General features: G+C 42.2%; 3 protein-coding genes and 1 long non-coding RNA gene across 15 annotated transcripts; 2 read left to right on the forward strand and 2 right to left on the reverse strand.

The window, feature by feature from the left end:
* Nucleotides 1-1,360: 1,360 nt before the first annotated feature.
* SLC31A1 (solute carrier family 31 member 1) lies at nucleotides 1,361-41,359 on the reverse strand. The gene is made up of 5 exons (XM_520197.8): nucleotides 41,222-41,359; nucleotides 6,630-6,793; nucleotides 5,725-5,797; nucleotides 4,038-4,206; nucleotides 1,361-2,630 (listed from the first exon to the last, which is right to left on the reverse strand). The coding sequence occupies exons 2-5, from the start codon at nucleotides 6,756-6,758 to the stop codon at nucleotides 2,429-2,431; spliced, it is 573 nt and encodes a 190-aa protein (XP_520197.2). The 5' UTR covers nucleotides 6,759-6,793; nucleotides 41,222-41,359; the 3' UTR covers nucleotides 1,361-2,428.
* LOC134807723 (uncharacterized) lies at nucleotides 6,357-7,075 on the forward strand. The gene is made up of 2 exons (XR_010148878.1): nucleotides 6,357-6,452; nucleotides 6,864-7,075. It is a non-coding gene; the product is annotated as an uncharacterized LOC134807723 (long non-coding RNA).
* A 50-nt stretch (nucleotides 41,360-41,409) lies between the features above and the next one.
* On the forward strand, nucleotides 41,410-96,820 carry FKBP15 (FKBP prolyl isomerase family member 15). Of its 7 annotated transcripts, XM_016961453.4 has the most exons (28): nucleotides 41,410-41,709; nucleotides 51,322-51,437; nucleotides 55,604-55,688; nucleotides 56,321-56,390; nucleotides 59,868-59,942; nucleotides 60,278-60,376; nucleotides 62,939-63,088; nucleotides 63,979-64,047; nucleotides 65,824-65,970; nucleotides 68,452-68,594; nucleotides 69,072-69,129; nucleotides 72,044-72,151; nucleotides 74,135-74,237; nucleotides 74,727-74,833; nucleotides 76,268-76,382; nucleotides 77,827-77,936; nucleotides 78,232-78,339; nucleotides 78,786-78,880; nucleotides 79,764-79,866; nucleotides 83,838-84,009; nucleotides 85,962-86,098; nucleotides 87,746-87,901; nucleotides 88,725-88,877; nucleotides 90,631-90,756; nucleotides 91,708-91,815; nucleotides 92,396-93,114; nucleotides 93,782-93,878; nucleotides 96,184-96,820. In XM_016961453.4, exons 1-28 carry the CDS (start codon nucleotides 41,657-41,659, stop codon nucleotides 96,259-96,261), a joined length of 3,660 nt encoding a protein of 1,219 aa, XP_016816942.2. In that variant the 5' UTR covers nucleotides 41,410-41,656; the 3' UTR covers nucleotides 96,262-96,820. The 7 variants fall into 7 exon arrangements, with proteins under 7 accessions (XP_016816942.2, XP_063644471.1, XP_063644472.1 ...); XM_063788401.1 differs by lacking the exon at nucleotides 65,824-65,970; XM_063788402.1 differs by lacking the exon at nucleotides 51,322-51,437.
* SLC31A2 (solute carrier family 31 member 2) lies at nucleotides 89,093-111,546 on the reverse strand. Of its 6 annotated transcripts, XM_063787307.1 has the most exons (5): nucleotides 111,227-111,546; nucleotides 104,536-104,602; nucleotides 100,635-100,824; nucleotides 99,409-99,580; nucleotides 98,193-98,994 (listed from the first exon to the last, which is right to left on the reverse strand). In XM_063787307.1, exons 1-4 carry the CDS (start codon nucleotides 111,230-111,232, stop codon nucleotides 99,412-99,414), a joined length of 432 nt encoding a protein of 143 aa, XP_063643377.1. In that variant the 5' UTR covers nucleotides 111,233-111,546; the 3' UTR covers nucleotides 98,193-98,994; nucleotides 99,409-99,411.
* Between the last annotated feature and the right edge of the window lie 26,124 nt (nucleotides 111,547-137,670).

Here is a 137,670-nt window from a genome sequence, read left to right on the forward strand (position 1 = left end):
GTTGGGATTACAGGCATGAGCCATTGGGTCTAGCTGGCCTTACTGATTAGGTTTTGTTGCTGGGAGGGTATTCTATAGCAGCTCATGCTGAGATTTCTAGAGAGCACCAATGTCACTACTAACTATTGATTCCTGTTTATTTCTCATGGTTTTATGATTCCTTGGCTTGAGACAACAGGCTGTATTATACCTTTGTGTTGGACTTCGTCAGTACCTGTCATTCACCCTGCTCATGTTAAGTATCATCATTACAAAGTGATGGAATGAGAGAAAAGCACAAAGCTCTAAATGTTGGTTCTTGGATTTTAACCTCAATCCAGTAGGCTCATAACCCTCTCTTGGTTCAAAGCCATACAAGTCCACATTCCTTGCTCTCCAATATTTAACTGGCACCCACGGAGAAAGTACAAACTTCAAAACCACAACACAGGCCAACAGGATAGCTGTGTTTTGTTTCCTCTGCCCTGAGGCACAACTGGATCTAGCACCAAGGAGGGCAGGATTTAACAGACCAGCACAAGACAAATCAATTTAAAGAGGTAGTTTGAACCAGGAATAAGACTGCAGTGTAGACTACAACTGAACAGAATACAAATCCAATGTGGTTCTTCACTGAGAACAGGGGTTTTGGCCACTTGTAATGTAATTAAACCCCCACGAATAACAAAGATTATATGGAGGATGAGGATCTGCTTGGTATAAGCACAGTTGTTGGAGCCTGAGGAAAACCTGGCCATCAACAAACCACAGCCTGAGTCTTTCCAAAGAGAAAGCTGGGCTTTTGCCCTTCTGGCCCATGCCTGGTAGATTTACACTGCAGATCAAAGGTCTCTCTCAACAATCAAACTACTTCCAAGAAACCATAGACCTTTAAAAATAAGGACTAGTGATTTCATACAGGCTAGTAAAAATACTTTGGCTATAGCCCTTCACACATGTGTGCTTGGGTACACATACACACAGGTGGAGCTCAATAAATGTGGAATGATTAGGTATTGATCAGCAGTATTTACTATGTGAGTTAAGTCCAGACACATCATCTACCAATCAGCAATTCAAATTTCCATGCCCAATACCAGGCAGCCAACCCACCAGGCAATATTTCCTTAGCTTAAAGCACAGATTCTCAAAGTGTGGTCCCTTGTAACATCAGCAGGAACTCAGAAGTGCCACTTTGGGGGCTTTTGGGTTGAGGCCCAGCAATTAGTGTTTTAACAAGCCCTACAGGTGATTCTGATGCACGCTAAAGCTTGAAAATCACAGTTTTAGAGGCAGACATGCGAAAACATTATAATGGAAAAATTAATTCAAACGCTCTCGCTTCACTTCAGCTGGGACAAACCAAGGTATCAAGACAAAGTAAACTGTGAATGGTTTTATTTTAAAATATCTATTTCTATTTTCTCAAATTGATTGTCATTTTTTGATTGGCAAGTTCATGCTAATCAAAGTGTTAAGTGGGAATGCAAGTCGATGCGTCAGCCATCCAAGAATACACACTCTGCAAGCTCTAAGCCTGTATTTAGTCTCAAACCACCGCTCTGCACACTACAAAGATTTTGGTATAACGTATCACATCTAGAGAAAGGCACAATGTATTTCCCACTCATTGAATCCAAAAGCTGGACCTTCTTTTCTTTTTTTTTGAGATGGAGTTTCACTCTTGTCACCCAGGCTGGAGTGCAATGGCGCCATCTTGGCTCACTGCAACCTCTGCCTCCTAGGTTCAAGTGATTCTCCTGCCTCAACCTTCTGAGTAGCTGGGATTACAGGCGCCCACCACCATGCCCGGCTAATTTTTGTATTTTTAGTAGAGACGGGGTTTCACCATGTTGACCAGACTGGTCTCGAACTCCTGTCCTCAGGTGATCCAGCCTGCCTTGGCCCCGCAAAGTGCTGGGATTACAGGCATGGGCCACTGTGTCCGGCCCTGGACCTTATTTTCTAATGTTAAGTTTGAGTTCTGGGTTTAGTTGGGCAAGAATTTCCCTCAGCTGCCATCAGTCCTGGCTGAAGTTAACCCCTTTCCATCACTGACCCAGGGGAAAAAACCACCAAATTTACTTACTATCTGTTAAAAATTCAAAAAGGAAGCAGATGATCAAGTCATTGAACAAAAAGCTACATGGATTAGACAAGAACATATAACTTGGCTCTAAGATGATGGAGAAGGAAAAGACATCTCATGGGTGGCTTCTCCTTAAGAGAAATGGGAATCTCAGCTTATTAGAAAAAACAATTTGGGAGGTTACTACTTTAGTTCAGAGACTGTAAACTAAACCTCTGTTGAGCAGGTGTGTGTGTGTGTGTGTGTGTGTGTGTGTACGTGCACAAAGAGGAGCAAGAAGGGACGATTGGAGCAGGAATCACGTCTTCAAGTCTTCAACTTCCCACTGCAATCGATAAGGCCACGCCATAGAGTTTGATGTCAATGGCAATGCTCTGTGATATCCACTACCACTGCCTTCTTCCAGCTGAAGAGGAAGTATCCTGTACCGGCCCCTGCTGCTACTGCAATGCAGAGATACCCGTTGTAGGTCATGAAGATGAGCATGAGGAAGTAGCTTATGACCACCTGGATGATGTGCAGCACTGTTTGCAGGAGGTGAGGAAAGCTCAGCATCTGTTGCCTGGAGAGTAAACAGGGACACAACAATCAGGGACTCCTAGGAGTTCTGTAGATCAGGAGAAAGAGGGAAGAGTTCTTGCCATGAGCTCAGCTGGAACTGGACAGCCACTCTGGCAACTCATGGGTACTTGAATGTTCTTTGATTGGTCCGTGGAAATGAAACAGCACAGGGCTGTCAGGCTTATAAACATTGGCGAGATATGGCTGTGGTTCCTCCAGTAGAAGGAACCCTTTTCCGGAGGAGGAGAAAAGGACGAGGAGTAATCCCGACTTACCTCCACCTTAGATCCTGAAAGGGAAGCCGTAAACCCTCTCACGCTCATCTGCCCGAATATTTTTAGGCTTCCCACCTTTGCAAAGTTTACATTCTACAAAAATGGAAACAGAGGCTGGGGGTGGTGGCTAATGCCTTTAATCCCAGCACTTTGGGAGGCCGAGGTGGGCTGATTGCTTGAGCTCAGGAGTTTCAGACCAGCCTGGGCAACATGGCGAAACCTCGTCTCCACAAAAAATAAAAAAAATTAGCTGGGTGTGGTGGCTCATGCCTGTAGTTCCAGCTACTTAGGAGGCTGAGGTGGGAGGATCACTTGAGTCTGGAAGGCAGAGATTGCAGTGAGCCAAGATAGTGCCACTGCACTTCAGCCTGGGCAATAGAGGGAGACCCTGTCTCCAGAAAAAAAAAGAAAAGAAAGAAAAAAAGAAAAAAAAATAGAATTGAGGGTTGGGTAGTATAGAAGAAATTACTTAATTAGGGATAAGGAGACCTGGCTACTCATCCCCTGTGCCACCTTAGGTAGGTCACAATCCTTCTGGGCCCCAGTAAGCTCATCAGTACAATAAATAACACTGCTTGTTTGAAAGCAGGATATCAGTCTATAGGATTTCTTAAGGTCCAATTTGGTTTTAAGACTTACATTTTTATTAAAACAATCTCAAAAAACATTTGCCAATCTATGGGAAAAACCAATAATCATCCAAATACTTTCTTAGACAGAACACAGAAATCAATACAGTCTTATATTGTAAACAAAAAGAGGACAGGGCTGACTAGGTGTAACTTTATAGAATCAACTGCAATCTGCCATTCTTTTATATCTTGATCTGAATTTCTTAACTTGTTCATTATTATTTTGGTAAATATTTTAAAATATGGATTCCTCACTTCCCTTCTTCCAAAGTGGCCAATCCGTACAACTCAGAACAAACATTCATATTTGCAGAAGACTCCCTCTCATTCCTCCTTTGGCCTGCTCATGACCTACAAACCCAAACCTCCAAGGACAGTTTTGATCAAGGTCATACAGAACTCCTAACTCAAGAAGAGGGCTGCTGCTGATCACATAGCTGCGCTTTGCTGCTTAACTGATCGAGCTCTTTAGGACTTCATCTGGATCTGTTCAGTTCTTACCCAACAGTTTTGTGTGTCTCCATAAGGATGGTTCCATTTGGTCCTGGGACAGGCATGGAATTGTAGCGAATGCTGACTTGTGACTTACGCAGCAGGCTCTCTCGGGCTATCTTGAGTCCTTCATAGAACATTGCTAGTAAAAACACTGCCACAAAAGCTCCAGCCATTTCTAAGTATGGAAGGAAAATATGGAGGTACTGTCAAACATGTGCAAAATCATTAGCCAATGTGCTGTCCAGCTAGAAATACACATAGAAAAAATGCTACTCTCAGTTTTTGAAGACATTATATTTTTACCTCTTCTCTTGCTCAGATAGGAGAACCGCTAAGATGGTGTAACTGAAAACTATTGCCTCTGCCAAGAACATATTTACTTTCTGATTAAGATAAGAAAAATAATCAGAACAACAATAACCTTTTGGTCAGACTGCTTGATGTCATTAAATTAGGTTTGTTACACTGAAACACACAATGTAGAATATGGAACAGGGAATAAAACAATTTAGTTTCATCAGTGGCTGACTACATTTCCTGAATAGGCATTTCAATTCTAAGTCTTTCACACTGTGAAGTGTTGGTAATGATATAAATGTATTCAAACTGCTAATTTAACACACTACCTGAACTAAATGCTCTCCTTCTTCCCAAAACAAATTGATTTTATGGCTCCAAACAGACATCTGGTACCTAAGGCAGTCCAACTGACTATTGAGTTTGTGCAAGTTAAATTTAAAGTATACCATACAACATAATAGACAACAAACAGATGGGTAATCATCTACCTCAAAACTAGGAGTGTCTAAGATGGGCCATGCCAAGAATCAGGAAGGATGTGGGCCATAGTTTGGTAGACTAAAAGAACACTGGTCTAGGTAGCTCTAGAAGGTCTGGGTCCTTGTCCTAGCTCTGACATATTAACTCTATGATTGATGGCTAGTCATTTCACAATTTGTGGCACTTAATTTATCGTAAAATTGAAGTATTAGAACAATAGTTTTAAACTTAGAGTTATTTTGTGGTATTTAATTTGAGTTAGTCTTATGTCCAGGACTAATAACTTATCAAATAAGTAAACACTCTGAGGCTGGGCATGGTGGCTCATGCCTGTAATCCCAGCACTTTGGGAGGCTGAGGTGGGTGGATCACTAGAGGTGAGGAGTTCGAGACCAGCCTGGCAAACACGGCGAAACCCCGTCTCTATTAAAAATACAAAAATTAGCCAGGCATGGTGGTAGGTGCCTGTTTAACTCCAGCTACTCAGGAGGCTGAGGCAGAGAATTGCTTGAACCTGGGAGGCAGAGATTGCAGTGAGCCAAGATAGCTGCCATTGCACTCCAGCCTGGGTGACAAGAGTGAAACTCCGTCTCAAAAAAATAAAAAAAATAAAAAAAAAATAAACACTCTGGAAAAGAATGAAAGAAAATGGATTGCAAAAGACTTCTATCTGGTATCTAAATTATTTTTTAGAGCTCCAAAACATACATGTTAGTTAACAGAGGTTTACCAGAGGACCAAAAAAGTACTGTGTTTCCTACCTTCTAGGTAGGAAATAGGAACCAAGATGGTTATGCATCATTACCATGTTGACTTAGTAATTAGGACAGAAAGAGGTGCTGGACTTCCAAATTATTTGTCACTGTCTCTCATGTGACTATCACCTTCCAACACCACCTAATGGCTTACTCACCTCCAGCTGTATTGATCACCAAACCGGAAAACAGTAGTTCCACATTCTTAAAGCCAAAGTAGAAGGTCATAGGCTGCCAGAAAACCAGAACAAGTCAGTTAGAGATGAATGAAAATTCTAAATGAGAATTTGGGGCAAAGAAGCTTAGAACATTTAAAAGTAGAAGATCTGGATAATAAGAGACATTCACGTGAGTGGGAAGCTTTTGCCCTCATGTTAGCGTTACCACCACAGGCACCGAGCATAAGTATTCTACTAGGCCCCTACCATCAACTTTTCTCCTGGGCCCCCACCATCAACTTTTATCTTTTTTTTTTTTTTTGATATGGATTCTCGCTCTGTAGCCCAGGCTGGAATGCAGTGGCGAGATCTCAGCTCACTACAACCTCCACCTCCTGGGTTCAAGCGATTCTCCTGCCTCAGCCTCCCAAGTAGCTGGGACTACAGGGGAATGCCGTCATGCCCAGCTAATTTTTTGTATTTTTAGTAGAGATGGGGTTTCACCGTGTTAGCTAGGATGGTCTCGATCTCCTGACCTTGTGATCCACCTGCCTTGGCCTCCCAAAGTGTTGGGATTACAGGCATGAGCCACTGTGCCCGGCCAACTTTTGTCTTTTTCTCTTTTCCACCCAAGGCATAAAGACCAGAACCCCTAATTCAGAAAAGAGTCAATTTCAGAAGGGACTACCAAAGAAAGAAGCCTAAAATCTTGGTTCTGGTGTGACTCTGTAAGTAGCTTGCCACATAATCTGGAGCAAATGACTTGACTTGCTTGGGTCTGCTTTAGTTATCCTCACTGGTAAACTGACCTTTAAAGATAATAAGCTTCCAGTACTAAAATTCCATTATTTCTATTACCCAAGTGGGTGGGAAAGGGCCTGCATTGCCCCTCCTATGGCACTCACCATCATCATCATGCTGCTGTCTCCTCCACCATGGGAGTGTGAGGCTGAAGTGGTTGGGTGATGGTGAGAAGGTTGCATGGTACTGTTGGAGTCCATATAGCTCATCCCCATATGGTGGGAATGATCCATTTTTTCCAGGAAAAGTTGAGAGTCAGCAGAAGATTCTTTTAAGAGAAAGAATTATATATAATAATTTAAGGATATAAAAATCTTGTCTCTTTTTTTTATTTTTAGAGATGGAATCTTGCTATGTTGCCCAGGCTGGAATGCAATGGCTATTCACAGGCATGATCCCACTACTGATCAATACAGGAGTTTTGACCTGCTCCATTTCTGATCTAGGCTGGTTCACCAGGCAACCTGGTGGTTCCCTGCTCCTGGGCTTGTTTCTTGGTAAATACTTTGTCTATATGGAATGCATCTAATAAATGAATGCTCTCCTAGCATCTTTACTCAGAATTATTTTTCATAATCTACAGATGGAGAGAGAAGGAACTCGTGCTAATAGGGATCACTTTTGGAGACTGTAGCAGAAAGGGTTTACACGTAGGGCTACAGATGCCTAACCCTTCCTTATTCTGCAGAATTGTTCCTTTTTTTTTGAGACAGGGTCTTGCTCCATCACCCAGGCCGGAGTGCAACTCACTGCAGCCTCAACCTCAGCCTCCTGAGTAGGTGGAATCACAGGCCTGCACCACTACCACGCTCAGCTAATTTTTTGTTTTATCGTACAGATGAGGTCTCGTGTTGCCCAGGCAGGTCTCGAACTCCTGAGCTCAAGCAATCCTCTTGCCTTGGCCTCCCAAAGTGTTGGGATTACAGGTGTAAGCCACTGTGCCCCACCAGTATAGTTCCTTTAATAGGTATGCTTAATATATGTTCAAACTTAAATATTAGATAAGGAGAAGAAAAGCAGCTTCTTTGGGTTGCAGGAAACAGGCAATCTGTAATAAGATACAAATGAATGCCATTAATGAAATTTAACTGCTTTAAGGCTTTCTAATCATAAATGTCAGCAGATAAAAAGCAAGGACTTCAGATAATTCACCTAATTGGGATGGCCTGTGCCTAATCAGGATATTTGGATTACATTTTCACATACAGGACAACCAGCCTTCAGCTAATTTAAATTTGAAGAAAGGTCTACTATGGCCCTAGGCACGCAGTGTGCTCAGACTTCAGATACAATTTCAATCCTACCAGGACATTAGAGTGAAGAACATGAAAAACAAGGTATAAATTGGATACTCTATATTAAATTAAGTCTAGACAACTGCAAATTCAGCCTTGTATCTTTACTACCACATCACTGTATTGCTGCAAAAGTCCATCTGGGACATAAACCAAGGAGCAATAATTCCTTTTATTTATTTATTTTTGAGACAGAGTTTTGCATGGTTGCCCAGGCTGGAGTGCAGTGGCGTGATCTCCTGGATTCAAGCGACTCTCATGCCTCAGCTTACCGAGTAGCTGGGATTACAGGTGCATGCTACCGCACCTGGCTAATTTTTAAATTTTTAGTAGAGATGGGGTTTCACCATGTTGGCCACGCTGGTCTCAAACTCCTAAGCTCAAGTGATCTGCCCAACTCGGCCTCCCAAAGTGCTGGGATTATAGGCTTGAGCTACCGTGCCCGGCCCAGGAACAATAACTCCTATAGCTAGAGTTGGAGTGGGAGAATGGGAAGCTGGTGTGTGTGGAGGGGGAGGTGTTGGTGGATTCTCTTTATGTGTCCCTCAAGTCCAGTCTGTGGAAGAAAAAGTGGTTTTAAAAATTCCAAGTAGGTATTCATGTTCATGAAACCAAGTATGCTTTTCATTATTCATTCACTCAATAAATATTTATCAAGCTCCTATTACATACCAAACTCTGAGCTAGGTGCTAATAATTCAACAATGAATAAGACAAACAAGGTTCCCGATAGGGAGAGAAACAATAAACATAATTTCATGCTGTGAAGGAAATAAGCTGAGAAATAAGACACAATTACTAAGAGGTAAAGAATAAATTGGCCAGGCGCGGTGGCTCATGCCTGTTATCCCAGCACTTTGGGAGGCTGAGGCAGGCAGATCACTTGAGGCCAGGAGTTTGAGACCAGCCTGGCCAACATGATGAAACCCCATCTCTACTAAAACAAAAAAATTAGCCAGGTGTGGTGGCATGCACCTGTAATCCCAGTTACTCGGGTGGCTGAGGCATGAGAATCACTTGAACCTGGGAGGTGGAGGTTTCAGTGAGTCAAGGTTGGACTACCGCACTCCAGCCTAGGTGACAGGAGACTATCTCAAAAAAAAAAAAAAAGACTGTGGGTAGGAAATTTATATAGATTCAGGGAGCCATCTATTTATTTTCTCCTTGTTAACTCCTACCCCATAGTTCTATGACAGCTGGCTTAAGAAATAGGTTCTTATTTCTAGTGAAGGATAAGGCAAAGCATCAGGTAGGCGTAATCGAAGATCCACTTTCATGCCAGACACTACATTATTTTATAATTACAGAGCTCAACAGTGAAACCCCGTCTTTACTAAAAATACAAAAATTAGCTGGGCTTGGTGGCACGCGCCTGTAATCCCAGCTACTCGGGAGGCTGAGGCAGAGAATTGCTTAAACCTGGGAGGCGGAGGTTGTGGTGAGCAGAGATCATGCCACTGCACTCCAGCCTGGGCAGCAGAGCAAGACTCCATTTCAAAAAAAAAAAAAAATTACAGAGCTCGACAATCTGGTATTATTGATACCATTACCATAAAGAGATTACATCAGAGGTATAAAAAGATATAAAACAGAGTCTTTGTCTACAATATTTTTAGAGTAAACACTAAAAAATACAATACACAATAAAATAAAGACCATGCTCAAAGTGTCAGTGATGGGGCAAATGGCAGGTGGGCAGCTGTTTTCAGATAAAGAGGTAATTATGGTAGGATGGAGAGATCACTGGCATCTGAGTGATCATAAATTATGATATTGAACCAAACAAATGCAGTAAGAATGAAAAGACTTGGCCAGGCGCGGTGGCTTACGCTTGTAATCCGAGCACTTTGGGAGGCCGAGGCAGGCGGATCACGAGGTTAGGAGATCGAGACCATCCTGGCTAACATGGGTGAAACCCCGTCTCTACTAAAAACACAAAAAAATTAGCCGGGCATGGTGGCGGGTGCCTGTAGTCCCAGCTACTCTGGAGGCTGAGGTAGGAGAATGGCGTGAACCCGGGAGGCCGAGCTTGCAGTAAAGCGAGACCACGCCACTGCACTCCAGCTTGGGCTACAAAGCAAGACTCCGTCTCAAAAAAAAAAAAAAAAAAAAAAGGAAAAGAAAAGACTTTCGCTAGCCAGGAAGACTACTGACACATCCTCATAAAGAGCTAGAGGCAGAAGACACAAATACTGTTCTCTTCCAATGAGAGTCTGAAAAATGATTATAGCATAAGAAAACCACAAAGGATTTACTTAATTCCATATTATCAATATGAATCCTGGTCAGGAGAAGGGAATGAATATTTGCAAGAGTGCCTTCTTAAGACCAAAGGAAATAAAGAAATGAACATCACATGGAGTCTTTCCTCAAGGAGCTTTAAGGCTAAAAGCTAGAAAGGGAAACTGAACAGTCATAATTTTCATTTTGAGATATAAGATAACATGTAGAGGACTGTTAAAAAAGCAAGACTAGGCTGGATGCGGTGGCTCACCCTGTAATCCCAGCACTTTGGGAGGCCAAGGCGGGCAGATCACCTGAGGTCAGGAGTTCAAGACCAGCCTGACTAAAAACCCCGTCTCTACTAAAAATACAAAAAGTACCCGGACCTAGTGGCAGGCACCTGTAGTCCCAGCTACTTGGGAGGCTGAGGCAGGAGAATCGCTTGAACCCGGGAGGCGGAGGTTGCAGTGAGCCGAGATTGTGCCATTGCACTCCAGCCTGCGTGACAGACCGAGACTCCATCTCAAAAAAAAGCAGGACTATAGTACCACAAACTATCTAAAAGTTGTAACCTTGATGATTTCCTTGATGAACCTTTATAACATTAATTATTACCATGAACTAATTTTGAAGACCCACAGGTTCTTAATTATTCAGGTCCCTCATTATCAGTTAGAGAAATCTACTCAATGATGCCACATTATCAAATCTCTTCAGACATATCAGTGACCCAGGGCAAGGTATATACAAATCCCAAGAAAACCTTTCAAAGTATGCACCTGTTTTGAAGTGTCATTTGTGCAGGATATATTTCACATCCAAATATACTAGGAGATAGAACAAGAGCAGAATCTACTTGCTCTCATTGTCAGTAGACAATGGATATACTGTAATGGAATCCTATGCAAGGCTTACCGAATGGTGTACGAATAGGAAGATACAAAGCCGGTGGAGATTAATATATAAACATACACTGTAGGCTCAAACACAAACCAATCCTGATAAGTCCTTATGCTCACTAAAAGCTTTATTTTAGGAAAAGATCCCACGGGAATATGCCAAAGCTAAATGACATCAAAAAAGTTAAAACTTACAAATTAATTATTAAAGCATAATAAATAAAAGTGATTATATTTTTTTCTCTTCCCACTTAAATTTTCAGTGATGTACTGTATGTATTTGGATAAGTTATCTTCTAAAGCAATCGAACACACCTAACCCATTCTCTCTAGAATAGAAATTCAACTTACAGGAGGTAAACTAGCATTGGTTCTTTTTAGCCTGTTTCCTTTGGTAGCTTTAATCTGACTCAAGCTCAGCTTCTTCCAAAATAAAAATGGGTACTGATGTAACAATAAGTTAAAATCCAGGGTCACACAATCTTTGCTCTATTTTTTTTTTTTTTTTGATAGAGTCTCACTCTGTCACCCAGGCTAGAGTGCAGTGGTGCCATCTTGGCTCACTGCAACCTCCACCTCTCAGGTTCAAGTGATTCTCCAGCCTCAGCCTCCCTAGTAGCTGGGATTACAGGCATGTGCCACCATGCCCAGCTAATTTTTTATTTTTAGTGGAGATGGGGTTTCACCATGTTGGCAAGGCTGGTGTTGAACTCCTGACCTCAAATGATCTGCCCACCTTGGCCTCCCAAAGTGCTGGCATAACAGGCATGAACCACCATGCCAGGCCAAATTTACAAATTATTTGTAAAGAAGAATACTGTCTAAATCTGTTTTGTGTGGCTATAACAGAATACCTCAGGCTGGGTAATTTATAAAGAAAAGAGGTTTATTTGCCTCATGATTCTGGTGACTGGACAGTCCAAGAGCATGGTGCCAGCATCTGTGGGGCTTCTGGCAGAGAAGCAGAAAGGCAAGTGGGCATGTGCAAAGAGACACGGGCTCACTTTATAGCAACCCAATCTTGCAGGAACGAATCCATTCCTATGAGAGCAATAACTCACTCACTCCTGAGAGTGGACATTAATTTACTCATGAGGGTGGATCCCTAATGACCCAAATGCCTACCAGTTCTCACCACCATTACAAATACTAACCAAAAAAATCTGAATATATAACTCAGGGACAGAACTGAAATACAAACAATAAAAAAACCCTTAGGATTCCTTTTTTTTTTTGAAGTTTTTTTTTTTTTTTTTTATACTTTAAGTTTTAGGGTACATGTGCACAATGTGCAGGTTAGTTACATATGTATACATGTGCCATGCTGGTGCACTGCACCCACTAACTTGTCATCTAGCATTAGGTATATCTCCCAATGCTATCCCTCCCCCCTCCCCCGACCCCACAACAGTCCCCAGAGTGTGATGTTCCCCTTCCTGTGTCCATGTGTTCTCATTGTTCAATTCCTACCTATAAGTGAGAATATGCGGTGTTTGGTTTTTTGTTCTTGCGATAGTTTACTGAGAATGATGATTTCCAATTCCATCCATGTCCCTACAAAGGACATGAACTCATCATTTTTTATGGCTGCATAGTATTCCATGGTGTATATGTGCCACATTTTCTTAATCCAGTCTATCATTGTTGGACATTTGAGTTGGTTCCAAGTCTTTGCTATTGTGAATAATGCCGCAATAAACATATGTGTGCATGTGTCTTTATAGCAGCATGATTTATAGTCCTTTGGGTATATACCCAGTAATAGGATGGCTGGGTCAAATGGTATTTCTAGTTCTAGATCCCTGAGGAATCACCACACTGACTTCCACAATGGTTGAACTAGTTTACAGTCCCACCAACAGTGTAAAAGTGTTCTTATTTCTCCACATCCTCTCCAGCACCTGTTATTTCCTGACTTTTTAATGATTGCCATTCTAACTGGTGTGAAATGGTATCTCATTGTGGTTTTGATTTGCATTTCTCTGATGGCCAGTGATGGTGAGCATTTTTTCATGTGTTTTTTGGCTGCATAAATGTCTTCTTTTGAGAAGTGTCTGTTCATGTCCTTTGCCCACTTTTTGATGGGGTTGTCTGTTTTTTTCTTGTAAATTTGTTTGAGTTCATTGTAGATTCTGGATATTAGCCCTCTGTCAGATGAGTAGGTTGTGAAAATTTTCCTAACCTTTAATCTATGATAAAATCTACCTAAAATATTTTATTTACCAAGTTGAGCTTATAACTAGGGTAGAAAGATTAGAATTACTGTGGCCGGGTGTGGTGGCTCACGCCTGTAATCTCAGCACTTTGGGAGGCCAAGGTGGGTGGATCACCTGAGGTCAAGAGTTCGAGACCAGCCTAACCAACATAGTGAAACCTCATCTCTACTAAAAATATAAAATTAGCTGGGCATGGTGGTGCATGCCTGTAATCCCAGCTACCTGGGAGGCTGAGGCAGGATAATTGCTTGAACCCGGGAGGTGGGGGTTGCAGTGAGGGAAGGTCCTGCCATTGCACTCCAGCCTGGGCAATGAGAGCAAAACTCCATCTCAAAAAAAATAAAAAAATAAAAAAAAAAACAAAGAAAGATTAGAATTACTGTACTGCCCTTTCATTTACTTTTTTTTTTTTTTTTTTTGCCAATTGAGGTATACTAGTTTTCTTTAACAGAATTCAAAATAGTTCAATACTGGAGAATCATCTTTGCAATACTGGAGAATCACCTTTGCATTAGAATAACGGAGTGACAGGACTTAACTACCTAACTGGAACACATCTGTAAAAAGAATTTGGAAGGTGAAGGTGAATTTTAAAAGAAAAAGAAGGTGATCTGATTGTATGTCCTGGGAAAGTTACTTAGCCTTTCTGGAGCTGGTTTCCAGCCTGTACAACTTGGAGGATTCTTGGGAGGATTATATGAGATAACATACATAAAGCATTTACCAAAGTACCTGATAAATGGCAGCTATTATCATTATGTGGAATATTAGGGGATAAAAGAACTTGAGTAGGGAAAATCCAATGAGTGAACTTTGTGGGAGAAGGCATTAATCAAAATATTAGCTGGGTTTCTCTCCTCACTTGACTTTATTAAGACAACCCTTGACTTGTCTATTAGCTTCTCTCCTACAAAGTATTTGCGTCAAGACTACTTTCAAGGCTGCGCACAGTGGCTCATGCCTATAATCCCAGCACTTTGGGAGGCCAAGGTGGGAGGATCACTTGAGGTCAGGAGTTTGAGACCAGCCTGGCCAACATGGTGAAACCCCATCTCTACTAAAAAATTACAAAATTACAAAAATTAGCCGGGTGTGGTGGCGGGCACCTGTAATCCTAGCTACTTGGGAGGCTGAGGCAAGAGAATCACTTGAACCTGGGAGGCCGTGTTGCAGTGAGCTGAGACTGCACCATTGCACTCCAGCCTGGGCAACAAGAGCAAAACTCTGTTTCAAAAAAAAAACACAAAAAAAAAGGACTGCTTTCAAGTATCTTTCTGCCTGTCCTGATTTCCTGAGACCATGAAGTGGCTATGAACACTCATGTGAATAGTTCATAAGAGCTCTTCCTTCTAGCACAGAAATCTTGGATTTTTGTTTGTTTGTTTGTTTGTTTGTTTTTTGAGACAGAGTCTCTGTCACCCAGGCTGGAGTGCAGTGGCATAATCTCAGCTCATTGCAACCTCCGCCTCCTGAGTTCAAGTGATTCTCCTGCCTAAGCCTCCTAAGCCTCCCAAGTAGCCAGGACTACAGGTGCACGCCACCACACCTGGCTAATTTTTTTGTATTTTTAGCAGAAACGGGGTTTCGCCATGTTGGCCAGGCTGCTCTCGAACTCCTGACCTCAGGTGATCTGCCTGCCTCAGCCTCCCAAAATGCTGGGATTACAGGCGTGAGCCACCATGCCTGGCCATCTTCTTGGATCATTAAGGAAGATGAGAAATGGTCTAGGAATTGACTATTTTAAAAAATTAAGCAGGAGTTTATGTGGAATTTAGTTCACATAAAATAGTTAATAAAAGGAGTTTCTTTCTCAGGAAGGCTTTAAACTATTCAGTTTCTAGGGAACATTTATCTTCAGTTAGGTACCTGAAGTTGGCTACGTGCCAACTTGTTTCTATTGTTCTGAATGCTATTAAATATAGGAAACAGTAAATGCTATATTGACTGTTGAAGAGCTCAGCACTTCTGTTGCTTTCCCCTCTCCCCCATTTAATAAGTATGGTATGATATTTTTCCAAACAGCTTTCAAAACCTCCTTATAGTCAAGGGTGTTTCACAGTCAACCTCTGAAGATTATCAAAAAAGTTTTCCCTATACCTGCCCCATCACCTGCAAGACAGACACAGTCTGTGAAATCTAGTATGTTTAACAAAAATACATATGAATTTATGGTCAGAAGTTAGGGAATTAGCAAGATGGCTAAATTCTGATGCCTATTCTGAGTCTTAGCATTGAGTATTGGCCTTATTTGTATGGTGCAATAAGAATAAGATATAATAATCCATAGGGACTATGGAGATTAGATTGCACAAAAAGACTACACAGAAGTAGTCATACATCTGCACATGGGCTCTTTTCTCTAGCTCAGACAGATATAATCTGGAGCCCCGGACAATTCTTTTGGAGCCTGCCTGTCTTTCCTGGCTTCCATGATAAGGAAGAAAGTCTTTTTTCTTAAAACGATTAGGGTCATATTCCTTTTTAGATTTGTGAAAACATTAAACAAAGAGAAATCTATCTAGTTTCTCTTCTGCTTTCTGTAGTCATTACTTATAATTGGTAACAGTAAGTTTCTGGCAAGCACTTATACAGAAAATTCAAGGTCAAAGACAGTACACTACCATAAACAGGGATGCATGCTTATGGACTATGTCCACATGATCAAGCAACCAGTTTAACTGGGCGAATCTTGCCTTTTGACGACCTGTATGGGGTTAGTAGATACTCTCAGAAATGGCTCTGGCTTTGTTTTGATTGCCCCTATAGGTGAATTTTAAAATTATCTTGGTCGGGTGTGGTGGCTCACGCCTGTAATCTCAGCACTTAGGGAGGCCGAGGCAGGTGAATCACTTGAGGCTAGGAGTTTGAGACCAGCCTGGCCAACACGGCAAAACCCCATCTCTACTAAAAATTAGCTGGATGTGGTGGTGTGTCTGTAGTTCCAGCTACTTGGGAGGCTGAGGCACGATAATGTGGAGGTTGCAGTGAGCTGAGATAGTGCCACTGCACTCCAGCCGGGGATACAGAGCAAGATTCTTTCTCAATAAATAAAATAAAATAAAAATAAAAATTATCGGCCGCGTGCAGTGGCTCACGCCTATAATCCCAGCACTTTGGGAGGCCAAGGCAGGCAGATCACGAGGTCAGAAGATCAAGACCACCCTGGCTAGCATGGTGAAACCTTGTCTCTACTAAAAATACAAAAAATTAGCCGGGCGTGGTGGCACGCGCCTATAGTCCCAGCTACTCAGGAGGCTGAGGCAGGAAAATCGCTTGAACCCGGGAGGCAGAGGTTGCAGTGAGCTGAGATTGTGCCACTGCACTCCAGCCTGGGTGACAGAGCGAGACTCCATCTCAAAAAAAGAAAAAAAAAAATCTTAATGGCCGGGCATGGTGGCTCACACATGTAATCCCAGCACTTTGGGAAGCTGAGGCAGGCAGATCACTTGAACCCAGGAGTTTGATACCAGGCTGGGCAACACGGTGAAACCTCGTCTGTACTAAAAATATAAAAATTTGCTGGGCATGCTGGTGTGCACCTGTGGTCCCAGCTTGAGAGGTTGTGGGAGGATCGCTTGTGTCTGGGAAGTCATGGCTGCAGTGAGTGGTGATTGCACCACTGCACTCCAGCGTGGGTGACAGGGTGAGGCCCTGTCTCAAAAAATAAAAACAACAATTATCTTGATGATAGCTCAATAAATCCCACACACCTTTTGGGGAGGAGTGGTGGCAAAGGAGATGTAGGAAAACAAAGGGGAGACCTTGATATAATACAGCAATAAACAGAACTTAGAGCTGGGTACAGGGGCTCACACCTGTAATCCTAACCCTTTGGGAGGCCGAGGCAGGCAGATCGCTTAAGCCCAGGAGTTTCAGACCCGCCTGGGCAACATGAGGAAACCCCATCTCTACTAAAAATACAAAAAAGTTAGCCAGGTGTGGTGATGTGTGCCTGTAGTCTCAACTACTTGAGAGGCTCAGGTGGGAGAATCGACCTGATCCTAGGAGGTCATGGCTGCAGTGAGCCATGATCGTGCCATGCACTCCAGCCTGGGCAACAGGAATGATACCTTGTCTTAAAAAAAAAAAAAACTTAGTGGCATTCTAGGCCAAAATAGTGCAGTTGCTTGGAAAAAACGTAGTAGCTCCCAGTAAGTGGGAGGGGAAATACAATTTGATAAATATTTAGGGAGAAGACTTCCCTTTGAAGGCTGTAATGTTTCCTACTCATTCCCCGGGTGCTGGCTTCATATTCCTATTCCAAATTAACTGACAGAGGCCGGGTGCGATGGCTCACAAAGTGAGCTGTAATCCCATTACATTATAAAGTGTACAAAATGCAATCCCATTTTACATTACAAAGTGCTGTAATCCCAGCACTTTGGGAGGCTGAGGTGGGTAGATCACTTGAGGTCAGGAGTTTGAGACCTGCCTGGCCAACATGGTGAAACCTTGTCTCTACTAAGAAAAACAAAAAACAAAACAACAACAACAAACAAAACAAAACCCAAATTAACCAACAGAAATGTGACCATAATTGGATGAATATAACCATATAATCCTTTTGATATTCTAGCTGCCTTTCCCTTGCCTATGTCTTTCTTGAGGTACAGTGATCGTAGGTATACTTAATTTGATCAATTCCTCTTATAAAGGGTAGCCTTGATTAAACTATGGGTCTCAGCCAGAACTGGCAAAAACTTAAAGACTCCTAAAGTTGTGCCATACCAATGTATTAAAAATGGTAAGTAAAACGATGAGTGGAGGTACTAAGAAAATACGTCAGGTCAACAAGAAAAAAAAGAAATGTAAAATACCTTACAATTATATACATTCAAACACATATTGTTCTCCCCAGATTAAGTCTGTCAAGTGACAGCAGTCCACACGGCACTTGCTACAACTGTAGTCTTACAAGGATAGTCTGCACTCAGGAAAGTAGTTATCCCAAACCCACCATTATAATTACCTCACACGCCCACACACAAATCTTAGATTTTATCTTTTTAAAACTTCTCCAATAAAACCTGGCTACTGTTTTGCCTTTTGCCTTTGTTGATAATAACTCCAAGGGATCATCTATAATAAATTCTTACTTGCTTTTCTTCATAGCAATGTTGGGGCTGAGAAGGATATTAATAGAATTGGCCAAGAATTAATTTAGTGATTATCTGCAGATTTCAATAATCCTTATATTATTCTCTCTCTCACTCTTGTTTTTTTCTGACCCTGACAGATGGAGATATTTTCTCTTTCTTCACCATATACCTTCCCTGAAGCACTTTTCATGTAAAAAAGCCAAACTATGCCATACTCAAGTAATAGCAGAATTTATGTGGATGAATTACTCATACATCAGACTAATAAGCTGCATAAAAAGTAACCAACTGTCAGAGACATAAAGGAGAAAACTACTTCAAATAATTACACTTAAAACTTTTAAGTGCCTTCATTTATGAGTGGCCAATGATCTAGGCAAACAAGAAATGCTGCATGGATTGACAAGTTTTTAAAAGAATAAAACAGAAGCTATGAAGTAGTAGGAATAGCCTTTTTTTTTTTTTTTTTTTTTTTTTTGAGATGGAGTTTTGCTCTTGTCACCCAGGCTGGAGTACAGTGGTATGATCTCGGCTCACTGCAAGCTCCGCCTCCTGGGTTCAAGCGATTCTCCTGCCTCAGCCTCCCGAGTAGCTGAGATTACAGGTGCCCACCACCACGCCTGGCTAATTTTTTGTATTTTTAGTAGAGACGAGGTTTCACCATGTTGGCCAGGCTGGTCTCAAACTCCTGACCTCAGGTGATCTGCCTGCCTTGGCCTCCCAAAGTGCTGGGATTACAGGCGTGAGCCACTGCGCTTGGCCAGTAGGAATAGCTTCTTTACTCATAAACTCTTGGCTAAAAATATCTATTTTAGCAAAAAGGGACGATAACTCAGGAGCTGCCCTGAGAATCTTACTTTAACTGTACTTATGGAAAGATAAAAAACAAAAACAAAAAACCTGTGATTTAATTCTAATCAGAACAAGACAGGAAAAAGCTGGGGGCAGTGGTGCATGCCTGCAGTCCCAACTACTCAGAGGATCACTGGAGCCTGGGAGTTTGAATCTAGCCTGGGCAACATAGTGAGACCCACACCCACCCCCGCCCCACATCTCTTAAAAGAAGGAATAAGACAAAGAAACACTTTATCTCCAGATATCGGTTGAAGGTCATCCCCTTCTATCATAAATTTCATCTTTCTACATCACTCCAGCTTATCAAGCTGTTCAAACTCAGCAAAGGAGATGAGAAACCTGTTGAGGCAAGACAAATCCTGGAAAAAGTGATAACGTGATGAATTATACAGCCATTGAAGGCTATTATTTGCAAGAGAAAACATGCTAAAGTCAAACTCAATTTTTAAAATGCCCATTGTCCAATCCCTAGGTCACCTATGTCTTCTGAGTAAACATGAATGGACCATGTAATTACTATATAAACAACAAAATATAAAGGCAAAGAATTAGTTTAAATGTGAGAGAGGACACAGGTGACATATACTACATTGGGTAAGTTATTTTATATTTTAGAGCTTCATTTTCCTTAACTGTAAGAATACTGAATTACATAATCCATAAAGTTCCACCTAGAGCTAAAACTTAAAAAAAAAAAAAAAAAGCCTAGAGTATAAGAACACAAAGCCCTTGGGAGGCTTAGAAGCCTAGCGTATAAAACACAAAGCTCTTGGGAGATCTGAACATTTACATTTTCTCGCCAAATTTACTTTCATATACTTTTGGAAAATATGTGTTTTGTGACAAATATGAGAGAGACTGTAAACAAAACTCATACCTGTTTCTAAGAGTAGAAGAAGGGAAGAGATTATACTGGCTGCTATTGACCTTTAAGTGGTCTGAAATGCTAAACCAAAACTTTTTATGTGAATTAAGTCTCTAAGGCATGAAGCCTTGACAAGTGTCATATAAAATGACATCGGGGAAATGGAACAAACTATAAGATAAGATCAACTTAAAAATGATTTTAGGCTGGGCATGGTGGCTCATGCCTGTAATCCCAGTGCTTTGGGAGGCTGAGGTGGGAGGATTACATGAGCCCAGGAGTTTGAGACCAGCCTGGGAAATACAGTGAGACCCATCTCTACAAAAAAGCAAAAATTAGCTGGGTGTGGTGTCATGTACTTGTAGTGTCAGCTACTGAGGGAGGCCCTGAAGTGGGAGGATTGCTTTAAGCCTGGAAGTCAAAGCTGCAGTGTGCCATGATCATACCACTGTACTCCAGCCTGGGCAAGAGTAAGACTCTGTCTCAAAACAAAACAAAACAAAACAAAAAGAACCCAACCTACCTTTTCTGCCTATATGTACTTTGTATTCCAGCCAAACAAGTCCAATGGCCAAAAGTTTCTAGCACTCCTAGGAAACACATCCCCCACTTTTCTGTCTGGTATCTTTGCCTACATTGTTTCTTAAGTCTGAAATGCCCATCCTTACAATCTCTAGTGCAACAAATCCATGCCATACTCCAACGTCTAGTTTTTTTTTTTTGAGACGGAGTCTCGCTGTGTCACCCAGACTGGAGTGCGGTGGCGCGATCTCCGCTCACCGCAAGCTCCGCCTCCCGGGTTCACACCATTCTCCTGCCTCAGCCTCCCAAGTAGCTGGGACTACAGGCGCCCGCCACCATGCCCAGCTAATCGTTTGTATTTTTAGTAGAGATGGGGTTTCACCATGTTAGCCAGGATGGTCTCGATCTCCTGACCTCGTGATCCTCTAGTTTTAAGAGCTCTGAAGAGCCATAGTATATTGTGCCTTTCCTAATAATTCTAACTGGAACTAGGTCTCACAAAATACTCGAAAATGTTTTTATGATATTTTGAATCAGTGCCCATATATCACACTGATAGAATGGTATTGAGAAATGGTAGGAGAAACAGTTGAATCAAAGTATTCTAAAATTCCTTCTCATCTTTATCAACTGCAGATGCTTAATGAGCCCCTCTTGGATGCTACTCTTTCTTGAGTCAGCCAAGGAGAGAAGTCTGGCTCCAAACAATTCGGTCTGCAAAGAGATGGATGAGCCATTTCTTTAGCTATATGTAGATCACCTGAAATTGAAACCTGAGTGTTCTGTCTCTTAATTTGCGGGTCACAGAATCCCACTAAGAATTGGAAGGACCTTAGCAGTCATTGCATGGTGCTCCTCAGTAATACACAAATTCTATAATAACTGTTCAAATACCTCTGGGGACTTGTCAGGCAAGTGTGTTGCTCCCTTCCAGAAATATAAGGAAGCAAAGTTCTCTTTCTAGTCAAGCCAAATACAGAAGATGCCCCATTGGAATCTGAATCTTGCTATTTGACAGTGATGATGCTGATGAACCGGTACTCCAAGCTAAACCAGTATTTGTACTGCAGATACTACTTGCATGTATTTCTCAAGCTATAATTTGCTTCTTAGGCTGCACTCCGAAAAACTAATTTCTGCCTGCAAAAAGAAACCTAAGTATCTTCACCCCCAACTTCTGATATTGATACACTGATTTTTAAGCTCACTATGTGGCATTTAAGTCTGTTACAGACTTATCTTTCCAGCCTTATCTCAATCTACTCCGCTTCACATTCATATGTTCCACTGAAACTGACCTACTCACTTTTCCTCAATAATTTTTTTTTTTTTTTTTTTTTTTTGAGACAAGAGTCTCGCTCTGTCGCCCTGACTGGAGTACAGTGGCACGATCTCGGCTCACTGCAACTTCCACCTCCTGGGTTCAAGCGATTCTCCTGCCTCAGCCTCCAGAGTAGCTGGGATTACAGCCAAGCGCCACCACGCCCAGCTAATTTTTGTATTTTTAGTAGAGACGGGGTTTCACCATGTTGGCCAGGCTGGTCTCAAACTCCTGACCTCAAGTGATTTGCCCGCCTAGGCCTCCCAAAGTGCTAGGATTACAGGTGTGAGCCACCGTGCCTGGCCCCTCAATAAAATTCAGCATTTTGACATTTGTATGCGTTTTCAGGCTTTTGTAATTCCCTGGAATTCCTTTTATTTTTTCCCCTCATTTTCTATATATGTACAAATCCTGCCATTATTTATTCAACATTTATCATGCACAAAAATGTGCTAGAATTAAGGATAAAGCTAAAACATGGCCCTTGATCTTTTTGATTTATAATCTAACTCATTCCAGGAGGTTTTTCTTGAATTCCTAAGAAATCTCCCTTTTTTGAATTTCCCTAGCAATCTTCTCTTACAGAAATTTTGACTTATAGTTTTTAAAATACAAGATAAAAAATGCCATATATACACAGCAAGCTTCTTGAGCGCAAGAAACTTTCTAATTTTTACTTCCTTACAGCATCTGGAAGAATACTTACCAAATATTCATTCATTCAAAAAGTATTTATTAATTCTTACAAAATCCATGTAGGTTTCAATATCTACCTATAAGGAGTCTGATGCAAAAAGACAAGGTACTTGCCTTTGTGGGGCTACTCAAGAGGACGAAGGCTCTCTCAGTAAAAATGTAAGCAAATAAATATATATAGGTAGGTATAATTACCATTTGTGTAAGTGGTATGAAGGAGGTACAAAAATGAACTGTGGCAGAGAATAACGGTGAAAGAACTAATTTAGATGGAGGACAGGTGGGAAGCGAAAGAGAGGAGCTTTCTTAAAGGAGCTGACTTTAAACAGACTGATAAATTAATTATTGGAGTTTAGTAGAAGGAAAGGTAAGAGCCTTCCTGAGTCGAGAGAAGAAATAAGGGATCAAGGTTAGTATGAACAGAACATACTGAGTGAGCGGAGGAGAGGCTAATGAGGTTGAAGAGGGAAGCATAAAGGATACTCAATTAAGAATGTCTGGGCATGGTGGCTCACGCCTGTAATCCCAACACTTTGGGAGGCCAAGAAGGGTGAATCACTTGAGGTTAGGAGTTCAAGACCAGACTGGCCAACGTGGTGAAACCCCATCTCTACTAAAAATACAAAAGTTAGCTGGGCGTGGTGGCACATGCCTGTACTCCCAGCTACTCGGGAGGCTGAGGCAGAAGAATCACTTGAACCCAGGAGGCAGAGGTTGCAGTGAGGCCAAGATCACGCCACTGCACCGCAGCCTGGGTGACAGAGCAAGACTGTGTCTCAAAAAAAAAAATCGTAAAGGTCATTTTAAGGATTCTAAATTTTATTTCCAGGGCAATTGGAAGCTATTTAAAGGTAATATGCAGGGACTCATGTTTCCTGCTTAAGTTCTTCTTTGAGGCAGATTTACAGAAGGAAAAAAATCTTTATAGATTAAATCCTTATGGCTACAGCTGTTTAATTTTCCAGGATCCAGAATGGCATCTGTTAAAACTTTAGGAAGATGAGAAGAATCATCTAATTTCTGGGCATAAAATGGTTTGAGGGGCACAACTTAAGACTATTCTACAAGAATTAGTAAGAAGAATTTATTCCTGGATTTTAAGAGCTTCTAAAAGTCACATGCCACCCTTTGCAGGTGACATTTGATCTTACAGACTATTGTTAAGAGTCTAGGGGTAGGAGTTAAAAAAAAAAAAGTCTGGAGTCAGAAGGTATTCAAATCCCAGCTCTACTAATTTCTAGCTGAGTCTCCTGGTGACATTTCCTGTAAAAGTCCCATGGGTTTTTAGTTTGGCAACAGGTCCTACGCATAGAGATTGCTATAGGGATCGTGTCCAGATTTCAACAGCATTTTGGTAAAATGATTCAAATTTGGTACTTGCTCAATAAAAAATCAATAAATACGATGAAGGTGAACTAGCCTCTGGGAGGGACATGGGCAGCAGACTGTGAGACACACAGCAAGTGTTTAATATACTACATAATCTATACTATACACCTTCAACAGTGATCTAAACAAACTCGACTTGTCACTCATACCTCATCAAAACATTAGTGATTAATCTAAGACTTGTGAACTCCAGATTTTATTTACTTATTTTTTAATTTAAAAAGGATTCTGAGACAGAGTCACAGTCTGTCGCCCAGGCTTGAGTGCAGTGTCACGATCTCTGCAACCTCTGCCTCCCAGGTTCAAGCAATTCCTGTGCCTCAGCCTTCCAAGTAGGCGGGATTACAGGCGTGTGCCACCATACCCGGCTACTTTTTGTATTTTTAGTGGAAACAGGGTTTCATCATGTTGGCCAGGCTGGTCTTGAGCTCCTGACCTCAGGTGATCCACCTGCCTCGGCCCCTCAAAGTGCTGGGATTTAAGGTGTGAACCACCGCACCCAGCCTTAAAATCCAGATTTTAATGCCCTGCTTTAGACATAGTGAAAACACACTAGAGTGAGTCAAAGATGTGGATTCTGGTTCCGACTCTATCACTTTGAGTTCTTTTGGGGAAACACCTATCTCAGGGTTTCAACCTCAGCATTAACAACATTTTGGACTGGATAATTCTTTGTTGTCTGAGCTGTCTTGTGTATCACTGGATGTTTAACAGTATCCCTGACCTCTACCGACTCAATGCCAGTAGCATTGCCCCAGTTGTGACAACCAAAAATGTCTCCAGACATTTCTCAATTTGTCCTACCCCCTTGAGAAGCATTTTCATACTCTGAATTTCAATGTCTCATCTGAAACTCATGGAAACATGGAGATAACATCTATTTTGTCCTCCTTCAGGGTTACTATATGATTCAAATAAGATAATGAATGGGGAAAAAGAGGGGAGAAAAGACCATATATGTAAAAGCCTTATTATTACTCTGTGGTGATATTATCATTATGCTCTGTGAGAGCTCAGCAATGAGGTTAATGCATTCATATCTTGTTTACAGAATTCACTATAAGGCTTAGGTAAAGGCTATATGCAGTCTAATATACCCTTTAGGTGGCTATTCAATAAATACTTGTTGGTTGATTGATTCTAAGTCTGGGTCCAACAGTAAGTTCATTTACTTTTGCTTTCATGCACGCTTTTTCTGAGAATTGCTGAGCCACAACATTGTAGTATGTTTCCAAACTTAACTCCACTTAAAAGAATAGGCCTAGATTAAACAAGAATAGTTATTCATTTTTCAGATGGAAAACTGAGGTATAAAGGTTAAAAGACTAGCCAAGGTCACAGGGCAGTTAGTCTAGTGGTCATCATTAGAAGCCTGATTCTGACCTCAAGCCCAGTGTTCTTTTCATTATTTGTAGCATGGTCCTTCTATCCAACTATCTCCTGTCTTTATGTTCCTAGTCTCTCAACATCAAGTAAGCTTTTTTTGCGTTCTAAGGGCAACTCAGAAAAACGGAGGCAAGGAAACAGCTATAGTTTTGAGAGAGGCTTGGAAAAAAAAAATGTAGACCTATTCCTGTTGAGGCACAATTGGATATTCTCTACATTCCGGGTAAACCAATGTCAAGCTATCCTAGTGCTCTGACAAGTCTATGAAATCCTTGCCCATTAAGTTGTCCAGGAGGAGCTAAATCTAATCGTTACCCCCCTCCAGAGCAGTTGTGTCCTGCAATGCTTTATGCCATGCTTCTGGCATACAGTATGCGCTACAACTGTCATCTGCAGTACTCTTGGCTGCTCTACCTCTAAGTGGCTCTAAGTGGGGTGAAAATGGACTTCCATACAGCCCAAAGCTCTAGGCTACATTTTGGCATTCTGTGAATAATGCATAAAAGCCCCAAATGCCTTTCTACTATTTGTATTTTCAGGGTCAGAAACAGAAATTTTGAGAATAATTCATAAAAATGTCACCATTTATTCTACTCCTTTAAAATATCAGATCATCTCTGATTATCATGGCTTTGTGTGAACTTTCATATGCTGAATGTTGTCACAGTGCTGTCACTCTCAAACACTGACTCAACAGTGTTCTGGATAATTCCCAGGCAAGGGGAATTGGTGGGCTGGAGCCCACCTTAATCTTTATAATGATTACAATTTGAAAAATATAAGACTAGAAATTTTTGTTCTAACCCTGGTTTTCCATTACATTAGGTAATTTAGCCTTTCTGGTCATAGCTTCCTGAGTCAAGGAACAGACTAATTCATCTTTAGAGCCTATTTCGGTCTGAAAAGTTTAGGTACATATAAGAATAGTTTCAGTGAGGGCTGGGTGTGGTGGCTCATGCCTGTAATTCCAGCACTTTGGGAGGCCAAGGTGGGCGGATCACGAGGTCAGGAGATTGAAACCATCCTGGCTAACACGGTGAAGCCCTGTCTCTACTAAAAATACAAAAATTAGCTGGGCGTGGTGGTGGGCACCTGTAGTCCCAGCTACTCGGGAGGTTGAGGCAGGAGAATGGCGTGAACCCGGGAGGTGGAGCTTGCAGTGAGCCGAGATCGCACCACTGCACTCCAACCTGGGCGACAGAGTGAGACTCCATCTCAAAAAAACAAACAAACAAAAAACAACAAAAAAAGAATAGTTTCAGTGAGAAACAAATGCACACTTGACTTGTCGAAATGCACTCTGAATAATAGGGCTGGGCGCAGTGGCTCACACCTGTAATCCCAGCACTTTGGGAGGCCAAGACGGGCAGATCACTTGAGGCCAGGAGTCTGAGACCAGCCTGGCCAACATGGCAAAACGCTGTCTCTACTAAAAATACAAAAACTAGCCAGGTTTGGTGGCGTGCACCTGTAATTCCAGCGACTCAGGAAGCTGAGGCACGAGAATCGCTTGAACTTGGGAGGCAGAGGTTGCAGTGAGCCGAGATTGCGCCACTGCACGCTAGCCTGGGCGACACAGCAAGACTGTCTCAAAACAAAACAAAACAAAAAAATGAAACGCATTCTGAATAATGATTGATATACTTTAGCCATTCTAACATTTCAGTGGCTTTAACACTGATTAAACACATTCCAGAACATACTGTTCATATTACTTTCCAGAACCAATCTTAAACAATCATCTCCTCTGAGAGGCACCTTGCCAAAGCAGAAACAGCAAGGGCAAGAGCCCACTCTGTTCTCAGAGTCAGGCTGCTCACTGTTGCAGGGCATTGCCGTCTTTTTTCCCCCATAAAGTAAGTATATTTTATTTAATTGTTACCCAGAACAGTAACTATTGCCAGTACTCCAGGAGCTCCCCTCCTGCCTCTCCCAGTCATGCTTCCTCCTCCTCTCCGGGGGGAACTTCTCTCCTGACTTCTAAAATCATACACAGTCTTCTGTGATTTTGAAATTTATATAAATGGAAGCAGAAAGAATGTACTATTGTGTCTGGGTCCTTTGCTCAACATAATTTTTGGGAGGTTCATCCATATTGTGTGTAGCAGCAGTTTGTTATTTTTCATTGCTCTATAGTTTCCTTTGAATGAATATGCAACTTAACTTTTCATTTCTGCTCTTGGCATCTAAACTGTTTTCAGGGTTTTTAATAACACTGCTGTGAACATTTGCAAATACTTCCCCTCCCCAAGATTGGTCACATTCTTCTCAGCACTCATTAGAGTCAGTCTACTTAATTTTAGCCATTCTGGTGGGTATAAATTGAACTTTAATTTGCATCTTCCTAATGACTATTGAAGTGGAAACTTTTTCATACATGTATTGGCTTTTGGATATCCTTTCTTTTGTTAACTATGTGTTCAAGTTTGTGGCTTATTTTTCTGTGAGGTCTTTTTCTTACTGATTTGCAAAGGTTCTTTACATATTCTGGATGAGTCTTCTATCACCACACACATTGCAAATATCTTCTCCCAGTCTGTGGCTTCCCTTTTCATTTCTTTTATTGTGTCTTTAGATGAACGAACAGAAGTTTTTACTGTTAATGTAGTCTATTTATCATGCTTTATTTTTTATCCTAAGGGGCACTGCCATCCTTAAAACTCGTAACAAGTTACAAAAACTTTGTGAGGATAATAAGTACACGTAAAACTGGGATAAAAATCTCACAACAGTATGAATATCAAATGTAAAAATACATATTGAAGAGACTGCCATGTTAATAACATATATAGTAAATAATAAATGTTAATTACTTTCCTAACTCAAGTGCTTCTCAAAGTGTGGTCCAAGGACCACCTGGATCAGAATCATCAGGGAAGTTTGGGTAAAAATAAAAATTATGGACCCTATGCCACACCACTGAATCATCTCTTAGGGAGTAGGGCCTCAAAATTTAGGTGCTTATCAAGTTCCATGGACAATTCTTATGCATGCTAAAGCTTGAGAACCACAGTTCTGAATTACAGAGATGTACAACATAGATACTTAGTACACAGAATCTAAGAACTGGATGTTCAACAAGTGAGAGCTAAAAAAAAAAAAAAAAAAAAAAAAAATGATGGCCAGGAGCGGTGGTTCATGCCTGTAATCCCAGCATTTTGGGAGGCTGAGGTGGGTGGATCATTTGAGGTCAGGAGTTTGAGACCAGCCTGGCCAACATGGTGAAACCCCATCTCTACTAAAAATACAAAAATTAGCTGGACGTAGCGGTAGGTGCCTATAATCCCAGCTACTCAGGAACCCGGGAGGCAGAGGTTGCAGTGAGCCGAGATCACGCCACTGTACTCCAGCCTGGGTGACAGAGCAAGACTCAGTCTCAAAAAATAAAAAAAAAAGGTCAAACAAAAAGACAAATATTGCATGTTCTCAGTCATAAGTGGGAGCCAAAAAAGTTGATCCTATGGAGGTAGAGAGTAGAACAGTCACCAGAGGCTGGGAAGGGTGTATATGTGTGTACTCAAGGTGGGGTGAGGGTGGGATTGAAGACAGATGGGTTAACAGAACAAATAGATGCTCAGATAGAAGGAGTAAGTTCTAGTGTTTGACAGCACAGAAGGGTGACTATAGTCAACAACAATACACTGTATATTTCAAAATAATTAGAAGATTTAAAATGTTCCCAATACAAAGAAATGATAAATGCTGAAGGTGATGGATATCCTAAATACCCTGATTTGATCATTATACATTGTGCAATTATTAATTATTGTGCCCATAAATATGTGCAATTATTATGTATCAGTAATAAAGAAAAGAAAGCCAAGATTCAACCAGGAACTAAAATAATGCATTTGTTTATTTTGAAATTCCAAAAAGGTCACAGAGTTAGCCCAGTCTCACATAAAATTTGCACAGACCACCACCTAATAATCAAAGAACTTGGGGGCTAACACTGAATTTAATACCAAATCACTCGTCTTTGGGATTTGAGAGAGGTTTTCTAACGCACTGTGTAAGTAAAATCTCTAAATCCCAGAGGGAGGGGAAATTAAATATTTTTGTAGTTTTATTTTTGTAGACTAGTTGTGAAATACAGGGATTGAACTACCAGAAAGACAGACCTCAAACAGGAAGTACACCGTTTTGCTGAGACTTTTACATTTGTTCCCAGCTGACCTCTCCAGGGTTTGTCAACTGTCTTTCTGAGATTGGGATTCGATCTGAGATCCTGAATAGCCCACCAAAAACAAAAAAACACAAGGAGGAAGCTGTGGGTAGAAAAGATATTTCCCCTTTCTTTATTATGGCAGCTATTCAAATACACAAGGAGATCTACTCATTCTCTAACCGGTAAAACTGTACCTACTGGTTGTGGGCCCTTTGGCAAATTACTTAATATCTTCTTGCCTCAGCTCTAAAATTGGGAAAATAAAACTAACCTATTTCATAGGATTGTTTTAAAGAATTATTAGCAGGAGTTCACTGAGGCCACAGCACAGTGGTTAAGAGGGTAAGTTAGTTTCCTCTAAACTAAGGATGTTTATAGCAACTACCTCTTGACAGTATACACTTAAACACTTACTTAAGCACAGTGTCTAAACACAGGAAGTTCTTGATAAATACTCATTTTTACTTCTCAATCTACTATTCTCTCTATATATGGTATAAGTGCAATTCCTCAAATCCTTGATTTGTCCACCAACTACCCCATAGCTAACACTTCTTCCTTATGTCTGCTGTTCTTTTTTTTTTGTTTTTTTTTGAGACAGAGTTTCACTCTCGTCACCCAGGCTGGAGTGCAGTGGTGCGATCTCGGCTCACTGCAACCTCCATCTCCTGGGTTCAAGTGATTGTCCTGCCTCAGCCTACCAAGTAGCTGGGATTATGGGTGCCCGCCACCACACCTGACTAGTTTTTTTTTTTTTTTTAATTTTTAGTAGAGATGGGGTTTCACCATGTTGGCCAGGCTGGTCTCAAACTCCTGACCTCAGGTGATCCACACGCCTTAGCCTCCCAAAGTGCTGAGATTACCAGTGTAAGCCACCACGCCTGGCCATCTCTGCTGTTCTTGATTTGGGAGCTTGCAGGGGTGTGCAAATGAATCCTACCCATTTAAATTTACCGACAGAGATGGCCTTTATCTATGTTGAATCAGATGGTCAGTCATTTTTTTCAATTTGATTCCCATCTGTATCACATTTTCTTTGAAATGTTTTAAAGTTTCTGGCTTCTCTCTCCCTGTTTTCTGACTATAAATAATGCTTCTTCATATTCCTATGATAATTTCACTAGGATTTTGGGAAGGAAAAGAGATGAGTTCAAAACGCCATCTTGAAATGGAAATAATGATACATTATACTAGGTTTTTGTCCATCTTTTCTATGTTCCAATTTTGTAAGAGTAGTAGCAATTCTAAGCTATAACATAGAACCATGTATTCTGTGGTATTGCTAAAAACATAACGAAGGAACTGTTTTCAGGGCTACTTTCTAGAAAGTTTGTAAGCTTTTACAAGTTGCCCAAATAATAGGAAGAAGTCCAGTGAGGCACCTAGTTTCAACTACCCAGCAGCAATTTTCCCTGGGAATATGGCATTGAAGAAAACATTTGGAAAGGTAGGACTGCCTAAGTGAGCTGCATGTTAGACCATATAATTCTGTTATCTGTAACTTTACAGGAGTTATAGTCCACATGTGGGCCTGGCTATCGCCTATCCCAGAGTTTATCAGAACGCTTCCACAGAGATACTATGAGTACTTAACGTATGGCCCATAGACAAGTTTTTAAAATCTAAAATAAAAAAAAATCAACACTAATCAAACTCTATCTTCTAAATGTCCAATAAGCTAGAGTTCATATTCATCTAATATTCACTTTGATCTTGATGATTTCATACACATAAAATGGAATTCATGTGAATAAAAAGATACATGTGTATTTTGAATTATACATTCCAATGCTGTTCCTACCAGGTGTGCCTAACTCCACAGCTACCACTAATGCATAACTAAATAAATAATTTCCCCATTTGTTTTTTTTTTTTTTTTGAGACAAGGTCATATTCTGTTGTCCCGGCTGGAGTGCAGTAGCATGATTACAGCTCACTGCGGCCTACACCTCCTGGGCTCAAGTGATCCTCCCACCTCAGCCTCCAGAGTAGCTGGGAACATAGGTACATACCATTATGCCCAGCTAATTTTAAAACTTTTTGTAGAGAGGGGGTCTCCCTATGTTGCCCAGGCTGGTCTTGAACTCCAGCCCTCAAGTGATTCTTCTGCCTCAGTCTCCCAAAATGCTCGGATTACAGGTGTAAGCCACCGTACCCGGCCCCCAATTTTTAAGCGCAACACAAAGAATGGCAGCAGGAGCCAGAAAGATAGGTGTGTGTGCGCATTTACTTAAACATAGGCAGACACAGACTCCCCTTCAAGATAATTTACTTGGTCTCTTGTCCTTTCCTGAACCAAATTAAGCATGCAAAGGGATGGCTTGATAGGTGTGTCAAGGCTGAGCAGGGAAAAGGAAGGATATGGCACTTGAGAGGGGAGCAGAGTGAGGTCAGATCACTTTGACATCTACCTCAATTCAACTCAACAAGTATTATGAAGTACCCTCTGCCCCAGAGGCTATAGGGAATTCAGAGATGGAAAGGATGGAGGCTCTGGCTTAAACTTGCTATTGAACAGGGAAAATTTCATAAATGGCTTATTGTACCTAGAAAGAGAATGAGGGAGGTGAGATGGGGAGAAAAGAAAAGTTAGTAGGTTATAGTCAAGAAAGCATGAGGGGCTGATACAATTCTGATCTGCTTTATGGTCCCTAGCTTCCCCAAAAGACTAGTGACTATAGTAAACAATGTTATTGTGGCTATTTCAAAATATCTAGAAGACAGAATTCTGAATGTTCTTACCATAAAGAAATGATAAATGTTTGAGGTGATGTATATGCTAAACACCATCGTTTGATCATTATGCAATTTATATACGTATTAAAATATCACACTGTACCCCATAAATATGTACAATTATTATGTATTAATTAAAAACAAAACAGGCAGGGTATAGTGGCTCATGCCTATAATCCCAGAACTTTGGGAGGCTGAGGTGGAAGGATCTCTTGAGTCCAGGAGTTCAAGACCAGCCCGGGCAACATAGTGAGGCCTTGTCTCCTCAAAAAATCAAGAAAAGGAGCCAGGCGTGGAGATGCATGCCTGTAGTCTCAGCTATAGGCTGAGGCCATAGGATCTACTTTTGTACTACTTTGGTAGGCTGAGGCAGGAGGATAGCCTGAGCCTGGGAGGTTGAGGCTGCAGTGAGCTGAGATCGCGCCACCGCACTCCAGCCTGGGCGACAGACCAAGACTCTGTCTCTCAAACAAACGAACAAACAAATCCCCAAAAGATTAGTAATTGTTACGGTATCATACACTTTGTAAAGTTATCACACACGTCATAACCATCCAAAAATTTGGGAAGACAGTAAAACACAGACAGAGGCAGATATTTGTTAGGCTCTCTTTGTTTTATCTTTCCATCTTCACCCCCTACATAAATTGTAATAAAGAGCAAATCTTCTGAATCCTTTACTTGGTAAATACTAGTAAACATAGTTGGGAGATAGTCTCCTTTTGTTCTGAGTTTATAATATTCACCTTGCAAATTAGCTTGAATAGTATTATACTGAAAAGCACTAGAAAAATCTACAAGACCATGATGCAGGTGACTTTAGTGAAGTCTGCAATTCAACATAATTTTGGTGAGATTACCTATTCTTGGCTCTTACTTAAGACTTAGTTCTGAATAGTAAGAGATAAAAATCAAGATATTACCAAGAAAATGATACTTTTTCTTTTCCACTAATCATTTTCAGTTAAAGTCTCATAGAAGATCAAAACCAGAACAGTCATCAGTCTGCCCACATTCTTTAACACAGTAATCCCACTTCTAAATATTCATTCTACAGATAAACTGGCACATATGTGAAATGTGTATGTACAAAGTTACTTATAACAGGATTGTTTGTAATAGCAAAATATTAAAAATACAACCTAAATGTTCATTGATAGGGCACTGATTAAATGATTTATCATATTTTCATACAATGGAATACTTAGCAGAATAAGAATGAGAACGATCTTATATATTGATATAGAATGATCTGTAAGACGTATTATGAAATGAAATAAAAGCAGAATATAATGTATGCTATAATTTGTAAAAAACTTAAAAAGGAAACAGAGTATGTACATGTTATTTTTATATACCTATACTATCTTCAGGGGAGTTGGGGGGAAACAACAAAGTTGTTGGTTGAGCCTGGGAGGCAAAATAGGACCGTGGTCCCTAAGGAGAACTGGTCAGAAGTGGGTAGGAGTAAATGAAATACTTTTCACTGAATATCCTTGTGTACTTTTTGAATTACAAACCATGTGAATATATTTCCTATATAAAAAATTAAATTATCAGTCAGGCGCAGCGGATCACGCCTATAATCCCAGCACTTTGGGAGGCCATGGCAGGCGGATCACCTGAGGTCAGGAGTTCAAGACCAGCCTGACCAACATGGAGAAACCCCATCTCTACTAAAAATATAAAATTAGCCAGTCGTGGTGGCACATGCCTGTAATCCCAGCTACTAGGGAGGCTAAGGCAGGAGAATCACTTGAACCCAGGAGGCGGAGGTTGCAATGAGCCGAGATCACACTATTGCACTTCAGCCTGGGCAACAAGAGCGAAACTCCAACTCAAAAGAAAAAAAAAGTATCATCAAATCCAACTCCTTTATTTTACAGATGTGGAAACTGAGGCTCATGTTATTAAATGATGACACTAACATTCTTTAGTTAGGTGAATCCATAACATCTGCTTCTGATAGAAGGCTCCATAACACTAGACTAACCGCTTTCTCCAGCCCCATTTCTCCGGATGGCTTGCTGGGAAGCAGCTAAGCAGGATGGGTTTCTGAGCTTTACATATCCTGTTCTGGTGGCAAATAACATAGAAGCTCCCATTTCTCTTGCCCACTCCCACCCTTCTGTACAAAGAAGATCAAGTGTACAACTACATTCTTCCAAAGGCCTTTACAAAAGCTTTTATTTGCCTGGTTCTAATAGGACAACTCAAATTTGATATGTCAAACAAACAAACTGAAAAGGTCTTTTAGTTATGTAATGATAACAAGGCCTAAGTCCAATGGGGAGTGGATCTCCCAGCTACTTTACTCCATTTCTGTGATACCTTTTGTTGTTGGGTAAGCCACATCCTGGAATAATGTAATCACATGATGCACCCTTTCATGCTCCTCTTACAGGATCCTTTTGTAGCCTTGACACACTTCCAGTCCGCTAACTGTGCTTTAGTATGATTTATGTGACAATTTCAGTGTTTTCTAGATAGTATCTTAGAGTGGAGAAAGCATGCAGCACTAGGCATCAAAGGCTCTGAGCTCTGGACCCACATTTGCCATATACTAGCCATGTGACATTAGGCAAATCACCAAAATTTGCAAAATTTGCAAAACAGATATTAAAATACCTATGCTGCCAATCTCATAGTATTGTAAGGGTCAAATAAAATATGTTAAATACTTTCCAATTTTAAGGTACAGTAAATATGAAATATAATAGCTTTCTTGCTCATTAGATGACAAAATTAATCTCTGAAAGGAGCTAAGTCACACATAAGGCTCACTTTCATGTCTCTTGAAGTATACAGCCTTTCACAGTTTGATTTAAACAAAACTAGCTAGTCAGACAAATATACATTGGCAAAGCATTGCTTTAACTGCTTTATTGTTATAATCAAAGGTAGACAATGGTCCTCCTTGTCTAAACTTTGCTTTAGTTATATTACATAGCATTTAAACTGTTTGGATAATAATGTTGTTGGTTTGCCTATGAGTAATATTGGAAATTAATACGGCATAAGACAGAAACTAGAAAACATTTGAACTGTTCCCTTTTTTTTATTCAGTAGGAAAATTCAATTAAATATGTTACACAAGATAAAAGGAACTTGAATGATTTAGTGAAAATGCAGTACAAGAATGAAAATGAGGCTGGACATGGTGGCTCATGCCTGTAATCCCAGCACTCTAAGAGGCCAAGGTGGGCAGACTGCTTAAGCTCAGGAGTTTGAGACCAGCCTGGGCAACAATGGCAAAGCCCCGACTCTTATCAAAAATACAAAAAATTAGCTGGGCGTGGTGGTGCATGCCTGTAGTCCCAGCTACTCGAAAGGCTAAGATGGGAAGATTGCTTGAGCCTGGGCGACAGAGGTTGCAGTGAGCTGAGATCGTGCTACTGCACTCCAGCCTGGGCAACAGAGCAAGACCCTGTTTCAAGAAAAAATAAAAGAAAAAAGAAAAAAATTGTTCAATATCTCAGATAGAGGCTGTATGGTGTGCCAGTAAAAGTACTGGGCTAGGAATTGAAAGAGGTTCTAGATCTGCATTCTAGATCTGGCTCTTAGGTCTCATTTGCTATGCAATTTCAAGGAACTCAGACTATTCTTTCACTATTTATTGCATACCTATCGAATGAAGGTACCATGATGAAATTCTAACCTTAAGAAACCCATTCTGGTGAAAGAGGGACACATGTAAATAATTTAAAAATAATGTAAAATGTACTAAGGTATAGATTATGCATAGGGGTTGTGTGAGAACTCATAAAAAGCCATCAGAAAAGGTAGGAGAGAGGATGCGGGTGTATGAGTTACAGCATTTCCCTTTCATTTCATAAATTAAATGATTACATTCTAGATGCTCTAAACTGCTTCAAAATTATATAAACACTCATCATAGTTCTACAGTAACTCTTCTATCTAGGGAAATATGTCACCTGTTGCTAGAATTTTGCTCTCTTTATATGTTCCCTCCGAATCATTTCTCATATTTACTTTTGAGATTCAGGCTTCCATCTTACCATGCTGTATTTCATAATGTCCTAAGCCTACAAAAGCAGGTTGTATACAAAAGCCTAGGGCCATTGTGTAAAGGAAAAGAGGTAGGGTGGACCCTTCTCAACCCTTTCCTTCTCTGCAGGGCTTTGCATTCCTAAGGATGGGCCCCTCCTCTGCTTGGGGATGTAACCTAAATCATAAAATGATATTACTCAAAGCAATGGAACTTCAAAAGAATTTCCTTCCCAGGCCCTACTATAAGATTTCTTTTGGCATAAACTGTTCATTGTAATGTATTAAGTATCAGACTTTTGATGACTTGTTATACTTAAGTCACAAAACTACAGAAAACTTTTAAGTTTTTAAAATAGCTTTAAGAGCTGCATGTGGGAGTATAGGCATCAGGAACCCCCTACCCCTTCCCTCCCTTTTCCCCAGTCAGGCCTGCCCTGTTCACTTTAAAATGCAGTTATTTGGGTGATGGCTTGTTACTAACTTATCTGACAACTGCTAGTTGAAATCAACTTGTCACTGTAAACACTTTGCTTTCTTTCTTTCTTTTTTTTTTTTTTTTGAGATGGAGTCTCACTCTGTCGCCCAGGTTGGCGCACAGTGGCGTGACCTCAGCTCACTACAACCTCCGCCTCTCCGGAGCTCAAGCAATTCTCGTGCCTCAGTCTCCTGAGTAGCTGGGACTACAGGTGCCCGCCACCATGCCTGACTAATTTTTGTATTTTCAGCAGACACGGGGTTTCACCATGTTGGCCAGGCTGGTCTCAAACTCCTGACCTCAGGTGATCTGCCTGAGCTGGGATTACAGGCGGGAGCCACCACACCTGGCCGAACACTTTGCTTTTCTAGTGATTATTGTATCATCTTTCTCTCTTGTAGCACTTCTGGTGGGAAAGGTGCAAAAAGGAATTAACAGTAGAGATGAGTCTCTGATTCCTAAGTCCTTCTCTACCAAGACTTCCAAGTTGGACACAAGAGGTAGAGAAAGACTTAGGAATCAAAGACTCTTATGAGTATGGTATCTACTTTCAAAACAGTCATTTCATTTTATTCACATTCAGTATGGAAACTTTATTTTTCTCAATTCAAAATTGAGATTATAATCCAAAGGAAACCTGAATTGAAAATTTTAACAGATTAATACCAGTGCCCCAAGTGGTGTTTACCATGCCTTCACAACAACCTCATGTTCTAGGGGCCATTAGAAAATGAAGTGGCTACTGACATGGAATGGAGCTAGCGAAATGTAACTTTTTACGTCATACATTCCTAAGCCATTTGAACTTTTTTACATCAATCATGCCATTTAGAATAAAAAATTCCACTTCCTACCAATCTAAGTACAAACTTGTCACCTTGACCTTCAAGGTATTTGACAAATATGGTCCTGGATTCCTTTTCAATTTTAATCCATTACTTTCTTCTGTGAACTGTTGCCTTATACTCTTAGCAAACTATCCCACAGAACTCTCTTATCCAATTTAACTGACATCACACCATTAGGCTATTCTCCAATGTGATGGGAATAACACTTCTGGTTCCCCCTCTGTGAAGTGTGCTTATCAATGGTGACAGTGTGTTTATTCACAAACCTATTTATGCCAGTTGTGCTTATTACTGAAAGTACGTAAATACTATGTAAAGCAATGAAGTATAAATGAGAAGAGAAAAATGACAGCAGCAATTAACACTGAGTACTTACTACCTGCCAGGCACTGTTCTAAATGCTTTACATGAATTAACTCCTATAATATTCACGAGAAACCTAGAAATGGATACTACCATTATGCCTGTTTTACAAAGGCAAAAACTGAGTAACTTGTCTATGGCCTATACAACTAATAAGTGGCAAAGCAATTTGGCTCCAGAGCTCAAGTACTTAACTACTGTACTACATAGCCTCTCTAGTAGTTATTTCTAAAACACCACACTGAATGCTTTGGAAAGACTAGATAAAAGTGAGCATACAAGGCCGGGCGCGTTGGCTCACGCCTCTAATCCTAGCACTTTGGGAGGCCAAGGCGGGTGGATCACCTGAGGTCGGGAGTTCCAGACCAGCCTGACCAACATGGAGAAACCCCATCTCTACTAAAAATACAAAATTAGCCGGGCATGGTGGCACATGCCTGTAATCCCAGCTACTTGGGAGGGTGAGGCAAGAGAATTGCTTGAACCCGCGAGGTGGAGGTTGTGGTGAGCCGAGATTGTGCCATTGCATTCAAGCCTGGGCAACAAGAGCGAAACTCTGTCTCAAAAAAAAAAAAAAAAGTGAGCATACAGATAACACATAAACTTGCTGTTAGGTGTGGGAGACAACAGAAAAGTCTGGAAGGACATTTCATAAACACCCAGAAAGATTCTGCAGTGAGACTGCTTTCCAAGTGACTTTAAGTATTCATTCCATGTTAAAAATACCATAGATAATGTAGGCCAGGGGCTAGCAAGCTCTTTCTATAAAGGGCCAAAAGTAAACATTTTAGATGTTGCAGGCCATGTGGTTTCTGTTGCAACCACAAATATTCAATTCTGCCTTGTAGGGTAAGAGGAGTCATAGACATACATAAACAAATGAGCAAGGCTGTGTTCTAATAAAGCTTTACTTATAAAAACAGGCAACAGGGTCCTACACTCCAAGAAAAGGCTGAGGCCTTATGTTAAAAGAATGGCAAAAGAATGTTTATGTGTTCGTTAAAATGTTATGCATATAACTATTATCTGTATGATTCCCTGCTTTAACTTACTTCTTCAGTTAACCAACTAATGGCCCTAAGTCTGCTTTCAGTGACTGAGTGAATGGAATGTTATAGATCCCCTAGAACCTGCATTTAATTCATATTCCTATCATTATACCTGATATAACTTGGTTATAACTTTAAACTACTAATTTTAAAATGCATGCATCATTACAGATTAGTATGGGTATACTCGTATATAAAGACTGTCATCTCTGTTGCAAAATTGCTGATAATTTGAAAATAATTATTAAAATTGCTGCTTCCCTGAGGGAGTAAGGGGAGTGGAGGGTGGAGAAAAAAAATTGCTGCTTCCTGGCCAATCTTCTGGGGGTTGACAATATATTTTATGAGTATTCTAAAAGTTGTATACTTAAGCAAAACAAATAAACAAAAATGCTTACTTTAAACTTGAGATCAAGGTTGTGCCTTACTTACCTTTGTATCCCCAGCAGTTACTCAGTAGAAGTCCAGGTCTAATCCACTGATTTTACAGTGCTTAGGGAGCCTGGCCCAAACTCAGAGTGAGTTATAAGGGCTGGGACAGGAATTCAGATTTCCTGATTCCTAGTCCAGTATTACCAATCTGAAGATACACGAATTTAGGAAGACAGTGGCTTTCTTTTTTTTTTTTTTTAGGTGCACCCAGTCCTGCAGTTCAAAGCCTGGCAAGACTCACCATCATCTTCCTCCTCCTCATACTGCTAATGAGAATCAGCAGCTGTGTTTCTACAGTGATAATCTGGGTATGCATGTTCGTGATGTTCCAATCACCAAAAAGGCTATTGATTTTAGGATTCCTGAGTACCTACAAAAGCTACTTAAACATCCAGGATAAAATCAGCTCCACCCAAGAATACAAGATAAGAGTTCAAATATTCCCTTGGCCATTTTTTTTTTTTTTTAAAGAAAAGGCTGGAAGGACATGTCATAAACACCTAGAAAGATTCTGCAGTGAGACTGCTTTGCAAGTGACTTCAAGTATTCATTCCATGTTAAAAATACCATAGATAATGTAGGCCAGGGGCTAGCAAGCTCTTTCTGTTAAACATTTAGATGTTTCAGTGCTGCAATCACAGTGACCAGTGTTGGGGAGAGGGATTAGAAAGTGCCATGGTACTTAATCCAGTTACTCCCCCAACACCTCCAAGAGGTAGCCAAGTTCACACACTAAACAGAGCTACTGCAACAGTTCTAGTGCTAGTCCTTAGATTCTAGTTCCAGTTCCGGTTCTAGTGCTTAGATTCCAGTTGCATCATTCCAACTGTGAGCCTTCGCTGCTTTAACATCTTTGCCAGGAGGTGCAAAGTTCTCTGGGAGGGAGCTACCAATCATTTCATTTCAATTTCATACTGACAGATTGAAACATTCACGTAAGGGACACCTGTAGTACCAACCTGACTGTGAGGCGAAGCCCAAGAACTCCAGTGAGTCTGTGGACGCTACGCTGGGACACTATCTCCTTAGCCACACCTTGTCTAAGCCAGGACTACCCCAGGATTGTTACGAGAATGATACCAGGTTAACCAAAGAAATACTTATGTAAGATACAGACAGGGTGGAAACTGGAGGCAGAGGAGTCCGCCACAATTGTTGATTTAGGGCTGTCGCAGGAAGACCCAGGGAAATCCACGCCAAGGTTGGGCTGGGGATATGTCTGCCTCCAAAGTATCCTCCTTTCCATCACCCACCGCCAGAATATCTTAGCTCTTCTGCACCTCATCTGCGTGGAATACAGGTGGACTCTAGAAAGGGGACTTTCCTCGAGGTGTATGCTACAGTCTTTCAATAGTCACTCTGTAAGGGCGCACAGTGCTTAAGGGCTGATAAGGTTCTTGTTCACCCACTAGCTCACTATGTCCTGAATCAAAGGACGAGGAATCCAGTCTCAGTCTGCCCTTTACTCTTTGTGACCTCGGACTAGTCACCCGGGTGCTTAGTTCCTTCGTCTCCCTATCCGTAAATTCTGAGATTACGAGGAGGCCGGGATTGAAATCGATGGCCTCTGAGCTCTAAAAGCTTCTGGACCAGCAGGCACATGGAAGAACTGGACAAATGGCCGGTTGCATACACGGGGAAACTGAGGCACCGAGCACCCCGGCCCAAGGTCACTCTGGCTATGCCACTGCAGGGGCCGGGCCGAAGCCCAAGTCTTTAACCCTCCAGTCCCGGGCTCTTTCTCCTTCCGCGGAGCTGAAGAGAGCGGCGAGGAAGGTCCTTGTCCCGCTGGGGAAAGGACGGTACCCATGCACAGGGGTGCGAAAGAGCGGCCGAGAGAAGCCTTACCTTTCCAGGTCAAGTCCAGCCACTAGCACCTCTCTCTCCGAATCTTAACCCGTCACCCCCTCAGGACTCTTCGAACGGCCCCTCCACTTCCACCCGGCTCGACGTGTCCACCACCGCCACCGAGGCGGAGGATTTCCCGCCCCCTCCCACCCCCTAGCATTACCGACCAATCCCTGCAAGGGGCTGTGAAGCTCCGCCCCGCTGCGGGCCGGAGAGGTCTGACGTCACTCGGCGCGCGTGCCCGCGCGAGCCTCTCATTTGCCTTTGCCCCGCCTTCTCCAGAGCCCAGTCTACTTTCGGTCCAGAGACCGTGCTGGAGTTCGCCCTGCCGGAAAGCAGCACGCCGCCGCGGCATTTTACGACGTCGGCGGTGACAGGCCCTGGGACTCTGGGAATACCCAGCTTCCTCCCCGCAGCCCGGTGAAAGCCAACGCAATGTTCGGTGCGGGGGACGAGGACGACACCGATTTCCTCTCGCCGAGCGGCGGGTGAGTGACTGAGAAGTATGCGCTGGAGGGCGTGGCTGAGAGATACCGGCGGATTGTTGGAGGGGGGTCGATCTCTTCTCAGGCCTTTTCCCAACTTCCGGGGGGAGACCCTTGCCACATTCCGGTGCTCTACACCTCTCAGAATCTGGGCAGAGCTTGCAACTGTGCTGACCCTGCCGATCTGAGGTTCGGGACCCGGCATCTCTCTTGGCGGGAAGATAGCCCTGGGTTTGCCTTTTGCATTCTGGGTCACAATTTCTCCGGTGAAATGGGAATGATTGCTGATGAGACTTCCTGCCTCAGAATTTTTATAGGAGTCAGCTGGGGCTGATGTGAGACTTCTTTTCTCCATGGAGAAGGCGAAGACACTTTAGAACCAGGCCTTGGTGGGTCAGCTCTAGCATTCTTCAAGGCCCAGCTCGGATGTCACGTTTTGGATGCTTTTCCTTCTGCAGCCTCAGGCAGAATGAATTGCTTTCTCTTCCTTATTCCTGCATCTAGGTGTGTTTGCCTCTATTCTTGTACCCCGCACCTATTAGATTATGAGTCCTCACCGGACAGGGACTGCTTATGGTGTTCATTTCTGTCTAGCACCCAGCATGGTACCTAGCACATAGTGAGTGCTCAGGAAGTGGCTGTTGAATGAATAATAGCTGCGAAATTGCACTTTGTAAAGCTTAAAGCTTAAAACCAACGTAACAGACTTCTGTCATTCTCCAGTTTCCCCAAGCATTATATTAATATATACCAGCCTGGAATAGAAATCTTTAAAGAGAGGAAGGGTTTTGTCTCTTTTAGTAGTCAGTTTAGCCTTTTCCATTGTGTTGTGCCAGTGGACAGCTTGACTTCCTCCAAACTTGTGAGCTACCAAGCTCTGATCATTGCAGAGCTTTTCTTTGAACATATGCTTAACAAATTTTGTGCGTGCTGAAGAATGTACTGGAAAAATGACAAATGCACCACATATGCCCCTTATTCTGCTAAATGCTAAGAGGTTACAAAAATGATTAAACTGCTGTGCCTGCCCTTAAGTTGCTTCCAGATCTGTTGGGCCATGTGGTTTCTATTGCAACTACAAATACTCAGTTCTGCCTTGTAGGATGAGAGTAGTCATAGACAATACATAAACAAATGAGTTAATAGATGAATGACCATAAAATGACACTGGCCTTCTTTTGTCCTTAAGTAGGAACTTTTGATTTACACTGACTAGCTCTATATTACCTATCTTTTAGTCTTTTTCACTCTCACCACTCTGTTCCCTTCCTACCCCGTCTTTAGATGGCCTGCATTCACTTAGTTCCACTTTGAGTTCTTTCCGTTTCTCAGTTATTTTACAGTTAAGCTGTGCTTTGGTTCCTTTTTTCCCTATTCCACTTTAAATTCGCATTCTTCACTATGTGAAAGTATTTGGGAGAAGTCTGTAATGTTAGGGCTCCCAATTTTCATGCAACAATCAGTCCAAGCTGACTGAAAATTATGGGATACGTAATGACAGCCATGTGCTCTTTTCCAGATTCCTGGCCAGAGATAAATTCTTGGTGGCTCAACTATTCTTTTTTCCTGAGCAGGCTTCTCAAGGATCTGAGACACTTGAATTCTAGGCATGTGACTGTGCTCCTAGACATAGACAACAGCTAATTTGATGGTAAAAGACATACTGAGGAAAGTTATAGTTTATTTTTGTTCCCCACAGTTATCAGGAAAACCAAATCAAATTTAACACTGAGAATACAGAAAGTTTCACCAAAATTCTCTGATTTAGCTATTCCTTTTTTGGTTTTCTCTAAGGAAGTAGAACATATGACAGTGAATACTGCAGCTATTTTTCACTTCCTCTTTTATAGCCATATATTACTGTAAGTATACTTGCTTAAGTTCCAAGTCTCTTGATTTAAACACATGACTTGCTTGATTTCATTAAGAATATTCAAGCCTAATAGAAGTAGGAGTATCTGATAATCTGCCTTCTGAGTTTCTGGGCCTCTTAGAGTTTACTATTAATCTAGAAGTAGTAATCAGGAGCCTTGCTTTTGTTTGTTAGTTTGTTTTAGCCCATTCCTCACCGTTGTGGGAAGTAATAGTAATGAACTAATAGTACTTGGCTTCAGCTAATCCAGATAGGAATAAGGCACAGTTTCTGCCCCTAAGAAACTTTTATTTTAGTAGTAGAATAAAATCAATCCAGGAATAATAATCACAAAGCATTTTTAAGGGGCCAATTATGTATATATTTGTTTTAGATTATAAAGGTATGTGTAGGCAGATCCGATTAGCATAGTAATGATAAATCACCAGTCTAAAGATGGTAAAAAGATAAATTAACCGATCATCAGAAAGCATTTTGAGTTCTGTAAAAGATAGGAGAAAGCCTAGATTCTAATGTTGATTCTATCCCCAGTTAGGAATGTGACTTTGGACAGATTATCTTCCATCCTTGTCCCTCCATACCCCAACCTATTCAATAATGAGGTTTGACCTAGATAAACTTTGAGACCTTTCCCAGTTCTGTAGTTTTAATGTTAATGCTAATACCAGTTTATGGTTGCAGGTCAACTTCCGTGTCAATCAAGCATGCTTTCACCCTTGCAGGGGTATCTGAGTTGAACCACATTTTGAGATAATAGGATGTGTTCACAAGTATATAAATACATACTCTGTGCTTACTTAATGCCATACACTGTTCTAAGAAATACATAGACATTATTGTATTTATTCCTCCCTTCTACTCTATGAAATAATTTTACCTACTATGCCCATTTTACAAATGAGAAATGTATATATATATATATATATATAAAAAAATTGTATTTACTCCTCTCTGTGAGGTGCTATTAACTATTATATCCGTTTTACAAATGGGAAAGGCTCAGAGAGGTAAATTGCCCAAGATCATGCAGCTAGAAAGTAATAGAGCCTGGATCTGAAATCAGGTAGGCAGATTCTACCAGACCTGCCTATGTGCTATTGTTGTTATTATTGAAATGGATGTTTGATGTCAGTTTGTTTAAAAAAGTATTAATACTTTACCAACAAAAAGAATCTCTGTTTATTAAAATACACTGATACAGTATAAATGCATGTGTTTTTGTTTTTGATGAGAAAGAAAATATAAAACTGAGGTGAGGTGAGGTCCTTGGCGACTAAATGCATTGTCTAACTTTTTTTTTTAATGTAGTTAATTCTGTCATGACTTTTCCTATGAATTATAAATATAGATTCAAGTCCAGAGTTAGCAAGCTCATTCTTGCCAACATAGGGAGATTGTGTACATTTGAGAGTTCCTTAGTAGTGGAAAAATCTAAAAATTTATTTATTTTTGTTTATTTATTTATTTTTTTGAGACAGGGTTTTTCTCTGTTGTCCAGGCTGGAGTGCAGTGGTGCAGTCATGGCTCACTGCAGCTTCGAACTCCTGGGCTCAAGCAATCCACTTGCCTCAGTCTCCCAAGTAGCTGGGACTACAGGCCCATGCCACCATGCCTGGCTAATTTTTAATTTTTTGTAAAGATGGGTTCTTGCTATATTGCTCAGGCTAGTCTTGAACTCCTGGCCTCAAGCAGTCCTCCTGTCTCAGCCTCTGAGAGTGAGCCACCATGCCCTGCTAAAAATTTACAAGTAACTTATCTCCCAAGTTGATGTAGAGTCCATTAAAGATATTAATAGAAAATGGGACTGTGCGTGGTGGTTCACGCTTGCAATCCCAGCACTTTGGGAGGCCAAGGCAGGCGGATCATGAGGTCAGGAGTTCGAGACCAGCCTGGCCAACACAATGAAACCCCGTCTCTACAAAAATACAAAAATTAACTGGGTGTGGTGGCAGGTGCCTATAATCCCAGCTACTCGGGAGGCTGAGGTAGGAGAATCACTTGAATCTGGGAGGCAGAGGTTGCAGTGAGCCAAGGTCGTGCCACTGCACTCCAGCCTGGGTGACAAAGCAAGACTCCGTCTCATTAAAAAGAAAAAAAAAAAAAAGACTGGGCGTGGTGGCTCACACCTGTAATCCCAGCACTTTGGGAGGCTGAGGCAGGTGGATCACCTGAGGTCAGGAGTTCAAGACCAGCCTGGCCAATGTGGTGAAACCCCATCTCTACTAAAAATACAAAAATTAGCCAGGCATGGTGGCGGGCACCTGTAATCTCGGGTGCTCAGGAGGCTGAGGCAGGAGAATCGCTTGAACCCTGGAGGTGGAGGTTGCACAGCCGAGATCCTGCCATTGCACTCCAGCCTGGATGCCAAGAGCAAAATTCCGTCTCAAAAAAAAAAAAAAAGAAAATGAAATTAATCTGAAAACTAATTAGGTTGACCTGGCTTTTGGATCGACTTTGTAGTCTTCAGTTGGCTGGTCTTTAGAACATCTATGGAAACACAGTTCACTTATGACACTCTTGTCTTTCCTTTTAAAAAGGCTATACCTGCAAAATTAAAACAGCAAGCCCAATACTCATGGCCTACTGAAGCTAACAAGGACATTCATTTCTTATCAGTAATCTGTGCATAAGCTATGTTATCTTAACTAGGTGCTAAGCTTTGTACATTTTTCACTGTGTTAAAGACAGTGAAACCCAACTCTTCCAGAATCTTATTCCTTTAGGCAATTTGCCCGAATTTTCCTGCCTGAAAGGACAAATCTTGCTGTCTTCTAAATTCCATAAGCATTTGTTGATGTCTTTTTAGGCCAGCGATGCTCTCACTCAAGCATTGCGTTTACAATCTCATTTAAACCTCTTAGTCCTTTACAGTAGGCATTTCTGGCCTATTTACAGGAAACTTAAACTTACACTAGACTACTTTGAGAAAAGAAGGTAATAGTTTCAAGTCATATAAAATTTATTTTGTAAAATGCTAGTGCATATTTCTCTATACATAAAACTTGTTTTAAAAAACCTGAAAAGCCAAAATAACTTGTTGGGGAGTTTCAATGTTTACTTCACCTAAACTAAAGATGCCTTTGGAGAAGAAGTGCTCAGAGCCAGACTAGACTTTGAATTCATTTATTGAGCCTGTTACATACCAGACACTGGGCATACCTCTTTTTTTTTTTTTTTTTTCGGTTTGCCTTATTGTGCCTTGCAGATTTTTTTTTTTTTTTTTTTTTTTTACAAAATAAAGGTTGTGTCCAACCCCGTGTTGAGTGAGTCTATTGGCATCATTTTGCCAACAGCAAAATTCCTCCCTTCGTGTCTCCGTGTCACATTTTGGTAATTCTCTTAATATTCAAAAATATTCTCTTGGTCAGTTGCAATGGCTCACACCTATAATCCCAGCATTTTGGGAGGCTGAGGCGGGTGGATCACTTGAGTCCAGGAGTTTGCGACCAGCCTGGCCAACATAGCAAAACGCTGTTTCTACTAAAAAATACAGAAATTAGCAGGGCATGGTGATGCACACCTGTAATCCTAGCAATTTGGGAGGCTGAGGCATGAGAATCGCTTGAACCCAGGAGGCGGAGGTTGTAGTGAGCCGAGATTGGGCCACTGCACTCCTGCCTGGGCGACAGAGTGAGACTGCATCTCAAAAAAAAAAAAAAAAAAAAAAAAAATATATATATATATATATATACACACACACATACACACACACACGCACACATATATATTCACACATATGTATATATGTATATATACACACACACATATATCCTCTGAATATTTCAAACTTTTTCAATGGTATTATATCTGTTATGGTGTGATCTTTGGTGTTATTGTAATTGTTGTTGCCACAAACCACGCTCACATAAAACAGTGAACTTAATTGATAAATGTTGTGTATGTTCTGACTGCTCCACTGACTGGCAGTTCTCTATTTTTTTTTTTATCTCTTCTTGAGCCTACCTATACTCCATGACTCAGCAATATTGGCATTAGGCCAATTAATAACCCTACAACGACCTCAAGTGTTTAAGTGAAAAGAAGAGTTGCATATCTCTTGCTTTAAAAAAAGTAGAAATGATTAAGCTTTGTGAGGAAGGCGTGTAAACAAAGATAGGCCAAAAGCTAGGCCTCTTGTGCCAGTTAGCCATATTGTGAATGCAAAGGAAACATTCTTAAAGGAAATTAAAAGTGCTACTCCAGTGAACACACAAATGATGAGAAAGCAAAACAGCCTTATTGCTGACATGGAGAAAGTTTAAGGGAATCTGATAGAACATCAAACCAGTCACAGATTTCCTTAAACCAAAGCCTAATTCAGAGCAAGGCCCTAACTCTTTTCAATTCTGTGAAGGCTGAGCGAGGTGAGGATGCTGCAGAAGAAAAGCTGGAAGTGAGCAGAGGTTGGTTCATGAGGTTGAGGGAAAGAAGCCGTCTTCATAGCATGAAAGTGCTAGATGAAGGAGCAAGTGATTGCAAGCTGCAGCAAGTTACTAGAAGTTCTAGCAAAGAGAACTGGTGATGGTGGGTACACCAAACAACGGATTTTCAATGTAGACAAAACAGCTTTCTATTGGAAGAAGATCTAGGACTTTCATGGCTAGAAAGGAGAAGTCAATGCTTGGCTTCAAAACTTCAAAGGACAGGCTTAACTCTTATTAGGGGATAATGCAGCTGGTGACTTTAAGTTGAAGCCATTGCTCATGTACCATTCCAAAAATCCTAGGGCCCTTAGGCATTATGCTAAATTTACTCTGCCTGTGCTCTGTAAATGGAACAAAGCCTGGATGACAGCACATCTGTTTATAGCATAGTTTACTGAATATTTTAAAGGCACTGTTGAGACCCACTGTTCAGAAAAAAAAAGCCTTCTTTCAAATTATTACTGCCCATTGACAGTATACGTGGTCACTCACAAACTCTGATGGAGATGTATAAGATTAATGTTGTTTTCATGCCTGCTAACACAACATCCATTCTGCACCTCAGATCAGGTCTTACCATTTAAGAAATACGTTTCATGGCTAAGCACAGTGGCTCACACCTGTAATCCCAGAACTTTGGGAGGCCAAGGTGGGTGGATCACTTGAGCCCAGGAGTTCAAGAGCAGCCTGGGCAACATGGCGAAACCCTGTCTCTACAAAAAATACAAAAATTAGCCAGGTTTCTTGGTGCATGCCTGTAGTTCCAGCTACTTGGGAGGCTGAGGTGGGAGAATCCCTAGAGTGTGGTGGTGCATGCCTGTAGTCTCAGCTATTTGGGAGGCTGAGGTGGGAGGATTGGTTGAGCCCTGGAGGCAAAAGCTGCAGTGAGCCATGAACGCCCCACTGCACTCTAGCCTGGTGACAGATTGAGACCCTGTCTCTAAAAAAAAATTGTTTTAAAGAGTTAACACAGCAAGCCTGAGACTATTATTCCTAAAAAGCCCTGCTTACAAGGTTGGCTCTTGGCTGATATCTTAGTCTGTTTTCTGTTGCTTATAACAGAATACCTAAAGTGTGATAAAGAAAAGGAATTTATTTTTTACAGTTATGGAGGCTGAGAAGTTCAAGGTCAGAAGGGCTGTATGTGGTGAAGGTCTTCTTGTTGGTAGGAACTCTCTGCAGGGTCCTGAGATGGCATGGGGCATCACATGGCAAGCATACTAGCTCAGATCTTTCTTCCTCTTCTTATAACGCCACCAGTCTCATTCCCATGACATTTATGATAATCTAGTAATCCTTTTTTTTTTTTGGTTCGGGGGAGACAGGGTCTTGCTGTGTCACCTAGGCTGTAATGCAGTGGCATGATCATAGCTCACTGTAGTCTCAAACTCCTGGGCTCAGTTGAGCCTCCTGCCTCAGCCTCTCAAGCAGCTAGGACTCCAAGCATTTACCACCAAGACTGGATAATTTTTTTTTTTTTTTGGAGACGGAGTTTCGCTCTCGTTGCCTAGGCTGGAGTGCAGTGGCGCGATCTCAGCTGACTGCAACCTCTGCCTCCTGGGTTCAGGCGATTCTCCTGCCTCAGCCTCCCGAGTAGCTGGGATTACAGGTGCGTGCCACCACGCCCGGCTAATTTTTGTACTTTTAGTAGAGATAGGGTTTCACCATGTTGGTCAGGCTGGTCTCGAACGTCTGACCTCAAGTGATCCTCCCGTCTCAGCCTCCTAAAGTGCTGGGATTACGGGTATGAGCCACTGTGCCCAGCCGACCTGTGCACTTTTTACTTTTGCTGATTTTTCTGTATATTTTTTTGTAATAGATCTTAGCCATGAGTACCACTATATGCTGAGACCATTGAGTCCTTCTCTAGAATCCTTGAACCTGGCAATGGTCTTGGAGCACAAAAGGAAGAACAGGTTTTGCTGGGGCAGTGGGCATTGGAGGATAAGAGTTCTGGTTTGGACATGTTACATTTGTATTGCCTGTGGGATATCTATGTTTTCTGGCACTCAAGAGCAAGTTCTGGGCTGGGAATACAGATTTGAGCATCACCAGCATTTGGATAGCATTTGATACCAAGGTAAATAAGTACAGAGAGACAGTATGAAACCCTACCAAGGGAGAGAAAGTATGAAGCCCTGGAGACATGGACATTTAAAGATTGGGCAAATGAAGAAGAAGAGCCCAGGGGGTTAAAAAGAAGCCAGAGAAATAGGGCAAAACAAGCCAGGGATTGCGTTAGTATTTATTGATATCTTATTTGGACCTGTTCCTTCCACAACCCCTGCAGAAGTCAAGAGAAGAATTTGAAGAAGAACAAGTTAATTGACAGTATAAAAAGGTGGTATGAGGTGAAATAAGATAAGGACTGGTAAACTGGGGTTAGTAACAAAGAAGTTGTTGGTGATCGGATGGGCCTGGTGGCTCACACCTGTAATCCCAGCACTTTGGGAGGCCGAGGTGGGTGGATCACTTGAGGTCAGGAGTTCGAGACCAGCCTGGCCAGCATGGTGAAACCCCGTCTCTACTAAAAATACAAAAATTAGCCGGGTGTGGTGACATGCGCCTGTAGTCCCAGCTACTTGGGAGGCTGAGGCAGGAGAATCGCTTGAACCTGGGAAGCGGAGGTTGCAGTGAGCCGGGATCACACCACTGCACTCCAGCCTGGGCAACAGAGTGAAACTCCATCTAAAAAAAAACAAAAACAAAACAAATAAAAAAATTTTTAGTGATTTTAGCAAGATCAGTTTCAGTGGAATGGTGGGGGATAAGATTTCTTGCAAGGGATGATGAAAGAATGGTTCTGTTAGATGAAAGGATGGCAGGGACCATGTTTGATGGGTAAGTTTGTATCATAGCTTCATTTCAATTGAATAAACTAGTAAAAAGCAGGAGGGGGAGTAATCAGTAAGGGTGACTAGAAACTGTGATTTGCTTAAAGCAAGAATTTACAGTTTGAAGATACCATAGAGAGCACCTGAACTAGTCACTTCAATTTATAGGTGGAAAAACTGAGGTCCAGAAAAAAGAAATGCCTTGACCAAGGTCCTGGGGATAAACAGGGTCAACTGATGATGTTCAAATCACATACACAATCTTGATTTCAAAGACACTTTGCTGTGTCCAATATTTTTATTTCTTTTTTTTTTTTTTTTTTTAATTTTTAAATCAGCTTTCCTAGCTTGAAGTGTTTCTAGTACTGAATGGTGGGATGTAGTCAAGGAGGTATTTGTTCAAGGTTGGAGATGAGCAGCTTTTATAATAATTCCAGGTTTGGGATATATCAGTGAAATTTCATTTTTCATTTTCTACTAACAGTGCCAGATTGGCCTCACTTTTTGGACTGGATCAGGCAGCTGCTGGCCATGGAAATGAATTTTTCCAGTACACAGCCCCAAAACAGCCTAAGAAAGGCCAGGGAACGGCAGCAACAGGTAAGTTAAGAGTGTATTAGCCGAGCGAGGTGGCTAATGCCTGTAATCCCAGCACTTTGGGAGGCCGAGGCCGGTGGATCACCTGAGGTCAGGAGTTTGAGACCAGCCTGGCCAACATGGCAAAACCCCATCTCTACAAAAAATACAAAAATTAGCCAGGTGTGGTGGCGTGTGCCTGTAATCCCAGCTACTAGCGGGGCTGAGGCCGGAGGATCTCTTGAACCCAGGAGGCAGAGGTTGCAGTGAGCCACTGTACTCCAGCCTGGGCAACAGAGCGAGACTCTGTCTCAAAAAACAAAACAAAACCGAAACAAAATAAAAACAAGAGTGTATTAGGGTTCTCTAGAGGGACAGAGCTAATAGGTATACGTATGTATGAAAGGGAGTTTATTGAGGAGAATTGACTCACACGATCACAAGGTAAAGCCCCATGATAGGCTGTCTGCAAGTTGAAGAACAAGGAAGCCAGTAGTGGATCAGTCCGAGTCTCAAAACCTCAAAAGTAGGGAAGCCGACAGTGCAGCCTTCAGTCTGTGGCTGCAGGCCTGAGAGCCTCTGGCCAACCGCTAGTGTAAGTCCAAGAGTCCAAAAGCCAAAGAACTTGGAGTCTGATGTTCGACGGCAGAAAGCATCCAGCGCAGGAGAAAGATGAAAGTTGGAAGACTCAGCAAGTCAGCCCCTTCCACCTTCTTCTGCCTGCCTTATACTAGCCACGCTGGCAGTTGATTAGATAGTGCCCAACAAGATTGAGGGTGGGTTTGCCTCTCCCAGTCCACTAACTCAGATGTTAATCTCCTTTGGCAACACCCTCACAGACACACCTAGGAACAATACTTTGTGTACTTCAATCCAATCAAGTTGACACTAAATATTAGCCATCACTTTGGGAGGCCGAGGCGAGCAGATCACGAGGTCAAGAGATCGAGACCATTCTGGCCAACATGGTGAAACCCTGTCTCTACTAAAAGTACAAAAATTAGCTGGGCATGGTGGCGCTTGCCTGTAGTCCCAGCTACTCGGGAGGCTGAGGCAGGAGAATTGCTTGAAGCCGGGAGGCGGAGGTTGCAGTGAGCCAAGATCACGCCACTGCACTCCAGCCTGGCGACAGAGCAAGACTCCGTCTCAAAAAAAAAAAAAAAAAAAAGCCATCACAACTGGCACTAGGATTGTGCCTTAACAGGTTAGATGGAAGGGTTAGCAGCCTTCCAAAAGTGACATGCCAGGTTGTGTATCCTTGACCAGTCTGGCTAAGCTCACCCCCAGTGGTGAGTGCTTCTCTAAGATCTGGGATCCTGATTTCTAACAGCTAGATAGCGTGCGCTTTGTTGGGAACTGATGGAGAGGCCTTCTGCCCCATATGGACACCGCTCTCCCAAACTCTGCCCAAGGCACTCTAAGTAGGCACTGTCCAGTGTTTTGGTGAGAAGGAAGACCTACTTTTCACTTCTTTTATCTGGACAGGTTAGCTGTAGGCTCCATCCTGAGCCTCCACCCCTCTAGGGCCCCACTCTAAGTCACCTCATTAGCATTGTCAAAAGATACAGTTATAACACATGGAGTTTTAAGATCTTAATTGGCTTTTATTTGAGATTCTAGAATTGGGCAACACTTCATTCTATAAAATGGAATGTTGTGATGAGCTGAGCAGAGGAGGTTGGCTTTATAGGCAGAAAAGTGCTGAAGAAAGCAGAAACAGAACAAAAAACAATTGGTCATTTCAAAGTTACTTTTGTTGTGTAGGTTAAAGCAGAGAAGACTTCCTTCCCTATCATGCTGGCTAAAATTGGATTATACAAAAGATGTTCCTACCACTCTTATCACTCAGGAAATTACAAGGGATTTGGGAGCACTGTGTCAGGAACCAAGGACAAAGACCAAACATGTTTCATATTATACCACAGCCTATAGGCCCTTTACAGAAAATGTTTGCCGATCCCTGCTTTAAATATTACCTATTACTTTAGGCAGTTTTGCTGTAGGTGCTTCTCTTATTCTCCAAGTCATAACCTGGCCAGGTTTCTAGTAGGCTATGCTTTTATATTTCCTGTGGCACATCTCTTCATCAGCAGTGTGCATCAGAGTTAAAGTGGTTGAGTTAATGGGAGAAAAAGAAACAACCTTAGTTCCCACCCAATGAAAACACTTGGTTTTTTATTTTTATTTTTTATTGTACTTAATTTTAGAAACAGAGTCTTACTTTGCTGCCCAGGCTGGAATGTAGTGGCTATTCACAGGTGCCATCACAGTGCACTACGGCCTTGAACTCCTGGCCACTGCACCTGGCTAACTTGATTATTTAAATCAGAAGACAGCAACTATGAGTTTGTTACGCTTTTAGCAGGGAGCTATAGAAGCAAGATTGCCTATACAGTTTTCTTTAGGCATTTTCAAATAAATAAAGTAGCAATACAGAAGACCCTCTCTGTTCAAGGGAATTTTTTTTTTTTTTTTTTTTTTTGAGATGGAGTCTCACTCTGTCACCCAGGCTGGAGTGCGGTGGCATGATCTCAGCTCATTGCAATCTCTGCCTCCTGTGTTTCAAGTGATTCTCATGCCTCAGCCTCCCAAGTACCTGGGACTCCAGGTGCACCCACCATACCTGGCTAATTTTTGTATTTTTAGTAGAGATGGGGTTTCACCATGTTGGCCAGACTGGTCTCAAACTCCTGACCACAAGTGATCTGCCCACCTCTGCTTCCCAAAGTGCTGGGATTACTTGTGTGAGCCATCTCGTCCAGCCTGAGGAACAGTTGGACAGGATGTAACCAAACCTTAGATTTTTTATTCTCCTTTACCCCATAATTCCATTTTAAGGAATTTATTATAAGAAGATAACTGGAAGTACACACAAAAATGTTGCATTTTAATTTATGTGTTTCTGTATTTTCTAAGTTTCCTACAATGCACTTGTACTCTATAATCAGAAAAAAAAGTGTTAATACAGAAAAAATCAAACAAGTTCTTTCAAAATATAAGTTCTTGCATGTCATGTCTGCATCAGTATTATCTCACTACTCTTCCATCACATTCATATAGTGAGTATAAATGTGATTTACTCTTAACATGGTATTTGAAAATGTTAGTGTTACTCTGTAGTCCCTTTTTGTTTGTTTGTTTGTTTTTTTTGAGACGGAGTCTCATTCCATCACCCAGGCTGGAGTGCAGTGGTGTGATCTCAGCTCACTGCAACCTCTGCCTCCCAGGCTCAAGCGATTCTTCCTCTTCAGCCTCATGAGTAGCTGGGACTACAGGGGCGCGCCACCACCCCCAGCTAATTTTTGTATTTTTAGTAGAGATAAGGTTTCACCATATTGGCCAAGCTGGTCTCGAAGTCCTCGTGATCCGCCTGCCTCGGCCTGCCAAAGTGCTGGGATTACAGGAACAAGCCACTGCGCCCAGCCTACTCTGTAGTACTTTGTGAAGTTAATTAATGGGTGTGACTTAAATATCTTACTGAATTTCCTACCCTAGAAGACAGGGAAGGGGAAATAACTTTATTTTCATATATTATAGCTGTCAAAATACTGGAAGGAGAAAATAAAATAGATGGACTATCACTTTTTAGACAGTACTCCTTGTCTAGCCAAAGACTTATTTGGGGTGTGTGGTTTGGGAGTTGGAGTCATGGGTTTCAGACCTAGGCACTATCATGGTATAATTGTGTGAGGCACTTGGGTGATTAGAACCTCAGTTTCTTCACCCCCAGACTAGATCATAGGGCTGCTTTGTGGATCAAATAAGGATAATCATAAAAGTATTACAACACTAACTGTAAATTATAAAGATCAATTTTGAAGCTAGTTCAATGGTTAAAAATTAGTTTAAGGCCAGGTACAGTAGCTCACGCCTGTAATTCCAGCACTTTGGGAGGCTGAGGCAGGTGGATCACGAGGTCAGGAGTTCAAGACCAGCCTGTCCAACATGGTGAAACCCCATCTCTACTAAAAATACAAAAATTAGCTGGATGTGGTGGCACGCACCTGGAATCCCAGCTACTCATGAGGCTGAGGCAGGAGAATGGCTTGAACCCGGGAGGTGGAGGTTGCAGTGAACCGAGATCACACCACTGCACTCCAGCCTGGGCGACAGAGTGAAACTCCGTCTTTAAAAAAAATTAGTTTAAAGCAAGAAGTGAATGACAACTTTGTTTTCTTGTTCATCTTCAGGAAATCAGGCAACACCAAAAACAGCACCAGCCACCATGAGCACTCCCACAATACTGGTCGCAACAGCAGTCCATGCATATCGATAGTAAGTCGCTGAGAAGGAACACCCTCTGAAGTTTGGTGGAAGGGCGTGCAGTTAAGCTTCTACTTTTTCTCGAAAAACCTCTGTTTGTTGCAAAACGGTTATTTAGCCCTTCCACGGACAAAATATCAGTAGAACTTTTAACATCTGAATTGGAGATTTCTGTGGTAAAACTTGAAAAGCCATTATCTTGTCTACTGTCTTTAGGGAATGCTTATACCCTCAACAGCTGTCAAATGCTCAAAGAAAGCCTCTCCACTGAGGTAGCATGAATGATAGATATTTATATTTAAAGAGTAAGGAAGTAGTATATGAGCTTTAAATTATAAATTGCTGGGCCGGGTGTGGTGGCGCACGCCTGTAATCCCAGCACTTTGGGAGGCCGAGGCAGAAGAATTGCTTGAACCTGGGAGGCAGAGGTTGCAATGAGCCAAGATCATGCCACTGCACTCCAGCCTGGTGACAGAGTGAGACTCCGTCTCAAAAAAAAAAAAAAAAAAAATTTAAACTGCTCACCTGTGTCCCTGTCTAGAGGCTGAATGACTGTTGTTTCCACTTCTGTATGACAGAAAAGAAAGCTGGTTCTGCAGAATTTAGGGAAGTATTAATACTTGTTGTTTCTCTTCCTTTTATAGCACAAATGGTCAATATGTAAAGCAGGGCAAATTTGGTGCTGCAGTTCTGGGGAACCACACAGCCAGAGAGGTGAGAGTGCTCCCACATCTCATGTATATTCAGATGTCCCAAATAATACCAATGAGCTGGCTTTTATCTGGCTTGCCCAATGTCTTGTTTATCAGAAGATAAGGATGATTGTTTGTATTGAATGTTAATTTATAACATCAAGCATATAGTAAATGATCACATTTTGCTTACTATTGTGCATTAAAACAAATCCAACCATTCAAAATTGTTAAATTTGACCTTTGTGATATGATCCTAGCTTAAGAATTTGGGCATTTTTTTGTTTGTTTGTTGTTCAATTGTGGGGTGCATGTATACACACACATACACAAACACACACATATATATACACATACATATGTATATATAAGATAAAATTTGCCATTTAACCATTTTTAAGTGCATAATCCAGTGCCATTAATTGCATTCACAGTATTGATTGAGCAACCATCACTACTATCCATTTCCCAAACAGAAAGTGTAACCATTAAGCAATTACTCTACTTCTTCCTTTTTCCCAGCTGCCGATAAGGTCAAATCTCTTCTTGTTTTTATGAATTTGCCCTTTTCTAGGTACCTAATATAGGTGGAATCATAACAGTATTTGTCTTTGGTGACTGATGTATTTCATTTCGCATAATGTCCTGAAAGTTCACCCATGTTTTAGCATGCATCAGTATTTCATTCCTTTTCATGGCTGAAAAATATTTCACTGTAGGTATATACCACATTTTGTTTATTCATTCGTCAGTTGATGGACACTGGGTTGTTTATACCTTTTGTCTATTGGGAATAGACAAAAAAAGTATGTATTGTGAAGATTGACATAAAAGTATATGGTCAAGTTCCTATTTTGGCTGTATACTAAGAGTGGAAATTGCTGACTCGTATGGTAATTTTATGTACCACTTTTTGAGAAACTGCCAAACTGTTTTCCACAGCAGCCACACCATTTTACATTCCCACAAGCAATGTATGAGGGTTTCAGTTTCTTCACATCCTTGCCAGCATTTTGTTATTATTATTATTTTTAAATTCTTGCCATTCTAGTAGGTGTGGAATGGTACTTTATTGCGGTTTTAATGTGCATTTTACCCAGTGTCTAATGTTGAGTATCTTTTCATTTGCTTATTGACCATTCATGTATTTTCTGTGGAGAGATGTCTATTCAAGCCCTTTGTCCATTTTAAAAATTGGATTGTTTGTCTTTTTGTTGTGGAGTTGTAGTAGTCTTTTAATATATTCTGAGTATTAAACCCTTATTTGCAGATATTTTATAGATTATCTTTTCACTTTCTTGATAATTTCCTTTGATGTACAAAAGTTTTTAATTTTGGTGAAGTCCATATTATCAAGTTTTTTCTTTTGTTACTTGTACTTTTGGTGTTTTATCTGAGAATCCATTACCAAAACCAAGGTCATGAAGATTTACCTCTACGTTTTCTTCTAAGAGTTTTATGATTTTATCCCCCATGTTGTTTTATATACAAGTTGGGCCTACGGTAAAAAATTACTTGACATATGAAGAGGTGGGAAAATGTAACTGATAATCAAGGGAACAAATAAACTAGGAGCAGACTCACAAATAATCTAGATATTGCAGTTAACATACAAAGCACTTAAAACAACTAGGAATAATATCTTAAAGAAAATAGAGGAAAAGTACAAAAGGGATGAGAAGATGGAGAATTTAAAAAGTTAGAATCTATAAGAATAATCACATGGCAGTCTAGATTTGAAAAATACAATTTCTGAAACTAAGAACATATTGGATGGGTTTAACAGAGTCAGAATACAGCAGGAGACAGAATTAGTGACTTCGAAGGCAGTAACATAGAGAATATTCAGACTGAAGCACAGAGAGAAGAAATAATAGAAAGAGACCAGGGCAAAGATTGATGTGGGACATGGTCTAACGTCCATGTAATTGGAATCCAAAGACAGTAGAATTATATCTTTAAAGTGCTGAAAGGAAAACAAAACCCTGCCTATTATAGAATTCTATAGCAACAAAAATATCCTTCCAAAATGAAGGCAAAATAAATTTTCAGCCAAACAAAAGTGGGAGAATTCATTGTAGTGGATTTGCACTGCAAGGAACATTAAAGGACATTCTTTAAGTTGAGGGAAACGAATGTCTATGTCTTTCAAAAGACATGGAGAGGCTGGGCGCGGTGGCTCACACCTGTAATCCCAGCACTTTGGAAAGCCAAGGCTGAGGTCGGGAGTTCGAGACCAGCCTTACCAACATGGAGAAACCCCGTGTCTACTAAAAATACAAAAAAATTAGCCAGGTGTGATGGCACATGCCTGTAATCCCAGCTACTTGGGAGGCTGGGGCAGGAGAATTGCTTGAACCTGGGAGGTGGAGGTTGCGCTAAGCCGAGATCATGCCATTGCACTCCAGCCTGGGCAACAAGAGTGAAACACCATCTCAAAAAAAATGACGTGGAGAATGTTCATAGAAGTATCATTCATAATAGCCTCTAGCTGGAAACAACTCAAATGCTCATAAACAGGAGAATGAATGAAGAGTTTATGGTATATTCACATAATAGAATACTACATGACAATAAAAGAGAACAAAGTCCTGGAACATGAAGTATCAAGGCTTACTCTTATAGATACGGTGAGTGAAAGAAGCAAGACAAAAGAGTATACTCTGTATAATCCTATTTATACAAATTTAAGAATAGCAAAATTGTCTGGGTGCGGTGGCTCACACCTGTAATCTCAGCACTTTGGGAGGCCAAGGTGGGCGGATCACCTGAGGTCAGGAGTTCAAGACCAGCCTGGCCAACATGGTGAAACCTGGTCTCTACTGAAAATACAAAATTAGTAGGGTGTGATGGCATGCACCTGTAGTCTCAGCTGCTCGGGAGGCTGAGGCAGGAGAATTGCTTGAACCCGGGAGGCAGAGGTTGCAGTGAGCCGAGATTGCGCCACTGCACTCCAGCCTGGGCGACAGAGAGACTCTGTCTCAAAAAGAAAAAAAAAAAAAAAAACAAAATTAATCAGCGACAGAAGTCAGAATATTGGTTATCTCAGGGTGGGGATTATTGACTAGGAAGGGCATGAGGGAGCTTCCTGTGGTGTGGGAAATGCTCTGCTATTTTTTTAATCTGGTTGATGGTCACGTGGGCACATATATGTATAATGAACATGTATTTTATGTTTTTCATCAATTTAAAAACAATTTATATTTTCTTTTACACAACCAGCCACTCTCTCTTAGTCACCCCTTGTATAAATGAAAACACCAACAAAATGAAGACATTGCCAATTACAGTTAAAGAGTAAGATCAAAATGAGAAGAGATTAATGTGGATAGTGAGAAGATAAAATTTAAAGTTGAAGCCTTAAAGGATGAATAGATTTTTAGTTTAGTATGAAGCACAACCTTTGATACTTATTGCTGATTTTATATTGCTGATTTTATATTGCCTTTTAACTTCTGCTCTTTTTTTTTTTTTTCTATCTGTCGTTGCTTGTCTACAGTATAGGATTCTTCTTTATATCAGTCAACAACAGCCAGTTACGGTTGCTAGGATTCATGTGAACTTTGAGCTAATGGTAAGACTTCATCATATTGGAATCGTTAGCTCCTTCGGGATAGGTTTACAGGAGAGACTGGTCTGATTGTACCTAATAGAAATTAGATCCACTGGTTCAGCCCTGGGTGTCCTTGTGAGTATCTAACAGAACCTTTCAGAAAGGTCTCTTGGCTCCTTCTGGGAATGTGGACTGAAGGGTGAATCGTAGAGGGTGAGAGGGAAGAAGAAAGATCTCTGATAGTTCTCTTTGGGTCCACCTGAGTCAAGACCCTACTCTATGAGCTTAGGCAGTCATGTTTATCTGGTATAATACTGCTTGTGGATGAATTATCTTAACATTTCTCCTTTCTCCAGGTTCGGCCCAATAACTATAGCACCTTTTATGATGACCAGAGACAGAACTGGTCCATCATGTTTGAGTCGGAAAAGGCTGCTGTGGAGTTCAATAAGCAGGTGATAACATCTTACTCTCCCTGTGAAAAGCCAGAATACTTGCTTGGATTTCCCTTAATTTTAGGGAAACATATAGAAAACCCATAATCTGCTGTGTTTTGTTAGTGACTAGCATAAAAAACCCACTAAATTTGCCACTTCGGCCTATTGTATGATTTCAGGAAAATAATAGGAATACTTACTGAAACTGCTTGACAATTTAGCCTTTTTCTTTTTTAACAGAGAAAGACTAAATGTAATCTTACTATATTAAAAAATTTTCTACTACATAAATTATCTTAAGGAATAAATAAAACTATCTTTAAAAAATAGTGTTTTCAAAGAATGTTTTAGGCTGGGTGTGGTGGTTCATGCCACGCTTGTAATCCCAGCATTTTGGGAGGCTGAGGCAGGTGGATCACTTGAGCCCAGGAGTTCAAGATCAGCCTGGGCAACATAGTGAAACCCCATCTGTACAAGAAAAGAAAGAAAGAGAGAGAAAGAGATAGACAGAGCAAGAGAGAGAGTTAAGTTACTACATACTCATTGTAGAAAATTTAGAAAAGCATTTAAAAAAATCACTCATAGTCTTACTACTCAAAGTAACCACTATTAACATATTTCCTTTTTTCTATGCATGATATACATAAGTAGATACAGTCCTTTAATAGTTCTTTATCGTGCTTATTTTATTTAAAAATGTATAATTCCTCTTTTCCTACCTCATGAAAAACTATTTGGAAACATTTTTGAAGGCTGCATAATATGCATGTTGTCAGTTCAAGCTACCGTAACAAATTACCATAGTCTGGTTAAGCAACAGAAATTTATTTCTCACGGTTCTCGAGGCTGAAAGTCTGAGATCAGGGTGCCAGCACAGTCGGGTTTTAGTGAGACCCTCTTCTGGGTTGCAGACTATCTTCTTCTTGTATCCTCGCATGGTAGAAAGAGGGTGAGAGAGTTCTCTGTATCTCTTTAATAAGGTCCCTAATCCCATTCATGAGGGCTCCACCCTCCTGGCTTACTTACCTCCCAAAGGCCCCACCTCCTAATACTGTCACACTGGGAATTAGGATTTCAGTGTAAGTATTTTGAGGGGACACAAACATTCAGCCCATAACATTTGTTTCTTAATTGATGTAATCATTACCTTATGTTGTGCATTTAGATTGTTTTCTGTCTCTGCAATAAATGATACCGTGGTGAGCATTTTTTATAGAAGTCTGTCCTTTTTTCCCCCCTACATATTTCCATAAGCTTTATTTCAGTAAGTGAGTGATTGAGTCAAAAGGTCCAGATATTTTTAGGTTCTTAATACACTCTGGTACACTGCTTTTCAGAAAGATTGTACTATTTCACATTTATATCAGTTTTCTCATCGTACCTTTGCCAGCATTTAGAATGATCCTTTTTTTTCTTTTGATCTTCTTCACTTGGTAAAAAAAAAAAAAGATGCCTCATTGTTTTTATTTGATTACAATAATGAAACTTTTTTTTTTTTTTTGAGACGGAGTCCTGCTCTGTCACCAGGCTGGAGTGCAGTGGTGCCATCTCGGCTCACTGCAACCTCCGCCTCCCGGGTTCAAGCGATTCTTCTGCCCCAGCCTCCCAAGTAGCTGGGACTACAGGCACACACCACCACTCCCAGCTAATTTTTGTATTTTTAGTAGAGACAGGGTTTCACCATGTTGGCCAGGATGGTCTCGATCTCTTGACCTTGTGATCCACCCACCTTGGCCTCCCAAAGTGCTGAGATTACAGGTGTGAGCCACCGTACCCAGCCTCTGAAACTTTTTAAAAGAAAATGAGCAGCAAGTTCCTAATGGATACTATGTTAAAACTCTGATAAAATTGGGTCTCAAATCCACATTTTTCTAAACTCATAAAGATCTTTCATACTATATTGCTTTTGAGGGCTTAATAATATTAAAACACAAGCCCAAGAATAATTATTCATAAATAGAATAGAATAATTATTCACAGAGATGCCCCTGACTCCTTTGTCTAAGATTTGTGCTAAGATAATATGGCCAAATCTGTGGATAGTATTGATGTAGATTCTGGGAATGCAACATGATTTTATAAATGCCCTTCTTTCTACTGCAGTCTTTAGAAGTGCCTTCTGACATTTTTTCAAAGCTCCCCTTTCTTTCCTAGGTTCCCAAACCCTGAAACAGTAAATCAGTATCATCATCAATAGCTAATGTTTATTAAGTACTTACTATTATTTGCCAGGTACCTTGTCAAGTACTCTACTTATATTAGCTCATTTAATTTTCATAACCATCCTATGAGATTTGTGAAGCATCATCTCCATCTTGGGTACATAGAGATTATTTGGCTAGGGTCACAAAGTTAATAAGTGGCAGTGCCTGGATCTGTACCCAGACATTCTGACTACAAAGCCATACTCCTAGGCACTTTGATCCCTGGCAAGATAACTGGCTTTCGTTTGGTTTACTTCTAAACATGTAATCTGTTTTGTTAGTGGATGAAGCTATTTGAGAAAGAGCAGTAGCAATAAAGGAATGAGTACTTATTGAGCTTAAACTACATTTATGCTGCTTTGATTTTGTCTTGCAGGTGTGCATTGCTAAGTGCAACAGTACCTCTTCCCTGGATGCAGTGCTCTCCCAGGACCTCATTGTGGCAGACGGCCCTGCTGTAGAAGTTGGAGATTCTTTGGAAGTGGCCTATACCGGCTGGCTCTTTCAGAATCATGTGCTGGGCCAGGTAAGAAAATGCACCCTGCAAGTTCTTTTGTAAACTTATATAGCATGAGGGCTATTCACAGGGAAGATACTATTACTGTGAACGGCTGCTGTTGTCAAATAGAAATATTTTAGGATCCCCACTTTAGACACTGCAATTGCTTTGGGGGCATATTATGAAATGTGAATGTGTAAAAGATCCTCAGTGCCACCCTGTCACTTCTACTTAGGGAAAGTGGGAACCAATTTCCCCAGTACTATTATTTTTGCTAGTTGTTCATGTGTATATCTTGTCCTCCTATACCAGTTTTACACTCGAATATATTGTTACGGGATTAAGTCTTAAAACTTCTTTTTAGACCCTCCTTATAGTTTTTCTTATAGTAGATACTGTAAATACATTGAACTTACTGTGTTTTAATATTATTGAGCCCTTAAAAGCAATATATTATATGAGAGAAAGACCTTTAGACTATGAGTTTAGAAAAATCTGAATTCGAGATCCAATTATATACTAATTTGACTTTGATCAAGTCATTTATACTCTTATTTTTTTCCATTTGTGAATGGAGGCTAATGATCTTGCTCTGCTTACTCGGCAGGGTTAGTGTCAGCATCAAAATGAGATAATTTATTTGAAAGCGTATTGTGGATGAAAAATGCTTAAATACACAGTTGTAGTAATGTGTTTTTTTTCTAAACCTGGAAAATTACTGTTTCAGAGATATTCATTATAATACCCTTTAGCTATGATGTGGTCTAATATTTCAGGTCCTTTAGAAACTATCTTCCCAGTATATTTGACATTCCCTATTCCAGAAGTAGTGTGCTGGTATGTAGTTAGTTGAATATCATAATGGTTATTATTATTTTTGAAATTGGCTGGCCTAATTTCCTTCAATCAAATTGCAGGTTTTCGACTCCACTGCTAACAAAGATAAGTTGCTTCGCTTGAAGTTAGGATCAGGAAAAGTCATCAAGGTAAAGGCTTAACTGTGTTTTTTTATGGTTTTATCAGTTGCAGTGGGTTTAACTTAGATTAAATTTTGTGGAATTTCTTTTTTTATTTTATTTTTATTTTTTGAGACGGAGTTTCGCTCTTGTTGTTCAAGCTGGAGTGCAATGGCACGATCTTGGCTCATTGCAACCTCCACCTCCCGGGTTCAAGCGATTCTCCTGCCTCAGCCTCCCTAGTAGCTGGGATTACAGGCATGCGCCACCACACCCAGCTAATTTTGTATTTTTAGTGGAGATGGAGTTTCTCCATGTTGGTCAGGCTGGTCTTGAACTCCCGACATCAGGTGATCCACCCGCCTCAGCCTCCCAAAGTGCCGGGATTACAGGCATGAACCACCGTGTCCGGCCTGTGGAATTTCTAATCAGGTTATCTTTTTGACATCTGGAAATGCCTGGATGAAGAATACGAGGGGAAAATGTGTTATATTGCATTTGGGAGATTTTTATCTATGAGACACTACATTGAAGATGGTTACAATTGTTTTCTGTAGTCCTGACCTTTTCTTTTCCATTCTATGACTCTGAGAATATTATTTCATCCTTCCTATAGCCTAACAGGGGAAAAAGTGAGACAGTTTCTTCTCGAAACTTATCATAAAGGGTTGAATCTCATCTGTCTGGGTTGCTTTGAATTAGCACTTTCCAATCACTGTAGAAGGCAACTGTGACAGCAGCAGGAGGAGCACTGGGGTTGAAATCCGAGAATTTGGGTTCAAGTTGTGAATTTTTTCTTTATTAACTGTGCAGGTGTTTTATAAAATAAAGAATGTTTTACACATGTGATATATTATGGTGTCAGGACATAGTAGTGATGGTGCATCATGCTGTACTCATTCATCTGTGTGGCAAAAAGGTTCTCTCCATCATTTCATGACCGCTTTTCCCAGAATCCTATGGAGACTTTTTCCCATAGATCATAGCAGTTAAGTCATGATCACCGAACCTAGACAGATTTAATGTTGACTCTTAGCTTAACAACTTACTAACTGTGTGATCTTGGGCTGGTTACTTAATCTCCACGAGCTTCAGTTATTGAAGTAAAATGGGGATAATTCTGACAACCTTATGCAGTTTTTGGAGGGGCTTAAACAAGATCATGCATGTAAAGCATTTTCCACACTTCCTAGAAAACATTCTATTTTGGTGGGGGGAAACTGAGTCTTGCTCTGTCACCCAGGCTGGAGTGCAGTGGCACGATCTCAGTTCTCTGCAACCTCTGTCTCCTGGGTTCAAGCGATTCTCCTGCCTCAGCCTCCTGAGTAGCTGGGACTACAGGAGCGCACCACCACGTCTGGCTAATTTTTTGTATTTTTAGTAGAGACGAGGTTTCACCATGTTGGCCAGGCTGGTCTCGAACCCCTGACCTCAGGTGATCCACCCGTCTCGGCCTCTCAAAGTGCTGGGATTACAGCCGTGAGCCACTGTGCCCAGCCAAAAACATGCTTTTTAATGATAGCTTTTCTTTCTCTCTTACTGCTGTTCTTTTATTCCTCCCATTTTCTCTCATCATCTAAGATAAGTATATTTCATGCAACCCCAGATATGCCTGCTTTTACAAGTAGGTTTAGAGGGTGTATTCTAGATATTCTTATACCAACATGGGGCAGTAGTCAGACCCGACCTCTGGAGGCACTGAGTAAACCTGAAAGTGTGGATAAGTGAAACCTGTTGCTCCTGTACTTCACTTTGTCTTCTGAGGAGCTTCTTGTTTGATGAGCTTTTCCTATCTGACTTTTAAAGGGCTGGGAGGATGGAATGCTGGGCATGAAAAAAGGAGGAAAGCGATTGCTTATTGTCCCTCCAGCCTGTGCTGTTGGCTCAGAAGGGGTAATAGGCTGGACTCAAGCAACGGACTCGATCCTGGTGTTCGAGGTGGAGGTTAGGCGGGTGAGTGAAACTGTCTGTGTTTTGTTTGATGAGTCCTCTGCCTGTCTCTTTGCTAGTTACATAAAATGAATAAATAAATGAAGATACTTGAAAACCAGGTTCTGAAGGCATAGATTTCTTTGAAAAAGTAGAAATGGAGTAGTCAGAAATAGCAACAGCTTTGAAATCTAAGGACCAAAGTATATGTCCTTCCTGGCTCTCTATTCAGAGTCTAGAAGTGGTTGTGACTTTAAGAAAGTCACATCTTCGGCCGGGCGCGGTGGCTCACGCCTGTAATCCCAGCACTTTGGGAGGCCGAGGTGGGCAGATCATGAGGTGAGGAGATCGAGACCATCCTGGCTAACATGGTGAAACCCCATCTCTACTAAAAATACAAAAAATTAGCCAGGCGTGGTGGCATGCGCCTGTAGTCCCAGCTACTTGGGAGGCTGAGGCAGGAGAATTGCTTGAACCTGGGAGGCAGAGATTGCAGTGAGCTGAGATCACACCACTGCACTCCAGCCTGGGCGACAGAGCAAGACTCTGTCTCAAAAAAAAAAGTCACTACTTCACACTAAGATTTTTATTTTGTCTATAAAATAGTGACTCCTGCCCAGTGTATATACTTTTTACTTAGTGATTTTATGGCTACAAACTTATTATCTTGATATCTTTACATAAGTATGCAAAGATTGTGTGTGTATATGTTTTACTACGACTACCTCTGCCACATAGTAATAGCAAAAAACTGGCAACAACCTAAATGTCCATCATTAAGATACTGGTTAAATTATGTTTTTTTCATAGACTTTTATGTGGCTCTTGAAGAATATGAAAAATCTATTGTTAAGGAAGCAAGTTGCAGAACATTGTGGATAGTATGGTCTCATATGCACGTGTGTGTGTGTGCATGTGTGTGTGTCTGTGTGTATACGTATATACATATCCATATACATAGTCATATGTACATGTATGTGTATACACATATACGTAATACACACATATATGCTCATATATTCATAGAAAATTCCTGGAAGCTTTAAAAGAAATCATTAAAAGTGATTTTTTTTTCTGTAGAATGGAAATGGAGTTCAGAAAGTTTTACTTTTTGTCACTGTACCTTTTGTACCATGTAAAAAATTTAACATGAATATATATAGTTTCTATGCAACAAATTGTGCTTAGTCAACTTAATACTACCCGTTCCCTGCCCAAAATGATCCTGTTGGCTTTATACTGTTTGTTAGGTTCAAATGTGATAGGGTTTGTTACTATAAACTCTAAAATACAATACAAATAGGTAATATTATGGTCATCTCCATTGTGGCTGTTACACCTGTCACAGAGAAAGGATGTGCTTCCCTTCTCAGTGACGCTTTCCTAACTGTTCCTAACTGGACACTCTCATCCTGCTGGGCCACTCTAGCCTTCTTTCAATGACATACACCCTGCTGCCTTTTTTCTTTTTTACAGCTTTTATATTGTCTGTCAATTTTCCTTTGAGTTTGAAGAAATCATGGCTGGTGGTAGATAACAAACCAATTTGAGTCTTATCATGACTGGCACGTGAAACAAAAAATTTTCTGTTTTACCAATAATCAAAGAATGACAAATTGATATGCATATTAAATTCACAAGGCTGGTAGAGAATCATACCCCATGTGGCAAGAGTGTTCAGAAAGATTTATACATTACTGTGGTGTATAAACTAGTTCACTCTTTGTGGTGGGAAATTTAATGGTGTATATTAACCCATTTATGCTGGAGGTTGCAAATTTTTTTTGTGAAAAATCAGACCTTGGTGATGACCTTGAGCAGTAGGATATAAATGCACCCACAAGCTTAGCGTTCCAATAATGGAACACTCGGCATAAATGGATTAAAAGCTTTCAAAATGAGCATCCCTTTTATCCAACAATTTTAACTAATTTATAGTTTGGAAATATTTAACTAAAATTTAATTTATAGTTTGGAAATATTTAAGATTATATACAAAAATACACATACAAAGCTATTCATGGAAGCATTGTTTATGATAGAAATAAGCTGAATGTCTAACAGTGAGGAACTGGTGAAATATACTTTTTAACAGCATAGATATTTATGACTTTAGTTCCTAAAATCCTTTGGAGACTTTTTCCTATAGATCATAGCAGTGAAGGGCTGACCCTTGAAGTTAAATATACTCTTCAGTAGTTAAAAATAATGTTGCAAATTAATATTTAATGATATGGAAATAGGCTAATATGTCAGTGAGTGAGCAAAACAGGTTACAAAACAGCATGGCCCATTTTTGTAAAAGGTATATACAGACACAGATAATATAATGGTAGTTGGATTGCAGGTGATTGCTACCTTTGTCTTTTTGGCTGAGCTACATTTTCTGATTTGCCTACAGTGAACAGGTAATGGCTTGTATAAGGAAAAATAAGTAAAATGAAAGGAGGGTGAAAGGGAAAGGGTATTTGTAGCCTATTCCACCTGCGATGACTCTTTCCTTAGGTGAAGTTTGCCAGAGATTCTGGCTCTGATGGTCACAGTGTTAGTTCCCGCGATTCTGCAGCTCCGTCTCCCATCCCTGGTGCTGACAACCTCTCTGCTGATCCTGTTGTGTCACCACCCACATCAATACCTTTCAAATCAGGGTAAGATACTGCAGTTGTATCAAGCTCTTTTATGGCTCATAAAAATGATTCTTAGAGGGGTTCAGAAATAGAGATATAGTTAAAAACTAAAATAATTTTAAATAACTGGAAAAAATGGGATCAGGGAAATGGGGAAGATACTTGCATCAGATTTTTCTGACAAAGGTTTAATATTCATAGGCCACAAAAGCACTAACTCAGAAGAATACTTATAAAATTCTGGAAGAAAACTAAGCCAAGGGCATAAATACAAAATTATATACTCATGGAAAAAATGTAAATATAAGCATTTGGATGGAAAGTTGTTCATCTTTACTAGCATTCAAAGATTATGCAAACTAAAGAAGAGTTAAAATTCTGTTTTACAGTCATTAAATTGGCACACGTTTAAAAAATCAATTTGCTTATCCAATATAATTTGGACTTGTGATTCTGGATTTTGTTTTCAATCTTGGAATATGGTCTATTTGCTTTCAGGGAGCCAGCTCTTCGTACCAAATCTAACTCCCTCAGTGAACAACTTGCAATAAATACAGTAAGTATAAGAGTCTTGGCCAGGCATGGTGGTTCACACCTGTAATCCTAACACTTTGCGAAGCTGAGGCAGGAGGATCACTACAGTGCAGGAGTTCAAGACCAGCCTAGGCAACATAATGAGACCTCGTCTCTCCTTTAAAAAAAAAAAAAGTGTTTTTTCTCCCTCACTCCTAGTGTGCTGAGGTTTTATGTGCTTAGGATATGGTAGGTTAGAGAAAAAAAAGTTAAGAGGCTAAAAAGTTTCTAGGCTAAATCAATGGTTACTTTGTTCATTTCCCCTTACTTGGGAGTCAGTGTAAGTTAGCCTCAGCTTCTGCATAGGGATTCAAATCTTGATAAGCACATGGCCTTGAGAAAATTGTCTAACTTCTGTGATCCTCAGCTTCTTCATTAGTTAAAAGGAACTCATAGTCCCTTTTTACAGTTTTTGTGAGGATTAGAGATAATTTGTAAAGTGCTGAGTTCAGAGCCTTTGTTCAGTTTGTCTTTAATAAGTGGTCACTGTGATTATTATTAGGATTTAGGAGACTGGTGTTCAACTGAGGGAGGAGCCTCTCTCAGTTAAAGTGCACTTCAATTTTAGAAATATTATTTATTCAGAGGATTGTGTTAGTGGTTAATCCTAGACGCTCTCTTCTACTTGCTTTCTGTGACCTTAATTTAGCTTCTCTAAGCTTCATGTTTATTTCCTCATGTGTAAAAAGGAGATATTGCCTATCTCAAAGAGATTTTTATGGCTTGTAAATAAAATAATGCCTATGGAGTTTTTAGTATTGTGTCTGGCATATTGTAAGTGCTCAGTAAACATTAGCTCTTGTTATTATCATAAGTATTGCTAACATTACATATCTTTATACTTTCATTCTCACAGAGGAGCTCTGTACTAATTCACCAGCTGATTGACTTTGAGCAGGTCACTGAGCCTCTGTGTTTCCCCAATTGTAAGATGAGAGTGCCAGCATGCTGTTTTAGTAAAATCTGGATTTGAATGCCTTTAAGAAGGATGCATATGGTAGTTTGCTGCTGGCCTGCCTGGTCTGTGAAGGCTTCTGAGTTTGCTGCCTGTGGACCAGACAGTGGCTGAGGCACTTCAAATTCTAAAACCCTGTGGCCTTCACCTATTGCACTGGGAAACAGAATAGTTGCATGGAGTGAAATTGGTGCTAATATCTCTGCAACCCTAGTTTACTTGTTTATATTCAATCCAACAGGAATTATTAAGCAAATAATTGTTTTGAAGTGATCTCCTAAACCCAGAAGGTTAAATCAAAGAATCAGAAGAAAATTTAAGAATAATTATTATCTCAGATCTTTGAACAGTCACAAAAATGGTCCAATATTGGTTCCATTGTACTCTGTAGTCATAACAACTCTTGTTACCTATTTCTAAGGCTATAGTAACTTCTAGCAGACTAATGGCCTCCAACTATTTTTCTTCTCTCTTTTTTTTAAACAAATTTGTTTTTTTAATGGAGGCAAAATTCACGTAACATGAAATTAACCACCTTTCTTTTTCTTTTTCTTTTCCATTTTAGTTTTTATCTTTTGTTTTGAATAGGTAATTACATTTATATGGCACAGTTATCAAAACAATATAACAAGATCTACATTGTGAGGACTCACTCCTATTCCTGTCCTTATCTACCCTATTCCATCTCACACCCCTTAGGTAACTGCTTTTATTAGTTTCTTATATATTCTTTCAGTGTTTCTTTATGCAGGTGCACGCAAGTAGAAATGTATTTTTTATTCCTCCCTCCTTTCACACACACAAAGTAGCATACTCTGTATGTAATGCACCTTGCCTTTTCCATATAACTATATATATATAATTTATATTATATATATATATAAAATGCAGAATCTTTTCATGTTGGTGTATAGAGAGCTTCCTCATTTTAATCTGCTTATCACAATATTCCATTGTGTGCATATGGTCTGTATAACTAGTCCTTTCCTGATGTATCCAACTTTTTTTGGATACATCATCAGTTACGAAAAAATAAGCACACACTCCCAGTATACGTTTATCGACAAATTATGTACATAAAGTACCACCAATCCCTGTAAGCAAACTCACTGTCTTACATTGATAGCTTAAAAATAATAAAAATGCAGCCTGGGCAACATGGCGAAGCCCTTTCTCGACCAAAAATACAAAAAATTAGCACCTGTGGTCCCAGCTACTTGGGAGGCTGGGCTGGGAAGACCTCTTAAATCTGGGAAATGGAAGTTGCAGTGAGCCGAGATCACGCCACTGCACTCCAACCTGGGTGATAGAGACCCCATCTCAAAAAAAAAAAAAAAAAGTAATAATAATAAAAATGGAGGTTATGATCATTTCCTTCTACACCCAATAGCTCATGTTGTGCACCTTCAGGTGTACTTACTTGCCATTCTGAAATTTTGGATCAGTTAATGGAAGCTTCTAGCACAGGGTCTAGTGGGTAGTTAATGCCAAGTCATAGTTAAGTGAACCTGAAGTTAAAACAAAGAGCTCCTGTTTCCTTTTCTCCACAGATCTCTTCTGAATTATCTACCAAATTGCTTCAGGCTTTTGAGTGAGGGTACTGTCACCTAAAATGCCTCCCTTTCTTAACATCTCACTTTAGTTTTCATCTGTAAAATGAGACTAATTATGCCTGCTGGGGAGACTTGATTGAAATGAGGCAATATATGTGAAACCACTTTGTCCATTCCAAAGATACAGGGAATTATTTTTACTGCTATTAATTGTGATCCATGTATACTTCTATGCAAGAAATCTTTCTTATTTTCTAGAGGAAATGTTTTTAAATAGATATGGTAGGGGGATTTGTTGAAGGATTTGATACAAGAGCCAAAGGGATAGAGCTGCCTGAAGGTGATGAGCCTTGATCACAGTGATTTTTGTGACTTTCCTCTCTTTTTAGAGTCCCGATGCAGTCAAAGCCAAGTTGATCTCTCGGATGGCTAAAATGGGCCAGCCCATGCTGCCCATCCTTCCACCACAGCTGGATTCCAATGATTCAGAAATCGAAGTATGTCCCCCTGGCTGTATTAGAATGAATAGTACAGGTGTCGCCATCATCTTTCTTTTCATTTGGTTGGAGTGATTGTTTTTTCTGCCTCTAAGGCAGAATCATTATTTAGAGAGCTAATATGCAAAATGATACAGATTGGTATTGGTACATGTGTTTCTACTGTGATTAGTACTTCCCTGAGAGATGGAAGCAATTTTGTAGATCTTTTACAAGAACTGGGCAGTTTTCAGTAGTTAATTTAGCCTTCCTTACTAGAATCTCTGTTGTTACTAAAGATCACTCTCTGGGCAGCATGATGCCCAATCCATAGCAGGTGTTCAATTCATATTTATTGAGTGAATGTTTAGATTCTTTTGGGAAATGTTAGTCTTCTCGCTGATGTTGCCTATCACTAAAGCTCCAACTAGTATGTCTTTTGACTTTGTATGTGGTATTCTTGTGTTTGTTTTCTATTTAGAAGTTCAATAATTTTATTGAATTCAAGTCTGTCAGTTTTCTCCCCTTGTTATTTGCTTTTGACATTATGCTTAGAAAGCCTCTCCACTTTCAGATTATAAATATCACATGTATTTTTAAAGATATTGATCAACATTTTATAATTAGATCTAAATTTTTAATCCATTTGGAATTTGGTGTATGCTATAAAGTTACTTAATTTTAACTTAATTATTTTCTAGTGGTTAGTTCTTTATTGAATATAATCGTCCTTTCTCAACTGAAGTGAAATATATAACTTAGACTGATTTTTAGTATTCTTTTACTTTGATAGAAAACAAGGAAAGGGCGATGGTCTTGAAAAAATTTTTTCTGGAATATACTTTATATTTTACATTTTTGTTTTATTTCTTGGAAAAGCTCTATGTAGATTTAACGTCTTAAAGGAAGATAGGATTTCTGAGGCCTATTGTTATAGGATTATTTTTTTCTGGTCTGGAAATGCAGTGTAAATAAGAATATTTTTATTAAAAATTTTATGTGCTACTTATTCATTTTAGAATAATTTAAAATTATAGAAAAGAAACATATTGAACAAAAAGGGCATTCGTCTTTATATATTGCTTTGTAACCTGATTTTTAAACCTAATGTTGTATCATAAACATTTACATTAACATAAATGATTTAAGTAAATAAAGTGGTTTAAAGGAAACCCAGTGTTCTATTATATCATTTTATTATAATTCCTTTCACTCTGTTGTTAGACATTTAGGTTGGTTAAGAGCTGTAGAAATCTAAAACTGGGATGTTTTTCTAGAAGAGAATATAAGGGGACAAGGTGAAGTTCTAAAGTAAAAGAATGTCTGAAACTTTGGTCTTTGAACTATAGCATAGCAGATTACAGTCACTGTATATTGTGCCTCAAGATTTTCTGTGTCTTATATGAAGCAGGAGGTAGAATAACTTTGTTTAGAGTTATAGCTTTGATTTTATGAAAAGCTTTGGTTTTATGAAAATAAAGAATGTTGGAAAAACATCCTAAAACTATGTTATCCAAAAACAGCATGTTAATCAGGTGCAGTGAATCCTACGTTATCTGATTTTCATTGAGTACCTTGAGGACTATGGGGATGATTTGTAAGAAGCGAAGAGGCTGGATTATTTCTTGCAAAAGACCACTTTTTTTGTGGGAATAGATTAGATTTGTCTTAAGGTAGTTACTGGTTTGGAAAATGATATATTCTGAAGAGTGGTTAGTTTAGCTGCTTCAGACAATAGAACATCAACCTCTGAGAATATTTGTGGAAATTAACTATATTTACTTATTCAATATGATTATAGGGAGAAGGACTCTTACTTTATTGCATAGCAGAGTGCTTTTTCTCCACAACCCACACCCTCAACTCTTGGCCTTCCGCTTACCTTTCCTTCCTCTTCTTTGCCTAGAAATCCTGTGTTGGAAGCAGGTTTAGGGCAGACAGTCAGCCTCAGTCTTCAATGAGGGACCCCGTACAGAGTAACCCAAACGCTCGTTCCTGTTTCAGGATGTGAACGCTCTGCGAGGAGGTGGGCAGCCTGTGGTGACTCCGTCCGTCCAGCCCTCTCTTCAGCCGGCCCATCCAGCGTTACCACAGATGACCTCACAGGGTAAGGAACCTCTCTGAGGCTCTGTGGCCTTGAATTGGGTCAGCACGAAAATTATCGTCACTGTTCCTTAAACTGTTAGGCTGCATTGTTTCAGTACTGAGGACTAAAGTGTAAATGTAAGAGTATGACGCTTGTCAGTTTGTCCCTGGGTAAGGCATTTTCACACCCAGAGATGGACCTGGCTGCTGGTTGTGACTTCTGCTGTGTTGCACTGTCAGTTTTGGAAATCTGCACTCAGCTATTGTGACATCTCCCTGGGTGTGTTCTGCACTTCCTGTCGGATGGGATCCTAGGGCTGAGTCAGAAGCACATGAGAGCACCCAGTTTCCTTCCACTGGCTCATTCCTGAGATTGCAGTAGAGCTGAGTGTAGGGAGACTAGGCAAGGAAAATAGTTGAGTCTGAAGCATGATGGTATGTAAGGTGCTAGTCTAGACTCATACCAAGAAGCAAGGGTGGATAACAGTGAAAATGTCTCCCTTTATCTTAGCACCTCAGCCATCTGTTTCTGGGCTCCAGGCACCTTCTGCTGCCTTAATGCAAGTTTCATCTCTCGATTCCCACTCAGCTGTATCTGGAAATGCCCAATCCTTTCAGGTAACATTTTATAACCGTATTAATTATATCCTATAATTTGCTGTGGTTCTAGTCAGTCTCTTTTCTTCTTCCTGTACATTTCATACAGTAGCAGTTCCCCAAAGTCAGAGTTTGTAATTTTTTTCCCTTCCTTGGTTACCACTTTCTTATCTCTAAACCGGGCAAAGGATAACCTATGTTCCAGTGTCATAAAGATTAAATGCAAGAACAAGTAGAGCCCCTAGTACAACGTAGTAAAGGTCCAATCAATGTTTGTTTCCTTTTCTTTTCACACATATCCAGTTGAAGCGTGTATATTCACGTTCTTCTGTATTCTTTTCTACTAAAAGTTGGCAGGCTAACATTCTGCAGTATATTCAGCAGAATGGTATGGTTTAAAAGTGGAACCATGTGGAAAATGTAGCTGGACTCTGCTATCTAGTAAACTTTTCTTAAAGAAGGCTTTTTTCCTGTTATCACAGAAAACAATGGCAGCAGCCTGTTTGCCAGGGGTAGCAGACCCTTTCTTCTGCCTCAACACACTTGGTGGATAAGGCATATTGTCACTGATAACAGCTGCTCACTCCTTGTGGTGCTTAATGGAGGTGTGGGAATGATGGTGGATAGGCTATGCCTCATTAACATGGGGAGTCTCGAAACTGGAAAAAGTCCCACTGTTGCCCTCTTTCTCCCCATCCCTCCTCTCCTCCATGGAGAATTACTATGCTGTAGACTAAGAATTTTTTTTAAGTGGATGCGTAGTTATATCTATCCCTGGAAATGAGCTAGACTTCCTTATTTCAAGGAAGAATTACCATCCTCATTAAAATAAAAGCTGCTGTTTATTAAGCGCTTACTATCTGTCAGGCCTGTAACTTACTAGCTTTTCAGAACTTTACCTATCTCACTTCATTTAGTCCACACAACAGCCCTATGAAGTGATATTATTATCTTCCTCTTACAGTTGAGGTGACCGAGGCTCAAAGGAATATGAGAGCTCTTGGTCTCGCGGATTAGCTTCAGAATCTAGCAGGGGAGAGGCATCCTTGGAAATTGGCAGATTTGGTTTGGAATCTCAGTGAGCACTTCTTCTTTGAACTCAATGGAAGCTAAGCAGAGTTTATTAATCTAAAAACTTCTTAGACAATAGACCTGATAATGGGGAGTGAATCCTTGCTTAATTAAATTATCTCACCAGATGACTGGGTAGTGACCTAAGATACACTTTCTTCAGTTTCTGGGTAGGATTTTAGTGACTGGTTTCCCCTGGGATACATAGATAACTCTCCTGCTGCAGTCCTTACCCACTGCCAAACCCAGATCTCACCCATCTCTAGCTTCAGTAAGTTTGAGTCTCCTCCCAGCTCATCCACTTTATTCCACCAAAGAAAAATGTGAACAAAAAAGAAAGACATGCATGTTTTATCAACCAGTGGTAACTCGTCAGTTTCTCAGCCCTATGCAGGTATGCAAGCCTACGCTTATCCCCAGGCATCTGCCGTCACCTCCCAGCTGCAGCCCGTTCGGCCTTTGTACCCAGCACCGCTCTCTCAGCCTCCCCATTTCCAAGGTAGGGAGTAATTCCCTCAGTTTCTCATCTTCCGCTCTTGCTGTGCTTTCCCTCTTCTTGCTCCTCCTTCATTTTCACGCCAACAGCTCTCTACTCATTGTTTCTTCTCTTTTTTAACAGCTTTGTTGAGATATAATATATATTCCACACATTCATTCATTTTAAATGTACAATTCAAAAGTTTTTTAGTAAATTTGCAGAGTTGTGCATTCATCACTACAATCCTATTTTAGAACATTTCCGTCATCCCCCAATGTTTCCTTGTGTCCACATTCTGTGTTTTTTTCCTTGGATTTTCTCCCCTGGCCCTTTTAATTCCTCTGTTAGAGTAGCTAGAGTTTAGAGAAAATAGTAAAAGAGCAAAACATTCGAGGAAATTGGGAGAAAGTTGAATACTATAGGTGTTTAGTATCTCTAATGAAAGCTACTCTGTTAACATTTTTAAATGATGAAAATAAGAGACTTTTATAAAAAAGTCAAGCAGTACAAAAGGGTGTAAAGTGAAAAGTTACTGTCCTTCCCCTCCATAAACCCCCTGACCTTGGGAAACTGTTGTTAACAGTTACTTGGGTAACTTTTCAGATATTTTGTATGGATGTACAAATGTGAGTATCTAATGTAAAAAAATCAAACCAAGATAAAGTGTAAACTGGTATGATGGAATCCTGCCTTGTTCTGCTATTAGTCTTCTGTTTAGTAATCAGCTTTGGTATTAGGACAGTGGTAGGAATAAGCCAGTATGTCCTGCAACATAATTTGTGGTTCTGGACTGGTCAGGATTTCCTGAATGCAGCCTTTATCTGGAAGCTCTGCTTCTCCATCTGGGATATGCTTTTTCATCCATCAAAACTGTCATCTCCCTCTGTGAAGCCTTCCCTGACTATTCTCTGTCCCTCTTTCCTCTCTTCCCACAAACACAACTGTGTACGCGTGTCAACAAAGAGTTAATCGTGCTTTTCTCTGTGCTACTTTTATACCTAGTATATGGTCCATTGTTTTGCACTTAATACACTCTCTTGTAATGATTTGTTTACATGTCAGTCTCCCAGCCAGACTGAGAGCTCACCAAGGGCAGAAGCCGTGTTTTGTTTACTGCTGTATTCCTGGTACCTGGTACAATGCTTGGCATACAGTTGGATGAACGGGAAAGTAATCTGAGCTGCCGGTGCTGTGGCAGTGCAAAGTGGGCATATTTGTGCCCTTGGACCAGATGTAGCCCTTGATGCATTTTGCAGGAACACGGCTTAGTTATTGTTTACTTTGAAGCCCTTTTGCCTCTACTCTCTCCCATATATCTTCTCCTGACAGGGTGAAGTCACCTATAGCATTTCCTAGTGTATGGACGTATTAATTTCTTTCTTTACTGGAAGAGCTACTAGCTTTTCTTCATACAGTTTCCTCTGCTCCAGTTTCATAAGTTTCTTTTTGGCTTATATCTGTTTAGGATCAGGTGATATGGCTTCATTTCTCATGACTGAAGCCCGGCAACATAACACTGAAATTCGAATGGCAGTCAGCAAAGTGGCTGATAAAATGGATCATCTCATGACTAAGGTGACTGAGTCAGAGTTGGGGTGATGTTGAAAGTGGGGATGTAAACAGGGAGCAGCCAGAGCTGTAGGTAAACTCTTCTTTGGTTTCCTGCATTGGTAGTAGTGAGAGGTTATTTCCCTACAAGGATAGTTATAATTATGTTGGGATCCAGTTAGTAGGAGAAAACTCTAACTTAACAGTTAGAGATTGTCCCAGGAACTCATTAACCCCCTTAACAACAGGGTCAAATCTTGGGTAAATTGTATTTCTTCATTTTATAATTTCTCACAAGGTCTTTCTGGTATCCCTTTTGTAGGTTGAAGAGTTACAGAAACATAGTGCTGGCAATTCCATGCTTATTCCTAGCATGTCAGTTACAATGGAAACAAGCATGATTATGAGCAACATCCAGCGAATCATTCAGGTGAGGGTGATTAAGAACATACCACTCAGGCTGAAGGTCTTACCCATCCTCTCTTCTCAGAGGTATTACTCTTTAACACCTCCACCCCAGAAATAGCCTGTGATAAATGCTACACTGGGTTAGACAATTCTAGAAAATCTATTATGGTTTAATTCTGTCCAAGTGACTTATCACTATATATTCTGAAGGAAACGTTGCTTTTTTGACCATACTTCAGAATTTCACTTCTTTTTTTAGCCATTTATTCACTCAATCCATTGGACCTAGTGATTTGTATCCATCAGTTATAATCTGATGTGTTGTTTTAACATACATGTGGACATAAGTTCTAGTGTTTTGTCTCAAAACATGTTAACAATGTCACCTGTCAGTTCAAGTTGATTCTCTTCTGTCTGGCACTTTTCTCCCAAGACACTTAAATTGTACATCATATATTTTGAATTTAGGAAAATGAAAGATTGAAGCAAGAGATCCTTGAAAAGAGCAATCGGATAGAAGAACAGAATGACAAGATTAGTGAACTAATTGAACGAAATCAGAGGTAATGACAGGTACGGGGCCTGGCTAGGATGGACAAAAGGGTTTATTGTGTATATGCCCAGCTTAAGTACACGTATTTGTTTAGGGCAGTACGTATGTATTTCTGCCATTTCTGTTTCCTGCCTGTCATGTGAATTATTGCCTGTTTTCTGAGAGGCATTGCAGTAGAAGGAGCTCAGTAGGCTGTGATGTAGGGCAGACCTGTGTTTGATTCCTGCTCTGACCCTCATTCATTTTGTGGCTCTGGGCATGTTATTTATTCCTGCTGGCCCTAGTTTCTTTATCTTTAAAACTGGTATTATTACTTACAGAACTCTGGTGTCAACTCTTCCCTCTTCTGTGTGGGCTAACTCTATTTTATCCATCAGAACTCAGCCAAAACTTCACTGATTCCCATATAAGACCTAAGGATTTTGTACTTTTTGTAGATACTTCTGAAGATTTGGAGGGGTGGGTGGGGAGGATGAGTGGAACACATCACAACACAGCATTTCACTTAAAAAAAAATCATTCTCCCATATTTCTCTTCTCCGCTGTCTCTTGTCTCCCACATGACAGAGCTGGGGGAATGGCTTTCTCTTCTTCCCTCTTTCTTATAGCCTCGTTACTCCTGTCTCTTTCCTACTGATTCCCATTATCACACACCCTTCACATTGTTGTCCTCTCCATTATTCAGGGTAGTTCACTGCTGGCCCAGGTTCCTGCTTCCAACCTGATTTCCTTAGATCTCACTACTTCAGATCTAAGGAAAAGAAAATGCTTTCAGATTGCTTTTGATGAAGGTATAGAGCAGCAATGTTGTGAGGACAGAATGGGCATTGGGTTGTGCCTGCCATACACTCAGTGCTTGATAAATGTTTTCTTTTTCCCTATTTCTTTCACAGGTATGTTGAGCAGAGTAACCTGATGATGGAGAAGAGGAACAACTCACTTCAGACAGCCACAGAAAACACACAGGCAAGAGTATTGCATGCTGAACAAGAGAAGGTAAAGCAACTGGGGAGAGAAAAGCCCAGATCAGGATGGGTAGAGCTAAGGAATGGTCCCGTGTACATACTCACCAGTCGGCTTTCCAACAGAATTTTTGCAGTCACTGCAAAAAGAACTAGATATCTCCCAGCAGGTTTTCATGTATCCATCATCTACATTTCTGTTTTATAATATGCTTCGCAGGAAGGTGACTCAAAAATAATCACTGATCTTAGTAATTTGATTAGTTAAGAATTACACAGCTTATTAGAAACTAAATTTATTCTGTTGACAAAATCAACAGAAAATTTCCTTTATGCCAGGTAACAGATGTGTAGGTTCTTTTTAGTGGAATTTAAGATTGTTTGCTCCTTCATCTGTGTCTGCCAAAGCATTTTAGAATACTACTGTTTGACTTCAATCCTTTCAAAACCAGGAATTTTGACCTGTTCCTGCAGTAGCAGTAAGTAGTGGGTCTTGGGTTGGGATCTGCTGATTCTGAAGCTCGCTTCTCCCCTTGCTCCAGTGACGTTCTTTATCCTGAATGGATTCCTTCTTGTTTGGGCTACCACTCATCAGCTAGGAGATCCTGACTTTTTCATCTGCTGTCTTTCTTCTCAGAGGTTTAGAACTCGTTTATATTTTGTATTTGTGTTTTCCTTGAAAACATGAAAAGTTAGATTGAACACACTTGTAACTTGTGGAGTTTACTCACTTTCTCATATTCTGTAATGAGGATTCCTTACTATGTCTTATGCTAATCTTTGTCTTCTCTTAGCCCTAGAATCCAGGCAAGCAGTGCCTCATCCTGCACAGCCCTGTCCAATCCTGACCCTGTTCTGTTCCCATTACTTTATATCATTTCTTATTTATGTGACTGACTCCTAATGCCTAGGTCAAGATCAGCAGCCTGTAACATTGTTATCATTAGGTAGTACTGAAGTCACTTCACCACTCCCCACCCACTAAATGCACTTTTTACTATTTCTCCTTCCTCTACTTTTATTTCTTCTCTTCCTTTCCTTTACTCCTTTTGTTTGCTTGTTTGTTTTTTCTTTATAAAGGGCATCTAAATATATTATTTGGCCTCACTCTTACTATTCAGGGCTAAAATGATTACTGTAACTTGTTCGAGATCAGTGGTCCACAAACACTGGCTGCCTCAGACTTACTTGGGGTGCTTGATTAAAACTAGATATTCTTAAATCCCGAACCTCCAGAGATTCTAATTTAGTGTATCTAGCTGGGGCCTGAATCTGAACTTTTAAAAAGATCCTATAGATTCCAGGTGTAGGAATTACTGCTCCTGTCAGTGATTTCTTTTGTCATAATCTTTGGAGGGGCAGCATTTTTAAGAAGTTCAGCATGTGATTCTCATGTTGAGAAGCACTGTTTTGTGTGTGTATGTGTTCCAATAAAACTTTATTTACAAAAATAATAGGTCAGTTTGGCTCATAGGTCATAGTTTGCCAGCCCCTGAATTAGCTCAATAATCTACCCAAATGTTTTCATGTTGATAAACCCCAGAGATGTCTGATACCATGCACTGAACCCAGTAGATGCTCTATTTATAATAGCAAAACAGTAGAAGTAATAATGACAATAGTAATCACAGCTAATATCTGCCACAACCCACTGTGTTATAGATACCATGCTTCACACAAATTTTTTAGGGAATCTCTTGATGCATATGACTGGGATGCCAAGGTTGATCATCTTTATTTCAGTGAAACTTTTTGAGCCTTGACTCTCCCCTCTTTTTCTTTTGATCCACTTCTCACTTAACAGTTTTCCTGGTGATCTCTCCTTTTAAAGGGAGATGGGCAAGGTCTTTTTGTCCCTGGAGGCAATTTTCTGCCTTCAGACACAGCTCACAAAAGTATGGTTAAGGGCTCAATGAATATTTGGTAAATGAAATTATTTTTCACTGTGATATAATAGTACCACAAAAAATCGTGGAATAATGGCTAAAACTGGAAGAGCTATTAGAGGTTGCCTTCTTAGTTTAACCTTTTTATTTTACAGGGACAGACCAAGGCTCAGAGAATGAAAGGGTAAAAGACCTGCATAGGACCCCATTTCCATTCAGCTATATTCCTTTTCCTGTGTCAAATTATTATCTCTCTTGAGTACTATTTTTCTGCTTCTACCTTGCATGCTTTTTTTCACTGTTTTTCTGAACTGTTAGTTCTTCCTGTCATTGCTTTCTTTTTCTCACTCTCCATGTCAGCAGTAGAATTTGATCCAGGGTAGGAACCAGGGAGCCATCCCATCCACTGTGTAGATTTTTTTGTGTTTTCCCTTCTCACTTGATTATACCCTGACCTTAAAAAAAAATTATAAGTACACCTATACACACACACACACACACACACACACACACACACACACATTTTTTTCTGATCATAAAAGTTGCATCTGTTCAGTCTGGAAAATTTAGAAATACAGATAAGCAAACATAAAATATAAATCCTTCCACTCAAAAATAATGATTATTAATATCCATTCCCTTATTTTCTGTGTACATGTACATTTGGGGGACAGCATTAATTTTTATGCTTCTGAGAGGCCTTTCTAGCTAAGGACCTGAGATAAAAAGAGCTTTTGGGTGATTTTCCACTCTGCTTAACCTTTAGCAAGAGAGTGACCCTCCATTTCATTGGCACGCCTTTGGAATTTGTCCCTTCCAGTGTTTTAGCTGCTGCAAGTCCTTGTGAGAGAGGTGCACGTTCTGTTATTAGTGAACTCTCTGAGCTATGAATAGATGCAAAGCTCTCTGAGCTCTGAGTTAGTTTTGTTTTCATTAGGCTATTTGAAGCAGGACAATGAGTAGATGAAAGCCACTCCTATATCTGGAAGTTCTAGATTTCATTGTCATCTGTGTTTAGCAGGTGAAAACCTAAGGCTACTGAATAGCAAAAATAAGTATCTTAAAGCTTAGTCTAAAGGTTACATATACTCTCAGATACTCATTTATAGCCTATTTATTTTTATTTATTTATTTTTTAAAGTGAAAGCAAGTTTATTAAGTGAAGGAATAAAAGAATGATTACCCCACAGGCAGAGCAGTGGCATGTTATTTTTATTTTATATACAATTTTATTTTCTTGTTTTTTTTTTTTTCTTTTGAGACGGAGTCTTGCTCTGTTGCCCAGGCAGGAGTGCAGTGGCATGATCTCAGCTTACTGCAACCTCTGCCTCCCGGGTTCAAGTGATTCTCCTGCCTTAGCCTCCGAGTAGCTGGGATTACAGGTGCCCGCCACCATGCCTGGCTAATTTTTGTATTTTTAGTAGAGACCGAGTTTCACCATGTTGGTCAGGCTGGTCTCGAACTCCTGACCTCGTGATCTGCCCGCTTCGGCCTCCCAAAGTGGTGGGATTACAGGCGCCAGCCACTGCGCCCGGCCTTTATTTTCTTTTTTTAGGAGAGTCAAAATATCAGATTTTAAATGCAATCTATAAAACCAATAAAGACTTTGGAATAAGGTGAGGAATAAATATATTTAAAACAAGTGGGTACAGTGAACACAGTAAGAAGAGACAAATGATAATAAGGAAATAGACAACTGTAAAAATGTATGTAAGGTATAATAGAGACAGGCATAGTAGCTTGCACCTGTGGTCCCAGCTACTCCAGAGGCTGAGGTGGGAGGATTGCTTGAGCCCAGGAGTTTGAGGCTACAGTGAGCTATGTCGTGTCATTGCACTCTAGCCTGGATGACTGAGCGAGACCCCATCTCTAAAAAAAAAAAAAAAATTCAAGTATACTAGTATAGGTATAATAGTATAGGAGCCATAATAGTAGTAGTAATATAATTGTATAGGAGAGATGGTCCATCCCATAATTTGAATTTGGTTTAATGCAGGTTGAAGGCAGCCATAACTCCCTGTTTACTAGTTCAGTCTACATAGAGTTATGTGAGGTTGGTTCATCACCTGCATGGAGAACACCTATGTTTAAAGTGACATCATACTTTGTTATTATTCAGGCCAAGGTGACAGAGGAGTTAGCAGCGGCCACTGCACAGGTCTCTCATCTGCAGCTGAAAATGACTGCTCACCAAAAAAAGGAAACAGAGCTGCAGATGCAGCTGACAGAAAGCCTGAAGGAGACAGATCTTCTCAGGGGCCAGCTCACCAAAGTGCAGGCAAAGCTCTCAGGTATGTGCTAGGTGGGGGATGCTGGGATTGTTGCCATTTAAACTCAAGGAATTAAGCTGTTTTCTTCCTCTCAATCTTTTTGGCATGATGCTCATGAAGTTTTTGAAGGACTGCACCAAAAATTAAAGGAGACTAGTATAAAACCTACACGATTGTTTTACAGAAGGAACAGCAAAAGAACTGACTATTCATGTGGAATTGATCAGTGCCACAGTTCCCTTTTGTTTGGGGAGGTGTTGGCTTCAAAATCTTTGGTACTTATGATTGGCTTCAAATGCCTGGAATAGTTGATGTGTTGTTCTAACTCATGACTCAGTGGAAGTTTAAAAAAGAAATGCTTCCTGGTGTGGTTTCTTCTTTCCTAGAAGATGGATTGCAACTCTTCAGCCTCACACTCAAGGCCCATCCTGCTTGGCTTGTCTCCCGTTATATTGTCCAGTTCATCCTGGCCCTGACCATGCCAGCAAGCCTGCTGGCTGCTCTTCAGCTCATCCTGTAGTTCTTGTCTTGCTTCTTATCCATGCTATTCTCTGGACTTGACATGCCCACCATTACCAATATCTGCTTTTAGTCCTCTTCAAAATCTGCCTCTTTCAGAAGCTTTCCTAGTTTTCTCTAGAACATTTGATCTCTTTAAAAAAAATCCTTTATCTCATAGTGCATTATTATAACCCTTATCACAGTTTGATAAGCATGGTGTTTTGCTCATCTTTGTAAAGTCCTCTCCTCCATATTAGTGTTAGTTCAGTGCCTGGCAAGACATGGTGATTGGATAGAAGATTTGTGAAGACCAGCAGGTTGATTAATCTACCTTGGTTTATGGAAACAAATATGGAAGGCAGACATGGGACTAGTGGGCAGGGGGTAGCTGGAACAGCAGCAGAGTTGGGTGGAAGCAAAGTTCATTTGCCTAATAGAGAACTAAAAAACAATGATGTCAATTGGTAAGGTGCTACCTTGAAGATACATCCCTTCCCTTTTATTTTTTTTAAAAATTTTTTATATTTTGTAGAGACAGGAGTCTTACTATGTTGACCAGGCTGGTTGTGAACTCTTGACCTCAAGCCATCCTTCCGCCCTGTTCTCCCAAAGCGTTGGGATTAACAGGCATTGGCCATTGCTCCCAGCCCATCTCTTCCCTTTTAGAGCATGACTGGGCCCACATGAGGCAAATGTGTTAGACAGTCTTAGATTTGAATGTTGTTCAGATGTCTCATTTCTGCTTTTGTGGTGCCTTATGACAATTACCTCAAGAGTCATAAGAGTCTCAAAAGTTTCCCAAATTTTATTTATTTCAAAGAGCTTTATTTGAGAAGGGATGCTTTGAAAGCAAATTCTTGGTAGAATGTCCCAGCTACCAAGAAAGTTGAGACTATCTTACTCAAGCAGTGAGAAAGAACCTGGACTAATACTAAACAATGATTGGTCCAGCGTGTTAAGATGGTGGCCAAAATGGAATTGTGGGAGTTATCTGTTTCAAAGGTCATTTCTGACTGCTGGGAACATGTCCTTTCCATTTCGTATGTGGAGAAGGTGACATGTATACACAGAGATGACTTTCTATGGGATAAATATGGGTTGATGATGGAGTCAGCTGACGGCTTGACAAATCTTATTGCTGGTCAGTGAGGTGATGTTGAAAGAAGTGAGCAGAGGCTGCTTGTGTGGTAGGATTGGGAAATCAAAGCACGTGGCTTTGAAAGAGCCACTGGGGCCAGGCGCAGGGGCTCACGCCTGTAATCCTAGCACTCTGGGAGGCTGAGGCAGGAGGACTGCTTGAGCCCAGGAGATGGAGGCTATAGTGAGCTATGATCACACCACTGCACTCCAGCCTGAGTGATGGAGCAAGGCTTTGTCTCCAAAAAATAATTTAAAAAAAGAGCTGCTGGGATAACACATAGCCCATTACAGCTTTGGTTCTGTAGCGAAGTCTCTCTGCTCCTGTATCCCAGAGCTCCAAGAAACCTCTGAGCAAGCACAGTCCAAATTCAAAAGTGAAAAGCAGAGCCGGAAACAACTGGAACTCAAGGTGACATCCCTGGAGGAGGAACTGACTGACCTTCGAGTTGAGAAGGAGTCCTTGGAAAAGGTAAGCTCTACAACCCAGTTGGCCAGAATTAGCTGTTTAATAAACATTTTTATTTTCCTTTTACAAATTACAATAGTATGTGCTTATTGTAACAAATACAAATAATATAGAAAAGTGTAAAATTAAAAAAAAATTTTCCCCGCTCTAATCTCATACATTGAAGGTGACAGTTATAAAGTGTATGATCCTTCCAGATTGTTTTCTGTATGTAGAAAACATACATTCACACTCACACACATACATATATGTATACTGACAACTTTTTTTACAGTAATGGTATCACGTTTAATGTTTTTTAGGAAAATATCATGGACTTGTACTACATAAGAAGGAGATCTTTCTCACTCGTATTTAACTGCTGCATAGTAGCCTACTATGAGGCTGTACCATAATTTGTTTAATTATTTGCCTATCGATGGATATTTATGTTTTTATTTTTTCATTATTTTAAGCACTGCTCCTATGGACATTCTCATATAACTGTTTTTGCAAATTTGAGCATTCCTATGTGATGGATTGCATGAGTAAGAATCATGGGATCAAAGGGAAGGCTACATATTTGAATTTTTATAAATATTACCAGATCATCCTCAAAGAATACTGCTTACACTTTCAGCACTATGTGAGTGAGCCCATTTGTCACATTCTTCCCCACTCTACATATATCACTTTTTCTAATCTTCATTAGTGTGACAGGTGAAATATGTTATCTTGTTTTAATGTGTATTTTTATTAGTAGTAAAGCTTTCATATATTTAATACCTATTTGTATTTCTTATGTAAATTCTCTCTTTAGTGTCCTTTATCCTTTTTCCTATTATTAGTTTGATTTGTAAACCCTTTTAAGAGTATCAATCCTTTGTCAGTCATAGATGTTGTAAATATTTTTCTAGCTTGCTGTCTTTTAACTTTATTTGTAGTATCTTTTGTTGGTTAAAATTTTAATATCAGGAAATACTAAGTGAACAAAGTGAGAACATTTCTATCTTTTTGTCTGTTCTGGAATAGTTTAAATATGAAAATGATAAACTGCTCCTGAGGCTTCAGTAAATCTCATTAGGTAAAGCTGTTTTGGCCCAGTGCCTTTTAAGAGGGTAAATCTTGGTCTGCAATTGCATTTTTTTCCAGGATTTTTTCCATTTTATTTATTTATTTTTAACCAATTCCTTCTAACCTCTTGGCTGTTTTCAGTTTGTCATTACTATAGATACTACTACAGTGACCATCCTTGTAACACACTCTTTATGACTATGACTTATTGAATCCTTAATTACAATTTGTGGAATTTCTGGATACGTATGTTTTTAAAGGCTTTTCACAGGATTACTATCCAAAGAGAGTATATCCATTCGTTTTCTTACTATCAGGGTATGAGAATGTCTGATTTCCTGTACCTTTATTAAAGTTAGGATGTTCCCTAGCTCTTAATAGAGGGGTAGATACAGCTCTTCTTGTTTTCCTTCTCCTGTCACCATTTTCCTCACCCAGTAGCCAAGAATGTTAAATATTTAGGGGAAAATTCAACTAAAAAATGGAGTTTTCAGAAATGGAGTAAGGATTCCACAAGGTAATTAACTGCCACCGCCATCATCCCTTTTTATTCTCTGTTAACGAGCTAGAGCTGATGATGGTTCTCTTGTTCCTAAGAACCTCTCAGAAAGGAAAAAGAAGTCAGCTCAAGAGCGTTCTCAGGCCGAGGAGGAGATAGATGAAATTCGCAAGTCATACCAGGAGGAATTGGACAAACTTCGACAGCTCTTGAAAAAGACTCGAGTGTCCACAGACCAAGCAGCTGCAGAGCAGGTAATGGGAAACTGAAGCACTTTGGAAATAGAGGGAAGGTGTGAAGGACTCAGAGAGAAAAGCTTCTGGTTTCTTCCTTACCCTTAGGATGACATTTCTCATAGCTGATACTCTCACTTTGGAGAAAGGTAGAAAAAGTAATCCAGATATGTGCAGGAGAGCCAGGAATCGAATGGAGAATCTTCTTTCTTTTTTTAAAGCTTAGTTAATATTTAATTACATAAGTAAAAATGAAAAATAGTTTCCTTACAAAAAAAATTCCAAACATGGTAAGGCCAAAACCATCAACCATCGGACACCATCCTTCAGGCACATTATCATCCTTGAAAAGAAGGGATTGATTTAGGTCATCAGGAAGGGAACCAGGGATGGTGGCAGGACACAGCTGGATCTCTAGTCTGTGCAACAGCAACCTTTCTCATTATAAGCTTAAAATTTATATGCATACATTTGTTTAATTAGAGTGCATTGGTGCCCTCAATTTGACCACCTCTGGGAATTTTGGTGAAAAAAAGTTTCTGAACCTATAAAGTTTAGGGTTCAGACCCTGAAAAGCAGTGATCACATGGCCCTGCCCTCCAGGGACCTATCTAGATAGGCACACTTTTGTCTGCTTGGAGTACCTTTTGGAGTCCTGACAACCAATGACATCTTAAGAAGTGCATTTATTTTAAAAGTAATGAGAGTCTTTTAAACAGTTTCCCAGTTAAATCTGGGCTGTTAGCTTATTCTTTTGCCTTTTGAAAGATGGGTTTCCCTAGGTGCAATGGAATCTCACTCCCCCACCCCCAAGGATGATATGGTCATTACTTTCTCTTGGCAGCTGTCTTTAGTACAGGCTGAACTACAGACCCAGTGGGAAGCAAAATGTGAACATTTGTTGGCCTCCGCCAAGGATGAGCACCTGCAGCAGTACCAGGAGGTGTGCGCACAGAGAGACGCCTACCAGCAGAAGCTGGTACAACTTCAGGAAAAGGTACCTATTTTTCTTGAGTCAGACAGTTTAGGCAGCCCAGTTAATTTGAGGCAAGCAGGCTGTTTGAGTCCTGTCGATCCTTCTGAGCCTGAAAGTTATTAATATCTAGAAGACAAAACCACACTTGTTTAGCTTGTCAGTTATCTTTCACATACTTATGTGGGGTGATAGGTCAGTGACCTAGAAAAAGAGAAAACAGCACTAGTGTTCCGGAACATGTTTCCCATTATTATTGGATCCTTCATTTATTAAGCAAATATTTATTGAGAGTCAGTTGTATTCTATCCAGTGTGTTAAAGGAAGTGCATACAAGGAACCCTTCCCTCATGTATCACAGTCAAGAAAGGGAGACAAAGAAACAAAGATAGGTGTTAAGTGCTATGGGGCCCAGAAGAGGAAGTACCCAGGAGAGCTGGGAAGCTTTCCCAAAGGCGGTGACATTTGAGCAGAGCCAAGAAGGACAAATAGCTTTGGTAAGGCAGCAAAGGAGGCAGAACATCCTGGGCAAAGGCACTGAGATAGGATGGCGGCTGGGCTGTGGTGGGATCATCAGGCCTGAAAAAGAGAGATGGGACATGGCTTAGCGTCATGGTGTGAAAGTCCATATTCGAGGTCAGTTTCTTTCCTTAAAGTGTCCAGTTGAAAACTTTTGGCTCAGAGATCTTGGAGGCAATCTTGCAGACGAATGACAAATGGGTTGCTGTTAATGCTGAATGTTTATGTCTAAATGACTAGTTATTACCTACCCTCCTGCTCTTTTTTCATTATATTTTTTACCTGATTGGGAACAAGGCAAGTAACCTTCTTGGGAAAGAGAAAGTGAAGTTTTGCGTTGAAGTCGAATGATGAGGAGATAGAACTCTCTGAGGCAGAGGGTCTTGGGTGGGGGCTGAGGGAGTGGACACCAGCAGACCTAGGCGAGGTTAAGACTTGATGTTTAGAGATTCTGGAGAGGATGTGGAGAAATAGGAACGCTTTTACACTGTTGGTGGGAGTGTAAATTAGTTCAACCATTGTGGAAGACAGTGTGGCGATTCCTTAAGGATCTAGAACTAGAATTACCATTTGACCCAGCAATCCCATTACTGGTTATATACCTAAAGGATTATAAATCATGCTACTATAAAGACACATGCACATGTATGTTTATTGTGGCACTATTCACAATAGCAAAGACTTGGAACCAACCCAAATGTCCATCAATGATAGACTGGATTAAGAAAATGTGGCACATATACACCATGGAATACTATGCAGCCATAAAAAAGGATGAGTTCATGTCCTTTGCAGGGACATGGATGAAGCTGGAAACCATCACTCCCAGCAAACTATCACAAGGACAGAAAACCAAACACTGCATGTTCTCACTCATAGGTGGGAATTGATCAGTGAGAACACTTGGACACAGGGCGGGGAACATCACACACCGGGGCCTGTCGGGGGTTGGGGGACGGGGGGAGGGATAGCATTAGGAGAAATACCTAATGTAAATGATGAGTTGATGGGTGCAGCACACCAACATAGCACATGTATACCTAAGCATCAAACCTGCACATTGTGCACATGTGCCCTAGAACTTAAAGTATAATAATAATAAAAAAAAAGAATTTGAAATAAAATTGTCTTTTTATTATATGCAAAAAAAAAAAAAAGAGACTTGATGTTTGGGTGGTTCTCCTCCCCTTGGGTTTTCTGACCTTCACCTGGTAATCCAGGTTCCTGAGGCCGCAGCCACAGTCTGTTTGTTTTGCAGTGTTTAGCCCTCCAGGCCCAAATCACAGCTCTCACCAAGCAAAATGAACAGCACATCAAGGAACTAGAGAAGAACAAGTCCCAGATGTCTGGGGTTGAAGCTGCTGCATCTGACCCCTCAGAGAAGGTGAGCTGGTATTTCAAATGAGAAGCAAGCCATTTATATCAAGCATTCAGAAAGAACATGGCCAGTATGTTGTGTTAATAGCTCTTTTTCTAACTTTAGTGATGTTTTACTTGTCTGATGACTTTAAAATGAACCAGATTTGGTGTTTGTTTGTTTGAGACGGAGTCTCACTTTGTCACCAGGCTAGAGTGCAGTGATGTGATCTTGGCTCACTGCAACCTCCGCCTCCCAGGTTCAAGCGATTCTCCTGCCGCAGCCTCCTGAGGAGCTGGGACTACAGGCACGCGCCACCACACCCAGCTAATTTTTGTATTTTTAGTAGAGACAGGGTTTCACCATGTTGGCCAGGATGGTCTCGGTCTCTTGACCTTGTGATCCGCCTGCCTCAGCCTCTCAAAGTGCTGGGATTACAGGCATGAGCCACCATGCCCGGCCCAGATTTGGTTCTTGAGTTTAAGGAGCTTACAGCCTAGTGGGAAAACAAACAAATACATACTTACATATTAAGTGGCAAACCCAAAAGAACCCTATCTTTCTGAGGTTTTGACAGGTATAGGAAGGGCCTCTAACCACAGAAGAAGAATGGGGCTTGGGGAGTGTGCCCAGCATCCACTGGCCTCTGACCCTTAGAGCCTATGGCAGCTCCTAGTGGTGCTCACAGTGGGAGGGGGACATCAAGAAATGGTCTTTAAGCGGTCTTGGGCACACAGACCACAGCTTGCCTGCCCTTGATAGGTAACTCTCATGACTAGCCCTTCTGTCAAAGTGCTGCTCATTATTTAATATCATCCTCTCCACAGTGACAGCCTTCGGTGTCTCTGCTTATGACCAGCAGTATCCCAGTGTAGAGATCTAAGATGGCTTCATTTTGGCCTTCCATACACCTCTCTGGAATTTAATGCATCCTTTAGTGACTTGATTTTGACAGCATGTGTTTTGATGTTCACACAGGTCAAGAAGATCATGAACCAGGTGTTCCAGTCCTTACGGAGAGAGTTTGAGCTGGAGGAATCTTACAATGGCAGGACCATTCTGGGAACCATCATGAATACGATCAAGGTACAGCCAGCCAGCTGTCGTTTGTTTCATCGTATTGGGCATTTTGTTGCTTTAAGTACCTTCTAAGGGATCATGAATAAAAAATTGTTCAAAGCTGGCACAGTGGCTTACGCTTGTAATCCCAGCATTTTGGGAGGCCGAGGTGGGAGGACTGCTTGAGGCCAGGAGCTCGAGACCAGCTTGGGCAACATAATGAGACTTTGTCTCTACTAAAATTAAAAATTTAAAAATTAGCCGGGTATGGTGGCACGTGCCTGTAGTCCCAGCTACTTGGGAGGCTGAGGCAGGAGAATCACTTGAGCCCAGGAGTTCAAGACTACAGTGAGCCATGATTGCCCCCAACTGCACTCCAGCCTGGATAACAGAGCAAGACCCTGTCTCCAAAGAAAAAAAAAAGAAAATTATTCAGGACTGTTCCTCAGTAATTAGGATGCCTGGAGTGACTTGACAGATATAGTCAGCCTCTTTTAACAGGAAAGAAGCAAAGTCATTTAAACTACATGACCAGTAGTGTTAATAAGAATTAGGAGTGGCTACTGTGTTCCTTTCAGTGACCATCTCTTCCTTGGCTTTTGAATAGATGGTGACTCTTCAGCTGTTAAACCAACAGGAGCAAGAGAAGGAAGAGAGCAGCAGTGAAGAAGAAGAAGAAAAAGCAGAAGAGCGGCCACGAAGACCTTCCCAGGAGCAGTCAGCCTCAGCCAGTTCTGGGCAGCCTCAAGCACCCCTGAATAGGGAGAGGCCAGAGTCCCCCATGGTGCCCTCAGAGCAGGTGGTCGAGGAAGCTGTCCCGTTGCCTCCTCAGGCCCTCACCACTTCCCAGGATGGACACAGAAGGAAAGGGGACTCAGAAGCTGAGGCACTCTCAGAGATAAAAGATGGTTCCCTTCCACCCAAACTGTCTTGCATCCCATCCCACAGAGTTCTAGGGCCCCCGACTTCAATTCCACCTGAGCCCCTAGGCCCTGTATCCATGGACTCTGAGTGTGAGGAGTCACTTGCTGCCAGCCCAATGGCAGCTAAGCCCGACAACCCATCAGGAAAGGTCTGTGTCAGGGAAGTAGCACCAGATGGCCCACTACAAGAAAGCTCCACAAGACTGTCCCTGACTTCAGACCCCGAGGAGGGGGACCCACTGGCCTTAGGGCCTGAAAGCCCAGGAGAGCCTCAGCCTCCACAGCTCAAGAAAGATGATGTCACTAGCTCCACCGGTCCCCACAAGGAGCTGTCAAGCACAGAGGCAGGTTCCACAGTTGCAGGAGCAGCCCTCAGACCCAGCCATCATTCCCAGTGTTCCAGGTATGTTCCTCTGAGCACTGCTTCAGGGACAGGGTAGCTATCTGTGGTGAGTGTCTCTGTTTTTTCCAGGGCTGGCAACTCATCCCTCAGAGACTAATTTACTCATGTCTTCATTCATTAGTTGATGTATTAATTCAACAACACCTACCATGTACAAGGCTCTGTGGCGGGCCCTGCAGTAGTGTGGCGGGCCCTGCGGTAGTGTGGCGGGCCCTGCGGTAGTGTGGCGGGCACTGTGGTAGTGTGGCGGGCCCTGTGATAGTGAGGTGGGCAAGGCAGGTTTGGTTCTTGAGTTTAAGGAGTGACAGTCAAGTGGAGAAAACAAATACATACTTACATATCATAAAGTATAAGTCCTTTTAAAAAAGAAACAGGGTGCTATTCTAAAGGAGTTGTTCCACTTTACATAGGGTGGCTAGGGAAGGATTCTGAGAAGGTCACATTGAAAAGATGACTCTGGCTGTAGGTTCTGGAGGGGGCCAACCGCACTAGGAGGCCACTGTAGGGTGTGGGAAGAGATGGTGGCAGCGGAGGTGGGAGGAATTCCTGAGCAGTCGTCACCAACGCTGTTGAATTCTTATCCAAGGGCCGGTGACCCTTGTAGGTGCTGGATACTGTGACCTGGAGCAGGAACAATAACATTTTCTATGACTTGATTTTCCTTCAGTCTCTCTGGGGATGAAGAGGATGAACTGTTTAAAGGGGCAACTCTGAAAGCTCTGAGGCCCAAAGCACAGCCTGAGGAGGAGGATGAAGACGAGGTGGTAAGGAAATCCCAGGCACTGTCAAGTCCTCACACACCCACCTGGGGGCACTTCCCTACTGGCTCTGAGAAGAGAAATGGAGCCTGTTGGTGGCCCACTCCCTGGACTCTGTGTGCAGGGCCCTGTGGGAGCAGGCTTGGGGCTGGGCTGGGAGGGCGCAGCTCTGTAAGCAGAGTAGGGGACGGTCACATACCACTTTACTTTTGAGAAAGAATCATAGTCTCTGTCCATGCAGGAATTAGTCCCCTCAGAGGAAAAAGCTGAGCTGCTTAGCCCCACATTGGAATGCTGAAGCCTTAGTTTTCCCCAAATCTGCTAGGATATTATTTATATTTTAGAATTGGAAAGGACTTTGAAGATCATCTTGCCTGGCATCCTTATTCATAGATAAAAAACCTGAGGCTCAAAATGATGATTTACCCAAAGCCACAGAGTGAGTTAATGGCAAAGCTAGGACTAATCCCCAGGCTCCTGTAAAGACCTCCTGTTCCTGAGCATTTTCCACTTACTCAGCCTGCTTTCCTGCTGCCTTGTTTTGTCATCACAATATCCCTGGGCACAAAATGGGTTCAGTATTAATAGCATAGCTTCACAGAACAAGAGTGAAGACCAGGAGAGGAGGGCACTGATAGGGACTGAATTAGAACCCCGGTTCTCGCCTCTGCTGTTCCCCACTGTGCTAGGTTACAACCGTTCTGGCTGTCCCTAGGCCATTTTGACTGCTCTGAAATGCATATGGAGAACACAGGTGGGCTTCAGGCTCAGTCCATCTAAAGGACAGAAATATGAGGGTGAATGGGGCAAATTTTGTCCCCTCATGTATCAGCCAAAGTGGATTTTGCCTTTTGCCGAAACCTTGAGCAGAGAGCTGTGATGGATCTACGCTCCAGCTTGTATGTATCGGAGCCCTTCCCTCTTGCCTGTGTTCCTTTGGGGAATGTACCAGTTCCTTCCATTAGCCTTTCTTCTCAAGAGTTAAATTTTCATTTGAGAATCCAGAATAGCAATTCTGCCCTTAAAAAAAGGAAAAAAGGGGGAAAAACCAAATTGAGTATATTCTAAGTGACTGCCCTAAATATAGTTGGAAGCTTTTAATTAGTGAGCATATTATTGGTATTAGTACCAATACTGTCAAGTTAACATGTATTTCTTGGGTACTCTGAAAACGACTTCACAAATGTTGTCATTTAATCTACTAATCCAATGAGGTAGGTACTTTTATCCCATTTTATATATCAGAGGGCTGAGGCTCAGGAAGATTAAATAATTTAACTAAGCTTATATAGCTAGTAAATGTAGAGCCAGAACTTTAGTCAGGACAAAACAGAAGCTGTGAGCCACACTTGAAAATCCTATACTGTCAGAGTTAGAGATCACGTCACTGATGTCCAGAGAGAAGTACGAGGTCTGGTTAATTGGTAGTGACATGGGATTAGCCCAGAGACTTGTATACACATCACGCTGCCTTCCCTTTTGCCTGGCCCTGTGAAGATGGATTCTGGTTGGCAGTTGCTCACCAGAGCAGAGAATGCCTTAGTAGAGACTATTCAGTTCGTGCCTGTCTCTAGCATCAATCCCTGCTAGCCGGGTAGGTCCTGTTCCCTTGCCAAGCCAGAGGAGAAAGGCCAGGAGCTCAAGTTGTGAAAAGAGAGGGCCTCTCATGGCCCATCAGTCCCTTTCACCCCCACTACTTTAGCTGGAAGGAGCGAGGGTGGTGCCAGTCAGGCTAGAGGTGTGGGAGGCTGTGGCCCCGTGTTCTTCACCTCTTAGGATTCTCCAGTTGGCCAAGCCTCCAAATTCAACTCTTTTTCAAATGATGGGGTCACACCCAGAGCCAGTCAGGCCACCTTAGGACACAACGACAGTATTTTTCCATATGTGATTGTCTTCTTCCCAGCCTCCCTTCTTCCCACTTCCTCTCGCTCTCTCAGGGCTGCTTTGCTTCTGTTTCTTTCTCCTGCTCCAGTGTTTCCTCTTTGACCCTTCTTTCTCCAAACAAAATGTGTAAGTTACTGCATGAGAGGAAAATCTGTCAAATCAGTACATGTGCTTCATAAATAAATGATGAGATTAGCCAAACAAAGTTCGTCTTTTGTCTCTGTTGAAAGATTGCCTCCCTTCTCTGCCTGCTGGTTTCAGCTTTATGTGGAAGCCTAGGTTTGCTGGCCTCAGAGTTGGCCCTGTCAGTACAACCTCCTTTCTGACCCAGAGCTGGGAACAGAAGTTGGATTGCTTCCACTCACAGGTGGAAAGTCCAGTGGTGCAGGCACAAGTGAGGACTGACTGCTCTTTCCTGTTTTATCAGAGCATGAAGGGACGCCCGCCCCCAACGCCCCTTTTTGGAGATGATGATGATGACGATGACATTGACTGGCTGGGATGAAGACCCAGGAAACTGGTGCAGAGGTTTCTCTGCAACCCTTCCCTAAGCATGATTTTGCACAGCCAACCCTGGGTCTAGGCGAGCCACCGGGTGAGGTCAAGGTGAGCATTCTGGGAACAATATTTGGGCTCAGAGGGTGGGTTGGCCACCTTCTGAGCCCCACCCCCGCCAGACCTGGTGAAGAGGATCATAACCCTGTCTTCAAGAACACTGGGATTTCAGCAGCAAGTTGGAAGAAGGACTGGTAGGTTCCCCTCCAAGCCAGTCACCTGTAAGAGTCCTGTCCTCTGCCAGACTTTTTAATCTCTTCATTAACTCTCAGACTGACCTGGGAGCCCTCCTCTACCTGAATCCAGTGCTCAACTGTGCCCCGGCAACAAGACCTGGGCTGACGTCTCCCTGGTAGAACTAAGGGAGATTACACCATCTAAATCCCAGTGCAGGCAACAGCCTGGCCTATAGTCCTGGGACATGTATCTTCTTCTTTGCCTTAAATCTGATACAAGAGGTCAATGACTTTGAAAATAAAACTAAAATAAATGTCTATAATGAAACTTGACCCAAGCCCTTGGAGAAAAATTGAGTTTGGTTCCAAGGGCTGTCTGTGCTCCTTTTTGGGAATGTAAGGGTAGGAGTCTTACAGATCTGGGTCAGTTAATGTGCACAAAACGTTGTGGCATATTTACTCCCTTTGATATCTAACCCTGGAACTTTTAGGCTCTCAAAGAAAGTCACCACTGTAGTCCTAGCTCATCCCTGGGGCATGATGGTTCTGTGAGGACCAGTCCAGTCATCCTCTTGCTCCTGCAGGCTTAGTCCTGCAGTCTAGGAAGCCATGCAAAGAAGGTGAGAGGGTCCCTTCTTTCCATTGTTCATGGCACCTGAGGGATTCTTCACTTTGAGAGCAGCTTCCATTCCCTTAGAACTCATGGGACCAGGACTTATGCAGAGAACAGTAGTGAGAAAATACTTGTCATTTTCTTGATTCCAGGATCTTCCAAAGATTATGCAATCAATCAGTCTTTAAAAAAACAGAATAATTTTAATAAAAATGTTTCTTGATTTTAAATGTTTTAAAAGATAGGACTCAAAATTCCACTTCATCTGGCCTGGCATCATCCTTGCAGGCTTTGGATATGTCTCCCGTGTGCGGACCTGGGAGGCAGTGAGAACTAATTATTTCTTTGTTGCTTAACAAAAGGCGGTGCTGTTTGGCACTTTACACAGACTGGCTTATCTCCAGCAACCACTGCAGAAGACAGTGTTATCACCATTTTATAGAGGAGAAAACTGAGACTTAGAGAGGTAAAGTAATTTGTCCAAAGTTACATATCTAGGAAGCCTCAGCACAAGAATTCAAATCCTGGCCATCTGATTCCAGAGCCTGGGCTCTTGGCCAGCACAGCCTGACTGTCACTGGTTGGGGGAAGGGGCGGTGATGCTTTTAGAAACAGGCTTCTTGAGACAGCAGGCAGCTTTCCAGTTCCCTGCAAACATGGGGGACTGCCCTGATCAGTCCTAAAAGTGTGACATACTCTACTTTCTAGGGCAGTTATTTCTTATTGTAAATTAACTAGTGGCTATTATATTTGCTTCTGCCCGCAGGGAGAGAAGATGCTGAGTAATTGTGCCAACACAGGTGCTTAAAGTCCGTGTGACAGTTACTTTTCTTATAGCATGTACTCAATTAATACTTGTTACATGAATGAAGAATGACTTGCCTCAGTTGGCATTCTGGGGTGCCTACCTGGGTGCAGCATTTCAGGGCTGGGTTTCCCTGAGCAGAGTTGTCTTCGTAGCAGATGGATGGACTCTGTCCTCAGACAGGCTTATAAAGAGTACTACCAGCTCTATTAGCCCCACTCAGCCCCTGCAGTTGTTACAAGGGTTCATGTGCTTTCTGTTGGAATTAGGAGAACAGAACAGTCATAGACTATTTAAAAATATATATTTACTAAAACGTATTTGTTTTTAATTCCCAAAGCTTACAACCATCTTTTCATCTAATCTGTGAGGTATTTAGTATACAGCAGTGATTTTCTCTCTTTCCTTTTTTATAAAGTGAAGACGTTCAACTATCCAGAGAGTCCCATCTAACTCAAAAAATGTAATGGCTTTGGTTGGATTGCATCTTCAGTCAGTACCTGCCATGGCTTAATCAGTATTTTAAGTGAATGAATCATGTTTCCCCACTAGATCATTACGAGTAAGCAGTAAGTAATAAATAGAGAATATTAAGTATTGAACATTATTAGATGCAGCTTTTTGTTCTGCATAGAAGAAAGATGAGGATAAAGGAGGGCATTGAGGCCACGAAGAGCTTCCCAGACACCCACGGCCATCAGATCATCTTCTTCCCGCAGGCAGTGCCTTCTGGTGGAAGGAGCTCAGTCTATCAGAGAATAAACCAGGAGCCTGAAAGCAGTCCTGTGTCTCTGCCTTTAATCAGCTGTCACTTATTCTCCCCCCAAGAAAGGGAAATAGGTCTCAGCAGTTGCTGCCATCCATCATGAATAAAATGAAATCATTTCATTAAAAATTTTTTTGTATGAATGGGCAAAATTGCCAACTAGGAGTTCAATGGGAAAAATAAAAAATACTTAGTTTGTCAACATGATCCATAGACGAGATGATCTTCATGTGTTCCAAAGGCAGAAAGGTGAGAAAAAGGATCTAGCTTGGTCTCTGTCCCTCAAAGACAGAAGAGGTCAGGAAGTCCAATGGGCGATGCTCCTGTAGATAAGGCACAAAGCAGGAGAGCTGAGGGTGCCCAGGTTCTATGCCCTGCATCACCAAGAACCCTTCTCCCTGGCTTGAAATCTTTGGAAATTCCTGGTTTGAGTCACAGAGAAGCATTGTCATGGGCTCAGTAACCCTGCCACCCCTATTCTCTCCATTCTCCCTTTGGTCACAGCAGCTGTCTTAAGACACAAGACCATGCCTGGGCCCTATGTAGGCTGGCTGAGAAGGAAGGTTGCTGCAATGGCTTCCGAACTCCAGGGAGCAAGTGCTGGCTTCAGCTCAAAGTTTCCAGGGGCTGGGAATAAGGTGGAGGAATAGCCATCAGAAGAAAGGGCAGTTGGAAGTATAGTGTCTGGAAGAGGGGGCTCCATGTCCCTCCAGCCTCAGTGCCTGCATGTTCCTCACCAGCTAAGCTGTGCTGAGAAGTGGGTAAGCTAGGTAGTAGCCCACAGCAGACCCCAAGACCACACCAAGGAAAATCCAGGTGTTGTAGGACATTACGGCCAGCATGATGAAGTAGCCGATGACCACCTGGATGACATGGATTAGAGACTGGCCAAAGTGACACAAATACCACCTAGATAAAAAGGAGAAGCAAGTTAATCCTGGTAATGAGCTGGTAATGAGGAAGCTGGGAGTAGATATCAGGGAGTAGAAAGCTGTTGAGTTACGTGACCCGATTGATTTATAACTTGTATGCTTAACCCAGGAGAGATTTCTTTCTGCCCCTCCCACCCCCGCCCCCAGAAAAAACTCGAGATTTATTTTTAAAGAGACATATCTTCACTACATTTGGTTTCAAGCTTCCTGGCATCCTAGGCAAAGGGGATAATGAGGGTATCTGTAATCTGTCTTTCTGATAAGGAATAAGAGAAAATCATCAGTAAGGCATATTTCCCCCCTGAATCTACTTTGGGAGGCAGTATGACAATGGAAAGAAAAAGCATGGTCTTAGGTGACATTATCAGTTCCTAGACCTGCCACTAACTAAAAGTGGCCTAGACAAATGTCTTAACCTCTCTGAACGTAAGATTCCTTATCAGTAAAACAGGAATGAGAATACTTCCCTTGCAGTGCAGTTGTGAAGATCTGAGACACCCATGTAGGGTGGCTAGTGATGGAGCGGGCAGGCTTATTAAGCACAGGTGAGGCTGGGGCTGGACAGAGGGCAGAACAGGGACCCTAAATGGTTGCCTGATTCGAGTGGGAAGGGAGGAGAGGAGAGCTTGTCATCCTCCTCCCACAAAGTGGGATACATTGCTTCAGGACAGCTGCAGATCCCCTCCTGGATATGGGAGCCTAGTGACCCATGGAACTGGTGAGATTTGGGGGAGGGTGGGTGGCCACCTCATTTGCTAGATAGATAGGGGCCTGCACCTGAAGATCACTGTTCCCTAAAGAAAGCCTTCTGAGCCTCTCAAGTGGCTGGCTGTTCACAGAGTGCTTTGGCCTGGGCATCAGGAGACATGAGCTCTAGTTCACTTGGCTATGTGTAGCCACTTTGGCAACTCCTGGTCCTTCCCTGGGCCTCGCTGTCCTCTCTGTGAAGTGGGGCTAATGCTGTCTGGGCCAGCCTGTCTCTCAGGGTGAATGTGAGGCTTCTGCCCCTTTCCCATACCCACTGCCTGTACCTGTGGTGGGTTCTGCCAACAGGGAATGAATCTGAGCCTGCAGAGTCCCCGTCTGTCTCTGCGATGGTCTGCTGGCTGATGGAGGTTGGCAGGTTCACCAGCACCTGGTTGAGCAGCTTGGCTTTGCCAACCTTGATGCCTTCATACAGTACAGCCAGAAGCAGGAGCACCAACACCGAAAGGGCCATGCCTGTCAAAGGAGGCAGAGTTGTGGAGACCTGGCCAGGCCAGCACTGTTTCCCTTCCATCACCTCCACCTGTTCATGGAATCCACTCCATCCACCTCTATCCTGCATTTTCTTCCCCACCCTTGCTGAGTTCCAAACTTCTTCACTGTCTTCACCAGACTTTTCTTAGCTGGAGTGTGGCTTTGAGATCAGGAAGAGAAGCCACCTGAAAAATCCAGGGACTGAGGGTGAAGAAGCCATGTACCATTACCCCACCCACTCCCCCGGCAGGCTGCACAAATCTGTCATGACTTCTTGTTAAGTGATGAGTACTGCAAGGTCCTATTTATATGTAAGTATGCAAAAAATGTCTGGAAGGAAAGATAAACAGCACAAGAGTAATAGTTATCTCAGCAAAGTAGGATACAGGTGGTTTTTATGTTCTTGCCTAACTTTCTAAGGTTTCTTTTATATATATTACTTTTATAATAGGGGAAAAACCCAATAAATTATTTTACAGAAACTATCAAGTGCTTATTAGAGCTGTTGTGTAAAATTAACTGCTAATTACTACTTTTGTTTCACTAAGAGGGATAATAAGTGGTCCAGCTAAAGTATTTTACTGGACTCTGCGACATAATAAGAGATGTATATCCTGTTTCTGCCCTGGTTTCCTGGCACACGACTTCTAGAACCCTTGGAAACTCTGAAGTGGTGTCTTTTTATATGCTAATGAGATGACTGATGGCTGAGGCTCCTGGATGGGGGCTGGTTGCCAGGGGAGCCAAACTTGTGCTTGGAGGTTGGCACTTTCAGCCCCACTCCCTACCTCTGGAAGGAGACAGGGACTGAAGGTTGAATTGATCACCAGTGGCCAATGAGGTCATCAATCATGCCTCTATATGAAGACTCCATAGAAACCCAAAAGAATGCAGTTTAGATAGAAGGAATAAGTTGTTGTATTCGACAGTACAGTAGGGAAATTTATAGTTAACCATAATTTATTGTATATTTCAAGATAGAATTGTAATGTTCCCAACACAAAGATAAATGTTTGAGGTGATAAACACCCCAGTCACCCTGATTGGATCATTACATATTGTATATAGGTATCAAAATATCACGTGTACCCCAAAACATGTACAACTATTATATATGAATAATTTTTTTAAAAGGACAGGATTTGAAAAGCTTCCAGCTGCTGTGAACACATGGGGGTACCTGGAAGGTGGCAAGCCCAGGGAGGGCCTGGAGGCTCTGAACCCCCTCCTACATGCCTTGCCCCATGCATCTTTTCCACCCAGCTATTCATTGTACTTTTTTTTTTAGATGGAGTCTCGCTCTGTTGCCCAGGCTGGAGTGCAGTGGCGCAATCTTGGCTCACTGCAACCTCCACCTCCTGGATTCAAGCAATTATCTTGCCTCAGGATTCAAGCAATTATCTTGCCTCAGCCTCCCAAGTAGCTGGGATTACAGGCACCCCCCACCACGCCTGGCTAATTTTTTTGTATTTTTAGTAGGGACGGGGTTTCACCATGTTGGTCAGGCTGGTCTTGAACTCCTAACCTCAGGTGATCCACTCACCTCGGCCTCCCAAAGTGCTGGGATTACAGGCATGAGCCACCGCACCTGGCCCATTTGTACTCTTTTTAAGTGTTTCCTTGAGGGTTGTGAACCATTCTATCAAATAATTGACCCCAACAAAGGCGTTATGGGAACCCTGACATATAGCCAGTTGGCCAGAAGTACGGGAGACAAGCTGGGACTTGCGATTGGTGCCTGAAGCAGGGGGCAGCCTTGTGGGACTGTACCCTTAACTTGTGGGATCTGCACTAACTCTGGTTAGTGTCAGATTTGAACTGAGTTGTAGGACACCCAGCTGGTATCAGAAAAGTTGTCACTGAGGGAAAGCCTACACATCTGGTCACAGAAGTGTGTGGAGCGTAAGAAAAGGAAAAAGTTGGGTTTTTTTTCCCACAGGCTCCCAGGAGGAAATCATCTGACAGATGCAGGTTTTTAAAACATAAAATTATAGGTAATTTCATGTACATGGTGAAACTTCAAACAGTGCAAAAAAGAATACAATGAAAATTCAGGCCGGGTGTGGTAGCTCATGCCTGTAATCCCAGCACTTTGGGAGGTCAAGGTGGGTGGATCGCTTGAGGTCAGGAGTTTGAGACCAGCCTGGCCAACGTGGTGAAACCCTGTCTCTACTAAAAATACAGAAAAATTAGCTGGGCATTGTGGTGCCTGCCTGTAGTCCCAGCTACTCGGGAGGCTGAGGCAAGAGAATTGCTTGAACCTGGGAGGTGGAGGTTGCAGTGAGCCGAGATCGCGCCACTGCATTCCAGCCTGGGCGACAGAGACTCCATTTCAAAAAAAGAGAAAGATCAGTTTTCTTCCCACCCCAATCTCTCTTCACCCCAGTTCTCCTCCCCAGAGCAACCTCTGTTACTCAATGTATGTATCAGCCTCTGTTTGTCCAAATGACAGCATCCTATCTACGCATACTGTTTTGCATTTGACTTTATCATCCAGTTTTACCTCAGTTCACACAGATTTACCTTTTCCTCAGTGGCTTCATCATATCTGTGATAGATTACATTTTCCAAAGACAGCCACTCCAATATATCCCACCCCACATCCCCTTCTTATGATGTCAACACTCCTGCCATCAAGTGGTGGGGTCCATGTTTGTTCCCTCTCCTTTAGCCTAGGAAGACCTTCGTGACTGCTTCAGCCAATAAAGGTAGAAGTAATGCTATCTGATTTCCAAGGCTAGGTCTTGAAAATCCGACGTACTTCTACCTTGTTCTCTTGCGACACTCGATCTTGGAATCTAGCCACTCTGCCACGAGGAAGCCCAGGCCATAGGAGATGCCACATGTAGGTGTTCAGCCAACAACTCCAGCTGAGGTCCTAGCTAACAACCAGTATCAGCCACTTGGCATGAGAGTGAGGAACTCTTCCAAATGACCCTACTTCCAGCCACTGTCTGACTATACTGCATGAGAGACCTTCAGTAAGGACCACTCACCTGGGTCCAGTCAACTCACAGAACCTTGAGAGAGAATGATAAAATGACTTGTTTTAAGCCACTGTTTATTCAGCAATAGATAACAAGAAATAGTAACCCATTGTAGGGATGACCATAATTTATTTAATCTGCACCCGCAATAATGGGCATTTGGGCTGTTTCCAGTCTCTTTTTAAGATGCAGTTATTTAAGTTGAAAAATAACTTCTTCATGAATTAGTGACAAACTCTGCCTTTTCAAATCAAAGGAATATTCTTTCCTTTCAAATTGGTGTCTCTTCTCCAGCAGCGGCTGTGGGCTTCTGAACTGGTGCAGAACAATGAACCCTGGATAAGGGAGGTGCCAGGTGACACCCGGAGGCCTTGATCTAGTAGTGGCTCTGATGCGTACTTACTGTGTGACCCTGCAAGAGTCTCTCTTCCTGTCTCTGGGCTTTAGTTTCTTGCCCTGTAACAGAGGGAAAAGCTGCCTCCCTGCCTCTCGGCCTTTGTGAGGATCAGTAAGATAATGGAGCCCTTTGCGATCTGAAGGGGAGTGGTTACAAATGGAATTATAACTGTGAAGTTCCTGCTCAGTGTTTATGCCAGAGGAATCAGCCTCACTTAAATGCCCACAGAGAATCAAGAGAACCCAGATTCTCCCTTGCCTAGTGCTACAAGGCTTTCCAAGCTACAAGTCTGAGGTCCCCAGTTCTTACCAGCAGGACTGTGGACACTCCAGAAATCAAACAGAAGCACCGCTGTATCTGAGAAGATGAAATGCATCTGAAAGAGAAGGGAATCTGCATCATAGGGGCACAGGGCAGTGGAAGTTACGGTCCTTAATGCCCTCCAGCACCTCCTCTGGGAGCCCAGAAAAATGGGGTCACTGGAAGTGCTGGAAGGGCCATCAGAAGTCATCAGGGCCAACTGAGGCCATAAAGAGCTGAGACTTGCCCAAGAGGGTCAGCAGCAGAGCTATAATTGAGCTGGCCATGCTCCATATGAGAATAGAGGTGTGGGAGTGTCCATCCTCACTGGACCAACTGGCTTGGGATGTGACAGTGTCCTCAGACTATGTGGGGATGTCCCCTCCATGCCTTCCAAGTGCAACTGCCTCTTCTTAGCCCCCGGGACCCTAGCCATTCTGCTGCAGCTCCAGAACAGGCTCCCGTGTGATGGAAGCCTGGAGTCCTCTTTGTCCTGTTCAGTCTAGACAGATCCCACACTGTTTATCGTGGAGGGGCCCAGAGGCAGCTGTCTTCACTGTACTCCACATCTGTCTACTCATTCACTATACATTTGCTGAGCCCAGTTTGTGTGCCCAGCATTATGGAAGTAGGTTAATGTCTCTGACCTTGGTGAGTTCACAGCCTTACAGGAAAGACTGCAGGTAAAAGCAGTGACCATGCAGTGCCTGTCAGATGCCTTTTCAGAGGGTGCTTCTTCCACCTTGTGTTCAGGGTGGCATCAAGGGCTTTTTCTACATCATCTCATTTCATTGTCACAACAGTCCTCTGTGTGACAGGGACAATTAGGTCCATTTTACAGGAAGGAAAGTTAGGGAAACTAGACTTAGAGAAGTAATTTACTGGTGGTCACAAAGCTAGTAAGTTGGCAGAGCTGGGATTCAAACCTGAGTCTAGCTGGATTCCAAAGCCCTGGACATTCCAGGACACGGTGCTTCCTCCCAATCTCCAAGAAAGGAGGGTACGGTGGGAGCTGGATGGTGAGTTTAGATGCCCACACCAGGCTTAATGACTGTTTGGAAAGATGAGGGCCCAACAGATCTATCAGTTAGTTCACCCTCTCAGGGAAGTGAAGGCCCCCTCTGGTCCCCAGGTAAGCCCTCAGCTAGCACGAGCAGTTCTGCAAACACTGTCATTGTTACCCAGCTAAGGAGATCCTGGCTGAGTTGTAATCAGCTAGTGGAAGCCTTTGCCTTCTAAGACAATGGCCAAATATTAGAATCCTTGAATCTCAGCACTGGAGGTATCCTCAGAGTTTTTAGTCCCATGGCTTTCAGCTTTCTTCACCAGGGAACACTAGCCAATTAAAATCTTTCTTCTAATTCCATTATGTAAAACACGGGGCTCAGGGTGGAGAGGGGAGAGAAATATGAGCTCTGCTGAAACTCAGTTTGAAAAATGCTGATCTGGCCCAACTTGAGTCCCTCTCCACCCCCCTCTCATTTCCAGGTGAGGAAAATGAGTATGAAGAGGGAAAAGGATTTGCCGGACTCCTTATAAGCTGGTTACTCTCAGTTTCTGTTCAAGGGAGGAAGATATGGAGTGAGACTGTGGGTTCTTGTGAAGGCTGTGGGGGCCATCAGTTCTTACAGAAAAGGAGTTCCGGTGGAGGCAAACGTCAGTGGGGGGGTGGAAAGATAGGCAGATTTGATTAGCTGCCATTTTGTCAGGAAGCTGTGCCATGTGGGTGTCCTGTAGCCTCCCGGAAACCAGAGCCACAAACTTCTGCTTGCAGATGACAGCCCTAAACCACAGGCCTTGCATGTTCTAGTCGTCTCCAATCCTCCCCCTCTCAATAGTTAGGACCAAAGGAGATAGTAAAGAATAGTAGTCTGAGTCCAGGATTTGGAACAAAACATATTTGTTAACCAGGGCCTCTCTCTGGCCTCAGTTTCCTCCGAGGGGAGCTGGGGGAAAACTCTGCAAAGCCATCCACACAAAGTGACACACAGTAAGGGCTCAATAACCCCAGTGCCTTTTTTCCCATACATGTCAAAGCTGGAGGGGTGTTTCTCAGAAGTGTTCCATGGGAGAAGCACGGGATGCTAGGAGGTACTGGGAAAAATGGATTCTATGGTCAGAGACTGGAATTAGACAAAATAAGGTTTAATAGCTTTCTGCACTGCCAGAAGCCTGTACCTAGAACTCTCTCCTCCCTTTTTCTCTTGCTGAGTGCCCTGTGGGAAAGAATCTCATAGACTATCCTCTAGGAAGTGCTAATTTAGAGCAACCCTCTTTTTTCATACTGGGAGGGAAATGACACTGATTATTCTGTGCCAGGCACTCTTCTAAAAATGTTATATGTCTTAACTCACTCAATTTCAAGAGGGGAATTATTATTCTTAGCTCCATCTCATAGATGAGACTACTAAGGCAGACAGAGTTTAAGTAACTTGCCAAGTTGCTAGCTAGAATTTTGCCTGGGTGGGCTGGCTTCAGATCCTGTGCTCCTAACTGCTCTCAATGCAGCTTCTCAGGGCAGCACTGGAAGTCCGAGGGGCAGCTGTGACATGCCCAGGGTCACACTGTGAGTTGGTGGCAGCATCAGGACTGGATCCTGGGTCTTCTTACCAGGCCCTCATTTGGCAAGAGGAAAACAGATGCTACAACACAGAGAACAGCCCACTTTCTTGTGCAATACTAGACAGAGATGAGGGCTGTGCTGTCGTTCGGTTGTTTTAACATTTCAGGAAGATATGCAAACAGCAGAAGAAACTGATATGGCCACTTTGGAACAAAATATGGGAAGAAATTGGGGAGAGGAAGGAATGTATGAGAAAAAGCCTCTGTGCAATTAGGATAGTCATGCTTAGCCCCCGAAGGATGTTCAGCCAATAGCTGGCCCATATTTCCTGAGAAGGATGAAGAGTGCACCTTAAATAAAGGAAACAAACAAGGACCAGTCTGGGGATGGTACAGTAAGACCAGAGCCCAGGGACGACAGCGGACAACAGGATGAAAAGGCAAAGAGGATAGGGTGGGAGGGAGGACACTGGAGCGGATCACAGGTGTGGATGACGATGCTGTTATAGCTGGATCCACAGAGGCAGAGTCAGTCCCGGGTGAATCACTGGGAAACCACAGGCCAATCATGAGCTCCACACTGGCAAGCGGCTTAGTGTAGAGGGACAGCAGCAGCTGCTTAGACTCCAGGGCCTTATTAAAAGTACAGATTCCTGGGCCTCCTCAGGCCCCTAAATCAGAGTCCAGGGTCAGAGCCACAGGAGACAGGGAAGACATAGATTTTAACCAGCCCCCTTCAGGAGATTCTGAGGCTCAGTTCACTTTGTTGCAGTTTGAACAGAGGCAGCAAGGCTAGTGGTTAGGGGCACGGTCTCTAAAGCTGCACTGCCTGGATCTGCCTCCCAGCTCTGCCAGGAACCAGCTGCGTGGCCTTGAGCTGCTGACCCCTGTGGACCCAGTCTCCTCGTCTGTAAGATGAGGACAGGACTCTAGGAACCCTTTCCCTTAGTTTGGCCTCACTTTCACAGGCTCCCATCTTGAGCTCTATCTACTCTTTTCCTGAAACCTTGTAAAAGAAAAAAGTGCTAGCCTGGGCAACATGGCAAAACCCTGTCTCTAGAAAAAATACAAAAATTAGTTGGGCGTGGTGGCATGTGCCTGTAGTCCCAGCTACTTGGGAGGTGCTGAGGTGGGAGGATCACTTGAGCCCGGGAGGTGGAGGTTGCAGTGAGCCAAGATCATGCCACTGCACTCCAGCCTGAGTAATAGAGTAAGACTCTGTCTCAAAAACAACGACAACAACAACAACAACAACAACAACAACAACAGTGACTGTGCCTCTGTTTCCGGGTTGGATGGGGCACCACATCTATGCATCTCTCAGATTTGGACGCTGCAGCCTGGGGTTTGGTAGAGACCTGGGACTAACCTGGCTGTTCTACTCCCTACACTCAGCTAACATGCCTTTCAGTGCCAAAAGGGGTCTGACTTGTGTCACCAACCCCTGCCTGCGCCTACCCAGGGACTGGGCTCACTGGAGACCGTGGAGCTGCAGGACAGAGAAAGAAATGTGAAAGCATCTGATTGGACAGAACAGCCACATAGCTCTGTGTCTTCTGAGGGACTGCATGTGCCTGTACCATGTTCACCTTCCATTTATTATGTGTCACTCGCTGTGACATCTCCGCAGGTGCCTACTATTATTAACCTCTTTAAATTAACAAGGAAGGTACATAAAAGCCCACTTATCTCCCCATGGTCACTCAGCAATCAGGTACCCAGAGCCAGAGAGTTTTCTGGAAAGCCTGTACTGGTTCTCAAACCTTAGTGTACTGGGTGTTTCTGGGACAGGTGTTTCTGGGACAGGTGTTTGTTGGGGGTCACACTTTGAGAAATCGTAGGAACCATGATGGTCTCCTGTCAACCAGTAGGGACTGGTCAAGTAAATTATATGAGAGCCTCAAAATGGAAATCTAGGCGGTCACATCACAACATGATAAAGATCATGTTGAAGACTTTAAAAAATGTTGAAGAGTTTAAAAATAAGAATAGCTTTTACCCCCCACCCCCAATGGCATTAGCTCAATGTAAAAAGCTGACACAGTACCGAAAAGAAAGTAAAAAATCATTTTGAGTCCTACTACTCAGAGATCTCTCCTGTTAGGCTTTCAAAAAAAAAAAAAACATTTTGACACAGCAAAATGTTTACACAAGATTGATATACAAAACCAAACAGGTACAAACAATACTGTGAAACTCCATTTACACCGGAGATGGCCTCATCCTCAGCAGAAGCCTCTAGCACCATCTCTGCCAGGTGGAGGTAGGGGTGATGCCCATCACCCCTTCTCTGAGTCCATTTGGTAAAGCAGATGGTATGAATGGAATGTCCCTAGTGGCTAATTAATCAGTCAGGGAGTTGCCATAACTGGTTTCCTTCTATCATCCTTGGGCCTGGGCCAGTTATCTTAGGAGCCCAAAACAGCCCAGACATGTTTTGCCATAGACCTGAACACCCACAGAACAGTAATAGTAATTTGAAAGATTTCTTTTTGTTGTGCTAGGTCTGTGCAGACCCTGGCGATACAGAGATGAATGGGACAAGTCTTTGGCCCTTAGGGAGCTACCTGTCTATGAGGGGGGACATTTAAGTGAGCAAATAATTACAACAGGTTGTAGGTCAGAGAAAGGGAGGCACAGTGGAGGCTCCCTGGGGGTGCTGGGGACCAAGCCGCCTGAGAGACACCTGCCCTGGCCAGAGAGCAGTTGGCTAGGATGGTTCTGAAGCCAGAGAAGCAGGAGATAGCTGGGAAGATGAACTGTATGGTTTGTTCAGAGCTGGAAACACCCACGGAGTCCGAAGCCCCGGAGGGACGAAGACTCACCTGTCACTCAACCCTTTCTACTTTTGCCTTTTTGGTAGAGGAAAAGACGGAAGTCACCACACCCTGACTTGAGAGAAGCGATCTGGGCTACGGTTTTCAATTAAAGGGCTTTGTGGTCAGATAGGCAAGGGGCAGGGCCCCAATCTTGTTTTCCTACTTGGGATGAATCTTGGCCTCTGACAGTTTAACTGATTTGTGCTTTTTTCAGGGTGGGGCTGTGGTGAAGGAGGGAGCAATCCCTGGAACTTGTTTTCTTCTATATTTCTTCATTTGGGGTTACTTACACTTTGAGAAAAGCGTCCTTATTTGTAAACAAGGGTTGGGAAGGAGATGAAGGTCCCAGTTGCTAGGCTGACTGGCTGGGGAACTTTTGCAAGTGCTTTCCATCTATTTCCCTTTTTAAAGGACGGCTGATCATTTCACTAAATGGCCTACATACACTTCCTATATCTTTTTTGTTTTTTGTTTTGTTTGTTTGAGGACGTCTTGTTCTGTTGCCCAGGCCGAAGGTCATGGCTCACTGCAGCCTGGAACTTCTGGGCTCGAGCAATCCTCCTCATCCTGCCTCAGCCTCCGAGTAGCTGGGATTACAGGCGCCTGCCACCACTTGTGGCTAATTTTTGTAGAGACGGGGTCTAGCTATGTTGCCCAGGCTGAGCTTCCTGTATCTTAAATTCTATGACATTCTTCATGGGATGAAGAAAATGATATGACTTCTTCAAAGACGAACGAGTCGTGCAAGCTGTCGTTCTCTCCAGCCCAGGTGAACCCTACCACGAAAAACAGCTTGTCCGAAACGCTGTTTTCTGACTGAAAGTGTACGGAAGCTGGAAAGTAGCTGGTTCTGTTTTATTCCCCGAAGAATCAGGCTACAAACTTGACAAGAGCAGGGCCGGGGATGTGCGCTCGGTGTGCGCGCGGGGCTGCGGGCTGAAATGCGCCGGGGGTTTCCCTTTTGTGGAAGCCTTCCTGGAATCTCCCAAGGCGCTGCCCTCCGCCCTGGGGCCCCGGACCCAGCTGTCTTCAGCCACCGCGCCCCTACTCTCAAGCCGCGCCACCGCGGGCGCTCGGTAACTGCTCGCCTAGCCAGACTGCCTCCCAGCAGGAGGGACAAATAAAGAGGAAAACCACAGAGCCACCGCAACCTATACCTACCGCGTCCCCCAACCCTGTTCCAGCTGTTGGCAATGCTGCCAACACACCCCTCACCAGCCCCGGGCCAGCGGCAGCGAGGATTCGGGGTGCCGAGATGGCAGCTCCAGGAGACCCCGCCCCAACAGCCCACCCTCTTCACCGTAGCACCCGGCCCTTACCGCCATGGTGAGTGCGCGGGGCGGGCGCCAGCGTCTGCTCGCTCGGGTCTCCTGGCTCCGAGTCAGTTCAACCGCCGCCGCCGCCGCCGCCGCCGCCGCCGCGATAGCTACCCTGGCCGCACGGATCACGTGGTCCGGGCGAGGCGGCGCGCGGGCGCCTGGGAGTTGTGGTCCCCACACGCGCCCTACTTCGGCGTCCTCGGGCGCGCCCCCTGGCCGGGACCCAGGCGCCTCGCCCCAGGTTTCCAAGGGCTGAGGCTTGGCGTTCCCGGAGTCGCGAGCGAGAGGGACCACCTGCTGCCCTCTGTCTTCGCCCTTCCTGTTTTGCACTTGGCTTGTCTTGGCGATTATGAGAATGTTTATTGCTCATTGTAATAAACTACCCCAAGCGTAACATATATTGAGTTGAAATGGGAAAGTCCGTGCTATGGACGCAATAGCAACACATTTGGAGTAAATTAAGTCAATTATGCCCTAGATTTTTAGTGTAGTTATTACAAGATAATTACATTTTTCTTTTTAGAAAAATATTTTCCAATCTGATAAGCCAAAAGGAATACACCCGTGTAATTTTGTTTTTCTTTGATTACTAGGGTAGTAAACTATTTTTCTTACTGGTACTTCCATTTCTGTGTATTGCGTGTTCATTTCACTGATCCAGTTTTTTGATGGGGAGTTTCTTGTAGGGTGAGGGATTTTTAATGGTTATTGATTCTTAAGCATATTTAGGAACGCTTTGCTAATCAGCCTATGAGTAAAGAGGCTCTTCAGAGAAACCTTACTAAGGACAGTATTAGCAGAGACCTTGAGCCTGGAGCTGACCTCAGTTCACATCCATACGCATCAACTATTGGCTTTGGGACCGTAGGCAAATAGCTTACATCTCTGAACCTCAGTTTTCTGGTCAGTAAAATGAAAATAATAATAAAATCTATGTCATAGGGATTAAATGAAAACATACATGTTAAATTATCATGTAACCTGGCAGTGGGAGCTTATTCAGTAAATGGTAGAATCCTCAGGGTCACACAGCTTTTTTTCTTTTCTTTGAAACAGAGTCTCACTCTGTTGCCCAGGCTGTAGTGCAGTGGCGCGATCTTGGCTCACTGCAACCTCCATCTCCCGTGTTCAAGCAATTCTCCTGCCTCAGGCTTCCGAGTAGCTGGTACTACAGGCGCGCACCACCATGCCTGGTTAATTTTTGTATTTTTAGTAGAGACGGGGTTTCACCATATTGGTCAGGCTGGTCTTGAAATCCTGACCTCGTAATCTGCCCGCCTCGGCCTCCCAAAGTGCTGGGATGCTGGGATTACAGACGTGAGCCACCTTGCCCGGCCCACACAGCTTTTAAGATTCTCAGTCTGAAAGCTAATGGGGGCTGGGAGCAGTCAGGGATTGGAGCAGCTTCAGGGAGAGAACATGGGCCGTGGCACTGTGATGGGGCTGGAGAGGGAGAGCTGCTGCTGTCATGGTTTACTGGGCCATGGGGAAGCACTGGGGAGAAGGGCTAAGGGTATCTCTGAAGCATCTGGGTTCCAATAGCTGGGGAGGGCTTTGGGTGTAGCTTTTCACCTCTCTGGGCCTTACATGAGAAGCAGGAGTAAGATAATCTGACCTTCACATAAGTGGGCTCTGGTGCACCCCACTCCCCCCACCTGCATTGAAGAATCTGCAGCACAGCTTTATTCATTTGACGGGTTTTGTTGGCTTTGTCACAATCTGATGACCTTTACACTTATTTCTAACTTCCTCATGGATGTTTTGGTTACAACTCTTAGCCAGGGAGTCCTAAAATGCCCCATTTCTTTCTGTACCACCAGAGGCATTCCTTCCCTGTCCCCCAGGCAGAGAGCTTATTGCAAACCATGGGATCCTAGATCATAAGATCACAACACAGCCACCCAAGCCTGGGTCCATGGCAAGAGATTCCAGATTCTGTGTTTTGACAGCCCATGACTCCCCTCCTTTCATGGAGCAATAGTCTGTTGTTGTCTTTCCATCGCACACCTAGACCCCCTGAGACAGAATCCCCACTCAGGAAAGATGGCACTGCCTTGAGTGTCACAAAGATTATTGAGAGGCCCTTTAACCTGGGCTCATTTGTATTCAGTTGATAGAGCGGAAATCCAACCAGTCATTTCTCCTTCTGAGGTTCGGTAGAGGAACTTGAGACTCATGAAAAAACCACATGCACAACATGTAATTCCTGCAGAATGTTGGGTCTTTATGTGCAGGTAAGGCTGTGTGATCCCCAAGGATGCCACTGCCCGTCTCTGGGACCCCGATGTCCCCATCCGTACAGTGAGGGGTGGAATGGATGACCTGCAACTGCCCTCCACGTGCTGATTTGCAGTTATAAGTGAGCCTGAGGGTGGAGTTGAACACGTTATGGCCAGGACCTTTGCATATTTTCCCTGTAACTCCATCAACTAGCCTTCCATCTTCTCTCCAACGATACCTCTATTATTTTATATTTATGCCATGAGCAGTATTGTGGATCTGATGTGTGTGACACAGGGGGAGCGTGCACATTCAAGGTTGGCCTGTGTGGAGACAGTGGGTGTGCGTGTCCTGGGGGCGAGTGTTTACTGGATCTTGTGCTGGTAAGGCTGGAGGAAGCAGGAGCCAGGCCACCAACAACCCGGAGGCTGTGTTTAAAGTCAGGAATTTACTCTGGGACAAGAAGGAACTACCAATGGGTTTTTAATATGTATGTTTTCTCACTGCATTTTGTTCTTTTTCTTTTTTTTTTTTTTTCCCCAAATGTCACTCTCTTAGTGAGGCCACTCTGACCACCCGATTTATTTATTTATTTTAGAGACAGGGTCTTGCCCTGTCACTCAAGCTGAAGTGCATTATTGCAATGATAGCTCCTTGCAGTCTAGACTCCTGGCCTCAAGTGATCCTCCTGCCTTAGCCTCCTGAGTAGCTGGGACTACAGCATGCCCAGCTAATTTTTAACAATTTTTTTTGTTTATTTTTGAGACAGAGTCTCGCTCTGTCTCCCAGGCTGGAGTGCAGTGGCATGATCTCGGCTCACTGCAAGCTCCGCCTCCCGGGTTCATGCCATTCTCCTGCCTCAGCCTCCCAAGTAGCTGGGACTACAGGCACCTGCCACCACGCCTGGCTAATTTTTTGTATTTTGTTTTGTTTTGTTTTGTTTTGTTTTTTAGTAGAGACGGGGTTTCACCGTGTTAGCCAGGATGGTCTCGAACTCCTGACCTCATGATCCGCCCGCCTCAGCCTCCCAAAGTTCTGGGATTGCAGATATGAGCCACCACGCCTGCCTGCCTCCCTCTTTTAAGGATCCTTATGATTACATCTAGGACCCACCAGGTAATCTAGGGTTATGTCCCCATTTCAAGATCCTTAATTTAATCACGTGTGCAAAGTCTCTTTTGCCAGATAACATTCACAGGTTCCGACCATCAGGACCTGGATAATTTTTAGGGCCATTATCCAGCCTGTTGTAGGGGTCATCCACATTTATAACTTTCCTGACTGTCTGGAAGGGCTTTGAGCCAAACCAGAGCAAACAGCAGGCCTCTGGACAGCTGAGAAGAAAGCAATGGTTTGTTTTAGCTTTGCAGGGAAGGTAAGTGCTGTGAGGATCCCTTCACCTTGAAGCCAGGGCTGAGGAGGGCAACACCCCTGAGAATTCACAGGTATAGGCTCTTTACCTCAGTTGTCTTGACAGGTTCCTTTCACAGCTGCTGCAAGGTTGTCTACTCCAGCTGCCCGGGACTCCCAGGCCCTGCATGCCTGCCTCCTGCAGGAAGACTGAGGGGCCCTGGTGTCTCCAACAATGCTGCACTGAGCTCGGAAGGCCAATGCTCAGACTGCCCCACATTTGCAGGGTAAACAGGTTTGAAAAACAGCCATCCATGTCCCATCCAGCTGACAACAGCAGATTTACAAATACTTTTTAAGCAAACTTGCAGCAAAATACACATAACATAGGCCAGACATGTTGGCTCACGCCTGTAATCCCAGCACTTTGGGAGGCTGAGGCAGGCAGATCGCTTGAGGTCAGGAGTTTGAGACCAGCCTGACCAATATAGTGAAACCCCATCTCTACTAAAAATACAGAAATTAGCTGGGCATAGTAATGGGTGCCTGTAATCCCAGCTACTTGGGAAGTTGAGGCAGAAGAATTGCTTGAACCTGGGAGGCAGAGGCTGCAATGAGCAGAGATTGCATCACTGCATTCCAGCCTGAGCAACAGAGTGAGACTCCATCTCAAAACAAAACAAAACAAAACAACAACAAACACACACACAACATAAAATTTGCTCTCAACTATTTTAAGTGTACAGTTCAGTATTGTTAATTATATTCATTAATTATACATCGTGTAACCCATATCCAAGATGCTTTTCATCTTGTAAAACTGAAATTCTATGAACATTTAACAACTCCCTATTCCCTTCTCCCCCTGCCCCCTGACAACCACCATTCTACTTTGTATCTCTATGATTTGACTGTCTCTCCATACCTCTTAAGTGGAATCACATAGTATTTGTCCTTCTGTGACTGACTTATTTCACTTAACATAATGTCCTTAAAGTTTGTCCATAGTGTGGCGTGTATCAGAATTTTCTTCCTTTTTAAGGCTGAATAACGTTTCATTGTGAGTATATATGATATTTTGCTTATTCATTCATCCATTGATGGACACTTGGGTTGCTTTCACCCTTTGGCTATTGTAAATAATGCTGCAGTGAACATGGATCTATAAACACCATGTTTTAAAAAAGTGAGTGCTTATCTAGAAGCTTGGCCCTGTACTTCTTTTCAGTCTCATGAAAAGAAGATAGGAATGGACCCCCTCTCTCTGTCCCTGTGTAGGCTTCCTGCTGCATTCAGAGTTCTGAACGTATCCCCAAAAATCTCTACCTGATCCCGACTGTACGCCATTTCCTAATCTTACAGAGATTTGGCAAAGCGGGTTTCAGCTTGTGTACGGTAAATTTCCTCTACAGCAGGTTTTCCTCATCTTGAAGAAATAAACGGATTTTCAACCCCGGGAACCCTAAAACCGTTCAAACAGGAGCATCTTGTTGATATCCCCATGTTGATCTACTATGTATATTTTGACTCCCAATGTATCACAAACCAAATGATCATTTGGTGCTGGAGGAAGGACCCAACTGGAAAAATCTTCTGACTTATCTTTTGGAGTAAGGTAAAGTATTCATTTGACCAGATGAAACGGCTGACATTTGACCATTTTTAACCTGAAAAAAAAAAAAGGCAATTTCATATATAGTTCAACCAATAGCTGAGGCCACTGTAGGTAGACTCCCCACCCACTGTGCCTGAGTCTGAGAAGGAAGAATGCCTAGCAGATGTAAACCACCTGTCTCTGACACATTGCCGTGGGGGAGACAGCTAGGGAGAAGCTGGTTCTGCTCTGATAACAAAAGGTGTTTTTCTGGTGGTGGGGAGGGGTCAGGGAGGCACTTGAATGAATCTTAGCTCTGGTCACAGTCTGAGGCTGGTGGTTAGTATTATGGGTACCCACCAGGACAATACCTTTGAGACACAGCCCTGTCCCTTCTGTTCTCTCTGGATGGGGAGGATGGGACTCCAGTAGCTAATCAGTGTCCTGGGAGGAATCCATTTGTATCATGTCTGTTTTGAGCAACCTCCATTCTAAGAGGCAACATTCCCAGATCTCAACTCTGCAGCCACCAATTAGGGATTGGGGCAGAGGGGCTGGATAGTTAGTACCATTTCTATCTTTTTCTTTTTGGTTGAGACTCCCCATATATAAGCTCTTCTTTTTAAAGCAGTTAGTATTGAGAAATATTTAATTTAGCCAAACAAAGAAGATGTGTAAATTTGGCAGTAAGTTGTTGACACATCCCTGTCACACTATTACCATGGTGATTCAGAGGCAAATCTGAAGAATAGGATGTTAAGCAGTTGATACTTCATTCACTCAACAAACACCTTGCACTGTTTGGGGTCCGGGTTTTGCAGGACAGAGAACAAACCACCTGGTAGTTGACAGGTCAGGGAGGCTTTTTGGGGGGAAAACTCAGTGGTCCAGGCATCTCTCCCAAACATGCTTAAACGGCCCCTTTGGAGATATCATAAGTGATTGGTGGAGATATCATAAGTGATTGGTCAGCAAAGCATTGTGGATGAGGGGTCACCTGTGTGTGTATGGGGATGTGAATTGTGTGCACAGTGTGTATGCAGATGTTACAGTATGTGTGAATGAGTGTGTGTGTGACTGCATGGGAGTGTCTGCATGTGTGTTTGGTGAATTTATGATTCTGTGCCTGGGAGTCAGAGTGAGTGCTAAGCCTCAGTTTATATGAGCAGATGTATGAGCTAAGAATGTGGGTAAGTGCTGGAATGATGTGTGAGTGAACATGAGGGTCTGAGAGTGTGGCACTTCAAATAAAGAAGAAAAGGCCAGGTCGGGCGCGATGGCTCATGCCTGTAATCCCAGCATGTTGGGAGGCCGAGGCGGGTGGATCATGAGGTCGGGAGTTCATGACCAGCCTAGCCAAGATGGTGAAACCCTGTACTAAAAATACAAAAATTAGCATGGCATGGTGGCAGGCGCCTGAAATCCCAGCTACTCGGGAGGCTGAGGCAGAGAATTGCTTGACCCCGGGAGGCGGAGGTTGCAGTAAGCCGAGATCATGCCACTGCACTCCAGCCCCTGGGTGACAGACTGAGACAGACTTTTGAGACATCTCAAAAAAAAAAAAAGAAGAAGAAGAAGAAGGAGAAGGAGAAGGAGAAGGAAGAAAGAAGAAGCCAGGTGCAGTGGCTCACATCTGTAATCCTAGCACTTTGGGAGGCTGAGACAGGAGAATTGCTTGAGCCCAGGAGTTCGAGACCAGCCTGGGCAACATGGTGAGACCTAATCTCTATAAAAAGAAAAGAAAAAAAGAAAGAAAAAAATGGGGAGGGGAAGGAGAAATGGGTGGATGCTCACTGCTGGCCATGAGAAAGGCCTTAGGAGGCAAATCCGGGGTGTGAAAGCTGCAGGGTTAATGGCAATCCACATCCCTAATCCCTTATTTGGCAAACTCCAGAACCAGCACTGCTTGCAGCCAGAGCCTGGATGTGTCTGTCCAGACCTGGAGCCAGTCTGTCTGGGTTCCCACTCTCATATCAGCTCTTGAATAGTCTGTTCCCATTTCTTCATGCCTGGAGACAGCTCCTTTATAGACTATCTCCATCTGTAAGGCCCCTGCCTACTTTGCAGAGGGGAAGGTAGGGCTGTCAGCTTCCAGAAAGCAGCCTAGAGTTGCTTCTATATAAATAGGTTGAGCATAAGGACCATGTAAAGAGGTCCTCTAACCTGTTTCTCCAGTAACTGACAGATAGCTGTTTCTAGAGAGTGATAAACAGAGCTCTAAAGAATTCAAAGAGCCTTTTCCTTCAAAGGGATAAAGTGTAGTGGATGTCCCCCTGGGCTGAGACTCAGGAGACCTGACTCCAGACTGTGCTGAAGACAGGAAAGTCATTTTCCACCTCTGGGGCGCCCCTGCAGGAATAAACATAACCTATAGTACCGAATCGCTAAATCTCATTTGTCTGCGTCATTAGCACATGATACTTGTAATGAACTGTCAACTTGTCTGTCTCTGCTGCTAGAATACAGAGTTTTCCTCTGAATTTCCAGGGCCTGCTTGAGCTTTCCATGTATATTAGGGACAACAAAAATTGTTATCTAACAGTTATTGCACAATTGCTGTGTATCTAATTCTATGCTACCTACTTCATGTGGATTATTTTTTCTAATCTATCAGCACAATAACCAATCATATAGGTGCCATCATGATCCCTGTCTTTTTAGAGAGGCCAAGTAGTTTGCAGTAGGGCACACAGCTGGTGAAGGGCAGAGCCCAAGCACTCTGATTCTGGAGGCTCTTTCTTAGAGATGAGCAACAGGACCTTTCTTAGGAGGCATATCAAGGTGCTCAAAAGAGGATTAAATGTTGTTAAGTGGAAGAAGCTGTTCCCTGCATTTGCCTGTCCCCCAACCTCCCACCTGTGAATCCCATTTCAGGATTCAGTTTCCCTCACCCTCAGTAGGACACTGCACTCTCTTGTGGATACTTTTTCTGAACACCCTTATGGTGCTTTTTCCTCATTTTTACCGTAGTGATCCTGACTTCCTATATGTCATTATGGGCTATTCCAGAATGGGCATGATGGCTCACACCTGTAATCCCAGTGCTTTGGCAGGCCAAGGTGGGAGAATAACTTGAGGCCAGAGCTCAAGACCAGCCTGGGCAACATAGAGAGACACTCCCATCTCTACAAAAAGCTAAAATATTAGCTAGGCATGGTGGTGCATGCTGTAGCTCTAGCTATTCAGGAGGCTGAGGTGGGAGGATCACTTGAGCCCAGGAGACAGAGGTTGGAGTGAGCTATGATTGTATCACTGCACTGAAGCCTGTGTGCCAGAGAAAGACCCAGTCTCTAAAATGAAAAAAGGAAAAAGAAAAAACATGTTAGGTTAACTAAATATCAAAAAGCCAAGGATCGTTCTGAAAGTCTTCCTCAAAGTGACCACATTATATATATATATATATATATATATAATATTTGTTAGAGATATATATTATGGGTTGTTCTGCATATGGTTCCACAGGTTAGTGATATATATTAGTTAGATATATATTTGTATAAAATGAAAGCGTATGTTCACAGAATCACTTGTACATGAGAGTTTATTGTTGCTGGAAACAATCCAAATACACATTGACAGGAAAACTGTACCTACACAGTGGAACCCTACTCAGCAACAAAAAAGACCAAACGTCATAGCTCAGTCTAATCTCAGAGACACTGAGTACATACTGTATGATTCTATCTAGATGACCTTCTAGAACAGACAAAACAAAACTGTCTTGTCTTGAATAAAGTTGTTCAACCATCTCTGCATCTCAGTTTCCAGCTTGTAAAATGGAGATGTAAACTAAATATATGAGTTTATTTATACACAATTGTGTATAAGTATTGTATATTGTATATTGTAAAATATCTTGTACATTATAAAATGGAGATGTAAACTAAATACATATATATTTATATATATGTATCTAATATATATCACTAACCTATGGAACCATATGCAGAACAAAGTGTAAGAGTGAATAGAGTTATAAGGAAAACACATTTTCCTAAAGTAACTCTTGCTCTTCCCTCAATTTGGACCTTTAAAAATGAGGTATAATTTAATAAGGTATAATTAATTTACTAAACAAGTTATAACATACACTTTGGTGAGCATTGATAAATGTACACATCTATAAAACTATCATCCTAAACAAGATATAAACTTTTCCATCACCTTAGAAAATTACCTTGTGCCTCTTTCTATTCAATTATTCCCACCACCCCTCCTCCCGTCTACAACCATTATTCTGATTTTTATCACTATAGTTTAGTTCTGTCTGTTCTGGAAGGTCATCTAAATAGAATCACACAGTATGTACTCACTTGTGTTTGGCTTCTTTTGGTAAACTATTGGGGGAAATTCAGCCAGATATCGGGTGAAATTCACCCCCAATATTTCACGTAGGTTCTTTTCTATATTCCCTAAGTGTCGGCCGGTCTGAGAAATAAAGGGACAGAGTACAAAAGAGAGAAATTTTAAAGCTGGGTGTCCGGGGGAGACATCACATGTCGGCAGGTTCCGTGATGCCCCCTGAGCCATAAAACCAGCAAGTTTTTATTAGTGATTTTCAAAAGGGGAGGGAGTGTACGAATAGGGTGTGGGTCACAGAGATAACATGCTTCACAAGGTAATAAGACATCACAAGGCAAATGGAGGCAGGGTGAGATCACAGGACCACAGGACCGGAGCGAAATTAAAATTCCCAATGAAATTTCGGGCACGTATTGTCATTGATAACATCTTATCAGGAGCAGGGTTTGAGAGCAGACAACCGGTCTGACCAAAATTTATTAGGCAAGAATTTCCTCATCCTAATAAGCCTGGAAGTGCTATGGGAGACTGGGGCTTATTTCACCCCTACAGCTTCAACCATAAAAGACAGCCGCCTTCCAAAGCGGCCATTTCAGAGGCCTACCCTCAGGGACACATTCTCTTTCTCAGGAATGTTCCCTGCTGAGAAAAAGAATTCAGCAATATTTCTCCCATTTGCTTTTGAAAGAAGAGAAATATGTCTCTGTTCTGCCCAGCTTACCAGCAGTCAGAGTTTAAGGTTATTTTTCTTGTTACCTGAACATTGCTGTTATCCTGTTCTTTTTTCAAGGTGCCCAGATTTCATATTGTTCAAACACACATGCTCTACAAACAATTTGTGCAGTTAACACAATCATCACAGGGTCCTGAGGCAACATACATCCTCCTCAGCTTACGAAGATAACGGGATTAAGAGATTAAAGTAAAGACAGGCATAGGAAATCACAAGGGTATTGATTGGGGAAGTGATAAGTGTCCATGAAATCTTCACGATTTATGTTCAGAGATTGCAGTAAAGACAGGCATAAGAAATTATAAAAGTATTAATTTGGGGAACTAATAAATGTCCATGAAATCTTCACAATTTATGTTCTTCTGCCATGGCTTCAGCTGGTCCCTCCATTTGGGGTTCCTCACTTCCCGCAACAGTAAACCCAGTGTCTCTGAGATTAGACTGAGCTATGAGGTTCGTTCTTTTTTATTGCTAAGTAGGGTTCCACTGTGTGGATATATTTTTCCTGTCAATGTATATTTGGGTTGTTTCCAGCAACAATAAACTCTCATGTACAAGTGATTCTGTGGACATATGCTTTCATTTTTATTCAGCAAATACCTAGGAGTGGAATTGCTGTGTCAGTCTATTTCCTCTGACACTCAGAGGTCCTTTGCAATTCTTAGAAATACTGCTTTATTAAAAAACGTGATTACTTAAAATGACAAGTCATCACCATAGGGCCTGGAGATTTCCTGGAGCACAAATGCTTGTGATCCTTTAATTATGTTGAAGGGCTCCATTCCAGCACATGAGGCGGTATATTCAGTGCTCTGTTGTAGTTTCATGATAGCTTGGGGTAGGCACAGAAAACCAGAACAAAGAAAGAATATGACCTTCACACAGAACTGTATAAAACTTCTCAGAGTAATTATCATTTGAGTCGAGCAATGGAAGACACTAAAATCACTTGATCAGTATAGTCCTTTGGAGAGAAGACTCGGACAGGACTAAATAAGGAATCAAAAACAATAGTTTGGGTCTTGGCTAAGCTGTGTCCTGTGTGACCTTATATACAGTCATTCAACAGTCTCTGCATCTCAGTTTCTAGCTTGTAAAATGGAGATGAAATCTTGTGAGATGATGACAGATATTCTCTGTCCCCTGCACAGGGATTCTGTGGGGACAAGGTAAGATAAAGTCTGCCTAAGTCTCATCCTGGATAAACTGTAAAGTGCCATGCAAAATGAGATAGCATCATGTGAAGAGAGGCAGGAACTCACACAGAGCTTGTTTTGTGCTCCGATGACTGGCACTGATTGTCACAAGAACTCAGCTGCCCTTGTTTCAGGGACATTGAACAAGGTCAAACACAGTGACAATAACTCTTTGTGAGCTGCCAGTTGGGCCCGGATGTCCCTCTCCATTGTGTTCATCTCTGCAACGGGGGACTGTTGGGCTCTGGATTCTTCTACATCTATAGGAGAATCTTTCCCAATAGCACAGCTACCTTCCCACCCCCAAACAATAGGCCCTCAACTCTCTCGGCCCTCACTCATCTTTATTTACCCAACCCATTCTCAGTTCCCCACTGCAGGTGACAAAAAGTTGAATGTTTTATGAAAAGTCTGTTTGGGGTAGTTCTAGCCAAAGATGTCATGGATAAATCTTAAATGGATATAGCAGGTAGTGCAGGCAGCATCATATAATGGCTGTTATTGATTGAGTGTTTACCTGTAAGTGCTAAGGGCTCACAACTACCCTATGAGTTGGGCGGTATGATTAGCCTCAGTTTACAAATGATGAAATGGAAGCAGTTTTATGGCAAGAACTCAGGACTAGGAGTCTTAGAATCTGAGGGTGCCACCGTTGTCACTACCTGGGCCTGTTTCCTTATCAATAAAATGACAGTGAGGATTATCTTCTTTTAATCTCTGACATCTTTTCTAACACTGACATCCTGTGAGTCCATGTTTGACTCTGGGTGAGTCATACAGCCTCTCTGAAACGCTTTCCTCATCTGTAAAATGGGAGAACCATCACAGCCTGGCTGCTCTTTCCCAAAGTGCCATTGTGACAGTGCCCGGTAAGGAGGGAATTGTGCTGAGATGCTAAGTGTATGTCTCTGTTTTCTCTCCAAGGGACCTGAGCCCATAAAAAATGAAGGGTACCTGTGATAAGCAGAAATCAGGCACTGCCTTAGAGGCATTTGCTTGGTAAGGAGTGAATAAATAACAGAGATTGTGAGACATTTTGATATGAGAAAACTTTGGGGATCATTGTGTTAAATACTTTCTATTTGATAGTAGAGAAAACTGATGCCAGAAAAGATAGTGCCTTCCCTGAAGACACTTAGAGGGCAAAGGAAGAGCTGGGGCTGCAACTCTGGTTCACTGACTTCAGGTATTCTGGTCTATCAGGAACACTTCCAAGCTTCTTCTTCTTCTTCTTCTTTTTTTTTTTGAGACAGAGTCTCCCTCTGTCACCCAGGCTGGAGTACAGTGGTGCGATCATAACTCACTGTAACTTCCAACTCCTGGGCTCAAGCAATCCTCCTACCTTGGCCTCCCAAAGTGCTGGTATTACAGGTGTGGGCCACTGTGTCCAGCTGAAGCTTCTTACCCTCCAGACACTGACCCAATGTGAGATCTAAATCTCCAACAGGACACCACAGTGGGGACAATACCTTGGCTCCAAACTTTTGAAAGGCTGAGGGGGGTCATTTTCCATTCCTGTCCCTTTTTAGGGACAGTACAGAACATCTGTTATGCTCTATGAAAGAAAGCACAGTGTGAGCTCCACACCTGCACTGTTGCCCTTCTCTGAGGTTCTTGGATTTAATGGGAGCCTTTATTCAAGCTGGGATCTCTCCTAGGAGGCAGCCTGTTTCCTCAAGTGTGACTTTCCAGGCGTGGCTCTGCAGATGAGCCTAGGTCAGTGGTACAGCAGAGGGAGGGAGGAGCGCTGGCCTGGGATCAAGGGACCTGACCTGCCAAGGACCAAGCAGCACTGGTGGCAGAGTAGAGCTGGAAGCCAGCTCTGATTTCATCACCACAAGGTCTCCACCTGCCTCCGACTGCTTCACCATTGTACCTATTCCCACACCAGTGCCATGCATTGAGGGCAGCTGAGAGTGTCCGAGGAGCAGCGAGGGTGAGGGAATTGCTATTCAAAGGCAGATTTTGCCTGGACTGTCAACTTTGGTAGGTCTGAACTGAACACTCCCTGGAGATGAACCAGAAGTTGAGAGACAGGGCAGGCTACTGGCACTGTCTAGACTGGCTTGGCCAGTGTAATCAAGGATCATAATCTTGGCTTCTGAGATGCTTCAGAGTTCAAACATTCCTTTTCTGGATTTTTGCAACCTGGATTCATAGACTTCCGGGTGTAAAACAGCCACAGAAGTTATATGCAAAACTTTATGTGCGCCAGTGCAGGGGCATTTCTCTCTCTCGAGAGGATCCATAATTTTAATCAGATTCACAAAAAAGAAAAGAGCAGCAATTCCTGCATTAAATATCTCTGAACAAAGGAGAGAAATGATCTCAGAGGGTTGTGAAAAGATCATCTTGACAATTCTTCCAAGAAGAATGAAGTTCTACCAGTTTCCTTTTTCTTCGCAGAAAAATGGGCTTTGTGAAAGATACGGTGTAAATATTTAAATTTCAACAGCTGTTTAGTAAAAGAACATGCTTTTTTAAAAAAAAACAAAAACAGGGTGTCGCTATGTTGCCTAGCTTGGTCTCGAGCTCCTGGGCTCAAACGATCCTCCTGCCTCAGCCTCCTGAATAGCTGGGATTACAGCACGCACTACTGTGCCCAGTTTAAGAATCTACTTTTCATCTGCATTGTCTCACTGACCATCCCAAAAGTGATAGTCCACAGAGGCTAAACAGATGTTCTAGGTTGTACAATTTCTAATGACCAATTTCCAGATCTTCTGACACCTGCTAACAATCTTTCAACTCCAGTTCTGAGACCTGGGCTTGTCCTCCCGCCCTGGGCTGCAGCTGGCCCTCCTTGTCCTGATTGTGTCTTCTCTTACATAAAAGATATCAAGGAGGGACTGGCCTCCATAGCGTCTTGCTGCTGAGGTGTCTGGAACACTCCTGAGTTAAGAAACACTGAGCTGCGGCCTGAAGTGCCCAGCATGGCAGTGGCAGTTTTTTGTTAATATTAAGAACTATCTCCCATGCACATGCAGAGGGGCTGCCTGTGTCCCTGAGACAGAGATGTCCTCATATGCATGGTCTGGATGGGCACCTGGGAAGGGAGGGGTGAGAAGGGCCACAGAGCCTGTGTCCTGTGCCTGGGCCTGTCTCAGCTTACACAGCTACTGGTGCCACCTGGAAACAGAACAAGTTTCCTGGCTCCCAGACCACAGAATTTCCCCTCCCACCAAACTACCCCTCTGAAGTGTCTTCCCTAAACTACTTGAGTAAGCCCAATAGTTGGAAGAATGACCCTCGATCTCAACTTCCACGCCACCCCTCTACTTTCCGTGTCATTTGAGGAATGTGTGAGTAACCTCTGGGGTGCGAGAATATACCCAGTGGAGAAAAAAAGACAAAATAAGATCATGATTTTAGCTGAACCCACTTAGTTTTATGAGTAAAAGTGTCCTTTATTTCTAAAACAGTATTCTAGAGCAGATGAGATACATTCACATACTTTAAAAATATCTATTGAGCATACCTATGTGCCAGCACAGGTACGTGATTAGAATTCAGTGGTGAATGCAGCATTTACAGTCCCTGTCTTTGTGGATTCACAGCCTTGAGGAGAAAACTCAGAGGAGAAATGGCTGGTCCAAGGTCACAAGGTTGCTGGTAAAGACAGGGGCATCATCCGAAGGTGGATCATCCTCATGTTGGTTCCTCTGGCCAGGCTGAGGCAGATGGGGTCAAAACCTCCAGATTGTCTGTCTCCATTAGGTATTTCCCAAGCCAGAGAACACAATTCCCATCATGGTTAGAAGCTGAAACCAGGTTTGGCTAGGAAGGGCATTTCCTCCCTTAGGCACTGGGCTGGATGCTGGGGCTGGGCGGGGAACACGAACGACCTGCCTGGTTCCATGAGAACGGTTGTGTCCCTACCCGGGTGTTTCATCCTGGCAAAGGAATGAAGCCCCGCGCCCTGGGCAGGTTTCAGCAGCTCATGGGAAAGCCACTTGGCCTAGCTGGCTGGCAGGGCTTGTCTGTCCCTTCCCAGTTGCCAGGCCATTGCCTGTCCCAGGCACCAGCTGAAGGACTGCATGGTGAGCAACCGCGCCCGCACTGTCACTCTGAGGCCCAAATATGTGCAACTTCTGCATCTGTACCCTGTCACCACTTTATTAAAATGATGTTTTAAATTTCTGTATTTTTTGCTACACTATGAGACCCCAGAAGTGATTAAATGTTACTTGCCTTAATCAGAGGAAGGATGTGTGCACTCATCATACCCCAAATACAGGGGCAAGGCTGAGGAGCCATTTCAGATCAACAGTACACTGAAACATATTAAATGCTTGGTACTACACCAGATGGTGCAAATGCAAAGATAGATAAATCATGTTTCTCATACACATGAGAGGCAGGTATTCACATGACTACATTACAATGGGCCAAGATAGAAACAGTGCATTGGGAATGTAGCGATACATTTCAACTTGGGAGAAGAGGAGGTGGAGACAAGAGAAGGCTTCCTGAATGCAGCAGTGTCCCTGGAGCTAGGCCCCAAACATTGAGCAGACATTCCAGGAAGGAAAACTACTGGAGCAAAGTCATGGAGGTCTTACAAAAGGGAAAGACCACCACTGTAGCTCGTAACACTCTGGCACAACCTAGGGGCCTGGTAATTGTGTGTGCTGAGTGCCCTGCCTAGTCTGCTGGGCACTGATGCTGCTGGTCCCTGGATTAATAGAGGCAGTGATGGCCTCCACCCCAGGCAGCCATCTCCCTCTCCATATCAATCAGGAAACAACTCTTTTGAGGATTTCTTAGGGGTCATCCAACCAACAGCCAGTTGGCTTATGACCAAAGATACGAACAGGGTTCCCCTCACACACCAATGGGTTTGCTTTGAGGAGCACATTGTTCCCTGGATGCTAGGATGCCTAAAATTACCAAAATGTTCTCCATATAACATTCAGTATGTGACACTGCAGGTATGGACATTTGCATACTTTTGTCCACATGTTCATATACACACATGCATTTAATACACATATGCGTTTGTGTTCATAAAGATATCTTAATGCATATGTATACATGCAAATGCAATTGACCATGTGCACACATGCCCATACCTGCAGTGTTTGCAATATGCGGTATTGATCCAGTACCATATGTACATGCAACCAACCTCTTGTGCCGAGGGTGGGGACAGCTGCTGCCCTTTGGTCTTGCTTTGTGCCACCGTCCACTCAAGTTTCTGCTGTCTTTTACATTTGGTCTCCTTTCCACCTCTCATCTCATTGTCTTTGTTTTAGTCACTGCTTACATCTGACAGTCTTTGAATTCTCTTTTGAAGAGTCCTCTGAAAATGCTGTAGGCTCAAGTGAGACTTTAGGGAGCAGAGGAATACTTCCTAGATTCACTCCTTTAGTTGGAGCTTTTCCTGCATGTGGTGGTGGTGGTGGAAGCTACTTCTTCATCCCTGACCTGTAGGCAGAATAAAGATGTCTGTTTCCTCACACTCAGGGGAGATGCAATGGAGGGTCATGAAAAGATGGCATCCTAAGATGTGTTCTCTCTCCTTGGCACAGCTAGGTTGGTATGTCCTTGTCAAGTCGCTTGGAACCAGTGTGGTAGGGGTCTCGATATTTAAAGTGCATCACCAACCTGAAACTGCCATTCCTGGAAGCAATCTCTATCTGGTTCTTCTTGTAAAAGAGCCTCTTGTGAGGGGAAAATGAGGAAGCCACACTGGCTGCCTCAGACAGGGATCTCCACATGGAAAGTTGCACCAGGAGTTTTCACCTTCCTCTCCTGAATGGTGGGCCCACAATCCAGGATGGCTCCTTTCCTTCTGGAACCTGTGTGCCTCCCTGGCCCCCATGAACTCTAAAGCTGGTATTTAAGATATTTAAGAGGAAGACATAATACAAAGGATTATTCCTAATTCTGAAAATTAACTCTTTAAATCCAGTGACTTTATCCACTGTTTTGTGGATAAAGTGTGTGTGTGTGTGCGCCTGTTATCCACTGTTTAGTGGATACAGTGTGTGTGTGTGTCTGTTATCCACTGTGTAGCGGATAAAGTGTGGGTGTGTGTGTCTGTTATCCACTGTTTAGTGGATAAAGTGTGTGTGTGTGTGTGTGTGTGTGTGTGTGTGTTGGGGGTAATCTAGTATGTGTTTACTTTAAAATATTAGGTTCCTATGAATTTTATAGATGTAACAATGAATTTCAGGTACACTTTTTGTAATGGAATAATTTGATTGAGCTGAAGAACCACATTTGTTGCTACTGTTTCATAGTGCCAGATTGTGTTTGTTCAGAGACAGAAGAATATCTAAGTGCATCTGTTTCCTCACAGTCCCAATGCCACTGAGTTGCTTCTTTCCGAAGATTAGGAAAAGTGGCATATTTTATATTTCTTTAACTGCTAGTAAAGGTGTCATTCTTCTCGCCACTTGAAGATCTATAGTCTGTGTTTTGTCTAGCATGCATATTATATATAAATTTGGTATATATTTAAGTAGTAACCTTTTTTTTTTTTGAGATGAAATTTCACTCTTGTTGCCCAGGCTGGAGTGCAATAGCGCTAATTTTGTATTTTTAGTAGAGACAGGGTTTCTCCATGTTGGTCAGGCTGGTCTCAAACTCCTAGCCTCAGGTGATCCACCCGCCTCGGCCTCCCAAAGTGCTGGGATTGCAGGCATGAGCCACCATGCCTGACCGAGTAGTCACCTTTTATCATATCAGCTCTTACAACTTTTACCCATTCTGTTCCTTTATTTTATACATTCCATTATATTTTATATTAATAGTCTCACAGAATGTTAGTTGCTAGGAGCATACTACTCACCAAGTATTTATGGACTGAAGATATGTTGAGTTAGAACAGACAGGTGGCATTGAGGCCATCTAGTTCAGGAGCCTAAACATTCACACATAGAAAATAAGGCTTAGTAGTCCCAGCTACTCAGGATGCTGAGGCAGGAGAATTGCTTGAACCCAGGAGGTGGAGGCTGCAGTGAGCCAAGATTGTGCCACTGCACTCCAACCTGGGTGACAGAGTGAGACTCTGTCTCAAAAAAAAAAAAAAAAAAAAAAAAGAAAGAAAGAAAGAAAGAAAATGAGGCTTGGAACAGTTCAGTGACTTATGACTTAGCCAAGGTTATAATGGTAAATCCAGATCATTAAGCCAGACTTATGTCCAGCAAAGTTCTAATTACCACACCAACTGCCTCAACTCTAAAGCATGGTTTCTGTCTTTGTACTACTGATGTTTTGGTCCAGATTGGCCAGATAATTCTTTGTTGTGGGGAACTGTCCTGTGTATTGCAGAACGTTTAGCAGCATCCCTGGCCTCTATCTTCTAGGGGCCACAAGCAAATGCCCCCACCTCTGAATTGTGACAACTAAAAATATCTCCAGACATTGCCAAGTGTTCCCTGGGGGACAAAACTGGCCCTGGTTGAGAACCACTGCTCTAGCAAGAACTAAACATTTCCTATGCATTTGTGGGAGTGATGTGAGTTTCCACGGCAGAAGTTTAGAATGGGAGCCCAGCACTCCTCTCAGGCGGCTGGAGAATATGGTAAAATCCATCATGTTATTGCTGGATGGAGGCAACAGTTCAGACCCCGCAAAGTGACATGGCAGAGAGCCAAGCAGGCTTTCCCAAGATAACAAGAGTTAAGCCTTGGCGAGATCAGAACCAAGGACAGCTCAAGGACACTGGCTTTTCAGACACTTTTAACTAGAGGTCTTTTAAGCACAGGTAGTTTGGATTTGAATATCCTTTCCCCTACTCACCCACTCCACCAGAAACTGTCTGTTCTTTAATGTTTCCATGTGGAGATCCCTGTCTGAGGCAGCCAATGTGAATCTTCCTCATTTGCCCCTTACAATGGGCTCTTTTATAAGAACCAGAAAGTGATTGCTTCCAGAAATGGCAGTTTCATGCTGATGATGAACTTTCAGAGCTAACCAACGTAAGCTTCACCCCTACAGTATGAGATTACTATTATTATTCTAATGTTACAGATCTGGAAGCAGGCTCAAAGGTTCCCCAGCCCAGTGTTACACAGCTAGAAGATTCTGGGCTTCAAGGTTGGAAAAAGAATATTGACTTCAATGTCTGCTCTTTCCCCAATGCCTGTGCCAGGCAAAGCTTAAGCATCATATCCTCTATGAAGAACTTCCAGAAATTCCTTATCCTCATTAGAATTGACCACTGTCTCCTCTGCCCCACACCTTAAACACACACACTTCACACCACCACAGCATCTATAATCCTTTATGGCACTTGTTTCTACACCTTTCTGTGCTAAATTGTAGACCTCCCTAAGGTCAGGCCATGTGTCCCCAGTTACTAACGTGGCATCTGACACACATGAGGGACTTAATAAATGTTGTGAGTAAATAGATTCAGAGGAGGTACTGAATCAGTAATACGGACAGGCTTCCACGATCAAATCCTTTATAGGCAGGTCAGCAAGAAGAGTTCTCTAATTTCTGATACTGAACCCTTTTCTTGTAGTCTTAAAAAAACACGACCCAAGGGATGATTTTGGCAAATGTGGAAAACAAAGGTTACTGACTCCTAGTATGATTTTCTATGTTGTTCACACCACTGTCAGAATGACAAATTAAAATGAAAAAGTGAAAGCTACTGAACAATGTAACAGATTTAGGTTATTGAATTTCCCATTTTTAAGGTTAGAAAAGAAAATCCTTAAAGAGACAAAAAACAATAAAGGGCAGAATTAGTCCCTGAGTATCTCTGTAAGACAGGAAGGTCAAGCTTTGGAGAGGGTCTGGTTGATCTTTGGGGTTGGATACTGCTCTTCAAGGCATGCCAAGCATCAGCTGAAGGAGAACAGGCTCTCTTGTTTGTAAGGCAGCTGATCTCACTTATGTCAGATCCTTAGCCCCTGTGTAAGGCGGTGCTCAGGTGTGCCACCCACACAAGCTGAGTCTGTCCTGAGAAAGCACCTATTTTTAGGTTACAGAAAGGCAATCTAAGGGCCAACTGTGGCCCGGAGCCCTGTTCACTCTGGAGTCTTGGACAGCCCTTCACCTTTCCTGTCACCCAGGCTGGAATGCAGTGGCTTAATCTTGGCTCACTGCAAACTCCGACTCCCAGGCTCAAACGATTCTTGTGCCTCAGCCTCCCAAGTAGCTGGGATTACAGGTGTGTGCCACCAGGCCCAGCTAATTTTTTATAGAAACGGGGTTTTGCCATGTTGCTCAGGCTGGTCTCGAACTCCTGAGCTCAGGTGATCTGAAGAAGGAAAGAAAGAAGGAAGGAAGAAAAGAAAGAAAGAAGAAAGGAAAAAAAGAAAGAAAAAGAAAAAGAAAGAAAGAAAGAGAAAGAAAAGGAAAGAAAGAAAAAGATAGATCTGAATGGATAAATGGATTGAAGACTGAAAGGAGAGAGATCAGTCAGAAACCGGTCCTGGATAAGAAATAAGGCACAAACTATGAACAAATGGTAGTTGGAGTTGGTAGAGGGACAACTCTTCCCCATTTCTGAAATTTCCTTCCAGGGTAAACTATGATTTGCATGCCCTCTCTCCACCCTTTTGTTCTTCCCCAGGGAGGAGTAACTTGATACAATTTGGAGAATAAGAAACTCAACTCAGCTCCTCCCTTTCCCCTCTTAGAATCAAGCTGTTCTCAATGGCCCTGGTGACCTGGGTCCTCTGCTGCTCCTCTGTGCAGTCGGTCCAGGCAGGCCTTCTACATAGGAGTCTTACCCTGGTCCACGGCTGCCTCTGATGGTGGGAAGTCTGTCTAATTCCAGGCTGCAGGCAGTTGGCTGATTTGGTTCCTATATTCTGCTATATCCTCCAACTTAACTTACTCTTTTTTTTATGCCACCTGTCTTTGTGTTACTTCTCAGCTTGTTGATAACTGGGGCTAGGAAGGGGATGCTACTGATTGACTACCTTCTATACCCTACAACAGAGAGTACAGATAGAACAGGGGAGAGCCCAGAAATATTAAGGAGAGATAATGTGTTTATTCAGCAAATATTAACTGGCACCCATTAATGTCAGGATCAGTGCCAGGTGTTAGGGAATCAGCAGAGACCAAATAGACAGCATCCCCTCAGGATGATTACAGTCAGGCTGGAAAGTTAAACAAGTAAACAGTTATGTCAACGTGCAAAAAGCATTTTAAGAAGGGAACATATTCCAGGCATAGATTAGAAAACAACCTAATCAGAAATAAGATTTTACGTTTTTGTTTTTAATTCAAAAGTAATACAGGCTTACTGTAAAACTGTAAAAAAAAATCAAGTAATGCAAAAGAAAAGTAAAAAGTTTAGAATATCACCCCTTCATCCCATTCCCTAGAGGAAACGACTATTAACAGTCCGGTATATGGTCTTCAGGAATCTTTCTTTATAGCCACAAAGACAAAATGTATTTATAGAAAATGGGAACATACCATACTTATTGAACTACAATTTTTGCTCTCTTCATTTAACACACTGTGGTTGCCTTTCCAAGTTCATTAATAGTGATTAAGTTATCTTTAAAAGACCTGCCTTGTATTGCATATCCAAATCTTATTATATGGATATACCATAACTTATTTTGCCAATATGATAGGTGAATGAATCTCATTCCCTTAATTTGTATTTCTTTTTTTTTTCTTTTTATTCTTTTTTTAGGCAGAGTTGCTCTCTGTTGCCCAGGCTGGCATGAAGTGGCATGATCTTGGCTCACTGCAATCTCCTCCTCCTGGGTTCAAGCAATTTTTATGTCCCAGCCTCCCAAGTAGCTGGGACTACAGGCATGTGCACCACGCCTGGCTAATTTTTGTATTTTTTGGTAGAGACGGGGTTTCACCATGTTGGCCAGACTAGTCTTGAACTCCTGGTCTCAAACGATCCGCCTGCCTTGGCCTTCCAAAGTGCTGAGATTACAGGTGTGAGCCACCATGCCTGGCCGATGTTTCTTTATTATTGAGCTTGAACGTTAAGTTTTTTCTGTGACCTGCCTGTTCCTGTTTGTAAGTATAAATGCAAAGTAGACATAAAAGAGGTGAATTGCTCAAGCTTAGGAAATACCTGGAATGCCCAAGAAGCATCCTTCTTTTCTCTGAAGACTTGCACATTCTAGTCTTGAAAGTAGTGGGGGATAATATTGAATCTAGACACTTGAAAAGACAATGTACTTGCTAATCCGCAAACTCCTTTATTATTTTAATAACATTCCAGTATGGGATAAAATCTGGGATTGTCATCCCTTCATAATCCTACAGTTGTTACCAAATAAACCACAATGAACAGTGATATGTTCTTTCAGTTATAGTTAGAACTTTATGGATATGTATGCACCAGTGTCTGTATGTGTATGTACATCACAATTCTCTAACATAGTTCATTAGCATCTTCCCGGGCTGTGTAATACTGCACCATAGAAATGTAATATAATTTATATAATTTGCTCCCTTAAGTAGGACAATTTAATTTACTTTCCATCTTTCCCTGTTATAAATAATGCTGTGAATGCACATGTCCTGTAGCCCAACAATCCTGCTACTAGGAATTTATCCTGTGGATAAAACTAGCACATTTACAAAATGGCATTATATATAGGATTATACACTATACTGTAATTTTGCTGTTACAAACAATCTAAATGTTTGATTATAAGGATCTGATTAAATAAATTATGGTCCATATTTTCATAAGTACAAGGAAACTCTTATATGAAATTAACTCCAAAATATCTCGTTAAGTGAAAAAAACCAAGACACACAGTCATATGAATAGCATGTTACCATTTGTATGAAAAAAGAAAGAATGCGTGTGTATCTCATAAACACACACCCAAGTGTTTGCTGTATATGTAAAGAGTACTTTCAGAAATAAGAAACTGATAACACTGGTTACTTCCAGAAAAGGGAAACTAAATGGGGGGAAGACAGGTGTAGGCGGGAGATTATTCTTTGAAGTCTTTTGTCCCTTTTTAATTCTGAAGCATGTAAATGTATGACCTCTTCAAAAAAGTTAGAATTTATTATAATTAAAATTTAAAGGCAAAAATTATGCACAGAATTCTTGATCTGTACTTCTGACTCTTTTCTTAGGACAGACTTCTAGAAATGCAATTACTAGGTGAGAGTGGAGCTATTTTTAAGGCCCTTGATTCATAATGCCAAAATATTTTCCAGGAAGGTTATGCCAATCTAACACCTACCCAAATTTTGTTTTTCGGACAGTTATGGCAGATACCGCTGATTGTCCACCCAATATCTACTCTTTCCTCTTCCCTGCGGACAGACCCTGATTTTGTTCAGGATAGCAATGTGCCCAACTTAAATCTTCTCAGCCTCCCCTGCACCCAAACTGTCCACATGACACAGTTCTGGCCAATGAGATGTAAACGTAAGTTGTTGGGTGGGGCTTCTAGGAAAGTTATTTACAAGGAGGCAAACTCAACTAGAGCAAGATTTTTGCCCTTTGCCTTTTCTTTCTTTTCAGGCTGGAAGTGGGATCGTATGCTATAGGTCATGGGTGTCTTGTAACCGGAAGGTGATGAGCATGAGGACACAAGCCACAAGGTCAGGCTGGGCAGGCAGACACAGAAGGAAGCAGAACTTTTGGTGGCACAGCGGAGCCATCACTCCAGTCCTAGACTGCCTGCTTCTATTCTCCTTGTTACCTAAGAAAAATAAAACCTAAGTCACTATAAATTGGGTTTTCTGTTGTGAGCATTCATACTTATTCCTAATTGATACAACAGAAATATTTGTGCATGTCTGAATTTAAAAAGAAAAAAGTTATGTATGGAGGAAGATCTGGGGATAAGAAAAATGAAGACATAGTGGAAACACAGTTTCTCTTTTGAAAAAATGAGAGAATAATGAGAGTCTGTATCAGGAAAATGACACGTCGCACTATACGGAGGTGAGGGACAAGTATAGTGGCTCACACCTGTAACCCCAGCATTTTGGGAGGCTGAGGTGGGAGGATTGCTTGAGCCCAGGAGTTTGTGACCAGCCTGGGCAACATAGTGATATCCTGTATCTACAAAATATAAAATTAGGTGGACATGGTAGAGTGTGCCTGTCGTCCCAGCTACTCAGGAGGCTGAGGTGGGAGGATTGCTTGAGCCTGGAGGTTGAGGCTGCAGTGAGCCGTGATTGTATCACTGCACTCCAGCCTGGGCAACAGAGCGAGACACTGTCTCAAAAACAATTTTTTAAATAAAAAGGATGTGGAGGCCAGGCGCGGTGGCTCGTGCCTGTAATCCCAGCACTTTGGGAGGCCGAGGCGGGCAGATCACGAGGTCAAGAGATCAAGACCATCCTAGCCAACATGGTGAAACCCCGTCTCTGCTAAAAATACAAAAATTAGCTGGGTGTGGTGGCATGTGCCTGTAGTCCCAGCTACTTGGGAGGCTGAGGCAGGAGAATTGCTTGAATCCGGGAAGGGGGGTTTGCAGTGAGATCGTGCCACTGCACTCCAGCTTGGCGACAGAGTGAGACTCCATCTCAAAAAATAAAAAAACAAAAAATTTAAAAAAAGATATTAGGCTGGTCTGAAGATGTTTTCACCAATGGCCTCAGAGATCTTCACTGTCCAGGTAGGATTAAGGAAGCTCCCTTAATACTTCAAAGGAAACTAACTGTTCTTCTGCACATTCTCATTTCCTTTTACTTTCTGTGTGGATCCTAGGTAATTCTTCCTTGGACTTTTTCTTCCATATCTTCTACCTCACTGAAGGACTGAAGAAGGTTGACTGTGTTAGAAATTAAACTGAGGCACGATTAACAATTCAAAGAGTTTATTTGAGCAAACGAAGATCCATGGATTGGGCAGCACCCAACCGTGGACTGGGGCTCCATTTGAGAGGCTTGAAGGAAAGGCTTTTATAAGGTGAATGAGGAAGCAAAGCATGGAAAATAATTGATTGTTTACAATTATATTGTTGCCTTATTTGGATTACCCAGATAGAAAGTCCCCTAGTTATGTAATTAGAGGTTAGCTGGAGGTTTTGGATTGGTGAAGCTTAAATTTCATTTCCTCTCAGTCAGTCATTTATAAGAAATGCATTTGACTTAGGTTTTGGTTTGCTTCTGTGGGAACCCAAGGCATTACAGCCACTTCAGTCTGATGGTTCCTCTTTAAGTGGGCCAGCAGATAATGCTTAAGGATGAAAGAGCAGTAAGAGGCCCTGAGCCCAGAAAATGCCTGTCCACTCGTAGATGCTAGGTGCTTGGGACACAAAAATGCTCAGGCACAGTCCCTGTCCTCAGGGAATCCCAAGAGGTTAGAAAAAGGGACATATATTTTTACAGTGCCATAAACAAATGGAGTTGAGATTACAGGAAAAAAACAGGAGGCATCTCCCCAATCCAAGGGAGGCAGGTCTATGACTTGGAAGGAAAGCAGGAGTTGCCACTACAACCACCTTTGGTGGCCTGCCTGTCTCCATGTCCTTTACTGGCTCCTCTTTACCAACTCTATCTCTTCTTAATTTTGTTTATTATTTATTTAGAGACAGAGTCTTGCTCTGTCACCCAGGCTAGAGTGCAATCTCAGATCACTATAACTTCTGCCTCCCAGGTTGAAGCAATTCTCGTGCCTCAGCCTCCCAAGCAGCTGGGATTACAGGCATGCACCACCAGGCTCAGGTGATTTTTATATTTTTAGTAGAGAAAATACAAAAATCTTCCCCATGTTAGCCAGGAGTTGGTCTTGAACTCCTGGCCCCAAGTGATCCACCTGCCTCAGCCTCCCAAAGTGCTGGGATTACAAGTGTGAGCCACCACACCCGTCTAAATTTGCTGTTATTAACAGACAGGATCCTGGGATCCCAGACTTCCTGCCAGCCAGGTTACAAAGGCCAAGAAAGCATGGGAAACTGAGATGAATTCTGACAGGAGAATTCTTGGAGTGAAAAAAAGGACGTGGCAATTATGGGAAGAAATAGGAAGGTCCCTGCAGGGTTAGGAAAAGACTGAATAAAAATTCCTAAGTGTCTAATCAGCATTGTAACTGTTGATCACCCACATAGTCCTGGTTCTTTAGGAAGAAATACATCTGGAGCAGAGGAAAGCAACTGGTTAGCTTCTATAGCTTGGAAATATC

Source organism: Pan troglodytes, chromosome 11 (genome assembly GCF_028858775.2).
Source record: "Pan troglodytes isolate AG18354 chromosome 11, NHGRI_mPanTro3-v2.0_pri, whole genome shotgun sequence".
In the NCBI taxonomy this organism is placed as follows: domain Eukaryota; kingdom Metazoa; phylum Chordata; class Mammalia; order Primates; family Hominidae; genus Pan; species Pan troglodytes.

Bases quoted from the DNA above. Each gene is read 5' to 3' on its own strand.
- FKBP15 (XM_063788400.1), top strand. From the start codon at position 41,657: ATGTTCGGTGCGGGGGACGAGGACGACACCGATTTCCTCTCGCCGAGC. The intron at 59,943-60,277 runs GTAAGACTTCAT...TCCTTTCTCCAG, and splicing joins ATGTGAACTTTGAGCTAATG to GTTCGGCCCAATAACTATAG. The intron at 87,902-88,724 runs GTAATGGGAAAC...TTCTCTTGGCAG, and splicing joins ACCAAGCAGCTGCAGAGCAG to CTGTCTTTAGTACAGGCTGA.
- SLC31A2 (XM_016960461.3), bottom strand. The intron at 100,825-104,535 runs GTAAGAACTGGG...CTCCTTTGACAG, and splicing joins GAGTGTCCACAGTCCTGCTG to GCATGGCCCTTTCGGTGTTG. The intron at 89,433-100,634 runs GTACAGGCAGTG...TCTCTTTTTCAG, and splicing joins GTTGGCAGAACCCACCACAG to GCCTGATGATCCCACCACAG.
- SLC31A1 (XM_520197.8), bottom strand. From the start codon at position 6,758: ATGGATCATTCCCACCATATGGGGATGAGCTATATGGACTCCAACAGT. The intron at 4,207-5,724 runs GTGAGTAAGCCA...TTCCATACTTAG, and splicing joins GGTGATCAATACAGCTGGAG to AAATGGCTGGAGCTTTTGTG. The intron at 2,631-4,037 runs GTAAGAACTGAA...TTTACTCTCCAG, and splicing joins GAGACACACAAAACTGTTGG to GCAACAGATGCTGAGCTTTC.